Raw genomic sequence first — 144,179 nt, forward strand, 5'->3', positions numbered from 1 at the left:
TGTTGCAGCATAATAAATCATCGAATTGAAACAATTCATTATTTCTCACAGTTCTGTGAGGTGATAATCTGGGCAGTTCTTTTTTGGGGTTTGCCTGGGCTGGAAGGTCCTTGATGACCTCATGCATGCAATTCTGCTGGCTGTCAGCTGGTGGCCTCAATCATCTCCTCATGTGGCCGCACATTCACCAAGGGCTAGAGCAGCAATTTCAACAGGTGTGTGGCAAGAACTTTTAAAACATGCAATACCTGACTATTTAGTCAGTGGCACTGGGCTCTTTTCCCTTAGATTGTCAAATAAAAAAATAACAAGAGCCAACAGAACAACAGCCATCCAGTGTAAATGAATCAAAATTATATTTTTTTTTGTCAAATTGACAAAAAATATATTTTTTGGTGTGCCACTGAATTTTAGTAATTAGTTGATATATGCCACGAGATGAAAAAGATTGAAAATCACTGGGCTAGATGGGTCTCAATGTGGTAGTCACAGGGTTGTGAGAGGGCAAGAGCAGAAGCTGTGGGACTTCTGACCCTCTTATCACATTCCACTGGTCAAAGCAAGCCATGAGACTGGCCCTGATTCAAGCAGGTAGGGGGCAGGCCCCACCACTTGATGGGAAGAGGATTAATGTCACATTGCAAAGGAGCAGGATGGAGAGAGGCACAATTCATTGGCAGTCGTAATTATAACAATCTACCATGGTGGCCCAGATAAGAACCTATTTCTTTTTTTCTTTTAAAGATTTTATTTATTTATTTTAAGAGAGAAGGGAAGGGAAGGAGAAAGAGAGGGAGAGAAACATCAGTGTGTGGTTGCTGGTTGCCTCTGGTGTGCCCCACACTGGGGACCTGGCCCAGAACCCAGGCATGTGCCCTGACTGGAAATCAAACCAGCAACCCCTCGGTTTGCATGCCGGTACTCAATCCACTGAGCCACACCAGCCAGAGCAGATAAAAACCTATTTCTAAGAGAAAGAGACTGGAGACTGAGGGGATTTACTTGTTCTGAAGCAAGGGACCTCAAAAAGTAAAAGCTGGGGCAGACTTTCCTGGGTTTGGCTGCTTATCAGCACAGATTTGGGGCCTTCTTTGTAACTGTGTGCTCATCTAGGTTAATTTGTCACTAAAAGTGATTTCCTTTCTAACCCATTATAAAGCTCCTATCTGGCTGAACTCAAAACAAGCCTCCAATTCAAAGATGCCCACATGGACTCTGAGCCCTCAGGACCTTAACTGCCTATTCAAGAACAGGTGCCTGCAGACTCAGAGGCCTTCTCCTTTCCTGGGTCAACTAAGGACTTCTGGAGAAGATCTGGCCAAGATGGAGGCATAGGTAGAAACGCTTTGCTTCCTTGCACAACCAAAAGAAGGATAGCAACCAATTTAAATTAAAAAAACAACCAGAACTGCCAGAGAATCAAAAAGCATGGAAGTCCAACAACCAAGGAGTTAAAGAAACATTCATCCAGACTGGTAGAAGGGGTGGAGATGGGCAGCTGGGACAGAGAGGATGTGCTGTAAGGCAGCGGACCATGTGGGTGAGGCAGGGGCTGGCTGACCAGGCAATCCCACATTTATGCACAGATAAGCCAGGAGGAACAACTGGGGAGCGAGACAGACAATGGAATCCAGGGTTTCAGTGTGGAAAACTAAAGCCTCAAAACCTGTGGCTATAAAACCTGTGGGGTTGTGGTGGTGGGAGAAACCCCCAGTCTCACAGGAGTTCATTGGAGAGGCTCATGGGGTCCTAGAACATACACAAACACACTCACCTAGGGATCAGTACCTGAAAGGGCACTATCCACTTGTGGGAAGTGAGGGAAGTGACAGAAAGTGGGGCGAGAGCCCAGCAAGGGGCATTGTTCCCTCTCTGACCCCTCCCCCACATACAGCACCACAATGCAACAAAGAGGGTAGCTACGCCTGGCAAATACCTAAGGCTATGCCCCTTACTACATAACAGGCACACTGAGACAAAAAAAAATATATATGGCCTAAATGAAAGAACAGATCAAAACTTCAGAAAAAAATACAACTAAGTGATAAAGAGATAGCCGACCTATCTGATGCAAGTTCATCCTGGTTTTCAGGATGCTCACTGAATTGATTGAGCTTGGTCGCAAAACAGAGGAAGAAATGAAGGCTATACGAAGTGAAAAAAATTATAAATACAGGGAACCAAGAGTGAACGGAAGGAAATTGGGACTAAAATCATGATTTGGAACAAAAGGAGGAAATAAACATCCAACTGGAACAGAATGAAGAAACAAGAATGCAAAAGTATGAGTAGATGAGGAGCCTCTGGGACAACTTTAAGCGCTCTAACATCCGAAGCACAGGAATGCCAGAAGGAGAAGAGAAAGAGCAAGAAATTGAAAGCTCATTTGAACAAATAATGAAGGAAAACATCCCCAACCTGGTGAAGGAATAGACTTCCAGGAAGTCCAGGAAGCTCAGAGAGTCCCAAAGAAATTGGGTCCAAGAGGCACACCAAGACACATCTTCATTAAGTTACCCAAGATTAAAGATAAGGAGAGAATGTTAAAAGCAGCAAGAGAAAAGGAGAGTTACCTACAAAGGAGTGCCAATAAGACTGTCAGCTGATTTCTCAAAAGAAACCTTGCAGGCGAGAAGGGGCTGGAAAGAAGTATTTGAAGTCATGAAAGGCAAGGACCTAAATCCAAGATTATTCTATCCAACAAAGCTATCATTTAGAATGGGAAGACAGATAAAGTGCTTCCCAGATAAGGTCAAGTTAAAGGAGTTCATCATCACCAAGCCCTTATTATGTGAAATGTTAATGGGACTTATCTAAGAGACAGAAGATAAAAAACTATGAACAGTAAAATGACAAGTGACCATTATCAACAACTGAACCTAAAAAATAAAAACAAAAACTCAGCAAACAACTAGAACAGGAACAGAATCACAGAAATGGAGATCACATGGAGGGTTATCAGTGGGGAGGGGGAGGGGGAGAATGCGGGAGAAAAGGTACAGGAAATAAGAAGCATAATTGGTAGGCACAAAATAGACAGGGGGAGGTTAAGAATAGTATAGGAAATGTAGAAGCCAAAGAACTTATGTGTACAACCCATGGACATGAACTAAGTTGGAGGGGGATGCAGGAGGGTGGGGAGGTGCAGGGTGAAGGGGGATAAAGCAGAGAAAAAAATAGGACAACTATAATAGCATAATCAATAAAATATACTTTTAAAAAGACTTCTGGAGATACTGAGTTCTTTTATGTTTCAACTTAAAACAGAAGGAAAACGTTTTGTTTTTTAAAAGGTTTTATTTATATATTTTTAGAGGGAGGGGAAAGGAGGGAGAAAGAAAGGGAAAGACGCATCAATGTGTGGTTGCCTCTCATGGGCCCCCTACTGGGGACCTGGCCTGAAACTCAGGCATGTGCCCTGACTGGGAATCAAACCAGTGACCATTTGCTTCAGTCAGGTGCTCAATCCACTGAGCCACACCAGCCAGGGCAGAAAAACATATTAAATGGATTTTAAAGTCAGGAGAGGAAACTATAGAACTATTGAAAGGTGACATGTGTTATTGCCACCCAAAGTTTCATAGTCACCCTCTGATGGATGACATTTTATAGCACTTTGAATAAAAGTAAAATTCCTCACTCTGGCTTACAAAGCCACATGCCCAAGCTCCTGCCCATTCTCCTAGCCTAACTTGTGCTGCTCTCTGACTTGAGCCAGGTATCCCTCCCCGCCTTTCTATCACAACTGAAACTAATGTTCATTTAAGCCATGGTTTTCTTGTTTCAGTGAACCACAGGAAATTACCATTTTTGTCAATAAACATGTCAGCAATTTCAAATGGTTCACCTAATATAACAGCTAAATAACAGCCTCTCTCTCTCCCCACACCTCCCTTGTGCCTGCTGTAGGGCCATTTCCCTGAGACCATCAGGGGAGTAGAAGGGAAAAGCTTTGGAGCCAGACAGAGTCAGGTTTGAATCAAAGTGTCATTTTCTTTTCATCTGTGTGACCTCAGGCAATTGTTATGACCTTAAGCCTCAGTTTACTCATAAGGGAAATTCAGATGCTATTAAATAGCAAGTGGAGGCCACTTAGCAGGACTGGTGTGGGAACTAGACGGGATGCACGCTCAGGCCAGAGTCACGGTTACTGCACTGACAAAATATGGGATATGGGCACCAGGGGTACTCCCCGAGGGGAGAGGCCTGAATAGAATCAGCTCTCTAAATTTTATCTGAAACCACCCTTGGTAGCAGGTGCTGTAGGTGCCCTGCTTAGATCCCTGTGAGCCTTACCAGGGGATATACTCACCTGTCAGACTTCCCACTGGAAGCACCTGTATAATTCTCTTTTACCACCAGAATCTACTCTTCCCACATTCAGAGCAGACCAGGGAATCGATGTCCAACCCCTCCCCGCCCCAGAGCAGCTCTCAGCCAATAATTATGTGGAATTGTTGTATATATACCTCAATTCTTTCTCTCCTCGGGCAGCAAATGGCAGAGGTGTATGTTCTACTCTTTCCCAGAACTCCCCAGTGGGGTTCCACTGCAGGGGCTCAAGCAGTGCTTCTTTTCACAACACACCCTTTACTGGCTGCCTTCTCTTCCCAAGTTCATGGCCTTTCCATATGGGTATTTCATTGTTTTGAATTTGTTGGTGTGACACTAGTTAATAAAATTATATGGGTTTTAGGTGTACAATTCTATAATACATTATCTGTATATTGTATTGTGTGTTCACCACCCAATGTCCAGTTTCCTTTCATCACCGTGTATCCTCCCTTTACCCTCTATCTCTCTGGTAATCATACTATTATCTGTGTCTATGAGATTTTTTTAAAAGATTTTATTTATTTATTTTTAGAGAGAGGGGAAGGGAGGAAGAAAGGGAGAGAAACAGTGTGGTTGCCTCTCACATGGCCCCTACTGGGGATCTGGCCCACAACCCAGACATGTGCCCTGACTGGGAATTGAACCAGTGACCCTTTGGTTCACAGCCTATTCTCAATCCACTGAGCCACACCAGCCAGGGCTATGAGATTTTTTTTTTTTTTTTTTTTTTTGCAAAATCCCTTCACCTTTTCACCCAGCCCTGAACAACCCACCCATCTGACAACTGTCAGTCTGTTTTCTGTATCTGAGTTTGTTTCTATTTTGTTTGTTTGTTTTGTTCATTAGATTCCACATATAAGTGAAATTATATGGTATTTGTCTTTCTCTCTGACTAGCTTATTGTACTTAGCACAATATCCTCGAGGTCTATCCATGCTATTGCAAAAGTAAGATTTCCTTTTTTTATGGCCAAGTAGTATTCCATTGTGTAAATATACCACAGCTTTTTTGTCCACTCATCTACTGACAGGTGTTTGGGCTGCTTCCAAATCTTGGCTATAGTAAATAACATTACAATGAACATAAGGGGACATATATTCTTTTGAATTAGTGTTTCAGGTTTCTTCAGATATATTCATAGAATTGGAATCAATGGGTCATGAGGCAGTTCCATTTTTTTATGTCTAACAAGATATTACTTTTTATTACTAAAGCAGTAATTGCAATTTATTAGATTTTTTATTTTTTAATATATGTTACTGATTATGCTATTACAGTTGTCCCATTTTTGTCTCCCCTTTATTCCCCTCTGCCCTGTACCCCACCTCCCACCATCAGTCCCCCACTAAAATGAAGGAATGTTCATGTCCATGAGTCATACATATAAATTCTTTGGCCTCTCCACTTCCCATACTATTCTTAACCACCCCCTGTCTATTTTGTACCTACCATTTATGCTTCTTACTCCCTGTACCTTTTCCTCATTCTCCCCCCTCCCCTCCCCGCTGATAACCCTCCATGTGATCTCCATTTCTGTGATTCTGTTCCTGTTCTAGTTGTTTGCTTAGATGGTTTTTGTTTTTGTTTTTGTTTTTTTAGGTTCAGTTGTTGATAGTTGTGAGTTGTCATTTTACTGTTCATAGTTTTTTATCTTCTTTTTCTTAGATAATTCCCTTTAACATTTCATATATTAAGGGTTTGGTGATGATGAACTCCTTTAACCTGACCTTATCTGGGAAGCACTTTATCTGCCCTTTAATTCTAACTGGTAGCTTTGCAGAATAGAGTAATCTTGGATATAGGTTCTTAAGGCAGTTCCATTTTTAATTTTTAAGTATATTTTATTGATTACACTATTACAGTTGTCCCAGTTTTCCCTCCTTTCCTCCCCCTTGCCCAGTTCCTCCCTTCCCTTCAGCAACCCTCCTCTTAGTTCACATCCATGGGTTATGCATGTAAGTTCTTTGGCTTCTCCATTGCCTATACTGTTCTTAACATCCCCCTGTCTATTCTGTACCTACACAATTATGCTTCTAAATCCCTATAACTTTTCCCCCATTCTCCCTGTCCTCCTTCCCAGCTGATAACCCTTCGAATGATCTCCATATCTATGATTCTGCTCCTGTTCCAGTTGTTTGCTTGGTTTTTGTTTTTTAGATTCAATTGTTGATAGTTGTGAGTATGTTGTCATTTTAATATTCATAGTTTTTATCTTCTTTTTCCTAAATAAGTTACTTTAACATTTCCTATAATAAGGGCTTGGTGATAATGAACTCCTTTAGCTTTACCTTATCTGGGAAGCACTTTATCTGTCCTTCAATTCTAAATGATAGCTTTGCTGGATAGAGTAATCTTGGATGTAGGTCCTTACTTTTCATCACTATGAATACTTCTTGCCAGTCCCTTCTTGCGTGCAAAGTTTCTTTTGAGAAATCAGCTGATAGTCTTATGGGAACTCCTTTGTAGGTAACTCTCTCCTTTCCTCTTTCTGCTTTTATGATTCTCTCTTTATCTTTAACCTTTGGCATTTTACTTATGATTTGTCTGGGTGTGGACCTCTTTGGGTTCAATTTGTTTGGGACTCTCTGTGCTTCCTGAACTTGTATGTCTACTTCATTTGCCAAATTAGGGAAGTTTTCTTTCTTTATTTTTTCAAATACATTTTCAATATCTTTCTCTTCCTTTTCTCCTTCTGGCATCCTTATGATTTGAATGTTGGTCCATTTGGAGATGTCCCAGAGGGTCTTTATATAATCCTTGTATTTTTAAATTCTTTTTTCTTCTTGCTGTTCTAGTTGAATGTTTATTTCTTCCTTATATTCCAATCTTTGACTTCAGTCCTGGCTTCCTACACTTCACTTTTGGCTCCCCCTAGGTTTTTCTTTATTTTACTTAGTCTAACCTTCATTTCTTCCTTTATGTTGTTGCCATACTCAATGAGTTTTTTGAACATCTTGATCACCAGTGTTTTGTACTCTGCATCTGATAGGTTGGTTATCTCCATTTCACCTAGTTCTTTTCCTGGGGTTTGTTCTATTCTTTCATTTGGGACATATTTCTTTGTCCCCTCAATTTGGCAGCCTGACTGAGTTTGTTTCTGTGTATCAGGTGAAACTGCTTTGACTCCCTGTAAAAGGCAACTGTAAATAGTTGGTGTGGAGCCTTAGGTAATCGCCAGGGTAGGGCAAACTGTTTCACTGCTTTATGGCTTTGTGTTGGGGGAGAGCTTGCAGAGGGGACTGGGCCTGTGTCTGGCTTCTGAGGGTTTACCCAGCACTCACCCCATTTCCAGTCACTTCACCCACTCCCCCTGTACGTGACTGTTACCTTTCCAGCTGTTGCCCTGGTGTCGAATCACAGAGTTGGTGGGTTTGCATGTTTTAAGAAAGTGCAGGTCCTTTAAGAGAAGTTTCCTGAAAATTTGGCAGTTTCTTCTGATGCCCCAACCCCCACAGGTTTTTACAGCAGAAGTTTTGGGGATTTATCTTCCTAGTGCTGGAATGCTGGGATGTGTGGTCTGGCCTGGGGCTGGGATGGCTCTCTCCCAAGGTATCCCTCCCAATTTTTATCCACTGCACATGAATGTGGGACCACCCATGCCCTTTCCACTGCTCTCAATGCCTCTCAGCCCCACACCACATCTCTCCTCTCCACCATGTCTCCTCATCTCTACCCCTCCTACCCATGTGGATGATTGTGCATTCTTTAAATCCTTGGTTGTCAGACTTCCATGCAGTTCAATTTTCTGACAGTTCTGGGTGCTATTTGTTATGAGATTTCAGTTGCAATTCTTTTCATGGTTGCACAAGGAGGTAAAATGTGTCTACCTATGCCTTTATCTCTTTTTAATATATCTTATTGATTATGCTATTACAGTTGTCCCATCTTTTCTCCCCTTTATTCCCCTCGCCCCTCCCTGTACCCTACCTCCCACCATCATTATTCCCCCACCTTAGTTCATGTCCATGGGTCATTCATAGAAGTTCTTTGGCTTCTCCATTTCCCATACTATTCTTAACCTCCCCCTGTCTATTTGAAACCTACCATTTATGCCTCTTATTCCCTGTATCTTTTCCCCCATCTCACCCCTCCCCTCCCTGCTGATAACCCTTAAGGTACTCTCCATTTCTGTGAATATGTTCCTGTTACAGTTGATTACTTAGTTAATTTTTGGTTTTGTTTTCATTTTTTTAGATTAGTTGTTGAGAGTTGTGTGTTGTCATTTTACTGTTCATAGTTTTTGATCTTCTTTTTCTTAGATAAGTCCCTTTAACTTTTCATATAGTAAGGTTTGGTGGTGATGAACTCCTTTAACTTGACCTTATCTGAGAAGCACTTTATCTGCCCTTCCGTTTTAAATGATAGCTTTGCTGGATACAGTAATCTTGGATGTAGGTACTTGCTTTTCATGACTTCAAATACTCTTTCCAGCCCCTTCTTGCCAGCAAAGTTTCTTTTGAGAAATCAGCTGATAATCTTATGGGAACTCCTTTGTAGGTAACTCTCTCCTTTTCTCTTGCTGCTTTTAATATTCTCCCCTTATCTTTAATATTTGGTAATGTAATTACGATGTGCCTTGGTGTGTGCTTCCTTGGGTCCAAATTCTTTGGGACTCTCTGTGCTTCTTGGACTTCCTGGAAGTCTATTTCCTTTGCCAGATTGGCGAAGTTCTCCTTCATTATTTTTCAAATGAGTTTTCAGTTTCTTGCTCTTCCTCTTCTCCTTCTGGCACCCCTGTAATTCCGATGTTGGAAAATTTAAAGTTGTCCCATAGGTTCCTGATCCTCTCCTCATTTTTTTGAATTCTTGTTTCTTCATTCTGTTCTGGTTGAATGTTTATTTCTTCCTTTTGTTCCAAACCATTGATTTGAGTCCCAGTTTCCTTCCCTTCACTGTTGGTTCCCTGTACATTTTCCTTTATTTCACTTTTCATTGCCTTCATTCTTCCCTCTATTTTGTGACCATACTCAACCATTTCTGTGAGCATCCTGATTATCAGTGTTTTGAACTCTGCATCTGATAGGTTGGCTATCTCTTCATCACTTAGTTGTATTTTTTCTGAAGTTTTGATCTGTTCTTTCATTTGGGCCTTTTTTGTTTGTTTGTTTGTTTGTTTGTCTCAGTGTGCCTGTTATGTAGGAAGGGGCATAACCTTAGGTATTCACCAGGGTGAGGCAACCCACATCACTGCATTTTGACGTTATATGTGGGGCAGGGCCCCAAGAGGGAACAGCCCCGCTTTCTCAGGTTTCAGCCGGCTTTCAGTCACTTCCTCTGCTACCCACAAGTAAATTGAGCCCTTGTGGTGCTGATTTCCAGGTGGGGATTTTGTGTATGTTCTAGGACCCTGTGGGTCTCTCCAACTAAATCTCCTATGAGGCTGGGAGTTTCTCCTGCCACCTCAACCCCCACAGGTTTTTTCACTTAGAGGTTTTGAGGCTTTGTTTCTCTGCGCTGAAACTCTGGGTTGCGTGGTTTGTCTCACTCCCCAGTTGTCCCTCCTGGTTTATCCACATACAAATGTGGGGCTGCCCACTCTGCCATCCCCTGCCTTGCCACCCCAGTCCTCCAGATGCTGCCTTGCTGCAAGTCCTCTCCACCCTGACTGCCTGTCTCCACCCCTCCTAATGGTCTGGATGAATGCTTCTTCTTTAACTCCTCGGTTGTCAGACTTCCATACAGTTCCATTTTCTGGCAGTTCTGTTTATTTTTTTGTTTTTTAAATTTGTTGTTGTCCTTCTTTTGGTTGTGGAAGGAGGCAAATGTATCTACCTATGCTTCCATCTTGGCCAGAAGTCACTGGATATTTAATCTGATCCTACTCCTTTACTTAATTCCTTTATCAGTTGCAGTAGACTTTTGGTGAAATCTTTGGGGTTCTCCATGTACAGTATCATGTGATCTAGTGACAAATAATGACAGTTTTTGTCTTTCTTTCCAATTTGGATGCCTCTTATTTCATCTTCTTGTCTGATTGCTGAGGCTAAGACTTCCAACACTACATTAAATAAGAGTGGTGAAAGGGGACATTCCTATCTTGTTCACAATCTTAAGGGAAACACTCTTTTTGCCCATTGAGTATGATGTTGGCTGTGGGTTTGTCATATATAGCCTTTAGTATGTTTCTTCTATTTCCACTTTGCTGAGAGTTTTTGTTATTAAAGGGTTTTATCAAATGCTTTTTCTGCATCTATTAATATAATCATGTGATTTTTATCCTTCATTTTGTTTTTGCTGTGTACCATGTTTATTGATTAATGGATATTGTACCAAGTTTGCATCACTGGAATAAAGCCCACTTTGTCATAGTGTATGAACTTTTTAATGTATTGCTGGATTCTGTTTGCTAATATTTTGTTGAGAATATTAGCATCTATGTTAATCGAGGATATTGGCTATAATTTTCTTTGGCCTTATTTCTTTTTGAATTAGGATAATGCTGGTTTGGGAGTCTTGCCTTCTATTTATTTTTTGGAATAATTTGAGAAGAAAGGGTGTTAGTTCTTCTTTAAATATTCTGTAAAATTCACCTGTGAAGCCATCTGGTCCAGAACTTTGGTTTGTTAGGGATGTTTTTTGGGGGGGTGGAGAGGAATTTTGTCAAAATTTTTAGTATGTAAATTTGTTTCTTTTTTCAGTCCATAAAGTTTTATTAGAACACACTCACATCCTTTTTTTTCACATATTGCCCATGGGTTCTGTGGAGGACAGTGAAGGCTGACGTCAAAGCTCAGGTTAAGTGCCAGCAAGGCCATGCTTGACCGCTTGCATCTGCAAAGCAGAGCAGGTCATCAGCTGATGGCAGCCAGAACCCTCGAGGGTTGAGAAGGAAACAGATAACCGCAAGCTTCAGCTGAATGCAACTGTAATCTTTGAGGAAGAACTACTTATCATTTAGATAGCCTGGGAGTGGAACAATCTTTGCCCGAAGTGTTCCCTTAAGTCTTCAAAACTTCCTTGAGCTTTATCTAAACAAATCCTATAAAATAAACGCGGAGACCATGTTCAGGGTCATTGTCTCTCCATCCGAGGACAATGCTTCAACTGGCCCCTGCCTTTCCTTAACCTGTGATGTGTTGTGTTTTTCTTAATCTCCCATCACCCCTACTCAGGGACCTCCACCCCGTGCTGGGCGCAGCAGTTTCATAGTTTCTTTTATTGTTGTTCAAGTACAGTTGCCTCTATTTTCCCCCATCCCTTCCTTCCCACCACAACCACCCCCAACTCCCACCCTCATTCCTACCTCCCTTTGGCTTTCTCCACGTATCCTTTATACATGTTCCTTGATGACCCTTCCTCTTCTTTCCCCTGTTATCCCCCTCTCTTCTCCCCTCTGGTTACCACCAGTCTGTTCTTTATTCTACTGTCTCTGTTTGTATTTTGCTTGCTTGTTTGTTTTGTTGATCAGGTTCTGCTTATAGGTGAGATCAAATGGTATTTGTCTTTCACCCCCTGGCTTATTTCACTTAACATAATTCTCTCCAGTTCCTTCCATGCTGTCACAAAGGGTAGGAGCTCCTTCTTTCTTTCTGCTGTGCACTATTCCATTGTGTAAGTGTACCACAATGTTTTGATCCACTAATTTACAAATGAGCATTTAGGTTGCTTCCAACACTTGGCTATTGTAAATTTTGCTGCTATGAACATAGGGGTTCATAGGTTCTTTTGAATTGGTGTTTCAGGATTCTTTGGGTATAATCCCAGCAGTGGAATTGCCATATCAAAAGGCAGTTCAATTTTTAGTTTTCTGAGGAAATTCCATACTGTTTTCCACAGTAGCTATACCAGTCTGCATTCCCACCAAGAGTGGACTAGAGTTCCCTTTTCTCCACAACTTTGCCAGTACTTCTTGTTTCCTGATTTGGTTATGATGGCCATTTTCACTGGTGTGAAGTGGTATCTCATTGTGGTTTTAATTTGCATCTCTCTGATGACTAGTGATGCTGAGCATCCTTTCATATGTCTCTGGGCCCTCTGTATGTCCTCCTTGGAGAAGGGTCTTCTCAGGTCCTTTGCCCATTTATTAATTGGGTTCTTTGTATTCCTGGAATGGAGCCGTGTGAGTTCTTTATGTATTTTGGAGATCAAACCCTCGTCCGAGGTTTCATTGGCAAATATATTTTCCCATACAGTTGGTTCCCTTTTCATTTTGCTGATGTTTTCTTTAGCCATGCAGAAGATTTTATTTTGATGAAATCCCATTTTCTTTCTTTATGTCCCTGGCCCTGGACCTGATGGTTTCACAGGATAATTTTACAAAACATTTATGGAAGAGCTAACCCCTATCCTTCTGAGACTATTCCAAAAAATCTAAGAAGAGGGAAGACTCCCAGACTCTTTTTTATGAAGCCAGAATCATTCTAATCCCAAAACCAGATAGAGACACAACAAAGAAAGAAAACTACAGGCCAATACCATTGATGAACATAGATGCTAAAAACTGCAACAAAATATTGGCAGACTGCATCCAGCAATACATTACAAAGATCGTACACCATGATCAAGTGGGATTCATCCCAGGGATGCAAGGATGGTACGATATTCACAAATTAATAAATGTAATACAGCACATTAACAAAATGAAAGACAAAAATCACATGATCATATCAATAGATGCAGAAAAAGCATTAGATAAGATACAGCACCTATTTATGACAAAACACTTCGCAAAGTGGGAGTAGAGGGAGCATACCTCAACATAATAAAGGCCATATATGAGAAACCTATAGCCAACATCATACTCAATGGGCAAAACCTAAAATCTTCCCCACTAAGATCAGGAATAAGACAAGGATGTCCACTTTCACTACTTCTATTCAACATAGTATCGGAAGTCCTAGCCACAGTGATCAAACAAGAAAAAGAAATAAAAGGCATCCAAATTGAAAATAAGGATGCAAAACTGTCATTGTTTGCAGATGATGTGATAGTCTATATAGAAAATCCTATAGACTCCACCAAAAAACTATTCGATCTAATGTTGGGAGTATTTTGATTACTGCTTTAATTTCATTTGTTGTAATCAGTCTATTCAGATTTTCTTATTGTTTCTGATTCAACTTTGGAAGATTTTATGGTTCTAGGAATTTATCTATTTCATGCAGATTGTCCAATTTCTTATCATATAGTTCATAATTTCTTATAATCCCTTGTATTTCTGTGTAGGTAGTTGTTACTTCTTTTTTTCACATATGATTTTATTTATTTGGGTCCTCTCTTTTTCTTTCTTTTTTTTATTGTTCCATTATAGTTATCCCACTTTTATCCCATTTCTTTCCCCTGCCCCACCCACCCCCTACTCACTCAGTCAATCCTCACACTGTTGTACATTACCATGGTCCTTTATATATGTTCCTTGACTAAACCCTGCCTCTTCTATCTCCCATTATCCCCCCTCCCCTTTCACCTCTGGTCACTGTCAGTTGGTTCCTTATTTCCGTGTCTCTGGTTCTCTTTTGCTCATTTGTTTGTTTTGTTCATAGGTTCCACTTATAGGTGAGATCATATGGTATTTGTCTTTCACTGTCTGGCTAACTTCAGTTAGCATATACTCTCCAGTTCCATCCATGCTGTCGCAAATGGTAGGAGCTCCTTCTTTCTTTCTACTGCTTAGTATTCCATTGTCTAAATGTATCAGTTTTTTGATCCACTCATTTACTGATGGGCACTTAGGCTGTTTGAAGCACTTGGCTATTGTAAGTAACACTACTATGAACATTGGGGTGCATAGGTTCTTTTGAATTGGTGTCTCAGGATTCTTAGGGTATAATCCCAGCAGTGGGATCACTGGATAAAAAGGCTGTTCCATCTTTAATTTTTTAAAGAAATTCCATACTGTTTTCCACAGTGGCTGCACCAGTCTGCATTCCCACCAACAGTGCACCAGGGTTCCCTTTTCCACACATCCTTTCCAGCACTTGTTGTTTGTTGATTTGTTAATGATGGCCATTCTGAATGGTGTGAAGTGGTTTTAATTTGTATCTCTCTGATGGCTAGTGATGTTGAGTATTGTTTCATATGCCTATGGGCCCTCTGTATGTTCCCCTTGGAGAAATGTCTGTTCAGGTCCTTTGCCAATTTTTTATTGGATTGTTTGTATTCCTGGAATAGAGTAATGTGAGTTCTTCATATATTTTGAAGATCAAACCCTTGTCTGAGTCATTGTTGGTAAATATGTTTTCCCATACAGTTGGTTCCCTTTTCATTTTGCTGATGTTTTCTTCAGCTGTGCAGAAGCTTTTTAATTTGATATACTCCCATTTGTTTATTCTTTTCTTTATATCCCTTGCCCTAGTAGATTTATTGGTGAAGATATTGTTGTGTGGGATTACAGCCTATATGTTCTGTAAGGACTTTTATGGTGTCATGAAAGACTTATATTTAAGTCTTTTAACCATCTCGAGTTTCTTTTGGTGTATGGTGTAAATTGGTAGTCTAGTTTCAATTTTTTTTTTGCATGTACCTGTACAGGTGTCCCAATACTATTTATTGAAGAAGCTATTTTTTATTCCATTTTATGCTCCAGCCCCCATTGTCAAGTATTTATTGACCATAGGGACATGGGTTTTTTTCTGGGCTCTCTGTTCTGTTCCACTGATCTATGTGTGTGTTCTTATGCCCATGCCAGACTGTTTTGATTACAGTGGCCTTGTAGTATAATTTGATATCAGGTATTGTATTCCCCTCTACTTTGTTCTTCTTTCTCAACATTGCTAAGGCTATTTCTTGTCATTTATGTTTCCACATAAATTTTTTAAATATATGTTCAATATATGTGAAATATGTCATTGGTATTTTGATAAGGATTGCATTGAATCTATAAATTGCTTTAGGTAGTGTGAACATTTTAATGATATTAATTCTCCCAGCCCATGAACATGGTATGTGCTGCAATTTATATTTAAGTATATTTTATGATTATGTTATTACAGTTGTCCCAATTTTTTTCTCCCTTTTCTCCCCCTCCTCCCTTCACCATCCCCCCACCCTTCAACATTCCTCCCTCCCTTAGTACATGTCCATGGGTTGTACATATAAATTTTTTGGCTTCTTCATTTCCTATACCATTCCTAACCTCCCCTGTCTATTTTGTGCCTACCAAATATGCTTCTTATTTCCTGTATCTTTTCCCCTATTCTCCCCTTACCCCTTCCCACTAATAACCCTCCATGTGATCTCCATTTCTGTGGGTCTGTTCCTGTTCTAGTTGTTCTAGTTGTTTGCTGAGTTTTTGTTTTTGTTTTTTAGGTTCAGTTATTGATGGTTGTGAGTTTGTTGTCATTTTACTGTTCATATTTTTGATCTTTTTCTTAGATAAATCTCTTTAACATTTGGTATAATAAAGGCTTGGTGATAATGAACTCCTTTAACTTGACCTTATCTGGGAAGTACTTTATCTGCCCTTCCATTCTAAATAACTTTGCTGGATAGAATAATCTTGGATGTAAGTCCTTGCCTTTCATGACCTCAAATACTTCTTTCCAGCCCCTCTTGCCTGTAAGATTTCTTTTGAGAAATCAGCTGATAGTCTTATGGGAACTCCTTTGTAGGTAACTGTCTTCTTTTCTCTTGCTGCTTTTAACATTCTCTCCTTATCTTTAACCTTGGGTAACTTAATTATTATGTGTCTTGGGGTGCTTCTTCTTGGGCCTAATTTCTTTAGGACTCTCTGAGCTTCCTGGACTTCCTGGAAGTCTACTTCCTTCACCAGCTTGGGGATGTTTTCCTTCACTATTTGTCCAAATAAGTTTTCAGTATCTTGCTCTTTCTCTTCTCCTTCTAGCATCCCCATGATTTGGATATTGGGATGCTTCAAGTTTTCCCATAGATTCTTAAGCCTCTCCTCCCTTATTTGCATTCTTCTTTCTTCCTTCTTTTCCAAATCATTGAGTCCCACTTTCCTTCCTTTCACTGTTGGTTCCCTGTATATTTTCCTTTATTTCACTTTGTGTAGCCTTCATTTCTTCCTTCCTTTTGTGACTGAACTCAATCAGTTCTGTGATCATCCTAATAATTCCCAGTGTGTTGAACTCTGCATCAGATAGGTTGGCTATCTCCTTGTTGCTTAGCTCTTTTTCTGGAGTTTTGATCTGTTCTTTCATTTAGGCCATATTTCTTTGTCTTGGCACACATCTTATGTGATATGGGGTGGAGCCTTAGGTATTTGCCACAGCAGGGCAACCCTCTTTGTTGGGTTGTTGCGCTGTCTGTGGGGAGGGTTCAAAGAGGAAACAATGCCATTTGCTCCATTCTCTTCCCACTTTCTGTAACTTCCCTCACTTCCCACAAGGGGATTGTGAACTCTCCTGTGAGGCTGGGAGTTTCTCTTGCCACCACAACCCCCACAGACTTTTTTAAACCAGGGATTTTGAGTCCTTAGTTTCCACACACTAAAACTCTGGGTTGTGAGGTCTGTCTCACTCCCCAGTTGTTCCTCCCAGCTTGTCTGCACATGAATGCAGGATCACCCATGGGGTCTGCCGCCTTGCCTTGCCTGGGGTCCTCTCTGCCCCAGCTGCTCATCTTAGCCCCTTCTACCTGTCTGAGTGAATGTTTCTTTAATTCCTTGGTTGTTGGACTTCCAAGCAAATGATTTTCTGGCAGTCTGGCTGTTCTTTGTTTTTAAATTGGTTGTTATACTTCCTTTGGTTGTTGAATAAGTGAAGCATTTCTGCTTATGCCTCTATCTTGGCCAGAACTCCTGATTCCATTTATTTTTGTCTTTCTTCATTTCTTTCCTCAGTGTTTCCAGTTTTCTGAGTATAGATCTTTTACCTCATTGGTTAAGTTTATTCCTAAATACTTTATTTTATTGTTGCTATAGTAAATGGCATTTCTTCCTAGTTTCTGTTTTTGATATTTCATTGTTGGTATACAAAAATGCCTTTGATTCTAAGTATTGACTTTGTAAGTGGTGAAAGCAGACACCCTTGTCTTGTTCCTAATCTTAGAAGGAAAGTTTTAGTTTTTGCCCATTGAGTATGATGTTGCCTGTAGGTTTCTCACATATGTCCTTTTTATGTTGAGGTATGCTCCCCCTAATCCCACTTTGCTGAAGGTTTTTATCATAAGTGGGTGCTGTACTTTATCAAATGTGTTTTCAGTCTCTATTGATATGATCATGGGATTTTTGCCTTTCATTTTGTTTATGTGATGTATTGTTTTTACTGATTTGCAAATATTGCACCATCCTTGCATCCCTGGGATGAATCCCAGTTGATCATGGTGTATGATCTCTTTATTGTATTGCTGGATCCGGTTTGTCAATAAGTTGTTGAGGATATTAGCATATAGGTTAATCAGGGAAATTGTCCTGTCATTTTCTTTCTTTCTTGTGTCTTTACCTAGTTTTGAAATTAAGATAATACTCGCCTCATAAAATGAACTTGGGATTTTCCCTCTTCTTGAATTTTTTTGGAATAGCTTGAAAAGGATAGGATTTAGCTCTTCTATAATGTTTGATAAAATTTGCCTGTGAAGCTCTCTAGTCCAGAGCTTTCATGTGCTGGGAGTTTTTTGATTATTGCTTCAATTTCAGTAGCTGTTGTCAGTCTATTCATGCTTTTTTCTTCTTCTTGATTCAGTTTTGGAAAATTATGTTTCCAGAAATTTGTCCATTTTGCCAAGGTCATCAAATTTCTTGGCATATAGTTATTTGTAGTTATTTCTGTCAACCCTTTGTATTTCTTTGGTATTGGTTGTAATTTCTCCTCTTTCATTTTTGATTGTATTTACCTGGGTCCTCTCTCTTTTTTTCTTGTGGAGTCTGGTTAAAAGTTTTTCAATTTTGTTTATCTTTTCAGAGAACCAGTTCCTGGATTTATTAATCCTTTGAATTGTTCTTTTTAGTTAGTCTCTATGTCATTTAATTCTGCTCTGATCTTGATTATTTCTTTCCTTCTATTTGCTCTGGGCTTTGTTTGTTGTTGTTCATCCAGTTCTTGTAGATGTCGGGTTAGGTTGTTTATTTGAAATGTTTCTATCTTTTCTTTTATTGTTGTTCAAGTACAGTTGTCTCCATTTCTACTCCACCACCCCACCATCCCTACCTCCCATCCTTGAACCTACCCCCTTTGGCTTTGTCCGTGTGTCCTTTACACATGTGTTTTGATGGCCCTCTCCCTATTTTCCCCCATTATGCTTTTCCTCCCTCCCCTCTGGTTACTGTCAGTATGTTCTTTATTTCAATGTTTCTGGTTATATTTTGTTTGCTTGCTTGTTTTATTGATTAGGTTCCACTTATAGGTGAGATCCTATGGTATTTGCCTTTCACTGCCTGGCTTATTTCATTCTATCACTTTTAAGTAGGCCTCTATTGCTATAAACTTCCCTCTCAGGACTGCCTGTGTCCCATAGGTTTTGGACTATTGCATGTTCATTTTCATTTGTTTCCAGAAACTTTTTGATTTTTTTCTGTTGATTTCATTACTAACCTATTCATTGTATAATAGCATGCTATTCAATCTCCATGAATTTGTATGTTTTTAAGGTTTTTTCTATTTTAGTCTCTTATTTCAAGCCATTATTATCCTTGATATGAAGATGCTTGATATGATTTCAATTTTCTTGAGTTTGTTGAGGCTTGTTTTGTGCCCTACCGTGTAGTGTATCTTTGAAAATGTTCCATGTGCATTTGAAAAAATTGTATATTTTGTTTCTTTGGGGTGAAAAGTTCTGTATATGCCAACTAAGTCCATTTTATCTAGAGTGTCGTTCGGTGCCCAATATCCTTGTTCATTCTTTGTGCTATCCATTATTGGCAGTAGAATGTTAAAATCCCTTACTATAAGTGTGTTGCTGTTGATATCTTTCTTGAAAGATTTTCCTTATATCTTTGGGTGTTCCTTTGGTGCATATATGTTTACAAGGGTTATACCTTCTGGATGGATGCTTCCCTTAATAATTATGAAGTGTCCTTCCTTGTCTCTTTTTATGGCCTTTGTTTTGAAATCTATTTTGTGTGATATAAGTATTGCTACCTCAGCCTTTTTGTGTGTCCATTTTCTTGGAATATTTTTCTTTCCATCCCTTCACTTTCAGTCTGTGTAGATCCTTTGTTCTGAGGTGGGTTTCTTGTAGACAGCATATATGCAGGTCCTGTTTTCTTACACACTCAGTTACCCTATGTCTTTTGATTGGAGCATTTAATCCACTTACATTTAAGGTTATTATTGATAGGTGTTTATTCACTGCCATTTTTTCCATACCTGTGTTTCTTTCTCTCTCTTGCTCTCTCTTTCTTTTTTTTCTTTTTTCTTTTTTTTTTATAGCAGTCCCTTTAACATCTCTTGCAGTGGTGGCTTGGTGGAGACATACTCTTTTAGTCTTCTTTTCTCTGGGAAGCTCTCTATTTCACCATCTATTTTGAGAGCCTTGCTGGATAGAGTAGTCTTGGTTGTAGGTCTTTGTTTTTCATTATCTGGAATATTTTATGCCAATCACTTCTGGCTTGTAATGTTTCTATTGAGAAATACACTGATAACCTTATTGGAGCTCCCTTGTATGTTACTTGCTGTTTCTCCTTTGGTGCCTTTAAGATTCTCTTTTTGTCTTTAACATTTGGCATTTTAATTATAATGTGTCTTGGAGTAGGACTCTTTGGGTTCATCTTGAATTGCACCCTCTGTGCTTTCTGAACTTGTGTGACTTTTCCCCTCACCAATTAGGGAAATTTTCTTTCATTATTTTTTCAAGCAGGTTTTCTATCTCTTTTTCCTTTTCTTCTCCTACTGATATTCCTATGATGCAAATGTTGTTATGTTCGTGTTGTCCTGAAGTTCCCTTAAACTGTCCTCATTCTTTTTGAGTCTTTTTCATTTTGTTGCTCTGCCTGGATATTTCTTTCTAGCTTGTCTTCCATCTCTCTGATTTGGTCCTCTACTTCACCCAGCCTGCTTTTAATTCCTTCTAGTGTATTTTTCATTTCAGATACTGTATTCTTCATTTCTTCCTGGTTCCTGTTCATAATTTCCATTTCTTTTTTTATACTACTGTCATTTCCACTCAGTTCCTTATAGTTGTCACTGAGTTCCTTGAGCATCCTTATAACCATTTTTAAAATTCTATGTCTGATATATTGCTTGCCTCCATTTCATTTAGCTTTTTTTCTGGGGATTCCTACATTCCTTTTGATTGGAGGTTCTTTCTTTGTCTCCCCATTTCAGATGACTCTTTTTGTTTGTTTCTGCATCTTAGGATGCTCTGCTTTTCCTGACTGTTTTTGTGGGGTGGAGTTCTGTGGGACTCAGTGGTGCAGTCCCTTTGATCTCCTGATCCGGGTGCTCCAGGCTTGCCCTTTATTCAGTTTGTGTGAACTCTCTTGTTGTACTTGGGCTTTGCTTGTTGGTGGCTCATTCATTGGTGGGTTCATTCCTCCAGCTGGCTGACTGGGAGTCACAACTCTTGCCATGTCTTGTATGCTGTTGTGCAGGTATTGGTTAACAAAGCAATATTACCAGAAAACTGAACCCATGCCAGCAAAAAAACAAAAACAAAAACAAAACCCTACCACATCAGCAAGACAATAGCTACTGAGCAAAGATTAATAAAGGGGGAGAGAGGTTAAGAACATTATAAGATAAGAAAAAGGGAATATGAAATGACTAATGAGGGAAAATGATTTTGAGTGGGAAGAGGGAGGAAAAATAATAAGAGTAGGGAATAGAAATGAGGTGAAGAAAGCAAGAGAATAAAATTTTAAATGTAAGTAAAACAGGGAAGGATGATAGCAAAAATGGAGTAAGGGAAGACATACTATGAAGTTTGAAGTAAAATTAAAAATGTATTGAACAAGTAGGAACAAAATAGCAGAAAACTCACAGCAGGATCAATAGGAATGACAGCTGAGCAAAGATTAATAAAGGTGGAAATGTATTAAGAATATTATACAAAAGAAAAAAGTGAATATGAGATGTCTACAGTAAAGAAAAATGATTTTGAGAATATGGGGGAGGAAAACTAATAAGAATAATGAATAGAACCCAGTTGCAGCCCATCACATAATTGTCAAGGAAATTAGATCACACTGTCCAGAGGTGGCCAGCCTGCTTGAGAGTGGCAGCCACCTGCAAGCTCTTGCAGGAAGCTGAAAAAACTTTCCTTGGGACAGCCTATACCAGTTATGTGTCCCAGCAAATGTTGAGCTTGCTGGAGCAAAAGGGAAATACGTGGCTCACTGCTGGCAGAATGGACAGGTACCAAGTCATTCTTCTCAACAATCCTAATGTCTCCCTCCAAACTGTAAGTTAAACCCTGCCTCTCTTCTCCCAGAGCCTGACTCAGCTGCACTAATACATAACTGTGCTGAGATAACTGATGAAGTGTATTCTTGCAGAATTGATTTACAGGACCATCCTTTAGAAGAAGGATGTATTCTAAAGGATGGACTCTTTATACAGATGGAAGCAGATATATGGACAAAGGAAGCAGAAAGGCTGGGTATGCAGTTATGACTCTTGAAGGAGTCAAGGCCTTGCCACCAAGAACCTCTGCTCAGAAAGCTGAACTGATCACACTGATGAGAGTGCTGGAATTGTCACAGGAAAAGAGAGTGGTTGTGTACACTGACTCAAGGTACGCTTTCTTGATTTTGCATGCACATGGTTCAATCTGGAAGGATAGAGGACTATTAACCTCCAATAAAAAGGAGATTAAGCATACAGCAGAAAAATTTTAAATTATTAGGGGCTGTTCAGGTACCTTTACAGGTGGCAGTTATGCACTGCCCAAGGCATCAGAAAGAGAACACTAAAGTGGCAAAAGGAAACAATCTGGCTGAATGGGCAGCAAAAGAGGCTGCTAAAGTAATTTTTATAATGCTCTTGGTACCTGTTCTGGACTTGTCACAATTTGATCCTGAATATTCAACTGCAGACTTAGAGAAAGCTAAGGGCTGGGGTTTTGATGAAGAAGGTCCTGATAGCAGATGGAAAAAGAATAGGAAAGGAGCTAAACTGTTTTCCTGAACATTTAGTAGAGTCAGTCATGAAGCATTTGCATGAGGCTACACACTATGGAAGAGACTCACTAATCACCTATGTCAAACTGTGGCTCACAGGTCCTGGAATTTCTAGAGCCATAAGAAAAGTAATTGCTAAATGTGTTATGTGCTGGAAGAACAACTTCAAGACAGATCCCCATTAAAGAAGAGAAAGAAAGCAATACCAAGGACAGTGTCCACTTGAGGACTGGCAAATAGACTTTACTCAGATGCCAAGGGTCTGAGAGTGGAAATATTTGTTAGTCTTAGTTGACACCTTTTTCAGGGTGGATAGAAGCTTATCCTACTAAAATGGAAAAATCCTTGGAGGCAGTGAAAGCTTTACTGAAGGAAATAATCCCTCACTTTGGCCTCCCTGGCAGCATCCAGACTGATAATGGGCCTGCTTTTGTTTCAGAAATTACACAGGAGGTTAGTAAATTTTAGGAATCAAGTGGAGACTCCGCATGGCATGGAGACCAGGTTTCTGGGAAGGTAGAGAAGATGAATCATACCATAAAGGAAAATACAGCCAAGCTGTGTCAAGAAACTCATCTCCATCAGGATCAAGCTAGCCTATTGTCCTGCTCAGGATAAGGGTGACTCTTCGAAGTGGGATTCAGTTGAGTCCCTATAAAATTGTGTACAGGTGGCCATTTCAGGTCACAATTGGGCTGGCAGATATGTATACAGATAAAAAAAAACTGAATGTAAAGAAAATGAACATTTAAGTCAGACCTTAGTTGTGATGAATGACCTTGCCTGTATTAGAGACTTCTCCCCCACAGGATTGCTGCATTCCTTTGAGCCTGCAGACAAGGTGCTACTCAAGATTTGGGTGACAGCATCTCCAGAAAGCCAACTAGGAGAAAGGTGGACTGGACCTTGGGACATACTACTCACCACCCCCACCATAGTGAAGCTGGCAGAAATAAAACCTTGGACTCATCACACAAGAATAAAGAAAGCACTGGAGGAAGATCTGAAAGTCATCTTTAGAAAACCGTGACTTACATTCTTTTCTTCACCTCTTGTTTAACCCCTTGTTATGGACAACTTATTCCTTTCAAATAACATGAAGATATTTGGATGTATTTAGCAAAATTTATTCTGAATATTTCTGACTTTTGCTTTACAGGAGGAACTTATGTTGAACAAACTTTAGCTTCATGTCTTACAGGTGTCTGCACTCCTTTGGAAAGCCTTAGAAATTATACTGTGTTTAAAAGTATCGAAAAGAAAATGACTTACTCTGATATTTATAATTGGGGACTAGTGGTGACTATAAAGGACAGGGAAATGTTTTCATTGAAAGTCACTAATGTAGCCCCAGCTAGAAAGTGCAACCTTTGTCAACTGTACTAAAACTGTCTTGTGCTCTCAGCAGGTGTGAAGATGAATTGCACCACCACCATTGACGTATCTTATGCTTATGCTCATGTTAAACTGCCAACAGGATGGTTTCTGATGTGTGGAAGGACTGGCTATTCCTGTTCCAGCAAACAGCTCTGGGGGACCATGCTCTCTGGGAAGACTGACGGTGTTTATGCCTCAGAAGCCCCACTTGACCCGGGTTTGACGGGATCTCTCCCTTATACCCAATTGTATCAGTGACTTACAGCTCTTTAGCCCTGCTGAATATGTGTCTTTAACTGTATTTGTAATACCAACCATGGTAACTTATTTGAATGTAGAAATAAGCAGATTAGCTTGCGCTATGGCAAAAGCTTTGAGTACCACCTCCCAAGCCATCAGTGCCATTAGTCAAGAACTGGGACAAATCAGAGAAGCAGTACTGGAAAATCATGCAGCTATAGACTACCTTCTTTTAAGGCATAATTGTGGATGTGAAGAATTTAAGGGACTCTGCTGTTTTAACATAACTGACAGTTCAAAGCTCAGGGAGCATAAAGTAAAACAAGTAAATGATGTAGTGTCCAATATAAAACAGAGAGAGGGATTCTTTGGCATTGACTTGTCTAAACTAACCTCCTGGCTTACAAGGTGTGGTGAGGGCTTTAAAATTCAGGGAGGATTAGGTGAAAGAAGCTGCCCCTCACCACACTTTGTTTATTCCCTGGTATAAAAACGTGGGCCCATTCCTTCTTTCTCTGAAAGAAGCTGCAATATTCCTGTCCTGGGCAGATAGCTGTTAGCTGGGGTGGTGGTCGTCTGTCTGTCTGTCTCTCCCTGGAACACAAAGGCCCGGGATGCCTCCAGTTGTCCACAGGTGGTAATCTTTAGCAGTGCCCCAGGAGGTCAGCTGTTTTTCCAGGAGCCAGGACAAGCCTTATCTGTAGTTTCTGAAACAAGAAGCTTATACCCATTTGCACAGCATGGATGGAACTAGAGAGCATTATGCTAAGTGAAATAAGCCAGGCAGTGAGGGACAATACCATATGATCTCACCTTTAACTGGAACATAATCAACAAAAGAAAAAAAGCAAACAAACTATAACCAGAGACATTAAAGTTAAGAACAATCTAACAATAGCCTGTAAAGGACACATGGACAAAACCAAAGGGGAGGGTGGAGGCAGGGGAGGGAGGTGGGTTTGGTTGGGATGAGGTGGAGGGGTGGGGAGAAAATGCAGACAACCGTAATGATTGATAAATAAATAAATAAATAAATAAATAAATAAATAAATAAATAAAATAAAAACGTTGGCCTGGAAAGAGAAGACAAGATGGTCTGTTAGGGTATGAACCCACCATCTTCTCAGACCGCCGGCCATCTGAATAAAGTGCCCATAAAGATTCGATCGCTGTCATTGTTTATTGGGTTTGGAAGTGACAAGCAGCCCGAACGCAGTGACTTTTCTGGTTTCACCATCTCCCCATAGCCAGCCGGTGAGAATCTTTTCACCCCTTTCCTTCCCTCATGGTCTCGGGTTGTACCCTCCAATAGTCCTGCATTGTCCTCTCCTCGTCCCTAGTCCTGCATTGTCTCTCTCCCTCGTGGAGGCCGCCTTTAATTTAAATCCCAGACTGGAACTTCCTCTTCCGTAACCCCATTTCCAACTCCTCCCACAATCGGCTACACCTCCCAGCACTCCCACATTTTCAGCCTTTCTTAGCTGCCATAGTTAGTCCAGGTAGGTGTGGCCCTGTGGCATGAAGCAAACTATCTACAAGCTCTCACACAGGCACTGTAACCAGGGGGAGCTGCCTCCCAGCTACATAATGCCCATCTCCCTAGTTAGCCTGCTGTTGATATGCAAAATAACCATTTTTCATATGGTTATGAAGCTATCCAGCTGTCATTAATATGCAAAATAACTCAATGGCCCTACTCCATGTCTCCCTTCCCCCAACTAGACTTGTGTGGGGGTGGGGAAGATATCCTATATTCCCAGACACCCCAAGTTCTGGACCCTGTTATAAATCCCCCTTTTGGGGGGCCCTGGGGCCTCCCAGCTTGTACCCCATTACAGGAGCAAATCATGCCCTTAATCCTTTTTCTTTGTTGTCAAGGCAGCTGCATGCACGGGGTCCCTGCCCAGCATGACTCAGCTCCTCTTTTTTAAAAAGTCTCTCTGGGCACTCCCACTGGAGCACTGAGTCACTGTCCAGTTTTCCGTACACCTCACCTCTCCAGAAAGCCAAAAATCTATCACAGTCAGGTTACCCACAGCCCTCCTACTCCACCTGATCCAGGTGTAGATCTGGATCTACAGATCTAGTAGTACTGCTCCCATTCTCTGGCATTCTGCCAGATGGCTCTTGCTGCAGCAGCTATGGGTGTGCTGCTAGTTGTGTGTGTGTGTGTGTAGTCTGGATCTCCCTGATGACTTTGTATAACCTTTGTATGACTTTGGAGATTCCAGCCCTAGGATGGGAGGGAGCTGCTAAGCTGCTATCTCTGACCAGGCTTACATATAGGCACTGAGGCTGCAGGTGCTGTGGCTGCTGGCACTATGGCTGCTGGCACCATGTCCAGGAATTTTCCCTGTCCACCTATAAAACCTCCTTACCACCTGTTTTATTTATTTATTATTTATTTATTTTAATTGATTTTAAATTGATTTTATTAATATTAAATACAAAATATTATTTAATATTTTATCAATTGTGTTATTACATTTGTCTCATTTTTCCCCCCTTTACCCTTTATTCCCCTCCTCCCTGTACACCCCCTCCTACACACATCCCCCCCTTTAGTTGATGTCCCTGGGTCATACATATAAGTCCCTTGGCTTCTATATTTCTTATACTATTCTTAACCTCCCCCTGTCTATTTTCTACCTACCATTTATGCTGCTTATTCCCTGTGCCTTTTCCCCCTCTAGTCTCCTCCCTTCCCCACTGATAACCCTCCTTGTGATCTCCATTTCTGTAATTCTGTTCCTGTTCTAGTCGCTTCCTTAGTTCATTTTGTTTTTGTTTTTTTTAGCTTCAGTTGTTCATAGTTGTAAGTTTGTGTTACTATTCATAGTTTTTTATCTTCTTTTTCTTAGATAAGTCCCTTTGACATTTCATATAATAATGGCTTGGTGATGATGAACTCCTTTAACTTGACCTTATCTGGGAAGCACTTTATCTGCCCTTCCGTTTTAAATGATAGCTTTGCTGGATACAGTAATCTTGGATGTAGGTACTTGCCTTTCATGACTTCAAATATTTCTTTCCAGCCCCTTCTTGCCTGCAAAGTGTCTTTTGAGAAATCAACTGATAGTCTTATGGGAACTCTTTTGTAGCTAATTGTCTCCTTTTCTTTTCCTGCTTTTAAGATTCTCTCCTTATCTTTAATCTTGGGTAATGTAATTACGATGTGCCTTGGTGTGTGCTTCCTTGGGTTCAAAGTCTTTGGGACTCTCTGAGCTTCCTGGACTTCTTGGAAGTCTATTTCCTTTGCCAGATTGGCAAAGTTCTCCTTCATTATTTTTTCATATGAGTTGTCAATTTCTTGCTCTTCCACTTTTCATTCTGGCACTCCTATGATTCAGATGTTGGAACATTTAAGGTTGTCTCAGAGGTTCCTCAGCCTCTCCTCATTTTTTTTTTTTGAATTCTTGTTTCTTTATTCTCTTCCAGTTGAATGTTTATTTCTTTCTTTTGTTCCAAACCATTGATTTGAGTCCTGGTTTCTTTCCCATCCTGTTGGTTCCCTGTACATTTTCCTTTATTTCACTTTTCATTGCCTTCACTTTTCCCTCTGTTTTGTGACGATACTCACCCATTTCTGTGAGCATCCTGATTACCAGAGTTTTGAACTATGCATCTGATAGGTTGGCTATCTCTTTGTTGCTTAGTTGTATTTTTTCTGGAGCTTTGATCTATTCTTTCATTTGGGCCATATTTTTTTGTCCAAAATTCTTTTTCTTTTTGCTGCTCTGATTGGGTGTTTTCTGCTACCATATCTTCCAAATTGCTGGTTTGATCCTCTGCTTCATCCAACCTACTGTTTATTCTTTCTACTGTATTTTTCATTTCAAATATTGTATTCTTCATTCTGACTGGTTCTTTTTTATGGTTTCTATGTCCTTTTTTATGTTTGCTATCTGTTTGTTCAAGTTCTCACTAAATTCCTTAAGAAGCCTTATAACCATTCTTTTGAACTTTGTCTGGCAAATTACTTTCCTCACTTTTATTTAGTTCTTTTTCTGGAGATTTCTCCTGTTCTTTCATTTGGGGCATGTTTCTTTGTCTCCCAATTTTGACTGCATCCTTGTATTTTGTTTCTATGTATTACATAGATCTGCTATGTCTCCCAGTCTTGGTGGGGTGGCCTTATGTAGTAGGTGTCCTGTGGGACCCAGTGGTGCAGTCTCCTTAATTACCAGAGCTGGGTGCTTCAGGAATATCCCTTGCATGGGTTATGCAGGCTGTCCTGTTATAATTGAGTCTTTTTTTTTAAAGATTTATTATTTATTTTTAGAGAGGGGACAGGGAAGGAGAAAGAGAGGGAGTAAAACATCAGTGTGTGGTTGCCTCTCATACACCTCCTACTAGGGACCTGGCCCACAACCCAGGCATGTACCCTGACTGGGAATCAAACTGGCAACCCTTTGGTTCACAGGCCCACATTCAATCCACTGAGCTACACCAGCCAGGGCTGTAATTGAGTCTTAATTGCTATTGGCCTGCTAGTATGTGGCTTGGGGGGGGGGGGGGTCAACCCTTAGACTTTCTGACTGTGAGGATTGACCCCAATCACAGTGTACAAGTTGCTGTGCAGGTGCTGATGAAATGAAGAGGAATTCACCTCAGCAGGGTCTAGTGCCTGACAATATCTCCCTTTGGATATGACATTTGTGAAGCTAATTGGATCCTGCTCTGATGTTGTCTAAAGCTGGCCACTTTGTGTGTTGATTCTGGGGCCTCTTGGGAGGGACTCTGATGCGGGCCAATGTCAGATGCTGCCTGTGACAGACCTTGGGCAGCCTGTTTAAGCTACAAAGCAATACACAGTTTGTGGCTGCCTCAGTTGGGCTTGAGTGTGCATGGGAAGGACCAAGCTTTTACCAGCACCAGGCCCAGAAGCAGGTCAGCAAAAGTCCCAATGCACCAAGACCTGACTCCACCTGCTGGCTGCCTGATAAACTCAGTCATTGAAAGAGCCTCTGGTGGTACTCAAGCTGCATGATGTAGGTTCTCAGTGAGTCACCAAATAAGGGCAAGTGGTGTTCACCAGATTGACACAGGTTCAAATTCAGTGTCAATGCTGGGTCTGAGGCCCCTCAGCAAATGTCCCAGGGTATACCAAGTCTAGCTACACCTTGCCATGTGCCCACAGACCTTTGTGGTGGGGCAGGACCTCAGGGAGTCATCAGGGTGAGGCCAGCAGTTTATCAGTCCAAAACAGACCAAGATTTAGCCATGTGAAGGGAGGGCTCTGTACTGGTCAGGTGTGCGAGGGAAAAATGAGCCCTGTCCTAGAGCTGCGTGACTCAGTCTGTCCAAGATTCTGCCCACACCACAACAGAGCAGGGTCACCAGGAGTTGAGAGGGTGAGGCCACCTGGAGCCTGGAGGGTAGGACTAGAGGATCCTTTGTGAGGGGGGAGGTACCAGTCAGGCTCACTGGAAAGTGGGGGGAATGGCTCTTGCCACAAAATTACACCACTCAGTCACTGACCCCTTGAGTCTTCCCAGACCTCTATACCCCAGCTCAGACAGCTGACTCTTCAGCAGGGCATGAGCTCTGTAGGGTAGGATGATGGGAAGTCCAGATGGTAGGCTATTGCTTTCCCCCAAGTTGATGCTGTAAGAAGGAGAGTGCTTCATCGAAGAAAGATGGCATCTGCCATGTGGGAGAGGGACTCAACACAGGAGTTCTGGCAGCTGTCCCCTCAACTCCCTCCCCAGAGCCACAAACCCCAGTCTCTCCTTATACAACTCCAGTCTGCTTCACTCTCCCCCTGCTGGAGCCTAGGGTGAGTGGCTGTCAAAAAGATTTTGTGCTTTGTTCCTTTAAGAGGGTAACTATGTCTCTAGGACACTCATATCTCCCCTTGGCAGATAGAATCTGCACTGATTTTCACAGCCAGATGTTATGTGGGTGCCTCTTTCTGGCTCTGGTGCTCTGAGCTGGGGAGCTCAGTGTGGGGTTGAGATCTCATGCTTCTCAGGAGGAATCTTTGTACCAGAGATATCCCTCCAGAATTTCAGCTGCCACCTGTTGGAGTGGGTCCACCACTTTCCATGTCTCTGCCCTTCCTACCAGTCTTGATGTAGCTTCTTCTGTAAATCCTCAGTTATAAGATTTCTATTGTTTATTGGTATTTCCTGATGTAACTCAAAAAAATTCTTTCACTCCAATTTTTATTTTGGGTTTGCTTTAGGGAGAATCCAAACATCTGGGAATATACCCTATAAATTACCTTTACACATATGTAAAAATGACATACTCAATTTATTAATTCACCATTGTTTTAATCACAAGAGATTGGAAATACTATCTCAAAAGGAGACTGATTGACTACATTATGATTCATCCACACAGTGAAATACTATCGAGCTGCAAAAAGAATGAAAATGTACATTATGTCTTTATGAAAAAATGATCTATAGTAATGAAAAAAGCAAGATGCAGAACAGTGTAAAAATGTGTCCTGTCATTTGTGTAAAAGGCTTGTGTGTGTGTATGTGTTTGCATATGCCTGGAGTCTTTGTGAAGGAGACCCGAAAACGTGTAGACTTGACTGCCCTTTAGAAGTGACAAAGGACTGGGGTGAGCAGGACGGGAGACTTTTCACTACACAGCCTTGCACATCTTTTTATTTTTGTACTATGAATGCGTTTATCAATTCAAAAAATTAAAGTAACATTAAAATAATAAATGAATAGGCAAAAGAAAGTGTATCATTGCTTAATGGACATATTTAGCTCTAGTGTGGAATAGGTTTGGACAGGCTCCTATTGTCTGACCAGATCCTGGTTCCAGCATGGCTTCTCCACACAGTCTTGGTCCCAGCTCTACAGGTTTCTGCAGGTCTGTGTGCTCACCCACAAAGGGAGTTCTCACATCCTTCAGCAGGGAGGGGATCTGTTGCTTTCCCTCTAAATTCACCCACAAGAGCTGCCATAACCTGTGTCCTGGAGGAAGGCTGAATGGCACCTTTGCCCGCACACAATCAAGTCTAAGCAATTCCCTGTGCCTGAGAGCATTTACTGAAACCACCTGTTCCCCATGCAAGAGACATCTGAGTCACACACACATCCCACATACACTCACATGCACACTTGCACACACATATGAATGGAAATGAAAAACTAAGCAGGTCTTCCCTGAGTGAGACATCACCACACCAGCCTTCTACTAGACAGACGTGTCTGTCTAGCAGCCTGCATGTTGGTCTAACGAAGGTCCTGCTTGCTTCAGGAGAGGCCACTCTGTGGAGAAGGAACTGTTACTGGGGTGGAGCAGCTTCTGGAGCAGTTTCATTCATCATGTCCTTGTACTGCCGTTTGAAGAAGCCGAGCTGTGGGAGCAGGGACAGAGGGGTAAAGACCACTGAAGACAGGGGAGCAAATGAGGGCCATGCAGACTAGGAGGGGAAAAAGAGAGACCAAGAGATACAAAGAATAATGTGGTAGAGTGTAGAAGGGACCTGGGGAAAGTGGAGCAGGGAAGGAGATGGCATAAATTTTGAGGCCAGGAAAGAAAGAAATATAAAATATAAGAAGAAGAAGGAGAACTCATCCTCATATAGTGGTCATTCTGTACCAGGGAGCATTCTAAGTGCTCTACATATATTAACTCAATTACCTTCACAAAATGGGTATTTATATTCTCATTTTACAGCTGAAGAAACTGAGGCTCTATAAGTTGCCACAGGTCAAAAAGCTGGCAGCACTGCTGGGAGTCAAGTCCCACAATGAAGCTGCTGAGTGAGAAGTGGCAAGGGGGACAAGAGCAGGCAGGAAGGAAGCTTCAAGTGAATACCTTGTACAGTCCAGTGGTGATGAGGGCCAGGAGCACCAGCCCCCCCACAGAGCTGCCCACAATAAGCGGTACGGGGTCATGTACTTCATATGGCTCCACTTTGGTCTGTGTCTGCGGCAGGGAGAGGGGAAGAGAGGTGCATCAGGAGAGACAGATGCAGGGTTTCTGGGGCTTCCCCAGACAGACTTTGTACATACTCTGAACCTAATAACTAACCCTTCTTTATGCCCCCAACCTTAGCCCTCATTCCACCCCCCCCCTCCTCCTCACCTCTTTCAATCTCTCTTTCTCTCTTCACGCAGACATCTGCACAAGCCCAGCCTCCCCTCCTCCTTCCAATAGTCCCTCTGTGCTCAAGACAGTTACCTGGGCTCTCACAAATGCCTCCTGTCCTGGAAGCAGGGCATACATGGAATCATTAAACAAGATCTCCACTGTGCTCACAACCTGGAGGTAGTTATGCGAAGTCTGTGGGGCAGAGAGGATGGGAGCTAGAGCCATGTGCCCCCTGCAGTATCACATCTAGACTGGCTGAGCCTCAGGGCCCCACATACTTTGATAAACCAGTCAAATGAGAGGTTGCCTTTGAGGGTAACGTTGAATTCTTCCTGGCTGCTAAAGGACTGGATGTCACACTGGATTCTCTGACAGACAGCAGTGGAGCAGTTCTAGGGAAGGGAAGAGAGGAGTGAAGACTAAGAAAGCTGGATGCAGAAAACACTGCATGCGCTCCTCCCCCTCAGGTGAAAGACAGTATTGGGCACCAAGAAGGGCACAGTGCTGAGTCTGCATGTAGCCCTGAAGCTGCGGTTGCACTTATTCTTACTAGCACTGGGGTCTTCTTAAGCTCAGCCAGGAAGTCGGAGTGAGGGGGAACCCTCTCTTCAGTGTGGCAGGCACTGGATAGGTTCTGAGGAAAGAGAGACACTATGAAGAGAGAGAAATGAAATTTCCTGGGTCCACCTTGAAGGAGGGTGAGAAGTCCTGGATCCAGAAGAGGGTCAGAAATGGCTCCAAATTCCAACAGATTTTAGGAAGGACCTGTGGAGGGAAAAGTTGAGCCTAATCCTTAGGCCCAGCTGGGCTTACCTGGGAGAAGATGAACTGCGGTTGATCCCACACGGTCACCTTGTTCAGCTGGATGGGTATCCAAAAGACCACACTGATGGGGATGCTCCGCTGCCCCAGGTTGTTGAACTGCAAGGTGTTGGGGGGCTGGGTATCAGGGCTCTAGCCTTTCTGCAGCTACAATCAGCCTCCCACTCCTAAGAACTCAGGACACCCACGTAAGGCCCTACAGACCCAGGTCCCCTGCCTCTTTCTGGGAGGCTGTCAAGTGTAGCAATTAAACACATTCAAGAGCCAGATAGGCTGGTCCTAAGTGTTGGCTCATCCACTTGCTGGTGGTGACTGTGGGCATGTTTTTTTTAACATCTCTGAGCCCATTTCTTTGTCTATAAATGGGATAATGACAGTGCCTCTGCCACAGAGTCATTATGAAGATAAAATGAGTGAATGCACATGTTCTGTATCCTCAGATTAAACCTGCATCTTCCAAGTGCTGATGGAAGATATTCAGAAAAAAATGTTACATCGTTGCTGACATGTACTATCTAGTTAGGTCTATAGTGGTTGACTAACATGTGCAGACTTTTTTCTTGTCATTATTCCCTAAGCAAGACAGTCTAACAACTATTTACACAGCATTTACATTGTATGGGGTATTATAAGTAATCTGGAGATGGTTTAAAGTATACAGGCAGATGTGCATGGGTAATATGTAAATACTGTACTACACCATTGTATCTCAGGGACTTGAGCATTCACAGATTTTGGTAATAGGGGGAGAGTCCTGGAACTAATCCCCCATGGATACCAGGGCATGACTGTATGCACATATGCATGTGCATGCTTAAGGTGTGCTTTGTGTGTGTATAGAGAGTGAGCCTGGAACAGAGCCTTGCACACAGCAGGCATCTGATGCATGCTTCCCATTAATTTCTGCATTCCAGCACATTGGTTTCCCTCCCCAGCCTCCTCAGCTCCCCACCTGATACTGATGCTTTATAACATGCCTGGTCTTCTCTGAAGCTGTGAAGTTGAGATATTTGGTGGAGTCTTCACGGCTGAAGGTAGAAAGAGAAGGGGCAGGAGGTGACAGAACATCAGTAGTGTTCTGGAAGAGGGGTCTCAGGATAAGTGTGTAAGGGAGTAAAGAGACACATGAGTAATGCAGCCCTGAGAGGGTGCAAGCAGGATTGTGTGCAGTGGGCAATGTGTGTGCCAGTTTGGGCTACACACCTGCACACACAAATACCCATGCACGTATATCCTCAGGCACACACAGGCACACATGTGTACAGACTCACACACATATACACCATGAGCCATGTCCAGCCCCACAGTGAAGGCAGAGGTAATGCTCTAAAAGCCAGCACCTGGTGACCACCATGTAGACAGTGTATTTCACAGGCAGCTCCAGCTGGAATTCAGTTTTGTTGGTCCTTGGCATGTTGTTCTCACTGAAGGGAAACAGAGAGATCTTTCCTTCTCCCTCTCCTCCTCCCTCCACCTCAAACAAACCACCAGGTTCTGTTCTTTGTGCATCCTAAACACCACTATTTTCTACTCACTGCCTCTACCTAGTCCAGGCCTATCCCTACTCACCTGGATGTCTGCAGTGCCTTCTCACTGGTCCCTGAATTCAAAACTTCTCTCACCCCAAACCTCAGAACTCCTGGAGAGTGATCTTTCTACCATGCAAATGTGATCATATCACTCCCCGGTTAAACTGCAAATGTCCTACCAGTCAGTTTATGACACTGCCAATATCTCACCAACTCCTTAAATGCTACATCATGTGCTCAGGCCACACTTAAACACAGTCTGATCTTCCCAGTCTCCAGGCTTTGGTTGGTCCACTCTTCCTTCACTCTGTCTTCATGCCTACCCTCAATGCATGCGTTTATTTGGCTAACTCACAGCCTAAACATATCTTCTTTGGGACACCAAGATCTCAAGAATTGGTACATAGTTCATTTCATGCTGCATTGTAATTGCCAGCTTTCCTGTGTATCTTTGCCACTGAATTATAACCTCTGTGAGGGCAGTAACCATGGCTGTCTTGCCCATCCATGTCCCACAAGCACTGGGCACAATGCCTGGCACATGTGAGTGTTCATTCAGTGTTTATTGAATGAATGAGCCAAAGGAAGAACCAGTGGGGAGAGAGCAGTGGTTCATCCTGGGCAAAGGGTTGTGACTACAAAGTGGAGGATACCTGTGGGAGGCCAAGCACAGCGTACCTGCTCACATTGGCCTTGAGAAGTAGTCTGTGTCCAAGGGAAGCGTTAGAGTCCACATCCAATGTGATATTAAAGGTGACCTGGAGTTGGAGAAAAGAGACACTAAGAAGAATAGGAGAGAAGAAACAACCCAAGTATTCATTAACTGAAGAATGAATAAATAAAATGTGGTGCATCCATAAAACAGAATATTACTCAGCAGTAAAAAGGAATGAAGTTCTGCAATATGGATGAACCTTGAAAACAGGATGCAGAGTGAAAAGCCCAACACAAAGGACCACACGCATAAATATGATTCCATTTATATGAAATATACAGAATAGGTGACTCTAGAGACAGAAAGTAGGTTTGTGGTTGCCTAGGGCTGGGAGAAATAGGAGGACTGTGGCTGATAGCTAAGGGGAGCAGGGTCATTTCTTGGGATAAGAAAATATTCTAAAATTGATCATGGTAATGGATGTACAACTCTGTGAACAACCTAAGAGCCACTGAATTTGTATACTTTAAATGGGTGGACTGTGTAGTATATGAATTATATCTCAATAATGCTCTTTCTCAAAAAAAAAAAGAAAAGAAAAAGAAAAGAAACTCTGCCCTGGCTGGTGTGGCTCAGTGGATTGAGTGTGGGCTGCAAACCAAATGGTCGCCAGTTCAATTCCCAGTCAGGCACATGCCTGGGTTGTTGGCCAGGTCCCCAGTAGGGGGCGCACGAGAGGCAACCACACATTGATGTCCCTCTCCCTCTCTTTCTCCCTCCCTTCCCCTCTGTCTAAAAATAAATAAATAAAATCTTTTGTTTTTTTTAAAAAAAGGAAACTCTGCTTAAAAGAAGAAGAGAAGAACTCAGAAGACAAAGGAGAAAAGGTGAGGAGGAGTCTTCAGCCTGACCTCTGAGTTGCCTGGGAAGAGTGGGTGGTTTATGCTGCAGGTGCTACTATGCAAGGTCTCATGCCCATTGGTGGGGGGGTAAGACTCGCAGGTCACACGCCAGGATCGCCATGAGTGCTGGTTCTGGAAGGCAAGGGAGGCAAAGGTGAGGATGTCAACCACCAGCCATGGGGACCAGGAAAGCAAAGTCAGATGGAGCCTGAGAAGAATTTAGCTACCTGGACCCCTGACACTGTCCGATAGGACAACCCAGGTGGGTAGAAGAAGGCAACCTCAGTCCTGTAGGAGTCCTCGCCTCGGTTTCTCACAGTCAGTGTCACGTTGAAGTCCCGGGGACCACCCACCACCAGGGTGTCCAGGCTGTGGGGAGAACAACCCAGGATATGAGATGAGGACTTCCTTGTGAGAAGTCTGCTCTGGTGGGAAGGAGACGTAGACACTTGGAGAGAGAAGACAGTGGATGGGGCAGACATACAAATGCCTCTAAAGCAGCTGCTCTGTGCCATGCCGGGCTCCTTCAGGGGCCAGGAGAATACCAGGGCACTGGGTCTTGGTGTAAGCTTGGAGGTAGCAATGAGGAAAGGACACTCACTTCTTAAAATTGAAGGTGACGCTGAGGTCATCCTGACAGACGCTGTCATTGCCACAATTCTTCTCAAAGGGAAACTGCAAAAAATAGAATATGATAAAACATTAATGAAAAGAGATAATAAAATGATGTGAAATGAAACAATAAAATATAAAATGAGTTTCAACAATCTTGGCCTCTGGTCCCATCCATGCCCCTGCAAGACTCACCGAGGCTGTGAAGAGTCTCTGGGCATCCACAGCCAGAACTGGCCGGAGGTTCCCGAAAGAGGACAAGGGCTGCCCCACCAGAGAGAAGTTGAGGCGCAGGATAATGGGGGTCACTGAGTCTTCTACACAATCCTGAGAGATAGTGGTGGTTTGTGGGGTCTATCTTCTCAGCTTCCCAAGCCCACCCCATACTTGGAGGACCCAGGAGTGTGGCTACCCCAACTCACTGGTAACTGTAGCTTCAATGTCTCACATTTCTGATTCAGCCTCAAGACCTGCGTCTGTCTGCGTGTATTGTTCTTTGTCTCATCAAAAATGGCCCGAGGATGTTGGCGACTTGGGTCCAGAGCCAGGTCATATGTGACAATGCTCTGGATCTCTCCTGAAGGGGCAGGGTGTCACAGTGGTGAGAAGCCTGGCTTTGGAGTCAGGCAGGCAGGAGTTTGAAGCCCAGTTCCTCTGCCCACAGCTGTACAGCTTTGGGCAGCTAAGACCTCTCTGAGTCTCAATTTCTTATTTTTAAATTGGGGGCAATAACTGTACTTTCACAGTGGTGAAAATGAAATGAAATGGTGTCTATAAAGTACTTAGCACAGTGCCACATAGTAAGTACTCAATAAATGATAGCTATTCTGTTACATACTGGAAAGTTAAGTCCCAGAAAAAAATTAAATAATTATTCTGGCTGCCTTTAACTTTTTTTCTTTGTCTTTGGTCTTCAGCAGTTTGTACTTTGGTATAGTACAATGTAGAATGTGTGTACACCAGTGTAATATACCATGGTATGGTTTCCTGTATATCTATCCTGCTTTGATTTGGTAGAAAATCTTGATGTCTTTCATCAGTTTTAGAAAGTTGTTCACCATTATTTCTTTAACTGTTACTTCTTTCTTATTCTCTCCCTCTCTCTCTCTTCCTTTTGAAATTCCCATAACACATTTATTCAATCTTTCACCATGTCCCATACGTCTCTAATGGTTTCTTTCTATCACTTTTATCTTTTGATCTCTGTATGTTAATCTGGACATTTTAAATTGCTTTACTTTCTAGTTCACTAATTCTCTGTTCGGCTTCTAATCTGCTACTAAATCTATTTATTGAAATCTTAATTTCAGTTAGTGTGTTTTTCAGTGCCAGAGTCTCCATTTGACTCTATTTTATGAATTTCAACTCTTTTCTGAAGTTCTTCTTCATTTCCTCTTTTTTCTTAAAGATATTAATTGGAGTTATTTTTAAAATTCCTACTTGATAACTCTAATTTATGAAGCACCTATGAGTCTTTTTTTATTGTCTATTGTTTCTCCTGGTTCTGGACTCAATGGACATTGTCCCAATAGAAAGGCTAAGTTGCTGACAAAGGCCCCTCCCAAATCTGTTTCCCAGGAATGAGCAGCTGCTGAATTTCTGCTCAACTCTTTAGCTCTACAGTAGCTGTTTTCAACTGTTCCTTGGAGTATTGGCTTGTGTATGTATAGCTTAAGAGTCAGCCAATGCCTTGAGAGGAATTTCTATATAAATTTGGGGGTTCTTTCTCAGCAATCCTCTACACATCAAGATTTTGCTCTCAATCTCTATTCAGGCTGGCTGCCCCAAATTCTGACTGCTATCTCCTCAGCCCAGTAAAATTACTGCTAGAAACCTATTTTTATGACCTCCTCCTATTTCTCTCTAGTAACATCAGTACTATTCCTCTACCCCAAGCACAATGTCACTCCTTAAAAGTAGAAACAAAGGAAGAAGGCAAGTTAGTTGTGATAAAATGCATGTTTGAATGCTTTGTGAATGTGTTTAGCTTCATCAATGCCAACTCCCCTTTAAATGAGTTCTCAGTTTTAAAAAGGCCCCAGTTAATTCATAGGTGTGGGGCCCTTGGTTATCTGGAGAACTGAAGATAAGGGAGTGCCACATGCTCACTTGTTTGACGGGGTTTGCTGGGCCTCCCCATCCAGGAGGGGAATACGCTGCTTACTCCCGCCAAGCTTCCAGAAGGCTGTTGGAGCCTGTGAGCACTTTGCTCTGAACTACCGAAAAGGCTGAGAAAGCTGGGCTATCTGTTAATTTCCCCAGTCATTTAACCTGTTGAGATTTACTTGCCAGGCTCACCTTGTCTCAACCGGTCCTGTGTGCTCTTGAGGACACGGAGGCAGACTCTGACCTCCCCAGCATTCTGGCCTCTCACCACATGTTCCTGACACTCAAACACATTCCTCACCAGTTCCCTAGGTGTGAAGACCATGGTCACATCAACTTTCAGCACAGGCTGGGACCTGTAGAGACACCAAAGAGCCATCAAGGGTCTTCAGACAGCGAAGCTGCTCCTTAAGGGGAAGACCTAGTGTGCTCAGAAAGAGATTCTCACCTGAGCAGCAGTGCATGTCCCTGGGCCCCGACAGCCAGGTCCACCAATCCATCCATTGTGAGGTCCTGGCCCCCACTCAGTGACTGGCCAAAATACTGGAGCCTGAGGGACAGCTGGGAGCCTGTAATTCTCTGGGAGTAGAAAAGAGGAGGGGAGGAAGGGGATGGGAAAGAAAGGGAAGTGTGTAACTCAGTTGTCCAGGGTGACTCAAGGAGATTGTCTGGGCTCCAGTCAAGTCTCATTTCCTACAATTTCTCAAGGAATTAGGGCAAGTGCTCAGCATTAGGCCACGGTCTTGAGATAGCGCCCAAAGTTTCCATGAATTACCTGGGTTTTTGAGGGAAAACAAATAGTTTACAAGAAAGAAGTAGCACAGCATAAGCATGCAGTTTGACTCAGCTGAATCTCAGTTACATGGTCAGGATAGTGTAAACATTGAATATTGATCTAACCAAAATTATCACTTAAATATAAGGAGTAGGGGGAGGAGTGGAAGGAGTGTGAATATGTGGCAAAGGGGTCGGAAAGGGCTCAGTCCTCACCTCCCATGGTGAGAAGTCAAAGCTAAAACAAAAATCAAAAAGCAGCAAAAAAATCACGTCAAGTATGGAGAATCATTGAAAGTGGCTTCTTCCAGATAAGGGGAAATAAAGGTGAAACCATAGTGTAGATATGGAAATCATCGTTTTCCATAATCAGCCTTTAAGAACAATTTTGACTGTCTAGGCTATGTGTAAGAATAACACTGAAAGAATAACAGCAAAATAAAAAGAAATTTTGTATTTTTGTCATGTACTTAATGCCACTGAACTATATACTTTAAAATGGTTAAGATGGTGAATTTTATGTCATATATATTTTACCATGATTTTTAAAGTGATCTTGTCAATTGAAAGGAAGCATGGGATACTGGAAGTTCACTATATCTTAATTTTAAGTGGTGCTTATTTGGGTTCACAATTATGTTAAAAGTTCATCACTTAAGATTTGTGTGTTTACAGCATGTACATCATAACTCAAATTTTTTTGAGAAAAAAATTATTGTATTCTGTTGGCATGAAATTTTGCTTTGAAATTATGTATAATGTGAAAATTTGGAAGCCATAGCCTATTTACATGTCCAAACACTGAGCACCCCCTTCCAGCCCCAATCATAGGGGGGGAAATAAAGTAAAAAATGCAAACAATAGAACAACAGGATAGCATGAATCCTTTTTGCATTCGTTTTCAATTCCAAAGTCTGCAAGGTATGGGTGTATGTGTGTGTGCATGCAGACACATAAACTTCCCTCCCCCTAACCTTGTTTTCCTTTGTAGGGTAAGTTATAGTACAGATAAGGGGAAGTGGGGCTTTCACTGTTCACTTTAGATTTATAAATTTATACAGGTATGTAAAGCTTTGGTAATAAAAATAAAGTAAAACCAGAGCCTTCAAACCAGAGAAGCCACAGGCGCCAAAGAAAAGAGGCATAATTATAATACTCACAAAATTGTGAAAGAGGCTCCATAGGTAAGGCAGCTGTTCTTAGCCTTGGCTACAACTAATGAGCCTGTTAAAAATACTGGGGCCTACACAGTTCTAGCATGGGCAAATTTAATCTGTGGTAGAAAATAATCAGGATACTAGTTTCTTCTGGAATGAAGTGGGTCAGAATATGGGAAGGTGCAAGAGGAAACTTTCTGAAGTGATAATGATCTTGATAGGAGACGGAGTTGTAACAGGTGTATGCACTTGTCAAAAATCAAATGGCTAAAGATTTGTGCATTTCCTGTTTGTAAATTTTATCTTAAAAATAACAGTAGGCAGCCCTGGCTGGTGTGGCTCAGTGGATTGAGCACCAGCCTGCGAACCAAACGGTTGCTGGTTCGATTCCCAATTAGGGCATATGCCTGGGCTGCGGGCCAGGTCCCCAGTTGGGAGCACTCGAGAGGCAACCACACATTGATGTTTCTCTCCCTCTATTTCTCCCTCCCACCCCCTCTGTCTAAGAAGAAATAAAACCTTTAAAAAAAATAACAGTAGGCAAATACTGAATTCTAGTTAATGGTGCACATGCTGAAATATTTGCAGGTGAAGTGGGCTAATGTCGCAACTTACTTTGAAATGCATTAAAACATAAGATGGACTGTATAAAAAGAATGGATATGTGATCAAGTAAATCAGGGAAAATGCTCATTTTAGATTCTAGGTTGTAAATATATGGATGTTCACTGTTCAATTCTTTCAAATTTACAAGTAAATTTGAATTATATCTCAATTTACTTGTAAATTTGAAAGTTTTCTAAATTTCCTGAGAGAGGAGCCCTGTGTGACTGCACAAGTCACAACCCCATGAAGCATACAGTCCTGGTAGGTGACCAAGTATAAGGGTTTCCTGAGATGGGAGACTTTCAGTCTAAAACCAGGACAGATGTAGGCAAACCAGGACCATTGGTTACCCGACCAAGACTAAAATTCAGAAAAAAAGGAATGCTAAATTCCCACACTTCCAGCTTGCTATTTATCACCCCTAAGCCTAATCTCCTCATCTGTGTACTGCAGATATCGGTGCCCCTATGCACCTCCTGCAGTTGTTGTAAGAATTAGTCTATGGGGGGATGGGGAGAAAATGCAGACAACTGTAACTGAATAACAATAAAAATTTTTTTTTTTAAAGAATTAATCTAGAGTTGAGTTTTTGAGGTTTGTGTGAAGCGTGTTATTATTTTTGAAGGTTCTGGAAGGAGTAATGGGAGAAGGAATCTGGCAGCTGTGGGAACATTGAATTAGAAAGGAACAGATCAGTAAAGAGTTTACTGTCATGACAGGGACAGTGATGGGGCCTTACCTGGCTGTAGGAGGGGCTGATGCCCAGTGCTGAGGTCCCATGAAACAAGTAGACAGCGCCCTGGTTCTCCTGTTCTCCCGGGGCCCCAATGGCCACATCCATCAGCTTGTCCCCATTCACGTCCCCCAGTACAGTCAGGGCTGTCCCAAAGCGTCCCCAGGGGTGGCCCTGCTCCCCACGGAGAATGACCTCACACTGCCACCTAGCTCTCTGCAGAACAAAACCAATGCCAGTCCCCAACCTGGATAACCCCTCCACCCCACAACCAGGCCCCTCACCCAGCCCAGGTCTAGTGATCAGCCACTCACCCCTCGGGGCAAGGGACACACAGACACCTGGCCCCCTCGGGTTGGTTCGTAGTAATGGGGAGCCCCGATGAGGACAAGGTCGGAGCTGCCATCTCTGTCCACGTCCATGGAGCAGAGGGAAGCCCCAAAGTAGGAGCCAACCTAAAAGAGATGAAGCCAGGATTACATACCTCTTCCCAACTAAAGCAGAGTGTGGGAGTTTTCTCCCTGTGAAGAAAAATGATGCCTGATGGGGAAAGCCCTTTGTAGCAGATGTGATTCTCTATATGATTCATGATAAAATCTCATTTGAATGTGCTGATAGAGAGAGAAGCATATTATAGAGCTGATGGGCAGTAAGTGAGGATTTTACCCCAAATGGTGTTGCAGGAAGATTATTAAGATAGCAAAGAAGAGCCTGGCCGGTGTAGCTCAGTGGATTGAGTGCGGGCTGTGAACCAAAGGGTCGCCGGTTCGATTCCCAGTCAGGTCACAAGCCTGGGTTGCTGGCCAGGTGCCCAGTGGGGGCCATGTGAGAGGCAACCACACATTGATGTTTCGCTCCCTCTCTTTCCCCCTCCATCCTCCTCTCTCTAAAAATATATAAAATCTTTTTTAAAAAAGATAGCAAAGAAGAAGTTGGGTTGGAAACTACAGACAGAAAAGCCTTGGAAGAGCAGACAGGGTATCTTTTCAATACATTGGAAGTATTTGGGTTGGGGGGCAGGTAAAAAATCAAAGTTGGAAGTCTGGCTAATAAGGAATCAACTGGCTTGGATTAAAACTAACTATTACTACAGGAATATTTTTGTGTGATATTGAAAAATAATGTCTACCTTTTAAAAGAACTTCAAAGATGTGTTAAGAAAACAAAACTGTGTTCAACGTCAATATGTAGCATTCACCCACAGGATTCATGAATTTAGTCATTCACTCATTCATTCATTCACTCATTCATTCCACAGATGAGGGTTTGGAGACAGAGCCTTCCAGGGTACTCAGTGCAGCAGGGTGGAGCAGAGGGAATAGTAACAGATGAACAGGGAGATGTCTACAGCAGTTTCAAACTGGAGCAAGATCTAGGAAGGAAAACTGCAGGGGACATCAAGCCGTGGCTCACTGCAATCTGACTTCTGCCCCACACAGCACTGAGAGAGGCCGCGCTGACAGGCCAACAAGGGCATTTAAGCATCATCCTAAAGTCAATAGGATTTTTTTTGTTTTTAGGTCAGGTTTATTGGGGTATAATTTACTTAACAATAAAATTCAGTATTCTGCCCTGGCTGGTGTGGCTCAGTGGATTGAGTGCTGCCCTGAGAACCAATGAGTTGCTGGTTTGATTCCCAGTCATAGAAATCATAAAACTCTGAGAAGAAAACATAAGCAGTAAGCTTCACATCAATCTTGGCAATTTTTTTTGGATTTGACACCAAAAGCAAAGGCAACAAAAGCAAAAATAAGCAACTAGAACTACATCAAACTAAAAAGCTTGTGTACAACAAAGGAAACAATCAACAAAATGAAAAGGTAACCAATGGAACAGGAGAATATATATTTCAATTGTAGGTCTGACAACAGGTTAATATTCAAAATACATAAAGAGCTCATACAACTCAATAGCAAGAAAACAAACAACCTGATTAAAAATTAGACAGAGGATCTGAATAGACATTTTTCCAAAGAAAAACATACAGATGGCCAAGAGGTACATGAAAAAAGTGTTCAACATCACTCAACAAAATCAAAACCACAATGAGCTATCACCTCATATCTGTTAGAATAGCTATCATCAAAAAGAACAAGAAAAAGTTCTGGCTGGTGTGGCTCAGTGGATTGAGCACCAGCCTGCAAACCAAAGTGTCACTGGTTTGATTCCCAGTCAGGGCACATGCCTGGGTTGCAGGCCAGGTCCCCATTGAGGGGCATGTGAGAGGCAACCACACATTGATGCTTCTCTCCCTCTCTTTCTCCCTCCCTTCCCCTCTGTCTAAAAATAAATAATTAAGTAAATAAAATCTTTTTTAAAATTCAGTATTCTTAGTGTAGTTTTATGAGTTTTGACAAAACACATAGTCATGTAACCACCACCATGGCCAAGATGTAGAATAGTTTCATCACCCCCAAAAAATTCTCTCATGTCTCACTGTAATCAACCTCTTCCTTCAATCACCAGCCCCTGGAAACCACTGATCTCTTTTCCATCCCTATAGTTTTACCTTTTCCATTACATTATATAAATGGAATTATAGAATATGTAGCCTTTTGGGTCTGGCTTGCTTCACTAGAATAATGCATTTAAGATTCATACATGGTGCCCTAACTGGTGCAGTTCAGTTGTTTGGGCTTCATTCTGTAAAGCAAAAGGTTTCCAGTTTGATTCTTGGTCAGGGCATATACCTGGGTTGCAGATTTGGCCCTAGGTCAGGGAGTATGCAGGAGGGAGCTAATTAATGTTTCTCTCTCACATTGATGTTTCTCTCCCTCTCTTTCTCCTTCCTTTCTCCTCTGTCTAAAAATAAATAAAATCATTTTTAAAATGATTTTCAAAATAATTCATCCATGGCATGGTATGTATCAGTAATCCATTCCTTCTTATTTCTGGTTAGTATTCCATTGTTATGTACCACAGTTTGTTCAGCCATTCCCCAGTCGAGTGACACTGGAGTTGCTTCTAGTTTTAGGTGATTATGAATAGAGGCACTAGAAACACTCACACACAAGTTTTCATGTAAACATCTGTTCGTATTTCTCCTAGGTAAATAATAAATACCTAAGAGAAGGATTACTGGTATGCTAACTGCATATTGAACTTCATAAGACATTGACAGACTGTTTTCCAAAATAGGCCATTTTCCATTCTAAGCAATGTTTGAGAGCTTTAGTTCCTATATGTCCTTGGCAGTACTTGATATTGCCAGTTTATATTTTTATGTCAACCATTCTAATATATGTCAGTAGTATCTTACTGCAGTTTTAATTGCATCTCCTTAATGATTAATAGCATGGAACATGTGTTCATGTGCTTATCTGCCATCCATATATCATTTTTGGTGAGGTGTCTGTTCAAATATTTTGCTTATTTTTTAGATTGCTTCTTATTGTTGAATTTTAAGAGTCCTTTATATATTCTAGATAGGCCCTTTGTCAGATATGTAATTAAAAAAGGAAATTTACAAATATTTTGTTTATCTGTTCATTCTCTTTACAGTGCCTTTCACGGAGCAAAATCTTTTAATTTTCATGAAGTCTTGTTTATCAATTTTTCCTTTATAGACCATGTGTATAGTGTTACATGTAAGGACGCTTCGTACAACACAAGGTCATGAAGATTTCCTACTATGTTTTATTCCACAAGTATTGCAGTTTTATTTCTTTTCAAGTGAGAGTTAAGGTTTATTTCTTTTTTTCAGTCTTTTTAATTGTTTATGCTATTACAGTTGTCCCAATTTTTCCCTTTGCCCCCCTCCCCCAGCCTGCCCCCCATTCCCACAGTCAATCCCCACACTGTTTTTCATGTCCATGGGACATGCATATATGTCCTTTGCCTAATCCCTTCACCTTCTTTCAACCAGCTCCCACCAACCCACTCCCCTTCTACAGCCATCAGTCTGTTCCATGTTTCTGTGCCTCTGATCTATTTTGCTTGTTCATTTATTTTATTCATTAGATTCCAGTTATAAGTGACATAATAAGGTATTTGTCTTTCATTGACTGGCTTATTTCTCAGCATAATAATCTCCAGTTCCATCTATGCTATTATAAAAGGTAGAATTCTTTCTTTTTTTACTGCTGTGTAGTATTCCATTGTGTAAATGTACCACAATTTTTTATCCACTCATCTACTGATGGGCACTTAGGCTGTTTCCAAATCTTTGCTATTGTAAATATTGCTGCTATGAACATAGGGCTGCATGTGTTCTTTTGAATTGGTGTTTCAGGATTTGGGGGGTATATTCCCAGAAGTGGAATTGCTGGGTCAAAGGGCAGTTCCATTTTTAATTTTGTGAGGGAACTCCATACTGTTTTCCAGAGTGGTTGCACTAGTATGCATTCCCACCAACAGTGGACTAGGGTTCCCTGTTCTCCACATCCTTGCCAGCACTTGTTATTTGTTGATTTATTTATGATGACCATTCTGACTGGTGTGAAGTGGTATCTCATTATGGTTTTAATTTGCATCTCTCTGATGGATAGTGATGCTGAGTATCTTTTCATATGTCTATGGGCCCTCTGTATGTCCTCCTTGGAGAAGTGTCTGTTTAGGTCCTTTGCCAATTTTTTAATTGGATTTGTTTGTCTTCTTGGTGTTGAGTCATGAGTTCTTTATATAGTTTGGAGATTAGACCTTTGTCCAATGTATCATTGGCAAATATATTCTCCCATACAGTGGATTCCCTTTTCATTTTGCTGATGTTTTCTCTAGCTGTGCAGACACTTTTAATTTGATGTATTCCCATTTGTTACTTTTCTCCTCTGTTTCCTGTGCCTAGGGAGGTATATTGGCAAAAATATTGCTACATGAGATATCCAAAATTTTACTGCCTATATATTCTTCTGGGATAATTATCATAACTTATATTTAACTCTTTTATTCATTTCAAGTTTATTCTAATGTATGGTGTAAGACAGTGGTCTAGTTTCATTTTTTGCAAGTACTAGTCCAATACTCTCAACACCATTTATTGAAGAGACTATGTTTACTCCATGTATGCTCTTGCCTCCTTTGTCAAATAATTGACCATAAAGGTGTGGGTTTATTTCTGAGCTCTCTATTCTGTTCCACTGACCTATGTATCTGTTCTTATGCCAGTAACAGGCTTTTTTATTACAGTGGCCTTATAGTATAGTTTGATGTCAGGTATTATGATCCCTCCAACTTTGTTCTTCTTTCTCAAGATTGCTGAGGCTATTCAGAGTCTTTTTTGGTTCCATATAAATTTTTGGAATATTTGTTCTAGATCTGTGAAATATGCCATTGGTATCTTGATAAGAGTTGCATTGAATCTATAGATTGCTTTGAGTCATATGGACATTTTAATGATGCTAATTCTTCCAGTCCATGAACACAGTATATGTTTCAACTTTTTTGTGTCTTCTTCAATTTCTTTCTTCAGTGTCCTATAGTTTTCTGAATACAGGTCTCTTACCTCCTTGATTAAAGTTATTCCTAGGTACCTTATTTTTTGTGTTGCAATAGTAAATAGGATTGTTTTCTTAGTTTCTTTTTCTGATAGTTCATTATTGGGGTATAGATATGTCATCAATTTCTGAGTATTGATTTTGAATCTTGCTACTTTGTTGAATTCATTTATTAGGTCTAGTAGTTTTTTGGTGGAACCTACAGGGTTTTCAATGTACAATATCATGTCATCTGCAAATAATGATAGTTTTACTTTTTCCTTTCCAATTTGAATGTCTTTTATTTCTTCTTGTGGCTAGAAGACTTCCAGTCACTATGGCTAGGACTTCCAGTACTATGTTGAATAAGAGTGGTGAAAGCGGACATCCCTGTCTTGTTCCTGATCTTAGAGGAAACACTTTTAGGTTTGCACATTGAGTATGATGTTGGCTGTTGGTTCTTTGTATATATCCTTTATTATGTTGAGGTTTGACTCCTCTATTCCCACTTTGCTTAGAGTTGTTATCATAAATAGGTGCTGGGTTTTATCAAATGCCTTTTCTGTATTATTTGATATAATCACATGATTTTTATCTTGCATTTTATTTATGCATTCACATTTACTAATTTGTGAATATTGTACCAACCTTGTATCATCACGATAAGTCCCACTTGATCATGGTGTTACGATTTTTTTAAATGTATTGCTGGATCTGTTTTGCTAGTATTTTGTTGAGGATTTTATCATCAATGTTCATCAGGGATACTGGCCTATTGCTTTCTTTCTTTGTTTTGTCTTTACCTGGCTTTAGAATTAGGATAACACAAGCTTCATAAAAAGAGCTTGGAAGCCTTGCCTCTTCTTGAAATTTTTGGAATAGTTTGAGAAGTATAGGTGTCAGTTCTTTGAATGATTGCTAAAATTCACCTGTGAAACCATCTGATCCAGGACTATTGTTTGCTGGGAATTTTTTTATTACTGCTTCAATTTCATTAGTTGTTATCAAACCTATTCAGGTGTTCTGCTTCTTTCTGATTCAGTTTTAGGATATTGGATGATTCTGGAAATTTATCCATTTCATCCAGGTTTTCCAATTTCTTCACATGTAATTGTTCATAGTATTTTCTTACAGTCCTTTGTTTTTCTGTGGTATCCACTGTTATTTCTCCTCTGTCATTTCTGATTTTGTTAATTTGGGCCCCCTCTCTTTTTCTTGATGAGTCTGGTTAAAGGTTCATTGATTTTGTTTATCTTTTCAAAGAACCATCTCCTGGGTTCATTGATCTTTAGAATTTTTTTCTTAGTCTTTATGTCATTTATTTTCACTCTGATCTTGATTATAGTATTATAGTTTTAGATTCTACATTTAGAACCATAATCTATTTTAAATTAATCTTAATATGGTATTAGATATGGGTAGAGGTTTTTATTTTACTTTGTTTATTATGCATGTCCAGTTATTCCAACACCATTGGACTCTCCATTAAATTATCTCTGTGCCTTTATTGAAAATCAATGTACTAAAAGCTTTTGGTCTAGATAGTAGAGTAGGTAAACTCTGTGCTCACCTTCTCCTGTGATACATCAAAATTACGACTAAATTATAGAACAACCATCATTGAGAACCACCTGAAGACCAGTTATATCTTATAACTAAGGATATAAAGAAGCAGCCATGTACAAACTGGTACTGGGGGTAAAGATGCAGAATTGGTAGGTCCCACAATCACCACATTGGTAGGTGTGGTGACTAAGAATTGGGAGGAATTTCTTGTCTGTGAAGGTCCCCTCCACAAAGTGAGGGGTTCCAGCCCCACACTTGGCTCCCCAGCCTGGGGCACTAGTGCCAGGAAAGGAAGCCCCCACAACATCTGGCTGTGAAAACCATCAAGATTGTGTTGGATGCAGACAAAGGACTGCTAGATACTAAGGAACTGCTCTTAAACAACCCATATATAAACTCACTTGCTCACAAACCCACCCCCTCTAAGCTCCAGCATAGGGGCAGCAGGTCAAAAGTGTCAAGGACACATAAAAAGGAATTAAATTAACTAACTTCAGGGTGAGAACTGGAGAGGCAAGGGTCAAGGCAACTCTCTCCAGGGACAGAAGTGCTGGTAGTCATCCTTGTTCCTTTTTGAGGACTCCTCCGACCCACTGGGCCCCATGCAGTTAGGCGCCAAATTTGAGTTCTCTATTAACCTGCCTTAATACCATTCCCCAGCCCTGGTGACTCCCTGAGAACCAGCTGTACCCAACTCACCTACTTGGCACTAGGTCCCTTCAGCAGCTCCTCAACACAAGTGGCCTGTCTCAGACCTTGCTATGGACTTTCCTAAACTCTCTCCAAGATACACAAACCCCAAAAAAGCAGTGGCAGGCTCAGCATACCTTGTACCTCCTGATAACTGGCCCAAGCCTGGCATAAGTGGCAATCAGTCTTGGCTTGAAACGTAGTTTCAACTAAGCAGCCACAAGCCCAGCACAAGTGGCAGAGCAACTCAGATTTCATAGTGGTGCCCACCACAGGGACCCCAGCCTGACACAAGTGGCAGCCAGCCTTGGTTCACAGCATAGACTCCCCAAGCACTTCCAAGCCAGCTCAAGTGGCAACCAACAGCAGATTACTTTATACTTCCTACCAGGTACCCCCAAGGCCACATAAGTGATGGCTAACTTTGGCTTACACTAGATTCCATCCCACATGGCTCCAAAATCAACACACCCAGTGGCTAGCTTCAGACCACACCAGAGCACCACACAGCCAATTCCACAAATAACACATCCAAAGGGCAGATTAAGCTTGCACCAGACACCCGTTCTTTGGGGTGAGCCCTAGCACAATAGCTCACCCATGACAACCAGCCCTGACAGCCAGACAACCTAAGGGTCAACCCCACCCCCTGACATGCCAACAGTAATCAAGGTTCAACTACAGCAGGAGGAAACATACAACCCACAAAGGGACTCACCTGGAGCATCTGCCTAAAGTGACCAGGGAGACTGTACCACTGAGCCTCATAGACATATCCTATACAAGGCCAGTCTCTCAAGACTTGGAGGCATAGTAGCTCTACTAATACATAGCAACAAACAGGGAGTCAGCCAAAATGAGGCATTAATGAAATGTTCCAAATGAGAAAAAATGGAACACAACTCCACATCAGAACTAAACAAAATGGAGACAAGCAATCTACCACATGCAGAGTTCAAAACAATGATTATATGACCTGGCAGGTGTGGCTCAGTGGATTGATCACCAGCCTGTGAACCAAGTGGTTGCTGGTTCGATTCCCAGTCAGGGCACATGCCTGGGTTGCAGACCAGGTCCCCAGTAGGGGACTCGTGAGAGGGAACCACACATTGATGTTTCTCTCCCTCTCTTTCTATCTCCCTTCCCCTCTGTCTAAAAATAAATTAATTAATTTTAAAAATGATTATAAGTATGTTCAATGAACTTAGGAGATGAATAGAGTGAGAACTTCAACAAGGAGGCAGAAAACAAAAAAGAAACAGTCAGAAATGAAGACTACAATAACTGAAATGAAGAACACATTAGAGGTAATCAAGAGCAGATAAGATGAAGCAGAGAATTAAATCAGCAATCTGGAGGAAAGGAAGCAGAAAACACTCAATCAGAACATCAGAAAGAAAAAAAAAGAATTTTAAAATAAGGATAGTTTAAGGGACCTGTGGGAAAACATCAAGCATACCAACATTAACAACATAAGGGTACCAGAAAAAGAGAAAAAGCAAGGGACTAAAAACCTGTTTGAAGAAATAATGACTGAAAATTTCCTTAACCTGGCAAAGGAAATAGACATATAAGTTCAAGAAGCACAAGTTTAAGAATCCCAAACTAGATGAACCCAAAGGAGACCATACCAAGACACATCACAATTAAAATGCCAAAAGTTAAAGATTAAAAGAGAATCTTGGGGGATCCGGAAGATGGCGGCGAGATAGGTGGGAGTGGAGTCCACTTCCTCTCACCACCAGTGAAACACCTAGCTGATCTGAGGAGCAGAGCGAACAGCCAATGGTATTCCAGCATATATGAAGATCAGAGACCAAAGATAGAGGACACTGAAAGATCCGACGACAGGAATACCAGCAGAACTAACCTGACTGGTTTAAAGCCAGCAGAACACTTTTCTTTTTTTTTTTTTCTTTCCTCCTTTCCCCCTGAATTCCTTCTTCCTTTCTGTCCTTCTTTCTTTTTTTTATTCCTTCTTCCTTCCATCCTTTACCTTTTTTATTCCTTCTTCCTGCCTTCTTTTAGTTATTCTTTTGTTTTAATTTTTGTTAACATTCCTTCTTATCTTGCCTCCGATCTTTCTTTATTCCTTCTTCCTTCCTTCCTTTCCTTTTCTATTCCCTTTTCCCCTCCTTCCCTTCTTCCCCCCACTTTCTCTTTTTCCCACAGGTGACACAATAAAACCTGGAGTGCTAAAAAGACCAGAGTTACACCGTGCTACACCCAGAAACGTCACCTCAAGAACAGTGAGCACAGGAGACTAAGGAGACGGCACCACTGAATCCCATTGCCATTCTACCATAGAAGTTCATACCATAAACCCAGGGAGTCAGAATACATCAATTTAAGAAGCAGAGGATAACAAGAAGAGTCTCACAAACAATGGGAAGACAAAGAAACAATCCCCAAATGAAAGGAAAGGAGGAAGCCTCAGAAAGAATGCTAACTGAAAAAGAGGCAACTCAACTGTCAGATACTGAGTTCAAAGCAATGGTTATCAAGAAGCTCACTGAGCTCACTGAACTCACAGAGAACTATCAGAAACTACAGGTAAACTACAATGAACTCACTGCAAACTATATCAACATGAAAAAGGAAATAGAAACTATCAACAAGGGCCAAGAGGAAATGAAGAATACAATTTCTGAATTGAAGAACACAGTAGAAGGAATGAAAAGCAGACTTGATGAAGCAGAGGATCGGATCAGTGAGCTGGAGGACAAAGTAGAAAAAAACACCCAGAAAGAGCAAGAAAAGGAAAAGAGGCTCAGAAAGAATGAAGAGGGATGAAGGGAAATGCAGGACAACATGAAATGTAACAATATCCATATACTAGGAATACCAGAAGGAGAAGAAGAAGAGCAATGGATAGAAAACCTGCTTGAAGAAGTAATGATGGAACATTTCCCTAATCTGAAGAGAGAAAAAGTCACCCAAATCCAGGAAACACAGAGAGTCCCAAGCAAGAGGAACCCAAAGAAACCCACTGCAAGACACATCATAATTAAAATGGCAAAATTCCAAGACAAAGAGAGGATCTTAAAGGCAGCAAGGGAGAAAGAGGAAGTAACATACAAGGGAGCCCCAATAAGGTTAGCAACTGACTTCTCAATGGGAATGCTCCAAGCCAGAAGAGAATGGCAAAAAAATATTCCAAGTAATGAGAACCAGAGGCCTGCAACCAAGACTACTTTACCCAGCAAGGCTCTCAATCAAGATAGAAGGCCAAATAAAGAGTTCCCCAGACAAAAGAAGTCTAAAAGAATACAGCTCCACCAAACCAGTTCCGCAAGAGATGCTAAAGGGACTGCTTTAAGGAAAGGAAGGAAAAGAGAAAGAGAGAGGAACACAGGTAGGAAAAAATGGCAATGAATAACTACCTATCAATAATAACCTTAAACATAAATGGATTAAATGCTCCAATCAAAAAACATAGAATAGCTGAAGGGATAAGAAAACATGACCCACACATATGCTGCCTACAAGAGACCCACCTCAGGACAAAAGACCTACACAGACTGAAAGTGAAGGGCTAGAAACAAATTTTCCAAGCAAATGGACAGGGAAAAAAAGCAGGGGTAGCAATACTCATATCAGACAAAATAGACTTCCAAAGAAGGGCCATAAAGAGAGACCCAGAAGTCACTTCATAATACTCAAAGGAAGAATCCACCAAGAAGACATAAACATTGTAAATATATATGCACCCAACATAGGAGCACCCAAATACATAAAGAAAATCTTGGAGGACTTCCAGAAAGATATTGACAGCAACACAATTATAGTAGGGGACTTTAACACCCCACTGTCAAAAATGGACAGGTCTTCCAAACAAAATATCAACAAGGATATTGTGTCACTTAACAATACCCTAGAGGAAATGGATTTAACTGATATATAGAGAGATTTTCATCCCAAAGAAGCAAAATACACATTCTTTTCAAGTGTACATGGAACATTTTCGAAGATAGACCACATGATAGGACACAAAACAAGCCTCAACAAATTCAAGAAAATTGAAATCCTATCAAGCATTTTCTCTGACCACAAGGGACTGAAAATAGAAACCAATCCCAAAGGAAAAAAAACCCAAAACACTCAAAATCATGGAGACTGAATAGCAGGCTATTAAACAATGAATGGGTCAAGAACGAGATTAGGGAAAAAATCAAAAACTTTCTGGAAACAAATGAAAATGAACTCACAACAACCTAAACCCTATGGGATACAGCAACAGCAGTCCTGAGAGGGAAGTTCATAGCAATACAGGCCTACCTTAAAAAGATAGAAACATTTCAAACAAACAACCTAACACTACGCCTACAAGAACTCGAGGAACAACAACAAAGACAGCCCAGAGCAAGCAGAAGGAAGGAAATAACCAAGATCAGAGCAGAGTTAAATGACATAGAGACTAAAAGCACAATTGTAAGGATCAATGAATCCAGGAGCTGGTTCTTTGAAAAGATAAACAAAATCGACAAGCCTTTAAGTAGGCTCATCAAGAAAAAAAGAGAGAGGATCCAAATAACCACAATTAGAAATGAAAGAGGAGAGATTATAGCTGATACCACAGAAATACAAAGGATTGTAAGAAATTACTATGAAGAACTGTATGCCAAGGAATTTGAAAACCTAGGTGAAATGGACACATTTCTAGAAAAATATAATCTTCCAAAACTGAATGAAGAAGCAGAAAACCTGAAGAGACCAATAACAGCAGACAAAATTGAAGCAGTCATCAAAAAACTCCCAACACACAAAAGCCCTGGACCAGATGGTTTCACAGGAGAATTCTACAAAGCATTTAAGGAAGAGCTAACCCCTATCCTTCACAGACTATTCGAAAAAATCCAAACTGATGGAAGACTCCCAAACTCTTTTTATGAAGCCAGCATCATCCTAATCCCAAAACCAGATAAAGACACAATGAAGAAAGAAAACTTCAGGCCAATATCTCTGATGAATGTAGACGCTAAAATTCTCAACAAAATATTGCCAAACTGCATCCAGCAATACATTAAAAAGATCATACACCATGACGAAGTGGGATTCATCCCAGGGATGCAAGGATGGTACAATATTTGCAAATCAATAAACATAATACATCACATCAACAACAGCAAAGGCAAAAATCACATGATCATATCAATAGATGTGGAAAAAGCATTTGATAAGATACAGCACCCATTTCTGATAAAAACACTCAGCAAAGTGGTAATAGAGGGAGCATTCCTCAACACAATAAAGGCCATATATGAGAGACCTACAGGCAACATCATACTCAATGGACAAAAACTTAGAGCTTTCCCACTAAGATCAGGAACAAGACAGGGAGGGGACAGTGAGGAGAGGGGATTACAGGAACTACTATAAAGGACACATGGACAAAATCAAGGGGGAGGGTGGAGGTGGGGGAGGGAGGGGGGTTCAGCTGGGGTGGGGTGGGAGGATGGGGAGAAAAGGCACACAACTGTAATTGAATAACAATACAAAATTTTTTTAAAAGAGAATCTTAAAAGCAACAATAGAAAAGCAGTTAATTACATACAAGGAAGCACCCTTAAGACTGTCAGCTGATTTCTCAAAAGTAACTTTGCAGACCAGAAGGGAGTGGCACAAAATATTTAAGGTGATGAAAAGCAAGGACCTACAACCAAGGTTACTCTACCCAACAAAGCTATCATTTAGAATCAAAGGAGAAATAAAGAGTTCCCCAGACAAGAAAAAGCTTTAAAAGTTCACCACAACTAACGAAGTATTACAAGAAATATTAAAGGAACTTCGTTAAGAAAAGTTCAAAAGTATGAAATAATTCTCATGGACAAAGGAAAATTTTTAGTAAAAGCAGTTGATCTACAAACTACAAAACTAGCACAAAGGTTAAAAGATAAAAGTAGGAAGATCATGTGTAATTACAATAAATTAAGAGATAAACACACAAGAAATTAAAAATCATGACAAAGACATAAACATAAAGGTTGAGTAAAAATGCAGTAATTTTAGAATGTGTTTGAACTTCCAGTAACCATCAACTTAAAATAGACTGCTATAAATATAGCTCTGTATAAATGAAACACATAACAACCACAAACCAAAAATCTACAAGAAATACACAAAAAATTAGAGAAAGGAATCCAAACATGACACTACAGAAATTCATCAACATACAAAAGAAGCAAGAGAATAAGAAACAGAGAACTACAAAGACAATCAGAAAACAATTAATAAAATGGCAATAAGTATGAACCTATCAGTAATTACTTTAAATGTAAATGGACTAAATGTCCCAAACAAAATACACAGCATGGCTGAACAGACAGAAAAAAAAAAATAAGGCTCGGGAGAACCAACATGGCGGCGTAGGTAGACACACTGCGCCTCCTCGCACAACCAGAACTGACAGAAAATCGAACGGCAAGGAAGCCTGACACCAAGGAAATAAAAAAGAGACATTCGTCCAGACCGGTAGGAGGGGCGGAGACAGGCAGCAGGGGCAGAGAGGACTCTCGTGGCGGTGGCGGGACCGATACTGGTGGACGTACGGGGCAGGCAGTCTGACCACTAGCAGACCCTGCGACCGCACATTCGGGCACAGATAAACCAAGAGGGCCAGACTCAGAGTGGTGGAGAACAGGGCAGGCAGAGCACGGGTAGCACGTCGCAGCCCCACACTTGCGCACAGATAAACCGGACTAAGGGCCGGGAGCGATGCAGACCAGCAACCCAGGGCTCCGGTGAAGGAAGTGGAGCCTCGGACCTCTGATTGAGGGCACCTGTGGGGGTTGGGGTGGCAGCAGGAGAGACTCACAGCCTCGCGGGAGAGGTCGTTGGAGGGACCCACGGGGGCCTGGAGTGTGCACAGGCCTGCCCGCTCGAGAACCAGCGCCGGAGGGGCCCAGTTTGATTGTGGGTATCAGAGTGAAAGATTGGGATCTGGAGGGGAGTGAAGCGGGCTCCATTGCTCCCTCTCGGCCCCTCCCCCATGTACATCGTCACAGCGCATTGACCAGCATTACCCGGCCCCGGGTGAACACCTAAGGCTCCGCCCCTTAAAGTAACAGACACGCCAAGACAAAAAAAAAAAAAAAAAAAGGCCCAAATGACAGAACACTTCAAAGCTCCAGAAAAAATACAACTAAGCGAGGAAGAGATAGCCAACCTATCAGATGCACAGTTCAAAACACTGGTTATCAAGATGCTCACAGAATTGGTTGAATCTGTTCGAAAACCAGATGAAAAAATGAAGCCTATGCTAAGAGATACAAAGGAAAATGTACAGGGAACCAATAGTGATGGGAAGGAAACTGGGACTCAAATCAATGGTGTGGACCAGAAGGAAGAAAGCAAAATCCAACCAGAAAAGAATGAAGAAACAAGAATTCAGAAAAATGAGGAGAGGCTTAGGAACGTCCAGGATATCTTGAAATGTTCCAACATCCGAATTATAAGGGTGCCAGAAGGAAAAGAGGAAGAACAAAAAATTGAAAACTTATTTGAACAAATAATGAAGGAGAACTTCCCCAGTCTGGCAAAGGAAATAGACCTCCAGGAAGTCCAGGAAGCTCAGACAGTCCCAAAGAAGCTGGACCCAAGGAGGAACACACCAAGGCACATCATAATTACATTACCCAAGATTAAACACAAGGACCTACATCCAAGATGACTCTATCCAGCAAAGCTATCATTTAGACTGGAAGGGCAGATAAACTGCTTCTCAGATAAGGTCAAGTTAAAGAAGTTCATCATCACCAAGCCCTTATTATATGAAATGTTAAAGGGCTTTTATCTTCTTACCTAAGAAAAAGAAGATAAAAAATAGGAACAGTAAAAATGACAGCAAACTCACAGTTATTAACGACCACACCTAAAACAAAAACAAGAGCAAAGTAGGCAAACAACTAGAACAGTAACAGAACCATAGAGATGGAGATCACATGGAGGGTTGTCAATAGGGGAGTGGGAGGGGGAGAGGGGGGAAAGGTACAGAGAATAAGTAGCATAGATGATAGGTGGAAAATAGACAGGGGGAGGGTAAGAATAGTGTAGGAAATGTAGAAGCCAAAGAACTTATAAGTATGACCCATGGACATGAACTATAAAGGGGGAATTTGGGAGGGAGGGGGTGGTCAGGATGGAGTGGAGTGATGGGGGAAATGGGACAACTGTAATAGCATAATCAATAAATATATTTTTAAAAAATAAGGCTCATATATATGCTGCCTACAAGAGATCCACTTCAGATCGAAAGACACATAAAGTAAAGGTATAGAAACAGATACTTCATGAAAAATTTTTAAAGCTGGGGTAGAAATACTTGTATCAGACAAAATATACATTAAAACAAAGCTTGTAGCAATAGACAAAGTAGGACATTTCATAATAAGTGGATAATTCCAATGAGAAGATATAACTGTCATAAACTTCTAAGCACCCAATATGTGAGCACCAAAATACATAAAGCAATAATTGATGAACATAAAGGAAAATATCAACAGTAATTGTAAGGGCCTTTAACACCCCACTGACATCAATAGATGGATCAACCAGGTAGAAAGTCAACAAGGAAACCATGGCCTTAAATGACACGTTAAACTAGATGGGCTTAATAGATATTTTAGAACATTTAACCCAGAAGCAGCAGAATATGAATTCTTTTCAAATGAACATGGAACATTTTTCAGGATAGAACACATGTTAAGCCACAAAGCAAATCTCAATAAATTTAAGATTGAAATTCATGTCAAGCATCTTCTCCAATCACAATGGCATGAAACTAGAAATCAATTACAAAGAGAAAACTAAAAAACATACAAACACGTGGAGTCTAAGTAACATGTTACAAAACAATCAATGAGTTAACAATGAGATCAAGGAGGAACAAAAAATACTTTGAAACAAATGAAGATGAAGACACAACAATCAAAATATTTATGGGACCAAAGCAGTTCTAAGAGGGAAACTCATGGTAATACAAGCCTACTTCAAGAAACAAGAAAAATTTCAGCCCTGGCCAGGGGGCTCAGTTGGTTGGAGTATTGTTTCATACACAAAAAGGTCATGGGTTTGATTCCTAGTCAGGAGATATACCTAGGTAGTAGGTTTGCTCCTAGTCAGGGTGCATGCAAGAGGCAACCAATTGATGTTTCTCTCTCATGTCAATGTTTCTCTCTCTCTCTCTCTCTCTCTCTCTCTCTCTCTCTCTCTCTGCATCTCTCTCTTATACTCTCTCTCTAAAATCTAGACTCTCCCAAGCACTTCCAAGCCCAGCTCAAGTGGCAACCAACAGCAGATTACTTTATACTTCCTACCAGGTACCCCCAAGGCCACATAAATGATGGCTAACTTTGGTTTACACTAGATTCCATCCCACAAGGCTCCAAAATCAACACACCCAGTGGCTAGCTTCAGACCACACCAGAGCACCACACAACCAATTCCACAAATAACACATCCAAAGGGCAGATTAAGCTTGCACCAGACACCTGTTCTTTGGGGTGAGCCCTAGCACAACAGCTCACCCATGACAGCCAGCCCTCCCTCTCTCTCTCTCTCTCTCTTTTCATCTCTCTCTCTTGTCCTCTCTCTCAAAAATAAAAAAACAGAAGGATTAAGACTTCCGGCCAAGATGGAGGCAAGAGGTAGATACACTTTGCCTCCTCACACAACCAAAAGAAGGACAAGAACCAGTTTAAAAACAAAAAAATAACCAGAATTGCCAGAAAATCAAACTGTATGGAAGTCTGACAACCAAGGAGTTAAAGGAGAAACATTCATTCAGACTGGTAGGAGGGATGCATACAGGCAGCCAGGGCAGAGAGGATGCATGGCAAGGTGGTGGCTGGTAGACCAGGTGGTCCCACATTAGCGTGTGGATAAACTAGAAGGAACAACTGTGGAAGGAGACAGACCGCGCAACCCATGGTTCCAGCACTGGAAAATAAAGCCTCAAAACCTCTGGCTGTAAAGACCTGTGGGGGGTAGAGCAGCGGGAGAAACTGCTAGCCACACTGGAGAGTTCTTTGGAGGGGTCCACGGGAGTCCTAGAATGTACACAAACCCACCCACTCAAGAATCAGCACAAGAAGGGTGCAATTCACCTGCGGGTAGCAGGGAAAGTGAAAGTAGGGCAAGAGCTGAGCACGTGGCATTGTTCCCTCTCTGACCCCTCCCCCACATACAGTGCCACAATGCAGTGAAGTGGGTTGCCCTGCCCTGGCAAAAACCTAAGGCTCCACCCCTTAGAATGTAACAGGGGCACTGAGACAAGGAAATATGGCCCAAATGAAAGAGCAGATCAAAACTCCAGAAAAAGAACTAAGCAACAGGGAGATAGCCAACCTATCAGATGCAGAGCTCAAAACAGTGGTAATCAAGCTGCTCACAGAAATGATTTAATATGGACATAAAAAAAAAGGAAGAAGTGAAGGCTATACAAAGTGAAATATAGAAAATATACAGGGAACCAACAGTGAAAGGAAGGAAACCAGGACTCAAATCAACAATTTGGAACAATAGGAAGAAATAAACATTCAACTGGAACAGAATGAAGAAACAAGAATTCAAACAATGAGGAGAAGCTTAGGAACCTCTGGGACAACTTTAAACGTTCCAACACCTGAATCATAGGAGTACCAGAAGGAGAAGAGGAAGAGAAAGAAATTGAAAACTTATTTGCAAAAATAATGAAAGAAAACTTCCCCAATCTGGCAAAGGAAATAGATTTCCAGGAAGTCCAGGAAGCTCAGAGAGTCCCAAAGAAGCTGGACCCAAGGAGGAACACACCAAGACACATCATCATTAAATTACCCAATATTAAAGATAAGGAGAGAATCCTAAAAGAAGCAAGAGAAAAGGAGAGAGTTACCTACAAAGGAGTGCCCATAAGACTATCGACTGATTTCTCAAAAGAAAACTTGCAGGCAAGAAGGGGTTGGAAAGAAGTATTTGAAGTCATGAAAGGCAAGGAGCTACATCCAAGATTATTCTATCCAGCAAAGCTATCATTTAGAATGGAAGGGCAGATAAAGTGCTTCCCAGATAAGGTCAAGTGAAAGGAGTTCATCATTACCAAGCCACATTATTACATAAAATGTTCAAGGGACTTATCTAAGAAAAAGAAGATTAAAACTATGAACAGTAAAATGACAACAAACTCACAACTATCAACAACTGAGCCTAAAAAAACAAAAACAAACTAAGCAAACAACTAGAACATGATCACAGAATCACAGAAATGGACATCACATGGAGGGTTATCAGCGGAGAGGGGAAGAGGAGAACGAGGGAAAAGGTACAGGGAATAAGGAGCATAATTTGTAGGTACAAAATAGACGAGGAGGTTAGGAGTAGTATAGGAAAAGGAAAAGCCAAAGAACTTATATGTACAACCCATGGACATGAACTAAGTGACAGGACTGGGAATGCTGGAAAGAAGGAGGGTACAGGATGAAGGGAGATAAAAGGGAGAAAATGGAACAACTGTAATAGTATAGTCAATAAAATATACTTAAAATAGTATCCCATTGTATACAGTATGCCACACTTTGTTATCTACTCATGAGTTGATTTACACTTAGGTTCTTCCTACCTTGTTTAAAATGATTTTATCTCTTTATTTTTAGAGAAGGGAAGGGAGGGAGAAAGAGAAGGAGAGAAACATCAATGTGTGGTTGCCTCTCATGCACTCCCCTTCTGGGGGACCTGACCTGCAACCCAGGCATGTGCCCTGACTGGGAATTGAGCCGGCCACCCTTTGGTTTGCAGTCCAGCACTCAATACACTGGGCCACGGCAGCCAGAGTTCTTTCTACCTTTTGATTACTATGAATAATACTGCTATAAAAATTCATGTATAACTTTTTCTTTGAACACGTATTTTCATTATGGGGGAATGATATACCTAGGAGTGGACTTTCTATCATGTGGTAAATCTATGACTCCTTCTAAGGGGTTTATAGTTTAGTTCTTACATTTAGGTCTCTTATCCATTTTGAGTTAATTTTTGTATATTGTGATGTAGGAGTACACATTTATTCTTTTTCATGAGATATCCAGTTATCCCAGTATCATGTGTTGAAAAAATTATACTCCCCACTGAATTAACTTGGTATCTTTGTCAGAAACATGCATATATTTCTGTACTCTCAGGTCATTCCATTGATCTATAGGTCTGTCCTTATGCCGGTACCATAGGTCTTGATTATTGTAACTTTGTAGTGATTAAGACTAATTGAAACTTTGTACAAACATAATCATTTGGGAGGATCTATGGGAGGAGCTAAGGCTTGTGTAAGTTCTCACACTCTATGTAATCACGAGAACTTGACTAGAACAACTCTGGTTATAATAAAGATCAAAGGTTTTGATTTCTCTTCCCCTTAACTTCTTTTCCCTTCTATAAATACCCCTCTGTCTTGTCAGGCAGGCCAAAATGAGCACATGGCTTACCGTGTCTTCATGTCTGCACTGGGTTGCAATCCTTTCTTTTTCCCAGATAAATCCTTTTTGGTGACAAAACACCTAGCTGACATTGTTTTTAAGTGAACAGTAGTTAAGTTTTGAAACTGGGATTTGCCAAGTCCTCCAATTTCATTCTTCTCTTTCAAGATTATTTTGGCTATTCTGGGTCCCTTGCATTTCCATTTGCACTTTAGAGTCAGTTTGTTCATTTCTGCAACATTGTTGAACAAGCCCTACATTCCTAGGATAAACCACGCTTGGCCATGATGTATTATTATCCTTTTTATAGATTGTCAGAGTCAATTTGTTAATATGGTTGAGTCTTGAACAAGGCAGGGGTTTTAATCTACCCCCTACCCATGTAAATGAAATCCCCTATAACTTTTGACTCCCCCCAAACTTAACTACTAATAGCCTACTGTTGACCAAAGCCTTACCAATAACATAAACAGTTGTTTAATACATATTTCATACATTATATATTTTATGTTATATGTATTCATGACACCTTTTCCTTAGTTTTTTCAATATTTATAGGCTGCGCAGTTTACCTGTGAATTTTTTCAAACTGTTGCAAATCTCCAAAAAAATTTTCAGAATACAGGATGGGGCAAAAGTATTTACAGTTTCTCATATGGAAAATAATACAATAATTAATAAATAATAATACAAGAATAAACTCTTGTTTCACGTACTCACAACGGTAAACCTACTTTTGCCAACACCTGTATTTATTGGAGGAAAAAAAGTGGACCTTTGCAGTTCAAACCCATATTGTTGAAGAATCAACTGTATTTTGTTGAGATTTTAAAAATTTTTGTTGGATATTGATCTGCAGTCAACAAAGGGCCTTAAAATGTCATTTAGAATGTATACCTTCTCTCTATGGATTAGAGGCAGGCAACCTTGGACTTTGAGAGACCAGTACAAAGGCTACGGCTAGATCCACAGAAAAGATGATGATGCTCTGGACCAGGCTAATGGCAATAGAAATGGAGGGAGTGGACAAATTTGAGATGAATCTGTTTCCTATCCTCCTTTCCAGTGTTTTCTCCCACACCCTCCCCCACTCCCATTCACAAACACCCTGAATCCACATTTTGCCCTTATTCTGACCATTTTCTTTCCTCACTATTTCTCTAGTCCTTCCACCTTAACTATCACTTCCTTCAGGAATCCTTCCCTAACACTCTTGTGTAGGTGCCTCTCCCGTTGCTCTCATAACACTCAGACTGTTCCAATTTAAGTGTTTATCATCCTTGATTATAATTTGCATGTTTAAAACTTGTGTGTGGTAGAAAAGTTTACCAGCCAGCCTTCCCCATGTGATTCGAGGTCACACACACAAAACAAAGAAGTAGCAACACATCCACACTCGACCTCCTGGAATTCCCCTACACATTCTCCCCCATCCCACCCCTTATATGTGCCAGGCACTGACACCATCAATTTGTCAATATGTCTTGGCAAAACCTTTAAAGAGCATAAGAAGCATTTGACTACTGACAAAAAATTATGACAAGATTGTTCAGGTATCAGAGCAAACTGGTTTCATCCACTTATGATGCATTTCATTAATTGCAGACCAAAGAGAACCACGGATGAAAATTAAGTGAACACAGAGAACTGCAGGCACAATATCATGGGAACAGTCCTATTTCTAAACAGGAATTTGTAAGGATGATTTTGACCAAATATTTTTGCCTCACACACCACATAAGATGCCCCACATAAGATGCAACCACACTGCTTTTTGCGGGGGTGATATCTAAAACATTGAACTCTTAAAATTGCTTAGGCACTGACCAGTAACTTAGCTGGAATAGGTTGTACAAGTCCCCTGGGGTGCCCTGCCTGACTTCATAGTTGCTGGGGAAGTCCAGAGTACTGGAGAAGAGGCCAGTGTACAAGGTGGGGGACAACTCATGGAAATAGCTATTTACTGACAGATATGGAATTATTTCAATATTTTAATAACATGTCCATGTTGATTATATACTGTCAAATATCAGCTATATATACAGGGAGATTCATAGAGAGCTTTGTACAGGCCAAGTGTTATTATTTACTATTGTTACAATATTCTCAAATGCAAAGTTGAGCCTGTGAGTCTCCAGCTCAAAGCCCTCTGAAGGCTCCTTTATAAAATTTTACCACTTGTGAAACCTGGCAATTCCCATCCTGGAATCTCTCAGCCCCCAGGTTGCCTCTGTTTGCACATTTATAATCCACGTGCTCTACACTCACCTGGCTGCCCTTGATAACAGTGTTGGTCTCCCAGGTGCCAGCCTTCTGTCTGAACATTACAACCAGGCCAGTGTGCTGATGTCGAGGCGCACCCAGAACCAGGGCTTGGACCTGTTTCCGCAAGATAACTTCAGCAGCATAACCTAAAGGTGATGATCCAAGAGAAGTGTTTTTTTCCCTGCAGACCCTGCCCCCTCTAGCAGGCCTGTCCCTTCAGCAGGGGCAGCCCTATGTTGGTAGGCTGGAGTAACTTGACCTTGTACTATATTCCTCTTTGTTAATATAATTAAAATGGAATTTTGAAATTTCTGTCTTTAAAGCTATCCCAAGGGCCAATGAAAGATCCAATGAAATCTTTGCTCATTGAATTATACCACATCCTGACCCTTTTTCAGAGTAATCCTGTCCTCACCACTTACCTAAGTAAGCATCGTTCATGTCTGAATCTATCCTGGTTGTGTTGATGAAGGTGATTTTATCATCTGGCATTTGCAGAAAAGCTCCACCAGCCCAGTCAAAGCTCCCCACAGCACCCAGCAAGGGACCATTCTGGGAAAGAGAATAGAAAAGGACTGAGCAATCTGCAGCTTCAATGCAATCCCTATCAAAAGTGCAATGGCATTTTTCACAGAAATAGAACAAACAGTCCTAAAATTTGTATGGAACCACAGGAAAATCCAAATAACTAAAAACAATTCTGAGAAAGAAGAACAAAGCTAAAGGCATTACACTTCCTGATTTCAAACTATGTTCCAAAGCTATAGTAATCAAAATAGTATGGTATTGACATCAAAACACACATAGACAAATAGAACAGAATAGAGAGCCCAGGAATAAACCCATGCATAGGTGATCAACTATTTTACAACAAAGACACCAAGAATATTCAATGGAAAAAAGACAGCCTCTCTCTTCAACAAATGGTGTTGGGAAAACTGGATAGCCACATGCAAAAAAAGAAAAAGAAAGAAACTGGAACACTATCTTACACCATACACAAAAATTAATTCAAAATGGATTAAACATTTGAACATAGGACCTGAAATCATAAAACTCCGAGAAGAAAACATAAGCAGTAAGCTTGACATCAATCTTGGCAGTTTTTTTGGATTTGACACCAAAAGCAAAGGCAACAAAAGCAAAAATAAGCAACTAGAACTACATCAAACTAAAAAGCTTGTGCACCCCAATGTTCATAGCAGCACAATTTACAATAGCCAAGTACTGGAAGCAAGCTAAGTGACCATCAGCAAACGAGTGGATCCAAAAACTATGGTATATTTACACAATGGAATTCTACACAGCAGAGAGAAAGAAGGAGCTTATACCCTTTGCAACAGCATGGATGGAACTGGAGAGCATTATGCTAAGTGAAATAAGCTAGGTGGTGAGGGACAAATACCATATGATCTCACCTTTAACTAGAACATAAGCAATAGAAGAAAAAAGCAAACAAAATATAACCAGAGACATTGAAGTTAAGAACAATCTAACAATAGCCAGGGGGGAGTGGGGTGGGGACAGTGGGAAGAGGGGATTACAGGAACTACTATAAAGGACACATGGACAAAATCAAGGGGGAGGGTGGAGGTGGGGGAGAGAGGTGGGTTCAGCTGGGGTGGGGTGGATGGATGGGGAGAAAAGGCATACAACTGTAATTGAATAACAATAAAAATTTAAAAAGAAAAAAAAAGAAAAGACAAAAAAAAAAAAGCTTGTGCACAATAAAGGAAATAATCAACAAAATGAAAAGGTAACCAATGGAACAGGAGAATATATATTTCAATCATAGGTCTGACAACAGGTTAATATTCAAAATACATAAAGAGCTCATACAACTCAATAGCAAGAAAACAAACAACCTTATTAAAAATTAGACAGAGGATCTGAATAGACATTTTTCCAAAGAAAAACATACAGATGGCCAAGAGGTACATGAAAAAAGTGCTCAACATCACTCAACAAAATCAAAACCACAATGAGCTATCACCTCATATCTGTTAGAATAGCTATCATCAAAAAGAACAAGAAAAAGTTCTGGCTGGTGTGGCTCAGTGGATTGAGCACCAGCCTGCAAACTAAAGTGTCACTGGTTTGATTCCCAGTCAGGGCACATGCCTGGGTTGCAGGTCAGGTCCCCCAGAAGGGAAGTGCATGAGAGGCAATCACACATTGATGCTTCTCTCCCTCTCTTTCTCTCTCCCTTCCCCTGCCTAAAAATAAATAAATAAAATCTTTTAAAAAAACAAACAAGCGTTGGCAAGGATGTGGAGAAAATGAAACCCTTATGCACTGTTGTGTGGATGTATTGGTGCAAACAGTATAAAAAACCATATCAAGGTTTCTCAAAAATTTTTAAAAAGAATTACCATATGATCCAACAATTCGACTTCTAGGTATTTAGCTGAAGAAAATGAAAACACTAACTCAAAAAAGATATCTGTACCCCATGTTTACTGCAGCACTATTTACAATAGCCAAGACACAGAAGCAACCTAAGTATCCATCAGTGGATGAATGGATAAAGAAAATGTGGTATACATGATGGAATATTATTCAGCAATAAAAAAGAAGGAAATCCTGTCATATGCAAAAACATGGATGAATCTGGAGGGCATTGCTCTTTGTGAAATAAATCAGACAGAGAAAAACAAATACTATATAATCTCACTTGCACAGAAAATCAAAAACAAACAAACAAACAAACTCATAGACACAGAGAAAAAAAATGATGGTTGCCAAAGGCAAGGGATGGGAAGTGGACCAAATGGGTAAAAGTGGTCAAAAAGTACAAACTTCCAGTTATAAATAAATAAATCTTGGGAATGTAATATACAGTATGTTGAATATAGTTAATAATACTCTATTGTATACTTGAAAGTTGCTAAGAGAATAAATCTTAAAAGTTCTTATCCCAAGAAAAAAATTGTAACTATGTGTGGTAACAGATGTTAACTAGACGAACTGTAGTGATCCATGTATATATATATATAATCATTGTGTTGTACACCTGAAGTTAATATCATGTCATACATCCATTACATCTCAAGTTTAAAAAAATAATAACAGGAATGACAAAGAAGTGAGAAAGGACCACTGATGCCCACCAAAATGGTGCCTCCCAAAAATACCCATCACAGAGAAGAACTCCAAATCCTGTTGCTCTTCTCCCCCTTCTTCTTACCACCCCCACAATTTAACAAGGACCACTTACAGAAGTTATGGAAGCACTGAAGCCTTCCTGAGACATCTCATACTCAAACGAGCTGCTACTTCCTGTCTGAGTACCTGTGAGGAGGAGAACATTCTACATTAAAGAAGGCAGGAGAGCCTAGAACAGGGGCTGGAAATTCAAATGCTATCATGGACTGTCTCCAGCCCCCTCTCCCTCAGACGTGGCTGGAGCTGAAGGTGTGCAGAGCCCTAGATGCGGTGAGAACAGAAGCAGCTCAGAGGTGGTGAATAGTAGCTCTTCAAGTGTGCAATAATAAATGGCCTCCAGCTCTGACAGGTGTGGATCAGCCGGTGGGGTGACATCCAGCAAACCAAAAGGTATCCAGTTCAATTCTAGTCAGGACACATGCATGGGTTGTGGTTAGTACCTGGACAGGTGGTTGCAAGAAGCAACCAATCATGTTTCTCTTCCTCTCTTTCTCCCTCCCTTCCCCTCTCTCTAGAATCAGTAAAAGAAAAAAATATGATCTCCAATAAAACTACATTGCAGCCCTGGCCAGTGTGGCTCATCCTCTGGTACACAGAAAGGTTGTGCTGTTGCTTCACTGGTCAGGGTGCATGCCTAGGCTGTGGGTTTGATCCTAGTGGTGGCATTTATGGGAGGCAATGGATCCATGTTTCTCTCTCACATGATGCTTCTCTCTCTCTCCCTGCCTCTCTTTCTCTCTAAAATCAATAAGCTTGTCTTTGGGTGAGGATTTTTAAAAAATGGCCTCCAATAAAACTACACTGCAAAAAAAATGGGAAAGAAACAAAATGGAAAAAGTTTAAAAAGTTGAAGAGGCCAAGACTGAAGAACGGAAAAAGTATTGAACTGATGGTGAATGGAGCATTTCCTGTAATGGAAGGGATTCACAGATGCTGACAATTCTTGGGAAGCTGAAGAAAATTTAGATTGTCCAGAGTTAAATGAAGCATTTCTTAATTCTCAAAAAGCTGGTAAAGAAAAAGATGGTAGAAAAAAGAAAATCCTTATCCATGGTGAATCTGATGACAGCATATCAAAGAAGAAAAGACATGCTGCTGATAAACTAAGAGGCTTTGACCCTGAACTTGAAATCCCTGTGCTATATTGACTAAAAAGTCATGATTCATGGAATGTGTAAGAATTTGTTCATGAAAACCTAATCAGATGCTTAGAGACATTGGCAATTTAAGACCTGCTGGAATAAATGGCTGAACAAACTTTTGTAATCTAAACTCTCAACCTGCATGTTTTCTCTTTACTCCGACTCATTCTTTACCTGTCGGCTCAATCTCAGCATTTAGGCTGCTGGTTTACCAGAAGCCAGGAAAAATAATAACTTTGTAATAAACAAACGTTACCCAAATGTATATTGTTTACTTTATTGTAAATATTGGTAAACAGTGGTCAATAAATAGTTTTATATTCCTTTTAAAAAACCACACACAAATATTATGGTGGACAGACAAAAAGGCTCAGGTGAGAGCTATGCTGAACTAGAAAGCATATGCCCCTTTTAAAGGGGTGGTGGGTTTGGTTCCAGCCACTTTTTGCCAGTAGGAATGCGGTCCTCAAGGTGTATAATCTTCCAACTTTTCAAGAGAAGCCATAAATCCAGTTTATATATGAACCTTCCCCCAATTTTTAAATTATTTTATTCAACAAACTTTTATCAAGGACACTATGCACCAGACACTATTCTAGGCACTGGAAAAACAGCAGTGAACCAAACAATGCTGGCAACATATCCAAATTTTTAGAAAAATACTGTGTTGGATTTGGCTTCCCCACCCTCCATTTTTCAGCTTATGGCCAAGAGTTGCAAAATTAGAGATAAAAGCCTAAATCCTTCTATTCCAAGGAATGGACCAAGTGAAGCCGGAGTTGCTGGGACCTGGCGGAAGTAGCGAGAGAGCTGATGCTGACAGTCAGGATGCCAAGGATTAGGAGGTTCTGGTTTCTAGAGAGGAATATGTGTTTTGGGGTGAGGGGCTGCCTCTGGGGCTGTTCCAGAAGTACAGAACCTTAGCTCACCCTCAATTGCAAAGATCTTTTCCTGAAGCTGGCTCTGAATGGTCTTCAAAGCTTCAAAGTTATTCACCCGGAACACGTGGTCACGAGCTGGCTTGGATGCAATGGTATTAAGCTCTTCGCGTGATCCTATGTTGTTGAAGGCATCTCCCACCTGTTGTCAAGGAACATAAGCTGAATCAGACACTGTCTGGGGGGTAGTAATCTTATCCAGCAAAGAAAATTCTGCAGGAAAAGTATCTGAAACAATATTTGTCACAAGAGTGAGTATACCAGAAGGCCCCTGGGACAGGGCTGCCAAGGATAGTAGAGCAGGTTGCATGCTGTGCAAGGAATTCTGTCAAGAGAGCAACTGGGGACTGAAATCCAGCTGTTGGTCCATTTGCTGTGCCATGTCTCCTGGTGTAGGCTGACCTTTCTCCAGAGGAAAGGAAGCCTTTTTCTTTATAAAGGGGTTTACTACTTGCCAAGTAATGCACCTTTTTCTATGTCACACAAAGTATTGTGGTAATTTGATTACATTGCTGATTCCAACCCTTTACCCCTTCTTGTATCCAAGCCATTTCCCGAAAAGTTTTCTGTGCCTTCCTGTTCTTGGCAGAGTAATCTACCCCATTCATCATCTCTGGGTTCAGCCACATGTTTCTCATGTTATTAAATGTGATGCAAACAGAAGCTTGAAAAAGAGCTTGCAACACTTCCACTTGCTCTTTTATTCTTCCAGGCTAGCCCACTGGGCATGTCCTCATGGGGAAGACACAGAGCAGAAGAGCAAAGCTACTTACCCCTGCTGCTCCCAGCATTTCTGTCCAGCAGACAGAGCTGGCAACCCTCAGAATTGGAGAAAGCCCAATCAGGATCAGCAGGGCTGCCAACCAACCTGCCACCAGTTGCAGATGCATGAGTGAGCCCAGCTGAGGCTAGAAAAATTGCCCAGCTGACCTACAGAAACTTACTGTTTTAAACCACTGAATTTTGGGTTAGTTTGTTACACCACATCACTGTGACAATAGTTAGCTGATACACACACAAATGGGCTAGAAGTGACTGTCACTCCACTATGATTTTATTGATATTTGCTAATGAAAGGGAGGGTGTATCTAAGCAGATACCCTCCACAGAAATATCAGGCCAGAAAGCCACATTTCCTACCCCAATCACGTAGCGAATGACACCCTCTCTGTCTGCCTCAGGGATGACATCCTTGTACTGCAAGGGATCGCCATACTTTTCTCCATCTGTGATGACAACTAGGATCTTAAGGGCATTCTCCCGGGCTCCACTGTTGCTGTTAAACAGTTCTCTTCTGTCCAGGGAAAAGAAGGGAAAAGTCAAATGGGAGCAGATGGAGGTACTCCTAATGCTATGGAGGGAGTTGTCAGCAGTCACAGATGCAGATGCAGCAGCACTGTCTGGGACAGGCTTGGGCTCCCCAGAGATGAGCACTGAGATGTGGCTTCCCCAAATCTGGAAAGGCAGCAGGAGAGGGGAGAAGAATGGAGGGGAAAAACACCTTCACTTTGCCTTTATATACTTTTGCATAGGTTGGTTTTTGTTAACTGAGTATTATTCCTTTTAAATTAAAAAGTATATATGTATATTTTTTTAAAATAAGCTAACTTGGGCCCTCATCAAACCTCTCCTGGTTTGATACAACAGCTCTCTAGCTCATCTTCCTGCACTTTTAACCCCGACCCTTGCCTTTACACACACATTCACAGAAATTGGAGTGAACTTTCCAAAACAAGGTGTGGTTTCATCTCCCTACTACTTAAAATCTTCAGTGGATACCCTCTGGCTTTTCAGTTGTTTATAGTGACTGGGCCTCAACTGGTCTTTCTAGCTTCCCTCCAGCCTTCTTCTCACTTACCCCCTTTATTCCCACCTTTACTTACAATTTCTTTTGTCACGAATAGTCCCTCCTCCACACCTTTACTCATGCTGTTCCCTCAACCAGAAATATCCTTTACTCCATCCTTGTGTGAACAACTCCCTCCATCCTTCAAAAACCCAGCTAAAAATATTACCTCCTTCTTACAACCTAAGCAAAGAGGGAGGAGCTTACACGACTTTACGGATTCCTGTGGCAGTGTGTGTCTTCCCGTACAGCTGTCTTATTGGTGTCACCAGTCGTCTAGGGTTAGGATTATCCTTGAAATCTTTAAAGGTGAAATGAGTCTGGAACTCTTCAGAGTACTGCATCAAAGAGAACTGGGAAGAGGCACCTGTCATTACACTGAAGAAGATGCCTCTCCTCCCCCTTAGCCAACTCCCAGGAGGACCTACAGAAGTCTTAAAACACTCCAGTCTTCAAATTCCTCCATATTATACACTGCCCTCCCTCCTTCTGCCTCAGCAGGAAAAGACCTGCCTCAGCTCTCACCTCTCAGTACTAGAACTCAGAGATGATACTTGGGTTTCATCCCCCCTGCCAACCCCTATCGGTCAGAGCTGCCCAATTTACAGAGAGCTGGAAGAATACTGTGGCCGCATCCAGACAGAGCAAAAAAGAGAATCATGAAAGAAAACTGTGATCAACTGGCAATTTGTCAAAGTCTGTAACTGAAGGAGAAGGGAGAAATGGCAGCCTGGTTGCTATGTCCTTGACAGCCTTATACGGGCTATTCCCTAACCTATCCACTGGCCCTCACCAAGGTTTTGGACTTTGAGAATTGATTCATCACAGTTGAGACAAACTCCTTCATCTGCTGAAAGTCACGTGGGATGATGCTACCGGAGCCATCAATCAAGAAGGCAATATCACTATCCTGCTGAGGGCAACCTGGGGGAAAGGAAAAAGAGCATGAATCGATTAAGTAATAGACACTCCAGGTTGATGTTTTTCATGTCAGTTATCTGCTGAACAATGAAATTAAAAGGTAAACAGATTCAACCCATGCTCCAAGTTAAATACAAAGGTGGAAAAATTGGTATAAAAATTGGTTAATTCTGCCCAAGAGAGTCAGGGGATGTGGTGATATTAGAGCTACCTCATGAAGAATGAGAAATAATTTGCCAGGAATACAAAGAGAGAACTACATTACAGGGAAAACAAGGAATATCACATATAAAGGTATGCTGGATATTCTCCCTTCTGCCCTCAGAAAATCCACTTTCTACCTTTCCCCACTCTGCTTGACACCCTGGGAGGTTTGCCCACATGGTCCCCATCAACATGGCTTTTTCACCCTCTGGCTTCTATTCGGATTTGCCCAATTAGGAGCCTCAACAGGAGACTGGGGAAAGTGAGATCAGAGTATTCTCCTCTTGGCTTCCTACCTGAGAGGTTGTTCTAGGCCAGCTGTGCCCCTCAACAGAAGATCACCACCCCTCTCAGGGAGGCCTGCTCCTCACAACTTTCTCTCCTCTGGATTCTGGTGACTTTTCCCTCTCCTTGTCTTATAAGCTTAGGAGTGGTAACAGCTCTAGTGATAACAGTTCCTGGACTGTCCCCTATAATTCCCTTAGGCCCTACCACACCTTTATAATTAGTCCCTTGTAAATAAAACCTCTTCAAATGATCTTAACCAGAGTGTCACCTGTTCCAGTAGACACCCTAACTGATACAAAGGGGATGTGCCTAAAGAATTCTGGCAGAATGCAGGAATGAAAATGGAATGACCAGGGTAAATCTGTTTGATGGTGATGGGGACAAGGCTACAACATTAAGCAGGGAACAGTTGGAAAGAGTCTCTCTACTCAAAAAGTAGTTTGACTTTATCCCTTAAGCAGTGAGGAGCCACTGCAGGTTCTTAGAAAAGGAAATAAGATGATCTGTTTAGATTTTAGAAAGAATTCCATAGCAGTGAAGACTTTTAGCAGCTTTATTCATGATTGTGAAACATTGCAAATAACCCAAACATCCTTCAGTGGGTGAATGGATGAATCAGTGAATGAGACTGTGGTATATCCATGCAATGGAATAGTACTAAGCAGTAAAAACAAAAAACTAGTGACACACATAACAATATGGATGAATGCCAAATGAAAACTCAAAAGATTACAATTCCATTTATGTAGAATTCTGGAAAAGACAAATTACATAGTGATGAAGAACAGATCAGCAAGTGCCAGGGCCTAGGGGTGAAAGGAATGAGGCAACTGGCTACAAAAGCATAGTACAAGGTGTTTCTGTTTTAGAAGGATAGTAGAGCCCTTTTTTCTTACCCTCACCCAAGGACATGTTTGTTGATTTTTGGAGAGAGAGAAAGAAACATCGATCAGTTGCCTCCTGTACATGCCCCAACTAGGGATTGAATCTGCAACCCAGGTATGTGCCCTGGCGGGGGATCAAATCTGCAACCTTTTGGTGCAACAGGATGATGCTCCAACCAACCTAGCCAACTGGCCAGGGCAGAGGGGTAGAAGAACTCTTTTGCATCCTATTTATGTTGTTACTTATACAAATCAATACATATCTTAAAATTCATGAAACTGTACACTAAAAAATAATCATGGGGATGTAATGTACAGGATAGGGAACATAGTCAATAATGTAATAAATATGTATGGTGTCCAGTGGATAATAGATTTATTGGGGTGATCACTTCATAAGGTATAAAAATGCCTAATCACTATGTTGTACTCCTGAAACTAATATATTTTATATCAACAGGAACTGAAAAACAAATTAACTTAAAAAAAAAAAAGAGGACTTCTGGCCAAGATGGAGGCGCAGGTAGACACACTGTGCCTCCTCGCACAACCAAAAGATGACAACAACAATTTAAAAACAAAAAACAACCAGAACTGACAGAAAATTGAACTGTATGGAAGTCTGACAACCAAGGAGATAAAGAAGAAACATTCATCCAGACCAGTAGAAGGTGCAGAGACGGGCAGCCCAGCAGAGAGGACTCACAGCAAGGCGGTGGCTGGCAGACCCAGTGAGGTGGCAGACTGTGGAATGGGGCAGGCCAGGCTGCAGCTGGCAGACCCCACAAAGTGGTGGCTGGAAGACCCTGTGGTCCCACATTTGGGCATAGATAAACCAGGAGGAACGGTGAGGGAGCAAAGCAGACCACCCAACCCAGGGCTCCAGCCCAGGGAAATAAAGCTCCAACCTCTGATTGAAAACACCTGTGGGGGTTGAGGCGGCAGTGAGAGAAACTCACAGCCTCACAGGAGAGCTGGGCGGAGAGACCCACAGGGTCCTAGAATGTACACAAACCCACCCACTTGAGAATCAGCACAAGAAGGGCCCAATTTGATTGTGGGTAGCGGGGGAAGTGAGTGAAAACTGGCAGAGAGTGGAGCAAGTGCCATTGCTCCCTATCGGCCCCTCCCCCACATACATCGTCACAGCGCAGCAATCAGCGTTACCCTGCCCTGGTGGACACCTAAGGCTCTGCCCCTTTACACAACAGGCACACTAATACAAAAAAAAAAAAAAAATGGCCCAAATGAAAGAACAGATCAAAGCTCCAGAAAAATTACAACTAAGCGAGGAAGAGATAGCCAACCTATCAGACGCACAGTTCAAAACACTAATAATCAGGATGCTCACAGAATTGGTTGAATCTGTGCGAAAACCAGATGAAAAAATGAAGCCTATGCTAAGAGAAACAAAGGAAAATGTACAGGGAACCAATAGTGATGGGAAGGAAACTGGGACTCAAATCAATGGTGTGAACCAGAAGGAAGAAAGAAACATCCAACCAGAAAAGAATGAAGAAACAAGAATTCAAAAAAATGAGGAGAGGCTTAGGAACCTCCAGGACATCTTGAAACGTTCCAACATCCGAATTATAGGGGTGCCAGAAGGAGAAGAGGAAGAACAAAAAATTGAAAACTTATTTGAACAAATAATGAAGGAGAACTTCCCCAGTCTGGCAAAGGAAATAGACTTCCAGGAAGTCCAGGAAGCTCAGAGTCCCAAAGAAGCTGGACCCAAGGAGGAACACACCAAGGCACATCATAATTACATTACCCAAGATTAAACAGGAGAGAATCTTAAAAGCAGCAAGAGAAAAGGACAGTTACCTACAAAGGAGTTCCCATAAGACTGTCAGCTGATTTCTCCAAAGAGACCCTGCAGGCAAGAAGGGGCTGGAAAGAAGTATTCCAAGTCATGAAAGACAAGGACCTACATCCGAGATTACTGTATCCAGCAAAGTTATCATTCAGAATGGAGGGGCAGATAAAGTGCTCCCAGATAAGGTCAAGTTAAAGGAGTTCATCATCACCAAGCCCTTCTTATATGAAATGTTAAAGGGATTTATCTAAGAAAAAGAAGATGAAAAATATGAACAGCAAAATGATAGCAAACTCACAGTTATTAACAACCACACCTAAAACAAAAACAAAAGCAAACTAAGCAAACAACTAGAACAGGAACAGAACCACAGAAATGGAGATCACATGGAGGGTTATCAACAGGGGAGTTGGACGGGGAGAGAGGGGGGAAAGGTACAGAGAATAAGTAGCATAAATGGTAGGTAGAAAATAGACAGGGGGAGGGTAAGAACAGTATAGGAAATGTAGAAGCCAAAGAACTTATATTTATGGCCCATGGACATGAACTATAGGGGGGAATGTGGAAGGGAGGGGGTGTACAGGATGGAGTGGAGTGAAGGGGGGGAAATGGGACAACTGTAATAGCATAATCAACACATTTTTTTTTAAATGGCTTTGGCTGGTGTGGCTCAGTGGCCTGAGTGCCAGCCTGTGAACCAAAGGGTCGCTAATTCGATTCTCAATCAGGGCACATGCCTGGGTTGGGGGCCAAGTCCCCAGATGGGGGCACATGAGAGGCAACCACACATTGATGTTTCTCTTCCTCTCTTTCTCCCTCTCTTCCCCTTTCTCAAAAAATAAATTTTTTTTAAACTTTTTAAGAAGGTTAAAAGAAACAAAAATGTTTTTATTGAATTTATTGAGGTGACATTGGTTAATAAAATCGCATAGATTTCAGGTATACAATTCTATAATGTATGATCTGTATAACGAAAATATTTTTTAAAAGAAGTCTTGAACTCCTGAGAGTGAGGACTGAAAGGAGAAATGTGGGGGTGGGAACTGAAGCCACAGAACTGGATGCAATCAGGCAGGAAAAACACATGGAAAGAAGAGAAGCAGTAACCTGGTGCCCCTAGACAGTCAGGGAAGGCAGAGGAAGATGGCAGGTGGTGATGTTTAGCAGAAGCCCTCTATAGGAGGGTGAAGCAAGAAGAAATGAAGGGCCCTGGCCAAGTGGCTCAGTTGGTTGGAGCATTATCCTGTACTCCAAAAGGTTGTGGGTTCAATACCTGGTCAGGGCACATACCTGGGTTGTGGGTTTGATCCCTGGTCCAGACGTGTATGAGAGGCAACCAATCTCTCTCTCTCTCTCTCTCTCTCTCTCTCTCTCTCTCTCTCTCTCTCCTCCCTCCCGCTCTTCTTCCCTCTCTCTCTCTAAAATCAATAAACATATCCTCAGGTGAGGATTTTTTTTAAAAAAAGAAGAAGGGAAGGAAATAGATATCTAAGGCTGAGGTGTTTGGGGAGGAAGATCTGGAGGGTATCTCTGAAAGGTGAGTGAACATGAAGACAGAAAACATATTTGTCGTTCAGGGTCACAGATGACATTTGCAAGAGCAAGGTCTGTACAATGGGTGAGTAGAAGCTAGATGTCAGAGGGTAAAGAATCATGACATGAGGGAGATAGAGTCAAGGGGAAAGAACCTTTTCAAGAATTTTGGTGAAAGGAAGGAACAATGGCAGAAGATGGAGCAGAGACCAGGAAAAGAGAAGTTTATTTTAATTGGTATCAATTTTAGTGGTTGATATGGGTAGCATAATCAAGTTTACATTCAAAAGAGTGCAAGAACAAACTGACAGTAACCAGAGGGGAGGGGGGAAGGTGATCAAGAGGGAAAGAAGGGAAGGGTCATCAAGGAACATGTATAAAGGACCCATGGACAGAGCCAAAGGGGTTAAGGATTGAGGGTAGGAGGTGGGGGTGGGTGGGGCAGGGGAGAGCGGTGGCAGGAAAATGGAGACAACTGTACTTGAACAACAATAAAAAAAAAATTTATTTAAAGGAGTACAAGAAGTTTAAGCTCCTGAAGAGAATGAGTGATTAAAGATATGAGCCCCAGAGTTGATGATGTGAGAGAACCTCTGAAGCCCAGATGAGAGAATCACTGGGAGTGTAGACAATTTATGCCTAGCAACCTTGATGTTCTCTGTGAAGAAGGAGTTACAGTTATTTGTTGAGAGAGAAGGACAAAGGAACAGAGCTTAAGGGGGGAAAAAACTGTAGAAGGAAGACCTTTCTGCCTCAGTTCCAACTTGGAGACAAGCAAAAAGAGGGCCAATCAGTTAAAGAAATCACTGGCAGAAAGCGGCTTTAGAAAAGATCCATTAACTCACTCACTCTCCCTTCAATCAACAACGTTTGGGGAACTATCAAGATAAGACCCTTGCATAGTCCCCTCCTCTTGAGTTTTAGCTGGAATTTTGACTCACTTTAATGGAAGCAGAAGTAATGAGCTGTTGCTTCTGAGATTAGATTATAAAAAGGCTGTGACTTCTGTCTTGGGTGCCTGCTTTCTCCTCTCTCTCACTCTTTGTTCACCCACCCTGAGGGAAGCTGGCTGCTATGATGTGAGCTGCTCTCTGGGGAGGCCCAGGTGACAACTAAGGAAAGCCTCTAACCAACAGCCAGTGAGGACTAAAGCTCTCGGTCCAACTACCTTGTAAGTGAGCTTGGAAGTGGATTTTCCCCCAGTCTAGCCTTCAGATGAGACTACATCTCTAGTCTGACAACTTCTATCTCATGAGAAACCCTGAGACAGAGGTACCCAGCTAAGGCATGCCCAGATTCCTGATTCATAGAAACTACAAGATAATTAATCTTGTTGTTTTTAGCGCTTAAGTTCAGGGGCAGTTTGTCAGGCAGCAATAGGTAGAAAAGCATAGAGCAGTGAACAAGCTAGGCAATATTCCTGCTATCATGGAGCCTATCTTTCCAGGAGAAAGGACAGACAAGAAACATCTAAAATATGGAAATGCAGATATGAGAATGATAAAGTAGGGCAATGTGGTAGGGAGTGAAAGTGGGAATGATTAGAAGGGCCACTCAGGGAAGGCCTCTTTGAAGAGGGGACATTTGAGCTGAGATGACAATAATGCATTGACAGCAGAGATCTCGAGGAAGAGCATGCCAGGCTGAAGGAACAGTAAGTGCAAAAGCCTTGAGGCAGCGACAGTTTTATATAGTTCTTGGAGAAGAAAGACATCCAGAGTGGCTACAGCACAACAACTGACATAGAAGGGATGGGAGAGAAATTGGAGAGGTGGACAGGGGCCTCATCATTTAAGCTTCAAAGGCTATGGTCAGGAGACTAAGGCACTTACTCTAAGGACAATGGTTAGAACATCATCTCACAAAGATGATTAGCTACATCAGGACTTTTCTTAAACTGCAAGACCCTAGCACCTCCCTCAAGTCTCTCTCTCTATCAGAACCTTCTGCACCTAGACCTCTAAATCATACCCCAGAGCACTCCCCAGCCCACGCCTGCCCCTGCCTTCTGGTATCCTGCTGCCCATCTGTACTCTACATCAAACACAGCTTACCTCTGAGGGCCTTTGGGAACCTCTGGGGTGGCTGTAGTAGGTTGGATCCAAACAGGAAGCATAAGCCATTTGCATAGATGTTCTCCTTGCAAGTTTGGTGTAGGGTGGGACCGCAGGCCTGGAGGGCAGGGTGTAGGTAGGAGGGACTATCACTGCCTCTTGTCTTTTTTACTCCAGCATCTCCATCCTCCACCCCAGCCCCAACAGTCCCAGGTGTCCATGCCTCCCCTCAGGACATTCCCGTGAGCCAGGAGCAACTCACCAGCAATCGGAAAGGGTTGGTGGCAAATGCCAGAGACAGACCCAAAGACATGTTCACAGCCTCTGGAGGTACTGAGAGGACAGATATGTGCATAGTTACATTCAGGGAGATAAAAGGCCTATGTAAAAGCTGAACAGGGGTCACCTCGACCTGGGAGACACAGTGGTCTAACAGGTCAAGAGGGCACCCAGGTCATGGGAAAAGAACATGAAGGGGATACTTGAGGATGTCTGGGGTAGAGTCTACCTACAACACAGAGGCTGGGGAGCTGTACCCCTGGGGCTGCCACCACTGACTCCCCAGAACAAAAGGAATGCCTGGCAAGTCCAGCTATATGCACAAGTGGAACCCTCGCTCTGGGTTAGGGAGCACCAGTGACTCACCCTGCAGTTGGATGGGCCCACAGGTGGCCGTGCTATAGTCACAGACATAGAGGCCTCCTGTTTGGTTGGCAGTCTTTATCTCCTGGGGGGCTCCAACAACCACCCTATGGGGAGAAGTGGGAACAGATTAGCACAGGAATAAGAGAAAGTTGACATATGGAGAGAAAATGAGACCACAGAAGATCAGCCACCCAAAGGAAAGTGGGAGAACCTCACAGACTCCCCAACTCTAAGAAACAGGAGGAAAACTCAACAAACAAAAAAATGGGAAATTTAAAAATCTTAGAGTGGGAAGGATTCCTCTAAGAATGACACAAAATGTAATGGGGTACAGAACATGGATCTCCTGATAACAGGAGATAACCCTCAGAATCCTGCCTACAGGAGGAATTAGAGGAAGGGAGAGCAGAAGGTACAGTGTCTAAGAAACATTGCATAACAAAGGCAAATTAATAGCCATGCCTTCCTGAAAAGAAGATATCAGAAGCTGCAGAATTGTATACATGACTATGAGAATGTGCAGTGACTCATGACAGCCTGGGGGACAGATGCCTTCCCCAGATACCTGTGCATCACTGGGCACTCTTGCCCTGACTAAAGATGGCAGCCAAAAGAGGGTAAAAGACACTGGAGAACTGACAAAAATGGTGGACACTAACACACCATATGAAGAACCAGATATGAGGTCACAAAGGAAGTTCCAAGTTGAGCATTTAAATTAGGGTGGGCCAAAGGTCAAGAGAGAGCCATGACGTCAGAGGAGGTATGCAGAGATCTACAGAGGAGGCAGCCATGAGGTCTGCCTGCCTGGGAGTCTGTCTGGAAGTGTGTCCTGTAGAAGATGGTGGCAGAGATGGAGCTGCAGGGACACACCAAGCCAAGCACAAACACATGAGAGATACTTGGAGCTGAACTGTGACCAGCTGAGCTTCAGACTTCTGCTTCTCTGAAGAACATACAGAGAAGTCACTCTCTTGGGACATGTGCCTCCATGGACTCTACTATGACCCAGTGTAACATAGCACATGTTTCCCTGAACCAATACATGGAGGCTGAGAACAGCGCACCCCAGATCCTGAAGAAGAGAGCTGCTGTGAGAGGATGGTGACTCTGAGACCGACAAGTGCACATTTAGAGAGGATGGAGTTCCATTCGAGTGACCGGCTGATGGACAGATAAGGATATGGGGAAATTCTGGAAATGATTTTTGCTTGCAGCCTTTTGGGGAGCAAGGGAAGTGTTGGGTCTTGTGAAAGAGGAGGGACATGAGAAAGCATGCTCTCAGCACCCACCCCCCAAGATTGGAACCCTGTTAATAAAAACCTGTTTCCTTCAACACAAATGGTTGAGTCACGTAGATTGAAGGCACCAAGTGCCCAAGCCCCAGTTTGCTCGGTTACAAAAACAAAGAGGTCATTTAAAAATGGTTAAATTTACTCTTTTTTTTTTTTGTGGTACCTCAGAGGTGGTCAGCAGCTTCAGGATGAAGCTGAACATCTATTTCCCAGCCACTGGCTGCTGGAAACTCACTGAAATGGACAATGAATGCAAACTTTGTACCTTTTATGACAAGCATATGTACACAGAAGTTGCTGCTCATGCTCTGGGTGAAGAATGAATGGGTTATGTCACTCGAATCAGTGGTGGGAATGACAAACAAGGTTTCCCCATGAAAACAGGGTATCTTGACCCATGACCATGTCTACCTGCTACTGAGTAAAGGGCATCTCTGTTATAGACCAAGGAGAACTAGAGAGAGAAAGCACAAATCTGTTCAGGATTGCATTGTGGATGCCAATTTCAGTGTTCTCAACTTGATTATTGTAAAAAATAATAATAATAAGGAGAAAGGTATTTCTGGTCTCACTGATTTACTGTCCCTTATTGTCTGGGGACCCAAAAAAGCTAGCAGAATCCAAAAACTTTTCAATCTCTCTAACGAAGATGATGCCCACCAATACATTTTGAGAAAGTCCCTAAACAAAAAAAGTGAAGAAACTTTGGACCAAAGCGCCCAAAATTCAATGTCTTATTACTTCATGTGCCCTGCAACACATACATCAGCAATTGCCCTGAAGAAACAATGTACTAAGAAAAATAAATAAGGGGCCACGGAAACTAAACTTTTAAAGTTTATGCTAAACTTTTGGTAAAAACGATGAAAGAAGCCAAAGAAAAATGCCAGAAACACATTGTCAAAAGACCGTAAGCTTTCCTCTCTGAGAGCTGATACCTCTAAGTCTAAATCCAGTCAAAAATGAAATTTTCTAAGAGTAACAAATAAATAAGATCGAACATCAAGAAAATTAGTAAATAAATAAATATGGTTAAGTTCAATCACACAGTCATTTTAAATAAATTTCTGTCTGTAATAAACTACCATAAGTGAAGTTAAAATATAAATGATAAACTAGTGGGAGAGAGATTAGCAACTCATACCCCAGCCTACTTTTCTCAATATAGTCATACCTCCTACAAACCAATAAAGAAAAAAAATAATCCAATAGAACAATGGGCAACAGATAAGGAAAAGGTGTTCACAGAAAAAGAAATAATCTCTCATTTATAAAACAAATGCAATTTAAAGCTAAATTGAGATACCATTTCTCACTTGTTCAATTTGCAAAGATCAATAAGTTTGATAACACATTACATTGGAAAATGGGCATGAAATGGTTCCATAAATTTCTAGTGTAAGTGTAAATTGTTGCCACCTCTATAGAGGACAATCTGGAAAAATCTACTAAAATTACATATATGTATGTGCCTTTTGATCCAGCAATCCTAGTTCTAGGAATTTACTTCCAATATATTTGCACATGCGTAAAATGACAGCATTATTCATATAGAAAAAGTGTGGAAACAATCTAATGTCCATTAAGAAGACATTTAACAGTAATACTGTACAAATATGAATTATAGTACTTTCAAATAATAGAACATGATGCAAGCATAAAAAATGAGTAAGCTCTTTATGCACTTCTCTGGTACAATTGCCATGCTCTATTAAGGAAAAAATGGAGGATCCAAGATGGTGGAGGAGTAAGTGGAAGCTACACTAACCTCTTCTTAGGACCAATCTGGAATTACAACTAAATTGTAGAGATATCATCTTGAATAACCAACCAACTGAACACTAACTGGAAAGAAGCCTTATAACCATGGACAGACAGAAGAAAACACTTCACCACAACATGACTGGTAGGGAGTGCAGAGGAGATGTGAGAGGGTGGAAGCTGCAGAGGGATATTTCAGTGACTGGGGTTTCCCCTGGGAAGTGTGGTCTAAACCCCAAGCTGGGCTCCCCAGCACCAGAGCTGGAAAGGAACTCAGATGACATCCATCTGTGAAAAGCATCAGGGTTTCTGTCAGCCAGGGAGAGATGGCTGGAGACACAGAGAGCATCTTGAAGGGCCAAAGCACAACATTTTCTTTGCAGCCACTTAACCTGGGTAACGTCAAAGGGAAGGCAGAGTGGACTAGAGATGCTCGAGGAGAGTCTGGGGTTAGTGGCTCTGGGGAGAAAACTGAGGTAACAGCCACCAGGACCCACGTGCTGAATCATTCCCCCACTTCAGGAGCCATCTCTCAGGCGGAGCACTCCTCTCAGAATGGCATCAGCCGGAGGAGAAGCAATAGCCCTGCCCATAAGAATTACTCTGCCCCACCCTGTGGTGTTTTTGCCTGACTGCTGATTACAGAGTGATTAGTTTAACATCTAAGGCAGAAAATACAAAGAAGCAGCCAAAATGGGAAGACAAAGAAGCAGGCCCCAAATGAAAGAACAAGAGAATTTTCCAGAAGAACTAGATGAAATGGAGGTAAGCAATTTATCAGATAGAGTTTAGAGTAATGATTATAAGGATGCTCAACAGCATGAAAAATAGACATAGAAACCATACAAAAGGGTCAGTCAGAAGTAAAGAATGCAATATCTGAGATAAATAATAGACTGGCAGGAATAAACAGTAGGTTAGATGCAGCAGCAGACCAAATCAGTGTTTCAGAAGACAAGTAGAAAAAAAAATCAGGCAGAACAGCAAAAAGAAAAGAGAATTTTAAAAAATGAGGAGAGCTTAAGAAACATCTTTGACAATGTCAAGGATAACAATATCCGCATCATGGGAATACCAGAAGAAGAGAGTGAGCAAGGGGTTGAGAACCTATTTGAATAAATAATGACTGAAAACTTCCCTAATCTGGTGAAAGAAAATGGTGCAGAAGTCTAGGAAGCTTAAAGAGTCCCAGACAAGTTGGACCCAAAGAGGCCAACACTGAGACACATCCTAATTAAAATGACAAAGCTTAGAGATAAGGAGGAAGTCCTAAAAGCCCTAAAAGTCCTAAGGGAAAAGCAGGTAGTTAGCTACAATGGAGCACAAATTAGATTGCTGGCTGATTACTCATTAGAAACATTTCAGGCCAGAATGGAGTGGCATGAAATATTCAAGGTGATGAAAAGCAAGGACCTACAACCAGCACTACTTTACCCAACAAGGTTATCATTTATAATCGAAGGAGAAATGAGCTTCCCAGACAAAAAAAAAAAAAAAAAAAAGCTAAAGGAGTTTGTTAACAGCAAACCAGTACTGCAACAAATGTTAAAGGGCTTGCTTGAAGAAAAAGAAGGAGAAAAAGAAAAAAAAAAAAGAAGAAAACAGTCTAACAATAAAATGGCACTACATACGTATCTTTTGATAATCCCCTTAAATGTAAATGGCTTAAATGCTCTTACCAAAAGACAGAGGGTAGCTGAATGGATAAGAAAACAAGACCCATATATATGCTATCTCCAGGAGACCATCTCAGATCAAAAGATACACACAGATTAAGAGTAAAAAGTTGGAAAAAGATATCTCATGCAAATGGAAAAGAAAAAAAGCTGGGGTAGCAGTACTTATATCTAACAAAATAGATTGTAAAACCAAGGCTACAGGAAGAGACGAAGAAGGACACTACATAATGATAAAGGTAAAAACCCAACAAGAGGATATACCATATTTTGCCATGTATACTATGCACTTTTTTGCCCAAATTTTTGAGGGAAAAATAAGGATGTGCATTATATATACATGGATAGTATCTGAAACACCTTGTATATGTTCTTGTGTTTTGTAATTATTTGTTACATAAAATTTCTTATATCATAATACGTTAAAAAATAATTGCTAAAATTCCTTTATAATACAAAAAAGAACTATCTAAATATAAATAAATAAATCATTGAATTATAAAAATAAAATGAAAGTTTTCTTTCCTGAAAGTTTGGGCCAAAAACATGGGTGCCTATTATTCATGGGAGTGCATTATACAGCAAAATACAGTAACCCTAGTAAACATTTATGCACCCAACATAGGAGCACCTACATATGTAAAGCAAATCTTGATGGACATAAAAGGAGAGGTGGATAGAAATACAGTCATACTTAGGGATTTTAACACCACATTGACTTCAATGGATAGATCTTCCAGGCGGAAAATAAACAAGGAGACAGCAGCCTTCAACAACACAATAGGTTAAATGGATGTAATTGATATCTTCAGATCATTTCACCCCAAAGCAGCAGAATATACATGCTTTTTCAAGTGCACATGGCGTGTTTTCTAGAAAAAACCACATGCCAGGACACAAAACAAGTCTCAATAAATTTAAGAAGATTGAATGTATGGATGGAACTGGAGAGCATTATGCTAAGTGAAATAAACCAGGAGGTGAAGGACAAATACCATATGATCTCACCTATAAGTGGAACCTAATCAAAACAAACAAGCAAGCAAAATATAACCAGAGACATGGAATTAAGAACAAACTGACAGTAACCAGAGGGGAGGGGGAAAGGATAATGGGGAGGAAAGAGGGGAAGGGTTTTCAGGAACATCTATAAAGGGCACATGGACAAAATCAAAGGTGGACAGGATCAAGGGTGGGAAGTGGGGATGGATGGGGTGGGGGGGAGTAGTGGGGAGAAAATGGAGACAATTATACTTGAACAACAATAACAAAAATTGTAATAAAATTTTATCCTAAAAAAAGAAATCATATCAAGCATCTTCTCTGATCACAATGCTATGAACTAGAAATAAATCATAAGAAAAACAATGAAAAACACACAAAGACATGAAAGTTAAATAATATGTTATTAAACAATGAATGGGTCAACAATGAGATCAAGGAAAAAATCAAAAGATACCTTGAAACAAATGAAAATGAGGATACAACAATTCAAAATCTCTGGGACACTGGGAAACCAATCCTAAGAGGTAAATTCATAGCATTACAAAAAAAGAAAGAAAGAAAAAGCTCAAAAAACAATAAGCAAGCCTATTTCAAAAAAAAAAAAAACAATAAGAAAAAGCTCAAATAAATGATCTAACTTCACACTTAAAAGAACTTGAAAAGGAACAACAAATAAAAGCAAAAGTGAGTAGGAGGAAGGAAATAATTAAGATCAGAGCAGAAATAAATGAAACACAGTCTTAAAAAATGATACAAAAGATCAATGAATCCAAGAGCTGGTTCTTTGAAAATATAAACAAGATTAACAAACCTTTAACCAGACTTATGAAGAAAAAGGAAAAAGGACCCAAACAAATAAAATCAGAAATGAAAGAGGAGAAATAACAACTGACATCAAAGAAATGCAAAGGATTGTAAGAAAATATTATGAACAGACTTCTGGCCAAGATGGAGGCATAGGTACCTAAGCTTTGCTTCCTTGCACAAGCAAAAGAAGAACAACAACAAATTTAAAAACAAAAACAACCAGAACTGTCAGAAATTCAAACTGTATGGAAGTCCAACAACCAAGGAGTAAGAAGAAATATTCATCCAGACTGGTAGGGAGGGCAGAGAGGACACACAGCAAGGCAGTGGCTGGCAGACCAGGTGGTCCCATTCGTGTGCAGATAAGCTGGGAGGAATAACTGGGGAGCAAGACAGACCACACACCCCAGGGTTCCAGCACTGGAAAATAAAGCCTCAAAAACTGCTGGCTGTAAAAATCTGTGGGGGTTGCAGCAGTGGGAGAAACTCCCAGTCTCACAAGAGAGTTTGTTGGAGGGGCCCACGGGATCTGAGAACATACACAAATCCATCCATGTGGTGAATCAGCACCACAAGGGCCAATTTGTCTGTGGGTAGCAGGGGAAGTGACTGAAAGCAGGGCAAAAGCTGAGCAGGCGACATTGTTCCCTCTCAGACCTCTCCCCCACATACAGCCCCACAATGCATCAAAGTGGATGTCACTGCCTGGTGAATACATAAGACTCCGCCCCTTACAACATAACAGGTGCTTTACAACATAAGAGGTGCACTGAAACAAAGAATTATGGCCCAAATGAAAGAACAGATCAAAACTCCAGAAAAAGAACTAAGTGACAAGAAGATAGCCAACCTATCAGATGCACAGTTCAAAACATTGATAACCAGATTACTCACGGAAATGATTGAGTATAGATGCAAAATAAAGGAAGAAGTGAAGGCTATACAAAGTGAAATAAAGCAAAATATACAGGGAACCAACAGTGAAGGGAAGGAAACTGGAACTCAGGTCAATGATTTAGAACAATAGGAAGAAATAAACATTCAACTGGAACAGAATGAAGAAATGAGAAATCAAAAAAATGAGGAGAGGCTTAGGAACATCTGAGACAACTTTAAATGTTCCAACATCAGAATCATAGGGGTGTCAGAAGGAGAAGAGGAAGAGCAACAAATTGAAAACTTACTTGAATAATTAATGAAGGAAAACTTTCCCATTCTAGCAAAGAAAATAGACATACAAGTCCAGGAAGCTGAGAGTCCCAAAGAAATTGGACCCAAGAAAGAATACACCAAGACATATCATAATTAAATTACCCAAGATTAAAGATAAGGAGAGAACCTTAAAAGTAGCAGAAGGAAAAGATAGAGTTACTTACAAAGGAGTGCCCATAAGGCTATAACTGATTTCTCAAAAGAAACCTTGCAGGCAAGAAAGAACTGGCAAGAAGTATTCAAAGTGATGAAAAGCAAGGACCTACATCCAAGATGACTCTATCCAGCAAAGCTATCATTTAGAATGGAAGGGTAGATAAAGTGCTTCCTAGATAAGGTCAAGTTAAAGGAGTTCATTATGGGGAACCATTCCAAGCATGGGAAATGTGGCCCAGCTGCCACTCGGAAAAGCCATGGGGAGCAAGGTTGACAGGCAGGACCCACATCCATGGATAGGTTTTCCCATGGGGAATCAGGCCCTCATTGCACCTAGGCCACTTTAAGACTTGCTTTTTGCTAAAACTCCCTCACCCTTAATTGAGGCAGCAAATGTTTACTGCATATCTTTAAAGTAACTTCCTAAAATCTATGATGAACCTTCCAAAGACCAGTGTAACCAGCTTAACCACTTTTCCCTTTACATTTGCAAATATCCTTCCTCTTTTATGTAATTAGCAACACCCTCTCCTTTGTTTTCTGTAACCGCCTAAAGCAAACCTGTGCATAGTAAATGAGGATCATCCTCAATGTAATATGCCCAGAAAAGCAATAAAAGCCTGTCAAGGCAAGGGTCGGGGTGCTCTCCTCTTGAGAGAGTGGCCATGCCATCCCTTTTCCTCCACAGGACTTGGTACTCCATGTGTATTTGTCTATTGCAGCCACAACACATGGATCCTGCTGAGGACCGGGATCCGAGTCAGTTCATCATCACCAAGCCCTTATTATATGAAATGTTTAAGGGACTTATCTAAGAAAAAGAAGAAGATCAAAACTATGAACAGTAAAATGACAACATACAACTATCAACAACTGGGCCTAAAAAAACTAAGCAAACAACTAGAACAAGATCACAGAAATGGAGATCACATGGAGGGTTATAGGCAGGGATAGGGAGGGGTGTGCAGGGTCGGGGGGAAGGGTACAGAGGATAAGAAGTATAATTGATAGATACAAAATAGACAGGGGAAGGTTAAGAATAGTATAGGGAATGGAGAAGCCAAAGAACTTATATGTACGGCCCATGGACATGAACTAGGTGGGGAGAATGCTCACTCTCCCCACTTGGTGGGAGAGGGACGCAGGTCAGAGGGGGATAAAGGGGAGAAAAATATGGGACAACTGTAATAGCATAATTAATAAAATATACTTTTTAAAAGAGGGAATATTATGAACAATTATATGCCCACAAACTGGACAACCTGGACAAAATGGATAAATTCCTAGAAACATACAATCTTCCAACAACAAATCAGGAAGAATCAGAGAATCTGAATAGACAGATTACACATAATGAATTTGAAGCAATAATTAAAAAACTCCTAACAAACAAAAGCCTCCAACCAGATCACTTCACAGGTGAATTTTACCAAACACTCTGAGAAGAACTAACACCTCTCCTTCTCAAACTAGTTATAAAATTCAAGAGGAGGGAAGGCTCCCAAACTTATTTTACGAGGCCAGCATTGTCCTAATTCCAAAACCAGATAAAGACAGTACAAAGAAAGGAAATCATAGGCAATATCGCTGATGAACATAGATGCTAAAATCCTCAACACATATTAGCAAACCGAATACAGCAATGCATCAGAAAGATCATACACCATGATCAAGTGTGATTTATTCTGGAAATGCAAGGATGGTACAACAGTCACAAATCAATAATGTTATTCATCACATAAACAAAACGAAGGATAAAAACCACATGATTATATCAATAGATGCAGAAAAAGCGTTTGATAAAATCCAGCACCCATTTATGATAAAAACTCTCAGCAAAGTGGGTCAAGGGGACATACCTAAACATAATAAAGGCAATATATGACACACCCACTGCCAGCATCATACTCAACAGGCAAAAACCACAGGCACTTCACTTAATATCGGGAACAAGACAGTGATATCCACTTTCACTTCCCTTATTCAACATAGTACTGGAAGTCCTAGCCACAGCAAACAGACAAGAAGAAGAAATACAAGGAATCCACATTGGAAAGGAAAAAATAAAGCTGTCCTTATTTGCAGATGATATGATCCTGTACATAGGGAACCCCAAAGATTCCACCAAGAAACTAATAGATCTGTTAAATGAACTCAGCAAAGTAGCAGGATACAAAATTAATATCCAGAAATCAGTTGCATTTTTGCATGCCAATAATGAACTAACAGAAAAGGAAATTAAGAAAACAATCCCATTCAAAATTGCTTCAAAAAGAGTAAAATACCTAGGAATAAACCTAACCAAGGATGTAAAAGACCTATACTTGGAAAATTATAAGATGCTGAAGAAAGAAATTGAAGAAGATAGAATTAATGAAAGTACTGTGTTCATGGATAGGAAGAATTAACATCATTAAAATGTCTGTACTACCCAAAGCAATCTACAGATTCAATGCACTTCTTATCAAGACTCCAATGACATATTTCACAGAACTAGGACAAATATTTCAAAAATTTATATGGAACCACAAAAGGCCCCACATAGCAACAACAATCCTGAGAAAGAAGAACAAAGTTGAGGAATCACACTACCTAATATCAAACTATACTACAAGACCATACTATTTAAAACAGGCTGGTACTGGCATAAAAACACACACATAGATCAATGGTACAGAAGAGAGACCCCAGAAATAAACCCACATTTTTATAGTTAATTAATATTTGACAAAGGAAGCAAACACATACAATGGTCTACAGATAGTTTATTCAATAAATGGTGTTGGAAAAATTGAGCAGATGTGTGCAGAAAAATGAAACAAGGTCACCTTCTTACACCACACACAAAGAATAAATTCAAAATGAATCGAAGACTTAAATGTTAGACCAGAAACCATAAAAATCCTAGAAGAAAACAGGCAGGAAAATCTCAGATATTGCTCCTAGAAATTTTTTGTCAAATATATCTCCCCAGGCAAGGGAAACAAAAGAAAAAATAAACAAATGGGAACACATCAAACTAAAAAGGTTTTCCAGCAAAGGAAAACAACAAAATAAAAAGACAATCCACAGAATGGGAGAATATATTCACTGATACAACTGATAAGAGGTTATCAAAATTTATAAAGTATTTACAAAACATAACACCAAAAAAACAAACAACCCAATTAAAATATGGGCAAAGTACCTGAATAGACACTTCTCCAAAGAGAACATACAAATGGCCAATAGACATATGAAAAATGCTCAATGTCACTAATCATCAGAGAAATGCAAATTAAAACCATAATCAGATACCATTTCACACCTGTCAGAATGGCCATCATCAATAAATCAACAAACAAGTGCTGTCAAGGATGTGGAGAAAGGGGAACCCTTTTGCACTGTTAGTGGGAATGCAGACTGGTGCAGCCGCTGTGGAAAGCAGTATGGAGATACCTCAAAAAATTAAAAACAGATTTGCCTTTTGACCCAGTGATCCCACTCCTGGGAATATACCCAAAGAAACCCAAAACACTAATTTGAAATAACATAAGACCCCTATGTTCACTGCAGCATTATTTACAATCACCAAGGTGTGGAAGTAGCCCAAGTGTCCACTAACAGATGAGTGGATAAAACAACTATGGGACATTTACACATTGGAATTCTACTTGGCCATAAAAAAGAAAATTTTACCCCTTGCAACAGTATGAATGGACCTGGAGAACGTTATGCTAAGTGAAATAAGCCAGTCAGAAAAACATAAATACCATATGATTTCACTCATATGTGGAATCTAATGAACTGATCTAACAAGCAAAACAGAGATGGACTCATGATGGAGAGCAAAAGACATCTAGTAGGGGGTTGGAGGAGGTTAGGGGGTAGAGAGATTGAGCAAATTGAAAAGGACTTGTGGACATGGACAACAAGGTGGTGATTGCTGGGGGGAGGTGGGTATAAGGGGACTAAATGGTAATGGAAAAAATACGATAAAGATTAAATAAATAATTTTTAAAAGAAAAATGCAAAAGATGTTTGGTATAGAGTAGAGGCCAGCAAACTTTAACTGGAAATGTAATACTATTTCCATAAATACGTTTTTTGTAAACATAAATATTCTGGGCTTTGCAAGCCATATAGTCTCTGTCATAGTCTCTTGATTCTGTAATAGTAGCTCCAAAGCAGTCATAAACAATAAATGATGAGTTGGGGAGAGGAGATCAATAAAATGTATTTACAAAAACTGGCAGCAGGCCATAGTTCAAGTATTACGTGTGCTACAAATTACATACAAGAGGTGGATTATGAAAGTGTAGAGGTATATCCGGCATAGAATGTCTCTGGAAGAATACACAAGAAACCCTATAAAAATACTAGTGGCATGTTTCACAGAACTAGAATAAAGAATCCAAAAATGTATATAGAAGCACAAAAGACCCCAATTAAGAACAAAGTTGGAGGTATCATGCTACCCATTATCAAACTGTACTGCAAGGCTATAGTAAAAACAGCATGGTACTATTTTTGGCTCAGAGGAGACTTAGGAGCAACCTTCTTTGGGCTTCCCAAATCCAGGTTCATCCAACACCAGCTGCCTCCACCGTGCCACTGAAGTTGAACTCCAATGAGATCAAAGTTATGTACCTGAGGTGCACTGGTGGGGAAGTTGGTGCCATGTCTACCCCAAGATCAGCACCCTGGGTCTGTCTCCAAAAAAGGTTGGTGATGACATTGCCAAAGCAACCTGTGATTAAACGGGTCTGAGGGTTACCAGTGAAACTGACCATTCAGAACAGACAGGCTCAGATTGAGGTAGTACCTTCGGCCTCTTACCTGGCCATCAGAGACCTCCAAGAACCACCATGAGACAGAAAGAAGAAAAAAAAACAAAAACAAGCAAACAAAAAAACAACCATTAAGCATAGTACAAATACCACTTTTGATGAGATTGTCAACATTGCCCAACAGATTTGGCACTGGTCTTTAGCTAGAGAACTCTCTGGAACCATTACAGAGATCCTGGGGACTGCCCAGTCTGTGGGCTGCCACCCTCATGAGATCAATGGTGGTTCAGTGGAATGCCTAGCCATTTAAAAACTACAAAAAACTATTTCAATTAAACATCATTTGACAACAACAAAAAAGAAAAACAGCATGATACTGGCATAAAAACAGGTATAGAGATATATAGTTCTGTTCAATAGAACAGAACAGAAACCCATGTCTATATGGTCACTTAATATTTGACAAAGAGGCGAGAACATACAAAAGGGTAAAGACAATCTCTTCAACAAATGATGTTGGGAAAATTGAATAGATACATGCAAAAAATGAAACTAGACCACCGACTCTCAGCATACACAAGAATAAACTCAAAATGGATTAAAGATTTAAATTTTAGACTTGAGACCATGAAGTCCTAGAAGAAAACATAAGCAGTAAAATCTTGAACACTTCTTATAGCAATATTTTTTCTGATACAGTTCTCAGGGAAGGGAAACAAAAGAAAAATATAAACAAATGGGACTACATCAAATTAAAAATTTTTTACACAGCAAAGGAATCCATGAATAAGCCCTGACTGGTGTGGCTCAGTTGCTTGGAGCGTCATCCTATAACCAAAAGATTGTGTATTCAATTCCCAGTCAGTGCACATACCTAGGTTGCAGGTTTGATCCCCAGTCTGGGTGTGTACAGGAGGCAACCAATTGACATTTCTCTCTAACATCGGTGTTTTTCTCTCTCCCTCTCTCTAAAAACAATGAAAACTGTCTTTATGTGAGGATTTAAAAAAAGAAATTTTTTAAAAATCAACAAAATGAAAAGACAACCTACTGAATGAGAGAACATATTTGCCAATGATACATCTCTAGGGTTAATATCCAAAATGTATAAAGAACTCATACAACTCAACACCAAAAAAGAAAAAAATCCAATTTAAAAGTGTGCATAGGACCTGAATAGTCACTTCTCCAAAAAGGACATACAGATGGCCAATAGACATATGAAAAGATTCTCAATGTCACTAATCATAAGAGAAATGCAATAAATCAACAAATGACAAGTGTTAGCAAGGATGTGGAGAAAAGGGAACACTCGTGCACTATTGGTGGGATGTAAATTGGTGTAGCTGCTATGAAAAATAGTATGGAGGGTTCTCAAAAAATTTTCAATGGAATTGGCTTATGACCCAGTGATTCCACTTCTGAATGTATATCTGAGTAAACCCAAAATGCTAATTCAAGAGAATATATGCACCTCTATGCTCATTGCAGCATTATTTACTTACCACAACCAAGATATGAAAGCAGCCCAAGTGCCCATACGATGGAATATTATTTGTCCATAAAAAAGAATGAAATCTTACCGTTTGCAACAGCATGGATGGACCTAGAGGGTATTATGCTAAGTGAAAATAAGTCAGTCAAAGAAGACAAATACCATATGATTTCACTTAAATGTGGAATCTAAAGAACAAAATTAATGAACAAACAAAACTGAAACAGACTCATAATAGATACAGGGAATAAACTAATGGTTGCCAGAGGGGATGGGGATTGAGAGGATGGGACAAACAGGTGAAAGGATTAAGAAGTACAAATTGGTAGTTGCAGAATAGTCACAGAAATGTAAAGTGCATAGGAACATAGTAAATAATATGGTAATAACTGTGTATGGTGCTAGGTGGGCACTGGAAGTACCAGGGGGGATACTCTGTAAAGTATGTGATTGTCTACCCACTTGCTGTACACCTGAAACTAATACAAAACAATAGTACATGTGAACTGTAATTTAAAGATTAAAAACTTTTGGTCTGTCTCTTTAGGTCAAGATAGCAGCATAGGTAAACACAGCACAACCACATCAAAATTACAACTAAAATATCAAACCATCATTCAGAACTGTCAGAAATTGAGATGAATGGAAGTCTGACAACCATGGAATTAAAGAAACCACATCCATCCAGACTGCTAGGAGGGGAGAAGATGCAGAACAGGCTGGTCCCACATCCACATATGGTGGATAAAAATTCAGGAGGGATATCTTGGGACTGAGGAGTCCCAGCCCTACACCAAGCCCCCCAGCCCAGGGTTCCAGTGCCAAGAAGATAAGTCCCCAAAACTTCTGCCTGCAAAAACTAGCAAGGATTGAGTTGGTGGAAGAAACTTCTAGAGTCCCAAGCAGCTCCTCTTAAAGAACCCACACACAGACTTAGACTCACTCCCTCTGAGCTCCAACACAGGGATAGAAGCTTGAAAGGCACCAGTGGCATGCAGGGAGGAACTGAAGTTTGTCATTAAGGCAAAAGATGGGGGATAGCTTTCTCCCAGACAGAAAGGCAGAAAGAGGCCATTCATTGTCCCTTTTCTGAGCCCTCCCCTGACACAGCCACAGAGCAGGCAGGAGGGTGAGGATACAGAAAGATCTGATCAGACCTCTGGGGAGGGGTAGAGAGGAGCCATAGGAGGAGACAACTGTAAACAGTCTAGGATGAGACTGAGAAGACGAATGCCTCCAGTGCACATGAAATTATGGGCCAGAAGACTTAAAGTAAAAAGAGAGCAGAGACTGGCTCTCAGGCTCTCTTCCTCAAGGATACCTGGATGATCATGCTACAGCTCCCTGTGTTTCCCAAATGATGGTATTTTGGATGGATTTTGGGTGGTAGAAGAAACTCTGGGTGTAGCCTATGATTGGGCTGACCTGGCAGAGGGTGGCAGGGTTATTCTTCTTTGGGTGTTCTAGAGGGGACAGGCTCTGAGGCAGAAGCCTACCATTCTTCCAAAATTGGGTAGCTATTGAATCTTATGTTGTTTTAGTTTGTAAACTAATCCTATAGAAATAAGATAATTAAAAACTTACAGGGGGAATTATAGAACTCAGTTGTTAAATAGTTTAGCCTTAATTGATAGTTTTAAGTGATTAAAGCTGTAACTAAAGTGTTAAAGAGTTTAGCCTCAAGTCAAAGGCTTAAGTGACTAATGCATGTGGAAAGCTGTTATTCCAAAATTGTGTAGCTTTTGAATAAAGACTCCTTTCTTTTATTACCAAACCTTTGCCTCCAGAATTTTGCCTACAGGGTGGTGGTGGGCAGCAGGGCCCCACTTGCTGCTGTTCAGTAACAGCAATGGTAACTCTGGTGGGATCCTAGCTGCCTGTGGCTGGTTAACCCAGAGTGGGACTGTGGGGTTTCCAAGTCTCCAGGAATTTTTCTGCATGTCTACTCAAGGTGTCGCCACCCAAACACACCTGGCTGGTAGAAAAGGAAACAGGCCTGGGAAAAGGCCATGAAATAAGGTCCAGGTGAGGACTGCTTTGGGGAAGCCATTGTGTGGGGACCACGGTTTGTGAGACTGGTTGGCAGATTTGTTTGTAGGTACTCTTTGAAATAATGGTGTCTTGGATACTGGTTTTCTTTATATGCTCTCAGGTTTCTTGGATTTCTCTAGTTATACCTTTTGGCCTGTATGCCCAGGCCAATAGGGAAAGTTCTGTGCTGGCTCCTAAAGGAAGCCCCCCAGGTAGGATTTTGGCAGACAGACTCGAGTATGTACTGTCATTATACAATGTCCAAAGAGGTACTGATTTATTATTGTAATACTGTGTGGCCTATGTATGTTTTGGATTGTGAGGAAAGGTGGCCCATGCATGATTCCCTAAGTTATCATACCATCATTCAATTGAAACAGTATTGCCAACAGACAGATGGGATGAAATCCAATATGTCAATGCATGTATGTCATCATATAATAAGATTTTGCCAGGGACAGAGAATCTCTTGATGGTACAGAGAATGGAGGAGGCCTGAAAACCTCTTCTTGAGAGTAAGACACAAGAAGAAAAGGAGAATGAGGAGATAAACCTCATCAATGTTCTGAACCCAGGGGACCCCAGGGTTGGTGGCAGGAGGAGCTTCCTCACCACCACCCCCTTTGAAAGCTGCCCCTAAAGTAAAGACCACAGAGCCAACAGCTCCACCCTGTATGATGAGGGATTGGTCTCCCCATCAAAGACCGATCATGGCACCTGTTTTGGACAGAAAGCATTCCATTCTCTACTTTCATTCTCTACTTCATATCCATTCTCTACTTCAGACTTACTAAATTGGAAGAATTCCACTCCCTCATAGGGAAGATCCACAGAAAATGGCAGATCTTATCACCTACATTTTTGCCACTCATCTTCCAAACTGGGCAGATGTACAGGCTCTCCTAAATATCTTGTTAACTGCAGATGAGAGATGGCTGGCTATAAAGAGCTAAGGATGAGGCCCAACATCTCCACCAAGAGAATCCCAATGGTACCCTCAACCCAGCTTGGGCAATCCCCTTGATACAGCCTGACTGGAACCCAAATGGTGGTGGCCTAGCCCACCTGGAACATTACAGAAAGTGTATAGTGGAAGGGTTTAAGAAGAGGGTCCCCAAACAAGAGTCTAAATATGATACTGGCTGTTCAACTAAGACTAGATAAGCACACTTCTGAATTTTTAGACAGGACCTATCAGGCCTACAGGAAGCACACTCTTGCTGACCCGGAGGTACCAGAAAATGTAAGGATGGTAAACGTGACTTTTATTGGGCAAATGCCCCAGATATCAGAGAGAAACTCCAGCATTTAGATGGGGCATTGGTAATGAATAAATAGCCTTTAAAGTTTACAAGGCTCAGGACAAACCAGCTGGACTTCCAGTCAAGATGGCAGCATGGGTAAACCACAGCTTCCCTCCTTGCAAAACCACATCAAGTTACAACTAAATTACAAAACAACCAATACTCAGAACCATCAGAAATCAAATTGAATGAAGTCTGACAACTGTGGAATTAAAGAAATCACATCCATCCAAACTGGTAGGAGTGGCAGCCATGTAGAATAGGCTGGTCACACCCACATGTGGTGGATAAAAATTAGGGAGGGATATCTTGGGAACAAGAGTCCCAGCCCCACACCAGGCCCCCCAGCTCAGGGTTCCAGTGACAAGAAAATATGTCCCCCAAAACGTCTGACTGCAAAAACCAGTGGGGACAAAGATAGTGAAAAAAACTTCTGGAGCCCCAAGCAGTTTCTCTTAAAGAACCTACACACAAACTCACCTACTCAGACTCACTCCCTCTCAGCTCCAGTACTGCAGTAGCAGCTTGAAATGCACCAGTATCATACAGGGAGGAAGTGAACATCTGGCATCAAGGTAAGAGCTGGGGGACAGCTTTCCCCAGGCAGAAAGGCCATTGTCCCTTTTCTGAACCCTCCCCACATGAGCCACAGTGCCAGCAGATGGGTGCCATATCTGCGACTCCATTAACCTGGCTACTAACACTATTTGCCCTGCCCTGAAGATCCCCTCAGACACCGTCCCACCCAAATTATGGGCCCGCTCAAGTTGTTAACAGAGACTTTTCCATATGAGTGGCTGGTCCTGGCTCATGCTCCACAACTTCCTAAATCCTCTCAAACAAAGAATAGCCATTGAGCCCCCAGCCCCAGTACCTCTTGCTAAGTGGCCCCAAGCAGGACACTAGCAACACCCAGCCTAGATTCAGTTTGGTTTTGTCTGGGAATCTCCAAGTCCAGCACAAATAGCAACCATCTCAGGTTGCTTTATAGCTCAGGCAGGGTGACCCCAGCAAAACACAGGTTGAGGCTGACCTTGGCCCGCACCACCTGGAAAACCCCAGAGCCTGCGCAACCAGTGGACAGCTACAGACCATAGCAGAGCATCACCACCCAGCCCTTGCACAGATGATCTTCCATGGAGGGCAGAGGTTGGTGGTCAGTGGTCACAGCCAGTCCTTGCAACTGACTGGCATGGGTAAATCCCTCCCAGTGACCTGCCAACAGCAACCAAGGCTCAACTATAAGAGGAGGGTGTACTCGGCCCACACAGAGGGCACACCTAGAGTACCCAGTTTGGTGATAGGGGAGGCTATGCCACTGGAGTCCACAGGACACCTACTACATTAAGCCATACTACCAAGACAAGGAGTCATAATAGCGCTACCTAATACACAGGAAGAAAAAAAGAAAAAGAAAAGAAAAAGAAACACAGGGAGGCTGCCAAAATGAGGCGACAAAGAAACATGGCCCAAATGAAAGAACAGATGAAAACTCCAGAAAAAGAGCTAAATAAAATGGAATCTAAGCAATCTGTCAGATGCAGAGCTCAAAACACTTTATAAGGATGCTCAAGGAACATATTGAGGACTTCAACAGCCTAAGAAAGATCCAATCAGAAACGAAGGATACATTAATTGAAATAAAAATTTACAGGAAAACAGCAAGGGAGTAGATGAAGCTGAGAATCAAATCAATGATTTGGAATATAAGGAAACAAAAAACAATCAATTAGAACAACAAGAAGAAAAAAGATCCAAAAACTGAGGATATGCCCTGGCCAGTGTGGCTCAGTGGATTGAGCACTGGCTTGTGAACCAAAGGACTGCTGGTTTGATTCCCAGTCTAGGGCACATGCCTGGGTTGCAGGCCAGGTCCCCAGTAGGGGGCATGCAAGAGGCAACCACACATTGATGTTTCTCTCTTTCTCCCTCCCTTCCCCTCTCTAAAAATAAATAAAATATTTTTTTTAAAAAATGAGGATAGTGTAAGCAGCCTCTGGGACAACTTCAAGTTTTCCAACAGTCACATTATAAGGGTGCCAGAAGGAGAAGAGAAAGAGCAAGAAATTGAAAATCTATTTGAAAAAGTAATGAAAGAAAACGTCCTTAATTTGGTGAAGGAAATAGACATACAAGTCCAGGAAGAACAGAGAGTCTCAAGCAAGATGGATGCAAAGAGGCCCACACCAATACACATCATAATTAAAGTGCTAAAGGTTAAACATAAAGAGAGAATCTTAAAGCAGCAAGAGGAAAGCAGTATAGTATTTACCTACAAGGGAGTTCCCATGGACATGAACTAATGGAGGAGGGAGGATAGAGGGGAGGAAAAAAATAGGACAACTATAATAACATAACCAATAAAATATACTTTAAAAAAGATAATAATAAAAAAAATTTAATTTAAAAACCCTCCTGGGATGGGTACTGGGGAACGAAGTATGGAGGATTTTTCACTATCACACTCTGTTATCTTTTGAATTTAGAACCTTGTAATTATATTAACTATTCAAAAATAAAAAGAAAAACAAAACAAAATTTAAAAAAGGAAAAAAAGGCCCTGGCTAGCGTGGCTCAGTGGATTGAGTGCCAGCCTGTGAACAAAAGGGTCACCAGTTCGATTTCAAGTCAGGGCACATGCCCGGGTTGCAGGCCAGGTCCCCAAGTGGGGAGCTCACCAGAGGCAACCTACACATTAATGTTTCTCTTCCCCTCTCTCTAAAAATAAATAAATAAATAAATAAATAAATAAAATTAAAAAGGGGAAAAAAGGAAATTGCAATTTTTTTTTCAGGTATAAGGTCTTAGAGGGAAGGCATATGTGACAAAGAGCTCCACTTCTGACCCTTACCGGGATCCCTCAATCTGGACCACACTTTGCCCGAAGCTCCTTTCATTCTCTCGAAAGATCACTGCATTTTCAGTGTCCAGGTTGAACCCACGACATAAAGCTAAGGCTGCAGGGAAAACAAAGGGGTGAGTGTCAGGAGGAGATAAGGACATGGCTAAAAAAGCAGTTTGTCCTCCTGCACCGTGTATCTTCCTGCTGGGATTCACCCTAAACCAGCATGAAGATGTCTGACTCCAAGATCCAGCTCCAATAGCCTGGGGCAGAGGTCAGCACAATTTTTCTATAAAGGGCCAGATAGTAAATATTTGAGGCTTTGAGGGCCAACCAGCAAATTGAGTATATTACATAGGTACTTACATAACAAGAAAGCAGGTGCATTTTCACAAATTTTTCCTTTTGGAAATTCAAAATAGAATAATTGACTACACTTTTTAAATACAAATCTGCTAATGACATAAATGGAATTCTTTGGGGGAGATTACATTTCACTTCATTGGGATTCAAAATTAGTGTTCCCAATCATGAATCTATTTCAAATGCTCATCTGTGACCTAAGGCTCACCTGCTATACAAAAGTTAGTGGTGGAACTCTAGCCTTATGCCCATAGGCCATAGTTTGTTGGCCCTTACCCTAAGACCACTGATTCGGGGTGCTTCCAGCTCCTCTTTGAGACCCACCCTATGTTCTCACCCTGCTGATTGGCCCAATAACCAAGTTCCTAAAGCCTCTCAGTTGGCAACTTCCTTCCTATGAGACTCAAGCATTTCTTTCCCTTTTTTGGCTCATTTGCCACAAAAGTTGGGCATAAAAGGAAAAAAGTTAAATCATTTGATCTATCTGCCATTCAACAAACGTTTATACCTAGGTCCTTGGAAAATAGAACTAGGGGTAAAGTGGGAGTGGTGCACCCTTTAGCATGTCATTTCACCTCTCTAGATCTCAGTTTCCTCATCTGTGAATGAAGGGACCAGCCAACCTCCCTTGCAAAGTCTATAAATTTAGTCACTCATACATACTTCTCTGGTCACCCCATCTGGGCTCTACTCTCTGCTTCCTGATGAATCTCTTATACTTTCCCAAATGCCCTTTGTCTCTCTCCAATCTAACTCCTAGATATTCTGCACCCCTCTCTACTCACAGACTCAAAAGTTCCTTTTCTCTTCATCACAACCTCCCCATTCCACTGCCCATCCCAGGTTCTAGCGCACCTGTTAACAGAAGGACTCTGTGAGCCATGACTGGAGGCAGCAAGGACCCGGTGGCTGCACGAACCACCAAAGCCAGGAAAGGCATGAAAAGAGAAGTAGTAGGAGCAGAAATCTCTTAGAGACTCAGAGGAAAAGGGTGGGGCTTAGTAAGCACACAGGCTTGCTTGGCCTTCCTCCTCGGGCTGCACAGAGCCTCTGCTCCCACCCTACACAGCTTCCTAGCCCAAACAGCAAGATCATTATTTCAAAAGTGTTGTTTTCTAGGGTTGGCTAAAGCACTATGAAAAGCAAACTGAATAGGCTTAGGGCCTGCCTCCTGGAATGTGTGTTCTAAACATTAATACAGGCCATGAAAGTGTGGGAGGTTGCCCATTGTGTCACCCTGAAAGCACACTTTGCAAAATGTCCTTCCCTCCTGCCCAAGGAAACCAGAGTACCCATCAGCCAGATTTGTGCTCCTTTGTAGCCACCAATAAGGACAACGCAGATACAGAGACCTAGTGCTTCTAGAATATTATTTTATTTTTTCAAAAAAAGCGTCAAACCCTTTGCCCAGGAATTTTCACTTCCAAGAATTTATCCTAAAAAAATAGCTGAGAAGTACAGTCAAAGATGGATGTATAAGCTTGTGCATTGCAGCATTGTTCTTAATAGTGAAACACTAGAACAGCCTAAATATCCAACAGAGGATACCAATATCCAACTATTCAACAGAGGAATGGTTGAATGATGTCTCAGTCTGTGATATATCCTTAGATTCCACCTAGTCTCTTCCACATCTGTTTTAAAGACACAGGAGTGCCCTGGCCGGGTAGTTTAGTTGGTTAGAGCATCACACCATGCAACAAAAGTTTGTGGATTTGATTCCAGGTCAGGGCACAAAACTAGATTGTGGGTTTGATCTCTTGTTGGAGCGCGTATAGAAGGCAACCGATCTCTATCTCTCTCTCTATCTCTCTCTCTCTCTCTGAAATCAGTGAACATAGCCCCTTGGATGAGGATTAAAAATAATAACAATTTTTTAAAAAACACACAGAAGTATACTTTCATGGAATATATAGAATACCAAACCATACCTTGTATCTGACTGTAAATGTAATTACCCAAGCCAATGATTTTTTCATTCTGACACATTTTCTCCTGACCCTAGTTCTACTTTCTTTTTTAAAGATTTTATTTATTTATAGAGAGAGGGGAAGAGAGGGAGAAAGAAAGGGAGAAATACATCGATGTGAGAGAGAAATACCAATCAGCTGCTTCATACACATGCCCTGACTGGGACCAAATCCAAAACCCAAGCGTGTACCCTGACAGGGAATCGAACCAGCAACCTTTCTCTTTACAGGATGACACCCAACCAACTGAGCCACACAGGTCAGGGCTAGGTTTACTTTCTTATAGTCAAAGCAAATGAATGTTTGCTCTCTCAAAAAGTGATATTATGTATTTATTTAGTTTTTCTATTGTCTGATTCCCCTAAGAATATATAATCTCTATGAGAGCAGAGAGTTTTGTCTCTCTTGCTCATCACCCTATTTCCAGTGCACAGGACAGAGCCTGGTTCATAATAAAGACCTCCCCCCAAAACCAAATGAATAACTGATTTAGAGAGAGCATTCTGGGAATATTGGGAAGCACCGGAAATCCTTCTTCCCACCTAGACAGCAATTGTGCTAGCAGAATCTGTCCGATGTAACTATAAAGGAGCTCTGGAGTGTATTCTAAGTTAATTTTAGTCTATTTCAGTTTTTTTAATATATTTTATTAATTATGCGACTACAGTTGTCCCATTTTCCCTCTTTATTCCCCTCCACCCTGTGCACCCCCTCCCACCCCTTTCTCCCCCTTTAGTTAATGTCCATGGGTCATATATATAAGTTCTTTAGCTTCTACATTTCCTATACTATTCTTAACCTCCCCCTGTCTATTTTCTACCTACCATTTATGCTACTTATTTTCTGTACCTTTTCCCGCTATCTCCCCACCCACTCCCCTGCTGATTACCCTCCATGTGATCTCCATTTCTGTGATTCTGTTCCTGTTCTAGTTGTTTGCTTAGTTTATTTTTGTTTCTGTTTTTGTTTTAGGTTCAGTTGTTAATAACTGTGAGTTTGCTGTCATTTTACTGTTCATAGTTTTTATCTTCTTTTTCTTAGACAAATCCCTTTAACATTTTATATAGTAAGGGCTTGGTGATGATGAACTCCTTTAACTTGACCTTATCTGGGAGCACTTTATCTGCCCTTCCATTCTAAATGATAGCTTTGCTGGATAGAGCAATCTCGGATGTACATCCTTGCCTTTCATGACTTGGAATACTTCTTTCCAGCCCTTTCTTGCCTGGAAGGTCTCTCTTGAGAAGTCAGCTTACAGTCTTATGGGAACTCCTGTGTAGGTAACTGTCTCCTGTGTAGGTAACTGTCTCCTTTTCTCTTCCTGCTTTTAAGATTCTCTCCTGTTTAATCTTGGGTAATGTAATTATGATGTGCCTTTGTGTGTTCCTCCTTGGGTCCCGCTTCTTTGGGACTCTCTGAGCTTCCTGGACTTCCTGGAAGTCTATTTCCTTTGCCACATTGGGGAAGTTCTCCTTCATTATTTGTTCAAATAAGTTTTCAATTTTTTGTTCTTCTGCATCTCCTTCTGGTACCCCTATAATTCGGATGGTGGAACATTTAAAGATATCCTGGAGGTTCCTAGGCCTTCTCATTTTTTTTGAATTCTTGTTTCCTCATTCTGTTCTGGTTGGATGTTTCTTTCTTCCTTCTGGTCCAAACCATTGATTTGAGTCCCAGTTTCCTTCCCATCACTATTGGTTCCCTGTACATTTTCCTTTATTTCACTTAGCATAGCCTTCATTTTTTCATCTAAATTGCAACCATAGTCAACCAATTCTATGAGCATCCTGATTACCAGTGTTTTGAACTGTGCATCTGATAGGTTGGCTATCTCTTTGTTGCTTAGTTGTATTTTTTCTGGAGCTTTGATCTGTTCTTTCATTTGGGCCTTTTTTTTTTTTTTAATCTCAGCACACCTGTCACATAGTAAAGGCGGAACATTAGGTGTTCACCAGGGTGGGGCAACCCAAGTCAATGCATTGTGATGCTGTATGTGGGGGAGGGGTCAGAGAGGGAACAGTGCCACTTGCTCTGCTCTCTGCTGGTTTTCAGTCACTTCTCCCACTACCCACAATCAAATTGGGCCCTTCTGGTGCTGATTCCTGGGTGGTTTTGTGTACATGCTAGGACCCTGTGAGGCTGTGAGTTTCTTCCGCTGCTGCCTCAATCCCCACAGGTATTTTCAATCAGTGGTTTGAGGCTTTATTTCCCGGAGCTGGAGCCCTGGGTTGCAGGGTCTGTTTCATCCCCCAATTGTTCCTCCCCATTTATCTGCATGGGAATGTGGGACTTCCTACTCCACCAGCCTCCGCCTCACCAGCCAGTTGCAACCTTGCCCACCCCACCCCACTCCACAATCCACCACCTTGCTGGGGCCGCCAGCTACCGTTACTGGGAGTCCTCTCCGCTTGGTTGCCTGTCTCCACCCCTCCTACTGGTCTGGATGAAGGTGTCTTCTTTAACTCCTTGGTTGTCATACTTCCATACGGTTCGATTTTCTGTCAGTTCTGGTTGTTTTTTGTTTTTAAGTTGTTGTTGTCCTTCTTTTGATTGTGCAAGGAGGCACAGTGCGTCTACCTACGCCTCCATCTCGGCCAGAAGTCCTAATTCTCAATAGATTTTTAAAAGATTATAAAAAGTATCTTTCCTGACTACACTGGGATAAAGTTAGAATTGATAATAGAGGGAAAACTAAAAAATTTACAAATGTGTGGAAATTAAACAACACACTTTGGATGGGTCAAAAAAGAAATCACAAAGGAAATTAGAAGAACTTAGAAATTAATAAAAACAAGAATACAACATACCACAATTTTGAGGATGCAGTGAAAGCAGTGGTAGGGGGAAATTTTACAGCTAAAAGCACATTAAAATAAAAAGAAGATCTCAAATCGACATTGCAACTTTACAATTTAAGGAACTAGATATCCAGGTGGATTTTTCCATCCAGACTATGAAATTTTTGTATCAGCAAGGATAGGCTAGGTTATGCTTCAATGACAAACAATACCAGAATCTCAGTGCCTAACATTTTAAAAGTTTATTTCTTGTTTGTCCAAAATTCACTTCAAGTCTGAGAAACTCTCTCAACTCTCATGTTTTATCTCATAAATCCAGTCTACTTTGAAAGCATCAATGCTCCACATCAACCTGTGCCTCTATGATCATCAAGACAGAAGAAAAAGCATGAATAACTGTGCACAGGTTCTTAAATGCTTCTACCTGAAAGGCATATATTACTTTTGGTCACATTTCTTTGGCCAAAGAAGTCATACATCCACTCCCAACTTCAGGGAGCAGAGAAGTAAAACTGTCTTCTGTGCCTGTAAAGAAAGGAAAAAAAATTAGTGATCACTAATGAAGCCTATCATGAAACCCTAACTATAAAATCTTTAAAACTTGAAATAATTTGAGTGAACCTGTGTTCCTAACATCAAATCAACCTAAAGCGAACATAAGGCACCTTGCTGGAAGATTCAACGGTAAAAACAATGACCATTTGACTCACACTTTACGAGTCGCTTTCACAGACATAATCTCTTCTGATACTCATGCTCAAACCATGAGTTATATAATATTATTAATTATAATCATTATTTATCTTGGGCAGAAGTTCTTATGTATAATCTAGCCAAATTTATTATGAGGCTTTTCTAAGACTTGTTTTAAAAAATCTCCAAAGTCAGAAAAGCTTTATTCATGGATATATTCTTCTCAAATATTTGTTACTTTGATTATTTAACTTCTGACTTCGTATAAAGTCAAGTGTGTCTGCATGCATGTGTGTATGTGTGCAGTGTGAAATATGGAATCCAATTTCACTTTTGTCCATATAAACAAATAATTTTCCAGTTCCATTTACTGAAAAGATTTTAAAATAAACTTTTAAAAGGAAATTTTACTTCTCTATATTTGTCATTTTTTTTTTTACTGCTCATCTATTCTCTACCCAAATCAATATAAAGCAAATTCCAGGGGGAAAGCCAAGATGGCAGCATAGGTAAACATGGCTCACCACCTCGCCCAACCACATCAAAATTACAACTAGCCATGCAGGTGTGGCTGAGTGGATTGAGCACCAGCCTGAAAACTGCAAGGGTGCTAGTTCCATTCCCAGTCAGGGCATATGCCTGGGTGGCAGGCCAGGTCCCTAGTTAGGGTCATGCAAAAGGCAACCAATGCATGTTTCTCTCCCACATCAGTGTTTTCTTCCATCTCTTTCTCCCTCCCTTCCCCTCTCTAAAAATAAATAAATTAATGAAATCTTTAAAAAAATTACAACTAAACTACAGAACAACTGTTATTCAGCACTGCCAGAAATCAAGCTAAACAGAAGGCCTACAATTACAGAATTAAAGAAGAAAACACATCTAGACTGGTAGGAGGGGTGGAGATGTGAGCAGACTGGTCTTGCACCCATATGTGGTGGGTGAAAATTAGGAGATATATCTCAGGAGCAACAGTCCCAACCCAAAACAGGCCCCCTAGTACAGGGCTCCAGTGCCAGGAAAAGAAATTCCCATAACTTCTGGCTGTGCAAACCAGTGGAAATTGAGGCTGTGGAAGACAGAAACTGCTGGGTTCCAGGGAAATTCCTCTTCAATGGCCCACCCATGTACATACTCAGACTCATCCTCTCTGAGCTCCAGTACTGGAACAGCAGCTTGAAAGGCACCAGAGGCATGCAGGGAGGAACTGAAGTGTCTGGCACCAGGGAGAGAGCGGGAGGGGCAGCTTTCTCCCAGACAGAACTGCTGGCAGAGCCCATTGTTACTTTTCTGGACATTTCCCCAGTAGAGCTGGCAGGCTGACACCATATCCATCAACCTGGCTCACATTGTTTGTCCACCCAGGAGATCCCTGAGGCTCCACCCCATCCAAATTTTGGTCCCACCAAAGTAGTTTCCAGTAGCTTTTCCATACAAAAGGCTTGTCTTGACTCATGCTTCACATTTTTCTAAATCCTCTCAAACAAGCAGAATCTGGCCCCAGCAAGCCCCATACCTCTTGTTAAGTGGCCCCAGGCCTTACAGTAGCAGTAGCTTGCCTCAGTTCATAGCTTGGCCTCTTTTGAGCACCTTCTAGCTCACCACAAGTAGCAGCCATCTGCAGATCACTTTGTAGCCTAAGCCAAGTGGCCCCAGACAGAATACAAGCAGTGGCTGACCTTGGTGTGCACCTATCAGGAAGCCCCAGAGCTTGTGCACACAGTGGACACCTACGGCCAACATCAGAGCACCATACCCAACCACTCTACAAGCAATATATTCAAAAGGTGATGTCAGCAAGTACCAGAGTGCTGCTGAAATAAGTCCTGCTCTGTGGAGTGGGCTGATCCTCCACAGTGGTCAGAAGCTGGTGGTCAGTGATCACAACCAGCCCTTGCAGCTGACTGGCCTGGATAAATCCCTCCTACTGACCTGCCAACAGCAATCACGGCTCAACTACAAGAGGAGGGTGCACACAACCCACCCAAAGGATGCATCTCAAGTACCCGGCTTGGTGATAGAGGAGGCTGTGCCACGGAACCCTACAGGACACCTACTACATTAGGCCACTTTACCATGCCAGGGAGTCATATCAACTCAACTTAATACATAGAAACAAACACAGGGAGGCTGCCAAAATGAGGAGACAAAGAAACATAGCACAAATTAAACAACAGAACAGAAGTCCAGAAAAAGAACTAAACAAAATGGGGACAAACAACCTACTAGATGCAGAGTTCAAAATACAGGTTATAAGGATGCTCAATGAACTTAGGGGAAGAGCAGATGATTTCAGACGGATCTTCAACAGCATTAAAAAAAGACATAGAAAACACAAAAAAGAACCAATCAGAAACGAAGGATACACTAACTGAAGTGAAGAACAACTTATAGGGAATCAACAGTAGAGTGGATGAAGCTGAGAATCAAATCAGTGATGTGGAATATAAGAAAGCAAAAAAACACCCAATCTGAGCAACAACAAGAAAAAAGAATCCAAAAAAATGAGTATAGTGTAAGGAGCCTCTGGGACATCTTCAAGCATACCAACATTCACATCATAGGGGTGCCAGAAAAATAAGAGAGAGAGCAAGAAATTGAAAAACTATTTGAAAAAAATGATAACAGAAAACTTCCCTAACTTGGTGAAAGAAATAGACATACAAGTCCAGGAAGCACAGAGAGTCCCAAATAAAATGAACCCAAAGAGGCCCACACCAAGACACACAATAAGTAAAATACCAAATGCTAAAGACAAACAGAGAATCTTAAAAAGACAAACAGAATCTTAAAAGAATAAGAGAAAAGCAGTTAGTTACCTACATGGGAGTTCCCATAAGACAGTCAGCTGATTTCTCAAAAGAAACTTTGCAGGCTAGAAGGGATTGGCAAAAAATATTCAAAGTCACAAAAAGCAAGGACCTACAATGAAGATTACTCTACCCAGCAAAGCTATCATTTAGAATTGAAGGACAGATAAAGAGCTCTGCAGACAAGAAAAACTAAAGGAGTTCATGGTCACCAAACCACTATTATATGAAACATTAAAGAGACTTATTTAAGAAAAAGATGAAGATCAAAAATTTGAACAATAAAATGGCAATATATACATATGTATCAACAATTGAATCTAAAAAAACAAAAGCAAACAAGCAGAACAGAAACAGAATTATAGATACAGAGAACATTTTGATAGTTGCCAGATGGGAGGATGGTTGGGGGATGGGCAAAAATATGTGAAGGGATTAAGAAGTACAAATGGTAGTTACAGAATAGTCATGGGGATTTAAAGTACAGCATAGGAAATAGAGTAGCCAAAGAACATCTATGCTTGACCAATGGACATGGACAATGGTGTGGGGATTTCCTGATGGTGCTGGGTGGGGCTGTGTAGAGGGAGAAAAATTGGGAAAACTGTAATAGTAATCAATAAAATATAATTTAAAAAATTAAACAAGATTCCAGTATTACATATTACCACTGGTGTGATTATGTTTGAGTAAATCTGGATACCCACAACCTGTAGCTCAACTCTGTTGGCACAGCATGGAAATCGTTTCAGTGGAAGAATTGTTGTGATCCTTTTGTTGCCTCCCCAAAAGCTAAAATGATGGACAGCAGTAACATCTAATAACACCTTTATTTCCTACTTGAGGCAGATTCAATGGGCAAAAACATCTGCATTTGCAGAAAGTATGAAAATCCAAGACTATTAACTGATAACTTATTAGAAATAATCTTGTTAACAAGATGAACCAATAAAAATTTAATCCAGGACTTCCAGTCAAAATGGAGGTATAGGTAGACATGCTTCACCTTCTCACGCAATCACAAAAAGAATTACAACTATATCTCAAAATAAATAACACCCAGAAATGTCATAAAATTGAGTTGTATGGAAGTCCAACAATCAAGGATTTAAAGAAGCCACATTCATCCAGACAGGTAAGATGGGCAGAGTCATGGAGGCGGGTGGAGAGGCACAGAGGCATGGTATGGTGCAGAGAGGTGGCAGAAGCAATGGAACAGGCAGTCCCACATTCATGTGTGGTGGATAAAAATCAGGAGGGATACCTTTGGAGAGAGCGATCCCAGCCTCAGGCCAGACCACACAGCCCAGAGTTCCAGTGTCATGAAGATAGATCCTTGTAACTCCTGACTGTAAAAACCAGTCAGGATAGGGGCAGTGAAAGAGACTGCTAAATTTTCATGAGAATCCATTTAAAGGGCCCACATGGACTTAGAACATATGCAAATACACCCACTCTGGGATTTACCATCAGGGCAACAGCTGGAAGGGTGCCAGTCCCATATGGGAAGTGGGTGAAGTGACTGGAAACAGGGCAAGAGCTGGTAAAATCCCCAAAAGCCAAGCAGCAGCATCTCCCCATCTCCAAGCCATCCTCTCACACAGAACCACAAAGCTGGAAAACAGGTTGCACCTCCCTAGGGATTACCTAATTTTCCATATCACACAATTCACAAGTGCCTTTTCTACAATAGGCTACACTACTAAGACATGGAGTCAAAGCAGCTCTACCTAATACACAGAAACAAATACAGGGATGCTGTCAAATGGAAGAGACAGAGAAGTATGGCCCAAATGAAAGAACAGAGCAAAACCTCAGAAAAAGAACTAAATGAAATGGAGATAGCCAACCTATCAGATGCAGAGTTCAAAACACTGGTTATCAGGATGCTCAAAGAACTCATTGAGTACAGCAACAACATAAAGGAAGAAATTAAGGTTACACAAAGTGAAATAAAGAAAAATCTATAGGGAGCTGACAGTGGAAGGGATGAAGCCAAGAATCAACTCAACGATTTGGAACACAAGGAAGGAAAAAACATTCAATCAGAACAGCAGGAAGAAAAAAGAATTTTAAGAAAATGAGGAAAGGCTTAGGAACCTCTGGGACCTCTTTAAACATACCAACATCCAAATCATAGGGGTGCCAGAAGGAAAAGAGGAAGAGCAAGAAATTGAAAACTTATTTGAAAAAATAATGAAAGAAAACTTCCTTAATTGGTGGAGGAAATAAACACACAAGTCTAAGAAGCATAGAGAGTCCCAAAGAAGTTGGACCCAAAGAGGACCACACCAAGGCACATCACAATTAAAATGCCAAAGGTTAAAGATAGAGAGACTCTGAAAAGCAGAGCATTACCTACAAAGGAGTTCCCATAAGACTGTCAACTGATTTCTCAAAAGACACTTTGCAGGCAAGAAGGAGCTGGAAAGAAGTATTCCAAGTCATGAAAGACAAGGACCTGCATCCGAGATTACTGTATCCAGCAAAGCTATCATTTAGAATGGAAGGACAGATAAAGTGCTTCCCAGACAAGGTAAAGCTGAAGGACTTCATCATCACCAAGCCATTATTACATGAAATGTTAAAGAGACTTATTAAGAAGAAGATCAAAACTGTGAACATTAAAAGGGCAACAAATTCACAACTTCAACTGAATCTAAAAAACAAACTAAGCAAACAACCAGAACAGGAACAGAATCATAGATACGGAGATCATTGGGAAGGTTGTCAGTTGGGAGGGGGAAGGGGAAGAATGGGTGGAAAGGTGCAGGGAATAAGAAGTGTAGTTGGTAGGTACAAAATAGACAGAGGGATGTTAAAAATAGTATAGGAATTGGAGAAGCCAAAGAACTTACATGCAGGATCATAGACATGAACTAAGAGGGGGATTGCTGGAGGGAATGGGGGTACTGGGTGGAGGGGCATGAAGGGGTAAAAATTGTAATAGCATAATCAATAAAATACATTTTAAATAAAAATAAATCGAATGCAGTTCTTATTCATCTAAGACTAATTTTCTAATTAGAAACTATAATAGGAAAAACACCATTCATAACACCAAAAGCATTTAATATACCTCAGCATAAATGTAACATGAAATATGAAAGAACTATATTTTTTAAACTGTTAGGTTTTCCTGAAGGACATAAAAGAATACAGAGCTATGCCACATTCATGGATGACAACACACTTTATAAATGTATTAGTTCTCCATCAGATTACTCAGCAATTTAGTGTAATCTCACCCAACAGAATTATTATAGAATTTGACAAGATGATTCTAAAATTCACCTGGAAGAGGAAAAGCACAGAAATGGCCTAGAAAACCATGAAACTGTCAACCCGTAAGAGAGATTCCTGTGGTTAATTGGACCGAAGTTCATAACCATAGTCTAGCAGCCATTGTTTACAGAGGCCTCTTACACTTACTGCATATAAGGAAAAAGCCGTAGGCTGAGCTGTCAGCCTATTCACTGAGCTCTGCCACCTATGCCAATCCTTTTAAAGAAGATCCTGGTATTGTATTTTGACCAATGTGACTGAAACCATTTCCATCCCATTGGAGCTGTGCAGCCATATCCTCATTTGCATCTTTACCAACCAATCAAAGCAGCTCCACAACATCCAATCAGAACGTATGATTCCAACCAATCAAAACAGTGCTATTTGGACCAATCAAACGTAATGTGAGAATTTATGGTCCTTATTTGCATAGAAAGGGACCAATGAGCAACCAGTGACAAACTATCTCTCTTCTTTGTCCCACTGGAGTGTACTGCTGAAGACTTTTGCTAGCTTGAGCTGTTTCACTGCAGCTACTTCACTTGGGCCATTTCACTTGAAGACAATTTCTCTCTTCACCACACCCCAGACTGGGACTCTGGTTAGTATTGAATTTGTGGCAACAATCTTTAGTCAACATTAAATGGTGGTATCTGAAGTGACACCCTACCCTCTCTCCTGATACCACCCTGAAACCAATGCATCAGCACCTACACAAGCACCTTGAGCTCAGCTATTTTCCCTGGTGGTACTGGAAGGTCTCAGATGAATCCTCTAAGATCGACAATCTCCCACACTTTCAACTGAGGTCTCAGAGACTTTATTCAGTTTAGGTAGGAGGCCCACATCTGATAATGGTCTCAGAACATACATTTGGACCGAGGCACCCTCCACGTGATTTACGTTTGGTACCAGGGAAGGGACCGTTCCACTCCAGGGAAGGGCTCATCCCACTCTCGGGAGAGACTCCCGCAGATACTTCTAAGGGACACCTTCATAAAAAGGAGGTACAATGGATTACCCATGATCTAATAATTCTCATGCTAGTCAGGCCCCTTTCTATTTTAACTGGCATTTGAGGCCTCTTTTTCCCTTCCCCATCTTCTCTATCTCATGGTGGGGAGGCAGGTAACAGCTGCTTTGTGTTCAGGATCTGCCTCCAGTACCACCTTCCTTTCTTTCCCTCTCTGGGAAAGTCTGACCCCTTTAAATTCAAGCCTTTTGCAGCCTCTCTCTTGGATTTCTGAAATTTCCAACTTCATTGTGTGCACTTTCTTTCCATTTTCTTTTATTTGTGTTTGTCAACAAGTTTACTTTAAGGATCTCAAACTTTTCAGACACAATGGAATGTATTCTTTGATTATAAATTGATTTTTTAAAAACAGCTTTAAAGAAATTCTTACAGTATAAAAAACTTTGGCCATCTGAGCAAAATATTAACTTAGTCCATTTGCTGAAAACATAATTTGGATCATTTTTCTTTTGAGTTTTGTATTATTTTACCTGGGACACAAAAGCTAGCAATTTTTAATTAAAAGCTAAGAGATCTGTGTCTATGTTTATTTGCATATTTATGTCTGTCTATGTATTGTGTTACAGATATGGTATATTTCTGTTGCTGGATGGTATTGCTAAAATAGATTTGAAATTTTTAAAATATAAAAGAACCCTATTCGATGACTAGAAGATGGCGGCGAGATAGGTGGGAGCGGAGTCCACTTCCCCTCAACACCAGTGAAACACCTAGCTGACCTGAGGAGCAGAGCGAACAGCCAATGGTATTCCAGCATATATGAAGATCAGAGACCAAAGATAGAGGACATTGAAAGATCTGATGACAGGAAGACGAGCAGAACTAACCTGGCCGGTTTAAAGCCAGCAGAACACTTTTTTTTTCCTTTCCTCCTTTCCCCCTGAATTCCTTCTTCCTTTCTGTCCTTCTTTCTTTTTTTATTCCTTCTTCCTTCCATCCTTTACATTTTTTATTCCTTCTTCCTGCCTTCTTTTATTAATTCTGTTGTTTTAATTTTTGTTAAAATTCCTTCTTATCTTGCCTCCTATCTTTCTCTATTCCTTCTTCCTTACTTCCTTTCCTTTTCTATTCCCTTTTTCCCTCTTTCCTTCTCCTTCTCCCCCCCTTTTTCTTTTTCCCACAGGAGAGACAATAAAATCTGGAGTGCTGAAAAGACCAGAATTAGACCGTATTAGACCCAAAAACGTCAGCTCAAGACCAGTGAGCACAGGAGATTAAGGAGACAGCACCACTGAATCCCATTGGCATTCTACCATAGAAGTTCATACCATAAACCCAAGGAGTCAGAATAGATCAATTTAAGAAGCAGAGGCTAACAAAAAGAGTCTCACAAACAATGGGGAGACAAAGAAACAATCCCCAAATGAAAGGAAAGGAGGAAGCCTCAGAAACAACGCTAACTGAAAAAGAGGCAACTCAACTGTCAGATACTGAGTTCAAAGCAATGGTTATCAGGAAGCTCACTGAGCTCACAGAGAACTACCAGAAACTACAGGTAAACTACAATGAACTCACTGCAAACTATATCAACATGAAAAAGGAAATAGAAACTATCAACAAAGGCCAAGAGGAAATGAAGAATACAATTTCTGAATTGAAGAACACAGTAGAAGGAATGAAAAGCAGACTTGATGAAGCAGAGGATCAGATCAGCGAGCTGGAGGACAAAGTAGAAAAAAACATCCAGAAAGAGCAAGAAAAGGAAAAGAGGCTCAGAAAGAATGAAGAGGGATTAAGGGAAATACAGGACAACATGAAATGTAACAATATCCATATACTAGGAATACCAGAAGGAGAAGAAGAAGAGCAAGGGATAGAAAACCTGTTTGAAAAAGTAAGGATGGAAAATTTCCCTAATCTGAGGAGAGAAAAAGTCACACAAATCCAGGAAACACAGAGGGTCCCAAACAAGAGGAACCCAAAGAGGCCCACTGCAAGACACATCATAATTAAAATGGCAAAATTCCAAGACAAAGAGAGGATCTTAAAGGCAGCAAGGGAGAAACAGGAAGTAACATACAAGGGAGCCCCAATAAGGTTAGCAACTGACTTCTCAATGGAAATGCTCCAAGCCAGAAGAGAATGGCAAAAAATATTCCAAGTAATGAGAACCAGAGGCCTGCAACCAAGACTACTTTACCCAGCAAGGCTCTCAATCAAGATAGAAGGACATATATAGAGTTTCCCAGACAAAAGAAGTCTAAAAGAATACACTTTCACCAAACCAGGTCTGCAAGAGATGTTAAAGGGACTGCTTTAAGGAAAGGAAGGAAAAGAGAAAGAGAGAGGAACACAGTAGGAAAAAATGGTAATGAATAACTATCTATCGATAATAACCTTAAATGTAAATGGATTAAATGCTCTAATCAAAAGACATAGAATAGCTGAATGGATAAAAAAACATGACCCACACATATGCTGCCTACAAGAGACCCACCTCAGGACAAAAGACCTACACAGACTGAAAGTGAAGGGCTAGAAACAAATTTTCCAAGCAAATGGACAGGAAAAAAAAAGCAGGGGTAGCAATACTCATATCAGACAAAATAGACTTCCAAAGAAGGGCCATAAAGAGAGACTCAGAAGTCACTTCATAATACTCAAAGGAAGAATCCACCAAGAAGACATAAACATTGTAAATATATATGCACCCAACATAGGAGCACCCAAATACATAAAGAAAATCTTGGAGGACTTCCAGAAAGATATTGACAGCAACATAATTATAGTAGGGGACTTTAACACCCCACTGTCAAAAATGGACAGGTCTTCCAAACAAAATACCAACAAGGATATTGTGTCACTTAACAATACCCTAGAGGAAATGGACTTAACTGATATAGAGAGAGATTTTCATCCCAAAGAAGCAAAATACACATTCTTTTCAAGTGTACATGGAACATTTTCGAAGATAGACCACATGATAGGACACAAAGCAAGCCTCAATGAATTCAAGAAAAATGAAATCCTATCAAGCATTTTCTCTGACCACAAGGGTCTGAAAATAGAACCCAACCCCAAAGGAAAAAACCCAAAACACTCAAAATCATGGAGACTGAATAGCAGGCTATTAAACAATGAATGGGTCAAGAATGAGATTAGGGAAAAAATCAAAAACTTTCTGGAAACAAATGAAAATGAACTCACAACAACCCAAACCCTATGGGACACAGCAACGGCAGTCCTGAGAGGGAAGTTCATAGCAATACAGGCCTACCTTAAAAAGATAGAAACATTTCAAACAAACAACCTAACTCTACGCCTACAAGAACTCGAGGAACAACATCAAAGACAGCCCAGAGCAAGCAGAAGGAAGGAAATAACCAAGATCAGAGCAGAGTTAAATGACATAGAGACTAAAAGCACAATTGTAAGGATCAATGAATCCAGGAGCTGGTTCTTTGAAAAGATAAACAAAATCGACAAGCCTTTAAGTAGGCTCATCAAGAAAAAAATAGAGAGGATCAAAATAAACACAATTAGAAATGAAAGAGGAGAGATTACAACTGATACCACAGAAATACAAAGGATTGTAAGAAATTACTATGAAGAACTGTATGCCAAGGAATTTGAAAACCTAAGTGAAATGGACACATTTCTAGAAAAATATAATCTTCCAAAACTGAATGAAGAAGAAGCAGAAAACCTGAACAGACCAATAACAGCAGACAAAATTGAAGCAGTCATCAAAAAACTCCCAACACACAAAAGCCCTGGACCAGATGGTTTCACAGGAGAATTCTACAAAGCATTTAAGGAAGAGCTAACCCCTATCCTTCAGACTATTCAAAAAAATCCAAACTGATGGAAGACTCCCAAACTCTTCTTATGAAGCCAGCATCATCCTAATCCCAAAACCAGATAAAGACACAACGACGAAAGAAAACTTCAAGCCAATATCTCTGATGAACATAGACGCTAAAATTCTCAACAAAATATTGGCAAACCGCATCCAGCAATACATTAAAAAGATCATACACCATGACCAAGTGGGATTCATCCCAGGGATGCAAGGATGGTACAATATTCGCAAATCAATAAACATAATACATCACATCAACAACAGCAAAGGCAAAAATCACATGATCATATCAATAGATGCAGAAAAAGCATTTGACAAGATACAGCACCCATTTCTGATAAAAACACTCAGCAAAGTGGGAATAAAGGGAGCATTCCTCAACATAATAAAGGCCATATATGAGAGACCTACAGTCAACATCATACTCAATGGACAAAAACTTAGAGCTTTCCCACTAAGATCAGGAACAAGACAAGGATGCCCTGTCTCACCACTCCTATTCAACATAGTATTGGAAGTCCTAGCCACAGCAATCAGACAAGAAAAAGCAATAAAAGGCATCCAAATTGGAAAGGAGAAAATGAAACTGTCACTGTTTGCAGATGACATGATAGTGTACATGGAAAATCCTATAGACCACCAAAAAACGACTCGACCTAATAAATGAATTTGGCAAAACAGCTGAATACAAAGTCAATACTCAGAAATCAAAGGCATTCCTGTATACCAACAACAAAACTGCAGAAACAGAAATCAGGAAAAAAAAATCCCATTTGATATAGCAACAAGAAAAATCAAGTACCTAGGAATAAACCTAACCAAGGAGGTAAAAGACCTGTACTCAGAAAACTACACAACACTGAAGAAAGAAATTAAGGAGGACACAAACAAATGGAAGCATGTACCATGCCCATGGATTGGAAGAATTAACATCATCAAAATGGCCATACTACCCAAAGCGATTTATAGATTCAATGCAATCCCTATTAGAGTACCCATGACATATTTCACAGATATAGAACAAACATTTCAGAAATTTATATGGAACCATAAACAACCCCGAATAGCTGCAGCAATTTTGAGAAAGAAGAACAAAGCAGGAGGGATCACAATACCTGATACCAAACTGTATTACAAGGCCACTGTCATCAAAACAGCCTGGTACTGGCATGAAAACAGGCACATAGACCAATGGATCAGAACAGAGAGCCCAGAAATAAACTCAAACCTATACGATCAATTAATATTTGACAAAGGAGGCGGGAGCATAAAATGGAGCAAAAACAGCCTCTTCCACAGATGGTGTTGGGAGATCTGGACAGCTACGTGCAAAAAAATGAAACTCGATCACCAACTTATGCCATACACAAAAATAAACTCAAGATGGATAAAAGACTTAAATATAAGTCGTAACACCATAAAAGTCCTAGAGGAAAACATTGGCAGGAAAGTCTCAGACATTCCACACGGCAACATCCTCACAGACATGTCCCCTAAAACAAGGGACATAAAGGAAAGAATAAACAAATGGGACCTCATCAAAATAAAAAGCTTCTGCATGGCTAAAGAAAACAGCATTGAAATAAAAAGAGAACCAACAATATGGGAAAACATATTTGCCAATGATACCTCAGACAAGGGCCTGATCTCCAAAATATATAAAGAACTCACACGACTCCACTCCAGGAAGACAAACAACCCAATTAAAAAATGGGCAAAGGACTTGAACAGACACTTCTCCAAGGAAAACATACAGAGGGCCCAGAGACATATGAAAAGATGCTCAGCATCACTAGCCATCAGAGAGATGCAAATTAAAACCACAACGAGGTACCATCTCACACCAGTCAGAGTGGCCAACATAAACCAATCCACAAACAAATGTTGGAGAGGATGCGGAGAAAAGGGAACCCTAGTGCACTGTTGGTGGGAATGCAGACTGGTGAGGCCACTGTGGAAAAGAGTATGGAATTTCCTCAGAAAACTAAAAATGGAACTGCCCTTTGACCCAGCAATTCCGCTGCTGGGATTGTACCCTAAGAACCCTGAAACACCAATCCAAAAGAACCTGTGCACCCCAATGTTCATAGCAGCACAATTTACAATAGCCAAGTGCTGGAAGCAACCTAAGTGCCCATCAGCAAACGAGTGTTTCCAAAAACTATGGTATATTTACACAATGGAATTCTATGCAGCAGAGAGAAAGAAGGAGCTTATACCCTTTGCAACAGCATGGATGGAACTGGAGAGCATCATGCTAAGTGAAATAAGCCAGATGGTGAGGGACAAATACCATATGATCTCACCTTTAACTGGAACATAATCAACAGAAGAAAAAAGCAAACAAAATATAACCAGAGACATTGAAGTTAAGAACAATCTAACAATGGGCAGGGGGGAGTGGGGAAGGGACAGTGAGGAGAGGGGATTAGAGGAACTACTATAAAGGACACATGGACAAAATCAAGGGGGAGGGTGGAGGTGGGGGAGAGAGGGGGTTTCAGCTGGGGTGGGGTGGATGGATGGGGAGAAAAGGCACACAACTGTAATTGAATAACAATAAAATAATAAAATTTAAAAAATATATAAAAAACAGTACAATTAAATATAAATAAAAAAAGAACCCTATTCAATGGGCTTAAGATAAATGAATGCTTATATGAATTAGAGTAATAACAGAAATTAACCCAATTGTTTTTAAGTGCACATGATCTAGGATCAATCTTCAGTGAAAAAAGCTAGTTTAAGGTTGCTGGCTTAATTAAAACAAGCGTATCTTTAGAGACAATGGCTAATCACTTTTTGGTCTTGTGAAACCTTCAGGAAATTATCTAAAATTGTTTACTAAAAGTTACCTAAAATCGATTGTGGAAAGGAATGGGATAAAAGTTTCTAGGTGAAATTCTGGCAAACAGTTTCCAAAGTCCTTTGGTTACTTAAATTCTGCTATTAAGATCCAGATACACTCATATCTTGGTGCTCATTAGCTTCAGAACTCATCAAACACTGTACTGGTCGCAAGCACTCAGCACTTGCTCCGGACTCATTGCACTTGCTAGAACTTGTATGAGTCACAACGCCGCTCTGTGAGAGAAAATATTTCATGCTCCGGTACTCATTGGTTTTGGCACTCATCACAAGTTCTGAAACAAATAAACGAGTACCAAGATATTACTGTTCTTGTGATAAAGTCTGATTAGGATGTTACAATGACTGAATATCATTGTATATAGAAAATACAATATGTGTGCTTGGTAAAAGAAGGTATGAGAAAAGGAAATACATTTTGTTAAAGGAAGAGAGTGGTTGTGTCCTAAAGTAAAATAATTGTTCTCGAATAAGAGAGCAAAAAGGACAAAAGATGAAAGTTCTATGAAAATTGCAGGTTTGGCCCTGGCTGGTGTGGCTCAGTGGACTGAGCAGTGGCCTGCAAACCAGAGTCGCCGGTTCAATTCCCAGTCAGGTCACATGCCTGGGTTGTAGGCCAGGTCCCCAACAAGGGGCACATGAGAGGCAACCGCACATTGATGTTTCTCTCCCTCTCTGTCTCCCTGCCTTCCCCTCTCTAAAATAAATAAAATATTTTTTTAAAAAATAAAATTGCAGGTTTGTGTGTCTTGCAGAACGTTAATGAAGGCAAAATACTTGAAAAAGAAATCTTATGTATGGTCAAACTAACAAAATTGGAACAGATTTACTTAAGTTAATTTTTACAGTATGCTGATACAGAATTGGAAGTTGGGTTTCTCTCTCTGTTACATTGATATATGTGCCTGTATTATTGATGTGCTCTTGGTAAGAAGTTATAAAGGGAAACACAAAGATTTATGTTTATTTAAAATTATTCCCTGTGCTCTACATCATCCAATATTTGATTGCTTAGGTAAACCAAATCTTCTTAATTTTGAAATAGCTAAGTTTTGCTTCTAAGCATTTAAATTTCTTTAGTAGCTTGTGAAGTCTTTGTCACTGTAATTAAATGGATAAAGTTAGGGAATCTCTTTACAAAAGTGAGAAATAAAACTAGTTAGGCCTATTCAAGGTTTAGAAAGTGGTTTTTTATCAATTGGCCTCCTTTTCAAGGATAAAAATGTCCTTTTTATCCATTTGTGACGATTTGTATGTATTCTCATTGAGTAGAAGGATTCCCATGTTGAAAAGCTACAGCAACGGGGTGGGATGGAGGGATGGGGAGAAAAGGCATACAACTGTAATTGAATAACAATAAAAATTTTTTTTAAAAAAGCTACAGCAACAACAACTATAAAAATACTTTGAGAAAGAATTTTCCCTACTTGGCAATTGGGGACCCACTTTACAAGACAAATTCTACACCAGGTATGCAAGACCTGGCCAATGTTGCAGCATCCCTACTGCATTTATAATCCCCAGTCCTTTGGTTTTATATTTTTAATATATTTTATTGATTATGCTATCACAGTTGTCCCATTTCCCCCTTCACTCCCTTCCACCCTGCACACCCCCTCCCACCCAGTACGCCCCCGCTTTAGTTCATGTCCATGGGTCATAAATATGAGTTCTTTGGCTTCTACATTTCCCATACTATTCTTAATCTCCCCCTGTCTATTTTCTACCTACCATTCATGCTACTTATTCTCTGTACCTTTTCCCCCTCTCTCCCCCTCCCACTCCCCTGTTGATAACCCTCCATGTGAGCTCCATTTCTGTGGTTCTGTTCCTGTTCTAATTGTTTGCTTAGTTTGCTTTTGTTTCTGTTTTAGGTGTGGTTGTTAATAACTGTGAGTTTGCTGTCATTTTATTGTTCATATTTTTTATCTTCTCTTCCTTAGATAAGTCCCTTTAACATTTCACATAATAAGGGCTTGGTGACGATGAATTCCTTTAACTTGACCTTATCTGGGAGCACTTTATCTGTCCTTCCATTCTAAATGATAGCTTTGCTGGATACAGTAATCTCGGATGCAGGTCCTTGTCTTTCATGACTTGGAATACTTCTTTCCAGCCCCTTCTTGCCTGCAAAGTGTCTTTTGAGAAATCAGCTGACAGTCTTATGGGAACTCCTTTGTAGGTAACTGTGTCCTTTTCTCTTGCTGCTTCTAAGATTCTCTCTTTATCTTTAATCTTGGCTAATGTAATTATGATGTGCCTTTGTGTGTTCCTCCTTGGGTCCAACCTCTTTGGGACTCTCTGAGCTTCCTGGACTTCCTGGAAGTCTATTTCCTTTGCCAGACTGGGGAAGTTCTCCTTCATTATTTGTTCAAATAAGTTTTCAATTCGTTGTTCTTCCTCTTCTCCTTCTGGTACCCCCATAATTTGGATGTTGGAACGTTTAAAGATGTCCTGGAGGTTCCTAACCCTCTCCTCATTTTTTTGAATTCTTGTTTTTTCATTCTTTTCTGGTTAGATGTTTCTTTCTTCCTTCTGGTCCACACCGTTGATTTGAGTCCCAGTTTCCTTCGCATCACTATTGGTTCCCTGTACATTTTCCTTTGTTTCTCTTAGCATAGGCTTCATTTTTTCATCTGGTTTTCGAACAGATTCAACCAATTCTGTGAGCATCTTGATAACCAGTGTTTTGAACTGTGCATCCGATAGGTTGGCTATCTCTTCCTCGCTTAGTTGTATTTTTTCTGGAGCTTTGAAGTGTTCTGTCATTTGGGCCATTTTTTTTTTCCTGGCACGTCTGTTACTTAAAGGGGCGGAGCCTTAGGTGTTCACCAGGGCAGGGTAATGCTGGTCGCTGCGCTGTGACACTGTATGTAGGGGAGGGGCAATGGTGCCCGCTCCCCTCTCCACCCGATTTCAGTACTTCACTCCGCTACCCACAATCAAACTGGGCCCCTCTGGTGCTGGTTCCCGAGTGGGTGGGCTTGTGCACACCCTAGGCCCCTGTGGGTCTCTCCAACGACCTCTCCTGTGAGGCTGGGAGTCTCTCCTGCTGCCGCCCCAACCCCCATGGGCATTTTCGATCAGAGGTTTTAGGCTTTATTTCCCCGAGCTGGAGCCCTGGGTCGCGAGGTATGCTTTGTTCCCTGCCATTTGTCCGGTTTATCTGTGCGCGAATGTGGGGCCGCAGGGTCTGCTAGTGGTCAGACTGCCTGCCCTGTTGGTCCCACACTCCGCCAGTCTTGGTCCCGCCACGGCAATGCAAGTCCTCTCTGCCCTGGCTGCCCATCTCTGCCCCTCCTACCGGTCCGGATGAATGTTTATTTTTTATTTACTTGGTGTCGGACTTTCTTGCCGTTGGATTTTCTGTCAGTTCTGGTTGTGCGAGGAGGCGCAGTGTGTCTACCTACACCACCATCTTGGTTCTCCCGGTTTGAAGCTTTATTTCCCTGAGCTGGAGCCCTGGGTTGCTCAGTCTGTAGCTGGGTCCCCCAGCTGCTGCCTTACTGTCAGCTGCAGCCTTGCCAGCCCCGCTCCACAATCTACTGCCTGGCTGGGTCCACCAGCCGCCATCTTGCCTGCCCTGGTCCTCCAGCCACAGCCTGCCCATCTCTGCCCCTCCTACCAGTCTGGATGAATATTTCTTCTTTAACTCCTTGGTTGTCAGACTTCTATACAGTTCAATTTTCTGTCAGTTCTGGTTGGTTTTTGTTTTTAAATTGTTGTTGTCCTTCTTTTGGTTGTTCAAGGAGGCACAGTGTGTCTACCTATGCCTCCATCTTGGCCGAAGCCCCCAGTCCTTCGGTTTTAAAGAACCAAAGAAGTAATTGAAATTTAATTGGAAAAAATTGTTGAACCTTTTAATGTGCCTTGGTATAAAGCCTTTCCCTTGGTGTTGCTTAATTTCAGATCCACTCCCTTTGGTAAACACTGATTGTCCCTTCTAAAATCCATTATCAGAAGACCTATGAGGCTAGATCAGGGAATGCACCAATGTATTAAGGAGACCTTCTGACTTATTGCAAAGATTTATAAAAATCTCATGAAGTTAATTTAAAACTTGTAGAACAATCTTTTCATAGTGCACTCCCAGGAGATGAAAGCATCAAACATCATGACCTGGCCACATGAGCCGTTGAAAATGATATCTCCACAAGCATTCCTTCCAGACTCTCTGAAAGTGACCATACTGGGGATTAATATCTAATCCTTGTGCTGCAAAATTAAAAGGATTTCTGTTTCTTATTTTAAAAAGGCTCTCACACTTGCACCTCATTCACCTGACTGAACATCCCAGCCTATCAGAGACTTCAAATTAAAGTTATCCAGAGGAGACAACTGGTCAGACAAAAAGCAGGTGGCCCTGAAGCAGACAGCTTTTCCCAGGATCCAGAACCGGCCCAGAAAAGTTAACTCCTGCCATTTTATTTCATAATGTTGTCACAATGATTATATTCTTGAGCATATTAGTAAAATTAATTTTTTGCAGCAATCCAGTCACCTTCCCTGTATTTTAGATTGCATTTTCTAGTTATTCCATATAATTACCTTCTGACTATATGGTACGTCCTGATTTTTGCTGTTTTAACCCTGGTAAGTGGGAAACCTCGGTATAGAAATATTCTAATTCAATGGTTTCAACCCTTAGACTGCTCAACGAACCTGTCTGAGTGCTGGATTACCATCCAATGCTTGCCCCTACCTCTGGTAAACTGCTGATCCTATAGTTATTCCTGTTGGCTGCTTCTCCACCATCTCTAACTTTACTGTTGATTTTACAAAACCCTCCTCTGTAAAGCCACTGTGGTATGAAACAGCCCTATTCAGCCAACAAAGTTGACATTCCAATATTTTACACACCACCTAAATGAGAAAAATTAACTATTAAGGAAACTTTGTAACTTAAGGATAAGTTGTAGCCTCATTTTTCTCTTGTATAAGGAGCTGTTTGGGACCTGTATGTGTTTGGGACCTTATTTCTGACTAGTCTATGAAGTCAAATCTGTATTTCCCAGTAGAATAAAGTGCTGGCTAGTTTTTATGAAAAGTACATTATTTCAAATGTGAATCATTCCTTTTATCTAGAATCATCCTTTTTATGCTAGACCTAGGATAACACCTATATTGATATTTGATCAGCTGTTCAAATGGGAAGGACCTGTTCTCAATTGAGGTGATTTACAGCAACATGGTAAAGCAAACACTGATGGCTAAGAAAAATTGTTGCATACAACCTTGATAAATATTTTAGAATGTGTACTTTTCCCAAGACCTGAAAAGAAAGAGGGCAATTTTATTTATTTTACTTTTTTGTTTGTTTTTTTATTTTTTAGAATTTTATTGAATTTATTGGGATGACTTGATTGATAAAATTATATAGGTTTCAGGTATACGATTCTGCAATACATTATCTGTATATTTTATTGTGAGTTTGCCACCGCAACTCAGCTAGTCTTCCATCACCATTTATGCCCTCTTTAATGTCTTCTAATGTTTTTAATTTTTAATTTTTATTTATTTATTTTTATTGATTATGCTATTACAGTTTTCCCAATTTTTCCCCCATTATCCCCACTCCGCTCTTCCCCCCCAACCATCCAGCATCCCCCTCCCCCTTAGTTCATGTCCATGGGTGATGCATATAAGTCCTTTGAGTCCTCCATTTCCTATACCATTTTTTTATCTCTCCCCGTCTATTTCATGACTACTAATTATGTTTCTTCTTCCCTGTACATTTTCTCCCCTATTCTTCCCCTCCCCCTCCCCACTGAAAACCTTCCATGTGATGTCCATTTCTCTGATTCTGTTCCTGTTCTAGCTGTTTGCTTGGTTTTTGTTTTCGTTGTTTTTCTTTATTTTTTAGGTTCATTTGTTGATAGTTGTGAGTTTGTTGTCATTTTATTGTCCATAGTTTTTGACCTTCTTCAATTCTTAGATAAGTCCCTTTAACATTCATATAATAAGGGCTTGGTGATGATGAACTCCTTTAACTTGACCTTATCTGGGAAGCACTTTATCTGCCCTTCCACTCTAAATGATAGCTTTGCTGGATAGAGTAATCTTGGATGTAGGTCCTTGTCTTTCATGACTTGGAATACTTCTTTCCAGCCCTTTTTTGCCTGCAAGGTTTCTTTTCAGAAATCAGCTGATAGCCCTATGGGCACTCCTTTGTAGGTAACTCTCTCCTTTCCTCTTGCTTCTTTTAGCATTCTCTCTTTATCTTTGCTCTTGGGTAACTTAATGATGATGTGCCTTGGTGTGTTCCTCTTTGGGTCCAACTTCTTTGGGACTCTCTGGGCTTCCTGGACTTCCTGGAAGTCTATTTCCTTCTCCAGATTGGGGAAGTTTTCCTTCATTATTTGTTCAAATAAGTTTTCAATTTCTTGCTGTTCCTCTTCCCCTTCTGACACCCCTGGGATTCAGATGTTGGAACGTTTAAAGTTGTCCCAGAGGTTCCTAAGCCTCTCTTCATTTTTCTGAATTCTTGTTTCTTCATTCTGTTCCGGTTGGATGTTTATTTTTTCCTTTTGTTCCAAATTGTTGATTTGAGTCCTGGTTTCCTTCCCTTCACTGTTGGTTCCCTGAATATTTTGCTTTATTTCATTTTGGATATCCTTCATTCATTTTTTCATTCTTCGACCAAGTTCAATCAGTTCTGTGAGCATTTTGATTACCTGGGCTTTGAACTCTCCATCAGATAGGTTGGCTATCTCCTCATCGTTTAGTTCTCTTTCTGAGGTTTTGCTCTGTTCTTACATTTGGGACATATTTCTTTTCTTGGTGCACCTGATAAGTTGTAAAGTGTCAGGGGAGATATACTTAGGTATTCACCCAGGCAAGGCAACCCTCTTTGATGTACTGTGGTGCTGCCTGTGGGGGAGGGGTCAGAGAGGGAACGATATAGCTCTCCTGCTCCTCTCTAGCACACTTTCTCACATACTTTCGTGTGAGACTGGGAGTTTCTCCCACCGTGGCAACTGCCATAGTCCATAGTCAGCTCTGAGTCTCAGTTTCCCCTTAAGAAAATCCATGGGCCTACCTGCCCATGGTTTTTCTTAGCTGGCCCTCGGGGTCCACCACCTTACTGGTATGGTCGTTCTGGTTGATTTTTTCTTTAATTCCTTAGTTGTTGGAGTTCATGAAGTTTGATTTTCTGGTGCTTCTGGTTGTTTATTGATTTTAGATTGGTTGTTATCCTCCTTTTGGTTGTGCGAGGAAGCGAAGGGTTTCTACCTTCACCTCCATCTTGGCTGGAATTTCTTGTATTCTACTTATTTATTTTTAGAGAGAGGGTAGGGGAAGGAAAAAGATAGAGAGAGAAATATCAATGTATGTTTGCTTCTTGCATGCCCCACACTGGGGACCTGGCCTGCAACACAGGCCTGTGCCCTGACTGGGAATCAAACCAGCAACTTGTTTGCAGCCTGGGCTCAATCCACTGAACTACATTAGCCAGGGCTTTTTTTTTTTTTTTTAATTGTTGTTCAGTTACAGTTGTCCTGCCTTTTTCCCCATTGCTCACCCCTACCCTGTCCTCTCCCACTCCTACAGTCCATTCCCTCCCACCATCCATGACCATCAGGCCTCTATCAGTGTTCCTTTGCTTGCCCCTTCTCTTTCTTTCCTCCTTTATCCCCCTCTCCCTTCCCCTTTAGTCACTGTCAGTTTGTTCTTTATTTCCAAGTCTCTGGTTTTATTTTGCTCATTTGTTTGTTTTGTTGATTAGGTTCCACTTATAGATGAGATCATGTGATATTTGTGTTTCACTACCTGGCATACTTAGCATAATGCTCTCCAGTTCCCTCCATGCTGTCACGAAGGGTAGGAGTTCCTCAATTTTAAATATAAGAATATTTTCTTCAGACAGGATTACATTGAATAGAGTTCAGTATTTTGAAAACAACATTCCTTTGAGAGTTTCTTATCTTTTACCTCACACCAGTGGTTAAAAATTGAAATTTATTTTAAGTGTTGTCAGACAGAATAAGCATAACACTTCAGTGTTTATTAATATGGACAACACTTAACATAATTTTAAAAGTTAATAATTTTATAAATTGTGTTTATAATTTAAAGTGTACTATATGATGGATTGGTGTTTTCTCTGAGACAGGAAAATCCTTTTTCAGATATCATCTGCCAAATAGTACTCATGCCCACAACACTTTAGTAGGTGTTAAAGAGGATGCAGGAAAAAAAAAAAGACCTGATTATATTCACTAAGAAATTTTAAGTTGATAGAAAAGATCAAATTGTTATATAACAATTAGAGAACAGTCTGTCTTCTTTGGCAGTTGGTCTTAACTTCTCAATCATTAATCCAGGAAATGTTTTTTATTGATTATATTATTACAGTTTTCCCAATTTTTCCCATTGTCCCCTCCTCCACCCAGCACATCTCAATCCTTCAGTCAGGCAATCCCCCCACCATTGTTCATGTCCATGAGTCATGCATGTAAGTTCTTTGGTTACTCCATTTCCTATACTGTACTTTACAACTGCATGACTATTTTGTAACTACCTAGATGTACTTCTTAATCCCCTCACCTCTTCACCCATTCCCCTACACTCCCTTCCCATCTGGCAACCATCAAAATGCTCTCCGAATCCATGATTCTCTCCCTGTTCTCCTTGTTTGCTTTAGTTTGTTTTTTAGATTCAATTGTTGATAGATATGTGTTTATTGCCATTTTATTGTTCATAGTTTTGATCTTTTTCTTAAATACGCCCCTTTAACATTTCGTATACTAATGGTTTGGTGATAATGAACTCCTTTAACTATTTCTTGTCTGGGAAGCACTTTATCTGCCCTTCAATTACAAATGATATCTTTACTGGGTAGCACAATCTTGGCTGTAAGTCCCTGATTTTCATGACTTTGAATATTTCTTGCCCATCCCTTCTAGGCGGCAAAGTTCTTTTTGAAATATCAGCTGACAGTCTTATGGGAACTCCCTTGTAGGTAACTTACTGCTTCTCCTTGCTGCTTTTAAGATTATGTCTTTATCTTTAACCTTTGGCATTTTAATCATGATGTGTATTGGAGTGGGCCTCTTTGCATCCATCTTGTTTGGGCCTCTCTGTGCTTCCTGGACGTGCATGTCTATTTCCTTAACAAATTAGGGAAGTTTTCTTTCATTATTTTTTTTAAATAGATTTGCAAATTCTTGCTCTTTCTCTTCTCTTTCTGGCACCCCTATGATTTGAATGTTGGAACACTGAAAGTTGTCCCAGAGGCTACTTAACAATATGCTCATTTGGAGGTTTTTGTGGGGGTTGGGGGGGCCTTCTTTTTTCTTCTTGTTATTCTGATTGAATGTGTTTTGCTTCATTATGTTCCAATTCATTGATTTGATTCTCAGCTTCATTCACTTTACTGTTGTTTCCTTGCAGATAGTTGTTTATTTCAATTAGTATATCCTTTATTTCTGACTGGATATTTTATATGCTGCTGAGGTCTCATAAGTTACTTGAGCATCCTTATAAACAGTGTTTTGAGCTCTGCATCTGACAGATTGCTTAGATTCCATTTTGTTTAGATCTTTTTCTGGAGTTTTGATCTGTTCTTTCATTTGGGCCATGTTTCTTTGCCTCCTCATTTTAGCAGCCTCCTTGTGTTTGTTTCTATGTATTAGGTAGAGCTGCTATGACTCCCTGTCTTGGTAGCGTGGCCTAATGTAGTAGGTGTCCTGTAGGGTTCAGTGTTACAGCCTCCCCTATAACCAAGCTTGCTACTCTAGGTGTGCCTTTCATGTGGGCTGAGTACACACTCCTCCTATAATTGAGCCTTGGTTGCTGTTGGCAGGTCAATAGGAGGGATTTACCCAAGCCAGTCAGCTGCAAGGACTGGCTGTGACCATTGACCACCAACCCTCGTGCTCCATGGAAGGTCAGCTGTGCAGCGGCAGCATGGTGGTGCTCCAGTATGGTCTGTCACTGTCCACTGGGTACAAAGGCTCTGGGTATTCCCAGGTATTGCAGGCTGAGGTCAGCCCCAACCTGTGTTCTGCCTGGGGCCACCCTGCCTGAGCTATAAAGCAATCTGAGATGGCTGCTACTTGTGCTGAGCTTGGAGATTCCTAATCAATACTAAGCTGTGAATCTATGCTAGCTGCTGCTAGTGCCCTGCTTAGGGCCATTTAGCAATAGCTATAGAGGCTGGGAACTCACTGAGGTGGGCTGTTGCTTGTTTGAGAGTATTTAGGGTGTTGTGAAGCATGAACTAGGACCAGCCATTCATATGGAAAATTCACTGTTAACAGCTTGAGTGGGCCTATAATTTGGGTGGGACAGAGTCTCAGGGGATCTGTGATCTGACACAGCGTTAGCTAGGTTGATGTAGTCTCAAATATGGCACCTGCCTGCCGGCTCTGTGGCACCATGGTGAGAGGACTCAGACAAATGACGGTGGTCTCTGCTTGCTTTTTTGTCTGGGAGAAAGCTGTCCCCCAGCTCCTGCCTTGAGGGCAGACATTTCAGTTCTTATCTGTACGCCACTGGTGCTTTTCAAGCTGCTACCTCCATGGTGTTGAAGCTCAGAGGGAGTGCGTCTGTGTAGATCGTGTGTAGGTTATTTAATGGGTACTGCTTGGGACTCCGGTTTCTTCCACCAACTTATTTACCAAGTTAACACTAAAATAAGTACTTAGAAATTTGGGGATATTGGGTCTTTAACCTTATAAATTTGAGTTGCTTGCTTAATTGGTATAATTTGCTACATATTAGTATAATGTCCATAAAGAGTTTGTCCTGTTAACCATTACAAATTTCACAGACAGCTAATTGATAGTAAACAAATTGTTACCAAAGAGCAAGTTGTGTTCTACTACCTGCCACCCAATAGGCAAACTCTGGAGGCAGAGGTTTGGTGAAAAAGGAAAAGGGTCATTTATTTGAGTATCACATAATTTTAGAAGAATGAGGGGTTTCTGCCTCAGAGCTCATTCCCTATAAAATACCCAAAGAAAAATAACCCTGTCACCCCCTGACAGGCCAGACCAGTCCTAGGCAACACCCAGAGTTCCTTCTCCCACTTAAAAATACTATCCTTTGGGAAATGCAGACAGCTGCAGCACAATCATTTAGGTGGCTTAGCCAATTCCTGGTCACAATGCAGCTTCAGGCATCTTTTGGAGTCTTGCGCACTCACAACAGTCTTACTTGTTGCATGCTGCCCTTTTTTCCACTCCTCCCACTGGCCCAAAGTGTACGCCCTTTCTCTCCAGCCATTGGCTCACCAGTGCATCTGTGTACCTGGCTGAGCAGGACCATGCAGAACAGCATCAGTTGCCCACACCAGTGCTGTTTCTTATGCTGGGGAGGATCCAGGAATGCAGCCAGACAACAAGGTCTCCAGGCCCCATGGCCTGAGAGTGCTTAGGCCCCCAACTTGGTGGGCTAGGGGAACCAGGAGGGAAAAAAAGGGGCCAGTCTCTGCCTGCCCTCCATTTACAAATCCCGCCCCCAAATCTTATGCGCTCTGGATGCATCCCACTTTTCTAGCCAATCTCAGCAAGACTGGCAGGTCTGCACCTCCCCCTCACTGCCATGAAAAACTCCATGGTGCACATCTTGCTGTGACCTCTTCAGCCTATGCATACGCTGTGCAAGCCTCCTCCTACTGTGTCATGGGCCACACTAATTTGTTTACCCTTACCCAGAGGTGTGAAAATCTATCACATGCCAGCTGTGGTTTCAGTCCCACTGCCTCTGGCACTTCCAGACCCCTCCTTTCTCAGGAGAAGACAGGCTCTCCCATGCTGCTTTGGGGCTCCCTCCCCACTCCCCAGTGATCTTGCCAGATTCCGCATAACACAATTACTATGCCTCTTTGTAAATCTGAGGACAAATTCTGGTATTTCCACAGATATAAGTGGCACTTTTTCTAAATTGCAATACTAGTTTATGTATATAGCAAATAAACACTGTTATATGATTTTAATTGCCATCAGTAGAAAACATGTAAAGAATGTGAGGTTATGGTTTTAGTTACAGTTCCTGATTTCCGTCAGTCCCATTCCTTTCAACTCTTCTCGGGTGTAGCTGAATGTCCATCATTGAAAGAGGAGGGTGGATATAATTTAAGATTAATATGGGAGTAAGCACATCTTCAGAATTGTATGTTCTGCTAGACATAATGCGGCAAAATCTAACCAGAACCATTAACAGAATTTCCTGCTCAGCCACTAGAGCCATTCTAGCTCAGCAACCATCTTTAGATTTTTTAGCATGGGTGATACTTGATGATAGAATTGCCCTTATTTACTCACAGCTCAAGGGGGAGTTTGAGCCATAGCCAATATCTCCTGCTATACTTGGATAAGTATCTTTTCCCAGACAGAATTAGAAACAACCAAACTCCTTAGACTTGCAAAATCTCTTAACTGATATGCCCATTTCACCTCTAGCACCACTGGCTGGTTAGGATTTAAATTCTCTGATATTTTCAGCTAACTCCCAACTGAGCTCAGGGCTATTTTAAGGTCTGGGTTGCAAATTGTTTTACTCATTGTTATTCTAATTTGTTCTATTTATTTTATTGTAAAGCTATTGACACTCTGCATAGCCAAATATTTAAAGCCCCCTCCCTACTCAAGCAACTGTTGAAGCAAGAATGGAAATGATTTATCATGCCACTGCACCCCCTTCATGTTTGTACTTCACAATGGTTAAAACCTTTACTCCTGATGCCAAATACCTTTTTGTCAATAACTTCTGATTTCTCTTAATGTTATGAAATAAGTGCCTTTGTTGTTCTTTAGGTTTCCAAGTTGTTTTGGCTGTTTTCATGAGAGACTGGGAACTTCTTTTTTTAAGATTTTATTTATTTATTTTTAGAGAGAGGGTAAGGGAGTGTTAGAAATACACAAGAAATAGAGGCAGGAGGAACCAGGTGATCTGATCCAAATGCCTTTATTTGATGCTATGCTTACAGGCAGGCTGAATCAGAATCGACTGCCGCCCCAGGAGGAGGCAGGAATGGGATTTTTAAAAGAAAAAGCAAGGGGTTGTGAGGGGATAGGGGAGGGGTTAGTCTCTTGTTTTTCCAGGCAGATGTTTTTCCTCAGGGTTCCAGGATGTGAACTGGGACAATGGGTTAGGTAAAGGGCTGGGCTATTCCCAGGTACAAGAGGGTCAGTCTAAACGCTGGCCATTGTGGCTGGTGCCAGATGTCTATTGTGCCCAGTGGGAGAGAGTTTCGCTTAAGTCAAGGGCTATCAAGCAAGTCAGGATAACTGAGTCATGGGCAATCCAGCGGGTTGGAAAACTGGCCTGACTAGGTCCTGAGCAGTCTGTCAGGTTGGGAAACTGACCTGACCCTTGGGAGAGAAATACTGATGGGTTGCCTCTTGCACACCCCCAATCAAGGACCCAGCCTATGACCCAAGCATGTGTCCTGACTGAGAATTGAACCGGCAACCTTTCAGTTTGCAGGCCAGTGCCCAACCCACTGAGCTAATGTCAGTCAAGTTGAGACTGATATTACTGACATTACTGCTAATGTCAGTAATGTCAGTCAAGTCTGGGGACTTCTTTAAATCCAGCAGGTGTTAAGGGAAACCTCTTGTGAGCAAATGTCCTAATTGTCCCATTAGCTAGTGCCCAACCACAAGAGTCCCACCAAGGGACTAGATGGAACTGAGTTAGGTAGCCAAGCCACTCCAGCACCAACATGGGACACACTAACCTGACCAATCATCAATACTGTCTGTCAACAAGTTTTGATTGAAAGGGGGAAATATCGACCCCAAGAAAGAATGTACCTGCCAAGAAGGGCTTATTGTGGTTAATCAGGCCCAAATTCACAGTCTAGCAGCCATTGTTTGCAGAGGCTTCTCATGCTTGCTGCATATCAGGGATAAGCCGCAGACTGAGCTATCAGCCTGTGCACTCTGCTCCTGCCATCTGAGCCAATCCTTATAAAGAAGCTCCTGGTATTGTATTCCAATGTGACTGAGACCTTTCCCTTCCAATTAGATTTGTACAGTTATATTCTTATTTGCATGTTTACCAACCAATCAGAGCAGCTCCATAATGACCAATCTGAACACAAAATTCTGACCAATCAGGCAGTGTTATTTGGACTAATCAAGCTCTGAGAATTTTGAGTCTTCATTTGCATAAAAATGGATCAATCGGTGACCAAGTATGGGAACTTCTCCCCTTTGTCTTGGTGGACTGCATTACCCAGCTTGAGCTGTCTCACTGAAGCTGGAACATTTAAGCTGTAACACTTGAGCTGCACGCAAGCTGCTTTGTTTGAGCTGCTTCACTTGAGCCATTTCACTCAAATAAAGTTTCTCCCATCACCACTCCAAACTGGGGACTTCTCTTGGCATTGAATTGGTGGCAGTGAATTTTTGTCCACAGAAAAATACCTTATTACATCATCCCATTCCACGGCTAGATGTGCTATATCAAAGCAATACCCTAAAGCTATAATAAGTAAAAGTATTGATTCTTGAATGAATACATAAGGTCAATGAAAAGAATGCTGGGTGTATACACAGAAATCTAGGGTTGAGACGGTATAGGGACTTGGGCCTGGGAATGGAAGAATACTGGGTGGTCAGAAAGCCAAGTTAAAACTAAGTGTCCAGAAGATGTTTAAACCACTGTTCCACACGCACAGTTGATCAAGGTTTGACCTTCCTGGGGTGGCAGTAATAAGCAACACCACCATATTTCCCCCACAGCACAGCCATGGAGATAGTTGCCAAGCAAACTGACAGAAGTAACCCCACCCTGACGTGGAAAATTTTGCTCCCTGAACCCTTCACAAGCCCCTCTTTTCATGCAAGCCCACCTTTTTAAAAAGCCTGTCTTTTCATGCAAGCCTGCTTTGCCTCCAACTTATAAAAGCAGCTAAGCAGAGCCAGATCCATAGCTACTTCAGAGGACTTCCTTTCCTCTGTGCTACCTCCCTTATGCTTGAGCATAAACTTAGTAAAATCTGTCTGGAAATTTATCTGGGGCTTCCTCTCAATTTTTTAAAAAGATTTTATTTACTTATTTTTAGAGAGAGGGGAAAGGAGGGAGAAAGAGAGGGAGCTAAACAGTGATCAGTTACCTCTTTCATGTCCCAAACTGGGGACCTGGCCCACAGCCCAGGCATGTGTCCTGACTGGGAATTGAACCAGCAGCCTTTCTGTCTGCAGGCCAGTGCTCAATCCACTGAGCCACACCAGCCAGGGCTGCTTCCTCTCGATTTTTATTTTGGCGACCTCAGGAATCTCAATGCTGGTAACAGTATTCCCATCATAAATGATATATTTATCTTGATGAAAAAGCAAACAAACTTTTTTAAATCCTCACCTGAGGATATGTTCATTTTAGAGAGAAAGGAAGGAAGAGGGAGATAGAGAGAACGAGAGAAACATCAATCAGTTGCCTCCCATACACACCCTGACTGGGGAGTGAATCTGCTATCTTGGTGCATGGGGACAATGCTCCAACCAACTGAGCCACCCAGCCAGGGCAAACAAACTTTTTTTTATCGCATTTCCCCCATCAACCACTGCCACATTTTTTGATTCCCTTTTGCAAAGCAGTTTCCAAAACAGTTGTCTATGTTTATTGTGTCCACTTCTGCTCCTCCCACACTCCCTTAAAGCCATTCCAATCAAGTGTTAGCCCCATCCCAGTTCCCATTCCACTAAAACTGTTATCATCAAGGTCACCACTAATACTTGGTTAACTCCAATAATCAATCCTCAATCTTCTCTTAAGTGATTCTGATGGGGGGACTCAAGAGTTGGAAAATTTTACTTTTAGATAATAGTCAATAAGCTTAGTAATTAATGCATGCAAAAAGCTATTGTTTCAGGAACTGAAGGTATGACCCAGTTTGACTCCAGGAGACCACAAGCAGTTCCACCTTTGTGCCTCAGGAGGACTGCAAGCCGTCAAGATGATATCTGAGCCATTGCACTCCAGAGTGAGGGTCCACCATCTAGGACACAGATAAAGGCCACTGCCCAAAACACAGATAAAGAATCACTGGTCAACAGATGAGCGAATGCTACAGCTTTTTATCTGATTAACCTTTTCCCTGAATTCCATACCTCTTACCTACACTTTTCTTCTCCTTATAAGGGTCGGTTTGAAATGGAATGTAAGATGGTCTGTTAGGGAACATAACCCACCATCTTCTCAGATCACTGGCATCTGAATAAAGCGCCCATAAAGATTCAATCCCTGTCTCTGCTTATTGGTTATGGTAGTGACAGGCAGCACAAACGCCGGCTTTTCTGGTTTCAATTCAGCAGCAGCTTTTGACATTTGACCATTCCTTCCTGGAACCAATTTGTACAGTGGCCTCTGGTTCTCCTGCACCATGGCCCCTCCTCCCAGTTTCTTTTGCCAATCCCTCCTTTTTTCCATGACCTCATAAAGGAGGATCCCAGAGTTCAGTTCTTAGTCCTATTTTTTATCTACATTCTGTCCTTGGGTGGCCTCAGGGCTATAAATGCCATCTACATGGTGATAATGCCTAGGTTTATGTCTCCACCCCAGACCTCTCCCCTGGGCTCCAGACTCATATTTACAACTGTTTTGTCCATGTCTAACAAGCACTTCGAACCAAAATGGAACTCCTGATCACTCCCCATCCTCATCCTCTCCAGCTTGCCCCATCTCAGTCTCAAGCACAAGAGACGAGTCTAGGCCAAGGCAATGCCTAACTGATTCAACCAGTAAAGATACAATGAGACACGTTAGATTCAAAAAATGCATTTTGTTTTATTTTGGGTTTTTTTTTATTATTTAGGTTACATCGGTTTATAACACTACACTTAACATCGTCAGTAGGTTCTGTGACTTTAAGCAAAATGGCATATAACAAAGCAAATTCTACAATAAGCTAAGTGACATAAACAAGAGTTAATTTCTACAGCAGCTCATCAATATTATAATGAAATGATGTTGAACAAAACAATGTTATTTGAGGACCTGCTGTATATAAGTTTCAAGTGTATGACATTATAATTCAACATATGTATACACTACAATGTGCTCACCACCAAAGGTCTAGTTTCCATCCATCACCATACAATAGACCCCCTTTACCCATTTTACTATCCCGCAGCCCCTTCCTCTCTGGAAACCACCAACAAAACTCATAGATTCAAATACTTTATTACTTACATAGACAGCAAAACTAAAGTTCCCCATTGTTCTTGTCCTGCACATCAGAAGGAATGACACCAAAAAGAGAGACTGTATTCTAGGCTATTAGACAAAGCAGTTTTAGTCTGTAGCTCTATTGACGGGGAGGCAGGGGTTTGCAGAAAGTCTCATACCTCATCAGACCTTGGGAGACCACAGAAACTGGCTTGTGGCTGCCTCCTAAGGGAGATAAAAAGGTTAGTGGGAGATGACCCCAGAGCAGCTCTTCACAGGCCTCTCATTCTCTCCGTTCTGGGAAAATCACGAGCATTCTGCTAAAACTCAGATGAGCTATGTGGTTCAAGCCTTTGCTTATGTGACCCTTGTGGAAGTGCCAGGTCACCAGGACACCATGATGGAGCTGTTCCCCAACATTCAGTCTATGGCAACAGTGTCCTTCCAATTATGCAGACCAAAAGTCATTAGGAAATCCTATGGTGCTACCTTCAAGTATGTCCAAAATATGACTACTTCTCACCTACTCCACCATCATCAAAATTGTGGAAGCCACCGCCATCCCACCTGGACTATGGCAGTAGGTTTTTTCTGTGTCCCACTGCTTCTCTACTCCCCTCTCACCAAAGTCAGTTCTCAACACAGTAGCCAAAGGAATCCTTTCAAAACACAAGACATATTGTTCCTCTGCACAAAACCTTACAAAGGCCCCTCATCTCACTGGGGCAAGCCAGTCTTTTCCATGACCTGAAAGGCCCTGCATGACCTGTCACCCCATGTCCCCACCCTTGCCTCCCTAAACTCATCTCCTTTTCTTTGACCCCTTGCTCCTTCCACTGCAGCCATGCTTGCCTCCTTGCTGTTCTTCAAACATGACAGAAACATTTCCATCTTAAGGCCATCATATTGGCTGCTCCCTCTAACTAGACTAGACTATTCTTTCCACAGACATCTTCACTCCCTCGCCTCCTTCACATAAGTGGGTTTTGTATCACATAACTCTCTATACTCAACTTCACAAATCTTCTTTGTCATGTTTCTTCTCCCAAGTTTTTCTGGCTTTGTTCTCAAGAGAATGAAGGCTCTGGCCAGTGTTGCTCAGTTGGTTGGAGTGTCAACCCATAAACCAAATGTCTGCGGGTTTGATTCCCAGTCAGGGCCCTGGTCAGGGTGAGTGTAGAAAGCAACTGATTGATGTTCCTCTCACACAATGATCGATGTTTCTCTCCCCCTGTCTCTCCCTTCCTTTCCCTCTCTCTAGAGTCAATGAGCATGAGGATGGAGTCTATCCTCGGGTGAGGATAAAAAAAAAAAAGAGAATGCTCATTCTAGGTTATACTGTAGTGACTGCAAAAGAATTCCTGGCTCTTTCTGGTGCACAGCAGACATTGTGCCATTCTGCTGTTGCTGGATAGAGTTGAGGAACATAAAAAGAGAGAGAGAGAATGAAGGTAGCAGAGTCTTCTTCATTTCTCATTGCCCCACACACAACATCCAGGATTATGGCTTTTCTCTTCTCAATCTCTCCAAATCTTTTTATCTTACCTACACAATTTACCTCTGTCTAGAACCCTCCAATTTGCTTGACCCATCACATTCAAAGGAACTGGCCACACAGAATCTAACCCCCTGAGAAGGTTTTGGGAAGTACAAATAACAAAATATTGTCTTCCATTACACAGAATTGCCAGTGAAGCTTTCATCTGAAAGTCATTCTCAGCAATCAGGTTAAGCCTTTGGGGTCTGGGACCAGACCATGTAAAGGATTAAAATCCTAACTCTGTAACTGACCTTAAACAAGTTATTCTCAGGACCTCACTATCTTCATCTAAAAAACGATGGTAATAATAGTCCTCATCTCTTGAGGTTGCTGTGAAGATTAAATGAGATAATAGATGTCAAAGTGCATGTAGTGAATATTCGGTCAATATTACCTTTCATTATTCTACCCACTGTGTCTTGGGCTGACCAGCCCTGAAGACACATAAAAACTACTGGCCTCAAAGTTGCCTACTGCCCAGTTGGAAGCATTCTACAGTGCTCCACCTGCTCCCTCAGCCATCTAAACAAAGGGTCAAAAGTCAGGCAGGTCAAAAAAACAGTCTTACTGCAGGCTTTGTGGGAGGCTTGAGTGCTTCCACCAAGATCATACTAAGAGTACGATTGGCCAGAAGTCACTTGCAGGGCAGAGACAGCCATGTACTGCCACCACGCCTGAAATACTTCCTTCTGCTTCCCATTTTTGAAAACAGAAGTATCTGAGGGCCTGACCTGAGCAGAACAGAAAACTACTAATTCCTGAAGTAGGACAGGAAGGCCACTGTTCTTTCTTCACAGGAAAGCCACACTCCTATGGATGCTTTTGTTTCTGGGGTGAAAAGGGCAGATGTAAATGTCAAAGGGCAACAATCTCTCCCCAACTCCATAGGACAAGAAATTTCTGGAAGGTGCAACAGATATGTTTTAAGATAGCTGACTCTGTTCAACCCCTGAGAGGTTGAGCCAGCCCTAGGAAGCCACTGTGATTGTATTTTTTCTCCCAATTGTATCAACTATACAAATAGGATTACAACAATATTAAATAAAACAAGAAAAAAGACAGACCCCCACCACCATTATATGTTAGCTTTTCTTCATTCACCCAGCACAGACATCATTTACAAACTTGTCATGATAGGGTAGCTTTAATTCTGTATCATGGTTTTATTTATTTTTAAGATTTTATTTATTTATTTTTAGAAAGAGGGGAAAAGAGAGAGAAAGAAAGGGAGAGAAACATAAATGTGTGGTTGCCTCTTGCACACTCCCAACTGGAGACCTGGCCTGCAACCCAGGCATTTGCCCTGACTGGGAATCGAACTGGTGACCGTTTGGTTCGCAGGCTGGCACTCAATCCACTGACCCACACCAGCAAGGGCTGTATCATGGTTTTATCATATAACCTTTTAGCACAAATATTTTTTTAAGTTTTTATTTATTTATTTTTAGAGAGAGGGTAAAAGAGGGACAAACAGAGGGAGAGAAACATCAGTGTGTGGTTGCCTCTCATGTGCCCCCTATTGGGGACCTGGCCCACCACCCAGGCATGTGCCCTGACTGGGAATCAAACTGGCAACCCTTTGCTTTGCAATCCAGAGCTCAGTCCACTGAGCCACACCAGCCAGGGCTAGCACAAATATTTTGTGTAACTTTACAGAACTCAGCATTTTTTTAATCCTCACCTAAGGACATGTTTATTGATTTGAGAGAGAGAAACATCAATGTGAGAGAGAAACATCCATCAGTTGCCTCCTGAACACACTTCTGACTGGGGATCAAACCCATAACCTAGGTATGTGCTCTCACATACCCACAACTTTCTGGTATACCAGAAGATGCTCCAACCAATTGAGCCACCCAGCCAGAGCTACAGGACTCAAATTTAATGCATATAAATTATTTCACTAAGTTGAGAAATTTTAGTGTTTTACAATTATAGTCAATGCTGTGTTCAATAATTTTCTGCATACAGCTTTCTTGCTTCTTTGGAATTCTTTTAACTGAATAGAATTTTTTAAATGAAATGATTGGAGCAAATTAGACGCACATTTTGGTATCGTTAATACAAACTGCCAATGACTCTCCAAATGGGTTGTACCATAGGCATTCTATTTTGAAGCTGACATTTGTAGAGTGCTTTATAGTTTCAAACCATTTTCTAAATTTTATCTCAACCACCTGGCAGGTTGGTCTGACTTCCACTTCCTGAAACAGATACTTTAGCAGATTAACTCAGCCCCGTCTCTTGTGTCTCTCTCCAACAGAGACTGGAAAGGCGGCCCACAGACTTTCCCAGCCTGCCTTGCAGCTAAGAGTGGCTATGTGACTCCACTTTGACCAATGAGATATAAGTAAAAACCTTGATTGACAAAGGACCTGATAACTCCCTGCCATGAACCTCCTGCCTAGAAGATGAAATGATGCATGGAGCAAACTTAAGTTATGAAGGAGTAGAGGTAACAGGAAGGGAATGGAGTGTATTCACAGAGAAGAACAAAGATACCATGAGAGAACCACAGAGGTGGAGAGTGAGCACTGGAGCAGCCTGGATTCTGGAGGTACTTTCCAGTTCAGTCCAGCCCTCACACATTTTGACACCCGAGCCCCATGGATCTTCACACCAAACCCTCATTTTCTTATAGAACTTCAGTCACGTTTCTATTCCTTGCAGACAATCAAGCCTGCAAGGGTTACAGCTATTTTTCTCACAATTTATATTCTATATTGGTGGAATCAAAGGATTGGGCCAATTAAGGGTTTTGTTCTTCCAAGGCCACAAAAGGAGAGGAGGGTATTCATACATCAGAGGCCTATTGATCTCCCTATGAACCACTTGTATGCTGCAAGGCAGTGTGGAGGAAGAAGCCGCCTGCAGGGATCACAACCACATGTCCCTGATTTTCCAACAATCCCAACTTCAAATTTTTGTCCTGTTGTCAAAGTATGCCCCCAATTGGTGGCCAAAGAATCAACAGGTAAGAGGGCTCCCATTACATCCATCTTTATACTCTCCTCAAAGCAGCATCATTTAGCAGAAAGCTAATTGGGCACAGAACTGCTCTGTGGAGACTCAAATATAAATGTACCTGGTCTGACTTTAGAAAGTTAAATATAACCCCCAGAAACACTTTGCACTTCAGATCCTGTGGACCATGAGCAAGAGATAGACCCAACCTGCACCAGAGTGAGACTAGGGGCACCTCTGACTACCACTGGGCAACCAGGCACCTGAGGAATACTCTGCCATCTCTCCTGTTCTTTCCTCCCAGTATGTCACCCTGGAGGAGCTACAATCAGAAGAGTGAGGAGAAGAAGGAAGAATGAAAGAGCAGATCATAATCCTAGCCCCTCAAAATCCCTAAAAGCCAGGAATAAACCAGAAAAGAAATGGTGTGGTCAATTATCTACATGTCTAGCTTTCCTCCAGGCAATTCACTTAACAAATATTTATTGAGTGCCTACTGTGTGTCACATGCTATTCCAGGCTCTGAGGATGCGGATGTGAATAAGAGAGGAAAAATCCCTACGCCCAGAGTTTATGTTCTCAGGGGATAATGTATTAGGCCTCCATGAATGCAGAGACTATGTTGTGTTGGCTCTAGCCCAGAGCTCAACACTTTATTTGGATAGGGCTCAGTAGATGTTGTTTAGATGAACCACATCATATTTTTAAATTTGTACTGGACACTTGTGGTTGCCTCCCAGCATTTAATTTCCCTCTTCCAAAAACATTCTCAATTTCCATGTGTAGAATTACATTATATGGGAAAAATTGACTTTACTGTCAGCTCCAAGGGTGCAACATGTGAACTAAGCTAAGACAATCTATGTATTCCATATCTCTGACTTCAGTGATTTGTTCCAGTATGTGCATGTGACCTAAGCCAGACCAATCAAAGTGGAACTGAGGAAAAAGATGTTTTTTCTCTTTCCAGTGTAATGTAAAATAAAATCTGGAACCACTACAACTATTTTCCTACTGTGGATCAAACCACATGTGAAATCCTACCTATCTCTGGACTTTTCAGTTGCAAGAGCCAATAAATGCTATTTATTATGTAAGTCATTTTTAGTTAAATATTTTTATTTGCAACCAAAAGTATCCCAACTGATACAGAGATATTAAGTTTTACATAGTGGAAGAATGTTCACTTCCAGTCAAGATGGAGGCATAAGTAAACACTCTTCACCTTTTCACACAACTACAGAAAAAATTACAACTGTACTTCAAAACAAATAACACCTAGAACCATCAGAAAATCGAGATGTATGGAAGTCCAACAACCAAGGATTTAAAGAACCACATTCATCCAGACGGGTAGTAGGGGCAGGGACAGAGAGACCAGAGGAGATGTACAGAGAGATGATGTGGTACAGAGAGGTAGCGGAACAGGTGTTCCCACATTCATGTGTGTTAGATAAAAATCAGGAGGGATATATTGGGAGTAAGGGATCCCAGCCCTAGGCCAGACCACACAGTCTAGAGTTCCAGCACCAGGAAAATAAATCCCTATAACTTCTGGCTGTAAAAAGCAGTGGGGGTTGGGGTAGTGGAAGAAACTGCCAGATCTCCGAGAGACTCTGCTTAAAGGCCCTGCACAAACTGAGAATTTTACACAGACCCACTTCCTCTGGGCTTCAACACCAGGGCAACAGCTGGAAAGGCATCAGTCACGGGGAGTAAGCGAAGTGACTGGAAATAGAGTGAAGCCAGTCAAACCTACAGAAGCCAGGCAGCAGTATTGTGCCCCCTCCAAAGCCTCCCCATACACAGAGCCACAAAGTAGTGAAGTGGGTTGCCCAGCCCTGGAGATTACCCAAGGCTCTGCCCCACACAATTTACAGGTGCCTCTTCTATAATAGGCAATGCTACTAAGACAGGGAGTCAAAGCAGCTCTACCTCATATACAGAAACAAACAGACAGAGGCTGCCAAATTGAGGAGATGAAGAAATATGGCCCAAATAAAAGAACAGAAAAAAAAAAAAAACCAGAAAAAGAACTGAACAAAATGGAGATAGCAAACCTATCAGATGCAGAGTTCAAAACACTGGTGATTGGGATGCTCAAAGAGCTCATTGAGCACTGCAACAGTATAATAAAGACCCAGGAAGAAATGAAGGTTACATTAAGTGAAACAAAGAAAAATATACAACAGTGGAGACCCAACAGTGGAGGAGAGGAAGCTGAGATTCAGATCAACACTTTGATTTTGTTTTGTTTTGTTTTAATTGTTTTAATTTTTATTCAGTTACAATTGTCTGCATTTTCTTCCCATCCTTCCACCCCACCCCAGCCAATCCCACCTCCTTCCCCCACCTCTACCCTCCCCCTTGATTTTGTCCTTGTGTCCTTTATAGTAGCTTCTGTAGACCCCTCTCCCCACTATTCCCTCCCCACTCCCCTCTGGCTATTGTTACATTGTTCTTAATTTGGAACATAAGAAAGAAATAAGCATTCAACCAGAACAACAAGAAGAAAAAAGATTAAAAATAATGAGGATAATATAAGGACTCTCTGGAATATCTCCAAACAGACCAACATTCTAATCATAAGGATGCCAGAAGGAGAAGAGGAAGAGCAAGAAATTGAAAACTTATTTGAAAAATAGTAAAAGAGAACTTCCTTAATTTGGTAAAGGAAATAGACATACAAGTTCAGAAAGCACAGAGAGTCCCAAACAAGTTGGACCCAAAGGGCAACACCAATACACATCATAATTAAAATGCCAAAGGTTAAAGATAAAGAGAGAATCTTAAAAGCAGCAAGAGAAAAGCAGAGCGTTACCTACAAAGGAGTTCCCATAAGACTATCAACTGATTTCTCAAAAGACACTTTGCAGGCAAGACAGGACTGGCAAGAA

At 41.2% G+C, this 144,179-nt stretch overlaps 1 protein-coding gene across 2 annotated transcripts; it reads right to left on the bottom strand.

Moving 5' to 3' along the window:
• Nucleotides 1-30,147: 30,147 nt before the first annotated feature.
• On the bottom strand, nt 30,148-101,345 carry ITGAM (integrin subunit alpha M). 2 transcript variants are annotated; one of them, XM_024560440.4, is made up of 30 exons: nt 101,257-101,345; nt 100,048-100,153; nt 79,686-79,789; nt 79,303-79,373; nt 79,041-79,158; nt 72,131-72,261; nt 71,545-71,690; nt 70,632-70,785; nt 69,483-69,633; nt 67,464-67,537; nt 64,669-64,798; nt 64,250-64,392; nt 42,186-42,326; nt 41,878-42,087; nt 39,050-39,180; nt 38,794-38,957; nt 36,918-37,072; nt 36,691-36,822; nt 36,485-36,558; nt 36,111-36,252; nt 35,893-36,015; nt 35,005-35,084; nt 34,138-34,221; nt 33,750-33,825; nt 32,789-32,896; nt 32,526-32,609; nt 32,254-32,367; nt 32,066-32,167; nt 31,700-31,810; nt 30,148-31,235 (listed from the first exon to the last, which is right to left on the bottom strand). In XM_024560440.4, exons 1-30 carry the CDS (start codon nt 101,339-101,341, stop codon nt 31,164-31,166), a joined length of 3,516 nt encoding a protein of 1,171 aa, XP_024416208.3. In that variant the 5' UTR covers nt 101,342-101,345; the 3' UTR covers nt 30,148-31,163. The 2 variants fall into 2 exon arrangements, with proteins under 2 accessions (XP_024416208.3, XP_045051463.2); XM_045195528.3 differs by lacking the exons at nt 30,148-31,235; nt 31,700-31,810; nt 32,066-32,167; nt 32,254-32,367 and having other exon boundaries at nt 32,607-32,740; nt 32,828-32,896.
• Between the last annotated feature and the right edge of the window lie 42,834 nt (nt 101,346-144,179).

Source organism: Desmodus rotundus, chromosome 1 (genome assembly GCF_022682495.2).
Source record: "Desmodus rotundus isolate HL8 chromosome 1, HLdesRot8A.1, whole genome shotgun sequence".
Taxonomy (NCBI): Eukaryota; Metazoa; Chordata; class Mammalia; order Chiroptera; family Phyllostomidae; genus Desmodus; species Desmodus rotundus.

Excerpts from the sequence above, each read along its gene's own strand:
- ITGAM (XM_024560440.4), bottom strand. The coding sequence starts at position 101,341 with ATGCCTTTCCTGGCTTTGGTGGTTCGTGCAGCCACCGGGTCCTTGCTG. Across the intron at positions 70,786-71,544 it reads ACAGGAATCCGTAAAGTCGT|AAGAGAACTGTTTAACAGCA; the intron begins GTAAGCTCCTCC and ends TTCCCTGGACAG. Across the intron at positions 32,368-32,525 it reads TTAAGAAGACCCCAGTGCTA|AACTGCTCCACTGCTGTCTG; the intron begins GTAAGAATAAGT and ends TCCCTTCCCTAG.